Here is a 144,179-nt window from a genome sequence, read left to right as displayed (position 1 = left end):
CTCCACTTGGCATTCGCTGATATTCTCCCTGCGCTTTTGCCATTGTCTTTTCACAGAGCACTGAACTTAAGGGAATATTTATATTAATTTGCATATTCAAAGAGGCATAATTCTGGGGGGAGTCTGGGAGGGGTGGCAGGCACGTGCACAAGCATTACATTTCATGCAGACCGGGATTTATGTAGAGGAAGTGCATGGAAGTTGGCTGGCGCATAGTTTTCTGCATCTGAATTTTTTTGTGCGTACGCACATTTCGAATTTTGTCCGAACACCACATTTTATTGTGTATTTTACTCACGGTGTTAGCATGAGGCCCCAGATCTCATGTGAAATTTTAAGAGGTTGTTTAAAGCTTTATCAAATCTTTGTTAAAACAGCTAATGCACAGTATTACACTGAATTAATAAATAAAAATGCCCACATACCTAAAATACTACTCAGCACAATTAACTCCATCATAAATCCTCCTGCTGCTACTGCTGCTGTTACCTTTGCTTCTACTACTAAAACATGTGAATAGTTATTGAATTTCTTCTTTAACAAAGTTAACAACATAAAATCTAGCATTTCACCCCCAGACATGGATTCACACATAAAGACATTATCCAATCATCTACCACCAGTAATTTTAGCCTGTGTCATCTGCCCAGCTCTCTGAGATGATCTCACAAATGAATGCCACTTACTTCCCCTTAGACATTATATATTCACATGTTTTTATTACAATCTGGCCCTTTATTTTTGCTATAATTAATAGTTCATTAACTAGCGGAGTCATACTTTCCAGTGTTAAAGGTGCAATCGTTCAACCTCTATTAAAGAAACCTAGCCTAGATCTCAATGACCATAAAAACTATAGGCCAATCTCCAAGCTTGCATTTATTTCTAAGATATTGGAAAAAGTTGTATTCTCCTGGATCTCCTCCTATCTTTTAACGTCTTTGACAAATTCAAGTCTGGCTTTACAGCTCTGCATAGCGCAGGGTCTGCTCTGCTGAAGGTACAGAATGACATTCCTCTTACTATCGATTCTGGTTCTTGTGTAGTTTTAGTTCTATTTGATGTCAGCACAGCTTTTGACACAATGAACCATGACATTGTTTTAAAATGCTTGAAAACAGAAGTTGGTTTGCAGGGCCCATTGATAAAATGGTTTACCTCCTACCCGAGAGAAAGAAGCTCCTCAGTCAGAATAGTTAACTGTTCCTCATCCTTTACTCCCATTAAATGTGTCATTCCCCAAGATTTGATTTTAGGGCCTCTTTTATTCTCACTGTACATGCTACCCCTTGTCTCTATCTTTGAAAAATATAATTACTGTGTCATTGCTATGCAGGTGACATACAGTTTTTCCTACCAGTTATGGCAGATAGCACCTTCTTTCTAAAGAACCTATTCAATTGCTTAAATGATAATAAATGCTGGATGGCAAGGAACATCCTTCAACTAAATGAAAACAAAAGCTAATTAATTATACTTGGTCCCCCAAACTCTGTCACAGGCCTTAGCAGCGCACTTGGTCCGCTGTCCATAAATTTGAATAATGAAGTTAAAAACCTTGGTGTGTTTTTGGAAACTTCATTGAATTTTAATAAACAAATCAGCAATATTGTAAAGGGTAGATTTTATAATCTTAGAACTATAGCCAAGTTAAAGCCAATTTTATCTCATACTAGCAGTCCCCCATGGCTCCTCCCACGTAGTAGTGAAACAGGACAGTGAGGAAGGCTCTGCCCGGCTCCCTACTCCTGACATCATGCTTCCCCCTCCCCTTGGCCCGCAGTCCCTGTCTCGAATTTGCACAAATATATCACTCCTGCAACCGAACTATGATTCTTAGCTCGATGAGAGAAGTCACAAAATCAACCAGAATGTTCAAGCAAAATATAGAAAAAAACCTGGTCTAAATCGTTAAGTAGTTCTCTCGTGAAAAGTGGACAAATATACAGACAGACCTTGGATTTTATATATAGAGAGAGAAGGACCTGGAAGTAATTATCCATGTTTTTATCACCTGTCGGCTTGCCTTCTGTAATCCCCTGTATGTTGGGCCATCCCATTCCACACTTTCTAGACTTCAAAATGATTCAAATGTAGCTGCTAGACTTTTAACTGTAACAGAGAAAAGACAGCACATCACTCCTGTTCTAGCTCATTTGCATTGGTTACCTGTGAAATACAGAGATGATTTTGAAATTTTGCTATTTGTTTTTAAAGCACTCAATGGATTAGGTCTTCAATACATTTTAGACTAACTATTTCCGTAATCAGCCTCCTGGTCACTGAGGTCATCCTCCCACCAGCTCCTCTCAGTTTCTCATTCACATCTCAAAACCAAAGGCGACCGGGCTTTCTCTAGAGCTGACCCCAGACTTTTGAATATTCTCCCTTCCAACATTAAGTCTTGCCATACTATTGATGAGTATAAATATAAATTAAAGTCCCACGTTTTTTTCTCTGCTTTCATTTACGTTTTAGGTTCTTCTATGGTTTTTCTCAAGTCCACAAATCTCATTTTAATAACTCTTACTCTCTCCTTCTTAATCTGTTGTTTATTGTATTACATTTACTTTAATTTTAATTTAATTTTATATTTTTTCTTACTTCTTGTATGCACGTTTCAGGTTATTTTATTGGAATATTTTATATTCTACTCTGTTATTTATGTTATTTTATTTATGTATTTTACTATGTATATAGTATTTGTTATTCAATTACTTTTAACTGGAAAGCACTATCGGTAAACTCCTGTTGTTTTTAAATGTGCTGTATAAATAAATGACTTGACTTGAAAGTGCTAGGCAAAATTATAGTCAAGAACAAAAGAAAAGTTTGTTGATCATTTTTTTCTTTGTGCAAAATAAGACAGTCCAATGGGTTATAAGCAGATGTCATTTAAAGATAAAGTCAGAGTATAAACCAGATGTTCACACTTTAAAATGGAGTAAAACTATAATCTGGGCCCAGTGATAAACCAAGTCCACAGCCTTGAATTCTACGAAGCTATATTAAGGCTTCCTGAATGGGGCTTCTGGCTATGCCAAGAAACAGCTGCCAACTGTGAATGTCTGTTGGATAGCAGGAAACAAAAACAGAGCCTTAATGGACTGATGAGCAGCAAGATGACCTTAGTCTAAGTGTTTGTATAACTTGTTAAACAGACAAGAGATAGCTACAGCCTTTTTTTTGAAAGGGACATTGGAGATAATCAAGACAGTAATCTTCCATTGCTGGACAGGTGACTGGGCACTATTTTTTCTTGTATTTAGACCCTTTACCTCTGTTGCTCAAAAATAAAATTAGCAATCTTATGGGCATACAGTATATTAATACTTTAATAAAATGACTTGTCTGTCTATGTGTTCATCCAGTTGCTATGTTTTCAAAAGTGGGGGAATCAAAAAAAAAGCATTAAAATAGCTTTTCCGAATCCCATTCCAATCACTAACTGGTTTACTAAGTGTTTAATCTCTTTATAAATGTTCTGTTCCAACATGTTATAACTCATTTACCTTAAAAAGCACCTAATATAAGTTATCTTTCTTTTCATTGGGTGAAAAAAGTTAGTGATGATTCAACATCTTCTTTGCTGCTGCTATCATAAATCAGACAAGCTTTAGAAGCAATACTTTGGTGCTTTGCAGTATTCACTTGTTGGCAGTTGTTGTTTATTCAATCTTTATATTGTAAAAGTCAGCAAAAGCAAATAAATGAAGACTTAGGGTCTCACATTAGAAAATCCATTCAGTAGCAATATTGTTTTATTTTAGCACAACTCCCCCGCATCTCTCAGGAAACTCTTCAGGGGAAGTGTGCATTGGGTTGTCAGACTACACCATGGGCATCTGATGCTGTTTTACAGTCTGGCCAGGTCACAGGTCAGCTACTTTTTATGTGTAAAAAGGATTTTTATGGAGACTCCAAAACATTGTTCTCACTAGGGATGTCACAAGAACCGATACTTAGGTACCCAATTGATACCCAAGTTCTGAAACATACTGCTCTCATGTGTGGCTGCAAGTAGATAAATTACTCCGTGAGGTACAATAATACATGATAAAAAATACTACATGAGAAAATAACTCACAGAGGTGATGATACCACACTGCATTAAAACAAGTCAAAAAGAAGAAAATGGCAGAGGCCATGTCTGGAAATGCTTTGTGGTTTGAGGCAGAAGAATTTCAGCATCTGACTGCAAAAACTGTACTTGCCCTTAAAAAAACAGAAAAGAAAAAACAAAGGCAAAATACATGTGTATATGCTCTGATTATTGCCACTTTTATCCCATTATAGAATTAGATCAGAAATAGATTTATGCAAGCTTTGGTAAATAAAATTACTGATCAGATGAGGTGTAATCACCTTGTACTGCCACACATTTTTAAGAGGAGATGAAAAGATAACAAGACTAATCGCTTTTTTAAAAGTTGTGCTACACAGTCCCAATAAAGCAATGTAGGCTTTGCATTTATTTTCCGATTATAATGAGTACTTCTGAAGATGTCCTCTGTTTAAATATTTGTCCATTTTTTATCCGGCGTAAAAATTTACGGTCATGGTTTTTAAGTTTAGAGGGGCATCACGCGCACCCACAATTATGCATATAGGAGTGTGGGATGTGGGAGGACTGGCCATGCTAACAACAGCAGCACCAATAATAATAATAATACATTTTATTTATATAGTGCCTTTCCCATGCTCAAGGCGCAAGAAAACATTAAGGCAAGATTCAAAAGAAGCGGCTTCTTTGCTTGTCTACACCAGCAATGACATGAGCTGCTCCATTTGTTAATACAGTAATCCCTCCTCCATCGTGGGGGTTGCGTTCCAGAGCCACCCGCGAAATAAGAAAATCCACGAAGTAGAAACCATATGTTTATATGGTTATTTTTATATTGTCATGCTTGGGTCACAGATTTGCGCAGAAACACAGGAGGTTGTAGAGAGACAGGAACGTTATCCAAACACTGCAAACAAACATTTGTCTCTTTTTCAAAAGTTTAAACTGTGCTCCATGACAAGACAGAGATGACAGTTCCATCTCACAATTAAAAGAATGCAAACATATCTTCCTCTTCAAAGGAGTGCGTGTCAGGAGCACAGAATGTCACATAGATAGAGAAAACAATCTCTAGCAAACAAATCAATAGGGCTGTTTGGCTTTTAAGTATGCGAAGCTCCGCGGCACAAAGCTGTTGAAGGCGGCAGCTCACACCCCCTCCGTCAGGAGCAGGGAGAGAGACAGAGAGAGAGATAGAGAGAGACAGAGTTTGTTTTTCAGTCAAAAATCAATACGTGCCCTTTGAGCTTTTAAGTATGCGAAGCACCGTGCAGCATGTCGTTTCAGGAAGCAGCTGCACAAAAGATAGCAATGTGAAGATAATCTTTCAGCATTTTTAGACGAGCGTCCATATCGTCTAGGTGTGCGAACAGCCCCCCTGCTCAATCCCCCTACGTCAGAATCAGAGAAAGTCAGCGCAAGAGAGACAGAGAAAAGTAAGTTGGGTAGCTTCTCAGCCATCTGCCAATAGCGTCCCTTGTATGAAATCAACTGGGCAAACCAACTGAGGAAGCATGTACCAGAAATTAAAAGACTCATTGTCCGCAGAAATCCGCGAACCATCAAAAAATCCGCGATATATATTTAAATATGCTTACATATAAAATCCGCGATGGAGTGAAGCCGCGAAAGGCGAAGCACGATATAGCAAGGGATCACTGTACCAAAAAAAAAATTATTTAGTATTTCATTGCTTCAATTGACAAGGCCCATCTCCCTAATAATGCAACAATACAACATAAAACACATGTATAATCATGAAAACACACAGCAAACTTCATTGCTAAACACGAATCTGCAAACACTGAATTTGTATCATTTGTTTAATGTTTGAAACCAAACTACCATTCATTAGTATAAGTCATAAGTAAAAGCACAAGTTATATATTTGATTGGTGCATTGAAGAATGTAATCCTTACTTACAGCTATAAATTTATTGAGTGCAGGTATCGACAGCTCATGTAATTTTCTCATTCTGGACGTGTGCATAGGCATAAATAATAACAAAATCTGATCACTCATGTAAGAAACTTTGAAAACAGCAAAGCAAAGCCTGTTTTACAGGAATCCTAAAATAAAGGATTAATGTGAAACTAGTCTTGTGGGGCCAGATATGATTTTCAAATGAGAATACACATCTGGCGAAATCCTGTTAAAAAATGTATAGTGTACAGCGGCAAAACCCTACCCTGAAAAGGCTCCATCCGCAGGACTTCTTTCTAAAACACCCACCCCCAATTTCTCCAGTTCCTGAGTTTTAAACTGTTGTTGGGGTTTCAAAAAGAGAGCAAAAGATACTGAACAAAAGAATTGACACATAATAAAATAAAAAGTAAAATTTGCTGTTATCCATTCAGGAGCTCAGTAGTACAAGTTAACCAAAGGGCAAGTTGTAATAAGTGCTGTGACAGTGGAGACAAACAGATAGACATGTACACGTAGACCACCACAGTTACTGGGCTCCACAAGTATGAGAAATGCCTCTGTCTGCTATGATATATTTCTGTTATTTTGATTACTCCATCACTAAATGACGTAACAACAGCAAATAGAGCTTAGACTAGCATTGTGGTCTTTGGATATAGATGTTAAAGCGCTGCAACTATTTTGTAATGGCATGTTTGCATTTTCAATTATAGAGTAATGTTAAATTTCTTTAGTTATTTGTTTAGACATGCAGTCAGAAGGTGTATATTGTGCAGCCTCATCTGTGCATCTACTGGTGATGTTAGGCATATTTGTTGATAAGGAAGTTTTGAATGCTGAGATCCTCCTCTCCTGTGGCTCGTCATTATCAACTCTCTTAATGGTAGCCCTTTTGACAGAGTATGACACACCGTTTAAAATCATATTTTACAGTTCACATTTTCATGAATATAGCTGCCAATTCTTTCAAGCTTGTACCGACTCCCACACTATCGTTGTAATACTGAACAACAGAGAGCACAGACAGCACCCGCAAGAACATATCATTCACGTTTACCATTCGTCCAATGATGCTGTCAAATGTCAATGTATAATCTGATGCTACACAAATGTTTTTCCCTTGCATCAGGATGATTATTTTTAAAACATGCAATGTGCTCTCTGCACATGCAACACACAACACACATTTATAAGTCTATCAGGCTTTTTTAGGAGACTTTTCGACTGTAGATGGCTCTTTGTGAACAGAAGCCTGTTGTCTCCATCCATCCATCCATTATCCAACCCGCTATATCCTACCTACAGGGTCACGGGGGTCTGCTGGAGCCAATCCCAGCCAACACAAGGTGCAAGGTAGGAAACAAACCCCGGGCAGGGTGCCAGCCCACTGCAGGGTGCGCACACACACACACACCAAGCACATAATAGGGACAATTTGGAATTGGACTGTGGGAGGAAACCGGAGCACCCAGAGGAAACCTACGCAGACATGGGGAGAACATGCAAACTCCACGCAGGGAGGACCCGGGAAGCGAACCCAGGTCTCCTTACTGCGAGGCAGCAGCGCTACCTACTGTGCCACCATGCCGCCCGAAGCCAGTTGTCTGCTGTTCAAAATCACCATTCCTACTTTAAGTGCCACCTTCATGAGGCGTTGGATTGGTTTAGAAATGTGTCACTCAGTGAGTTGTCTAATTGTTCCCACCCAGTTTCAAGCAAAATTCACTCATGGTTGTCTCCAGGCGTGTATTAATGTGAAACTGGCTAGTTTGGTTTCACACAAGAAGCTTTAAAGTTGGGACAAAATGTAAAAAAGGGACACATCTGAAAGATTAAACAACTAGGAGTTTGTGACGTTTGACATTTGAATTAAATGAAACTCATCTGCTAAATATTACTGTTTAGTCATATTTTTAAACAAGCTAATGGTGCAAATTTAAATCTTAGAATAACAAATTTTACAAACCTAACAGAATGACTCTCTCCCCAACCAGACTAAAAACAGCTTTATTAGTTTGTTTAAAATGAAATACAGTATCATAAATTAACATGGAATTCATTAATTCATCATTTCATTTAATTTCATCAGTACATATTTAACGTTGTTAGATTTTTTAGCATGGGTTTTCAGCAGTATTTTTCAGTGATAGGAGATAAAAATGTCAGAGAATAAATGTACAATGTGCACATGCTATGATAAATTAGGAGGATCATAAATAATTCATTCTTTGTAAACCGTATGCTGAAATTCCACCAAGAAACCCCCACCCCCCCCACCCCCAATTTGTTGTTATATTGTCGGGGGTCTCTGTCTCTGCCACACATTAAAATTCAAGTCTTGCCTTGTATTTTGATATTTATGAGTTTTATACACAATTTACATAACATTTCTATTATTATTAAGTTATTAAGCAGTCCGCATACGTTTGCAACCCGAGATTTTTCTTCTTTTTTTGCATATAACAAAGACATATGCTTTGCATTTGCCATTCCAACAGATTGCACATCATAAACATTAACACTGTTATCGATTTTTTCGTGTCTGCCGTTTCTATAGGAGGGTGACAATGAGTTAAATTCCAGTGGATGTTTTTCAAATGTTGACAAGCAATAAGCAAAAGGTATCACTGAAAACCACAGAAAACAAAAACAGCAAAAAAAAAAAAAAACAGTACGAGGAAAGTTCGAAGAAAGAATTTTTTTTACAATGTTTCTGTTTGGGGATCGTTGTGCAAACGTGCACATCTGAGCTGTGACCTCAGATCTAACTGCTCTGTGGATGATTCATTCAGGCATTTCAAGGTCACTTTGTTGTAATGAAAGCATCTGCTGAATGTACTTCGTAGTAACGCGATTTCTATAGACTCGTGTCATATGGGGAAACTGTCGGGACCGTAACAATACTTTGTTGTAATACTCTCTCACCTCGGTCTCTCTCCTCTCTCTGCACCGCTGCAAAGCCCCGCCCGCCAAGCGTTCTGAAAAGTCTGAGTGAGTCGCCGTTGCTGGCAGTTCTCTCGCGGCCCGGCTGTCAGACGGCTGCGGACCGGTAGTGGGCCGCGGACCGGGGGTTGGGGACCCCTGGTTTAAATGACTTTTATTTTCTTAACTTAATATTTGGAACTGCTTAAAGTGACTGGGAATAAATGACAGACCTACTGTACTTTTGTTAGAATTTTTAGAATGCATAGAGAAATCTTGGGCAAGCAATTGGCATAGTTCAGGTGATTTAAGTTATTCCAAAAGACTGTGGGCACCTGGGACTTTATGTCCAGCTTGAATTTGCCCAATTGAGATTTAATTTACTTGGGTCATATCTTATCTTATGTTGGGGCGGCACGGTGGCGCAGTGGGTAGCGCTGCTGCCTCACAGTTAGGAGACCTGGGGACCCGCGTTCACTTCCTGGGTCCTCCCTGTGTGGAGTTTGCATGTTCTCCCCGTGTCTGCGTGGGTTTCCTCCGGGCACTCCGGTTTCCTCCCACAGTCCAAAGACATGCAGGTTAGGTGGATTGGCGATTCTAAATTGGCCCTAGTGTGTGCTTGGTGTGTGGGTGTGTTTGTATGTGTCCTGTGGTGGGTTGGCACCCTGCCCGGGATTGGTTCCTGCCTTGTGCCCTGTGTTGGCTGGGAGTGGCTCCAGCAGACCCCTGTGACCCTGCGTTCGGATTCAGCGGGATGGAAAATGGATGGATGGATGGACTGTACATTTGACATTTTTGATTTTAATTTATACAGATTTGTTGATACTATATATTTATTGCATGACATTGCATTATTATTCTGTTTTGTAACTATGTAAACCTGTGAAAGTATTCTGTAGCTTTCTTTTGGGACATAAGAATAATTTGCATCAGAAAATTACTTCAGATTGGCAATTTATTTTCCTGTTTACAAATGGACATGCACACAAACACCTACAATAGACATAGGCCACAAAAAAAATCCACTGAAAAATGTGTTACTTTGTTAGTACAGTTCTTACAGTACACTTTTTAAAGAGTACTTTAAAACTCTAGTGTGTCTGTTAGTAGTTAAAAGTTAACAGGTGAAGGCATGCTTAGTGTTGTGTGTGTGTTTTTTTTTAATGTTTGCATTTTTCTGAAGTTGTTCTTGCAGACCATAAGATCCATGCCTTAAGCAATTTTGAAAGCGTTAATGAAAACATCACTCAATGTGTCCACAGCTTGTTGGCATGTACATTTAACCTCAGAGACTCCAAAAGGCAATAAGCCAATGCTTACCCACGCAGATACATGAAAAATACCTCAATAACTGGCACTGCGAGGTGTGAATTTCAACAGATGTTATTGTCAGTTTTCATCTAGAATCAAATAAAGTTGTAACAGAAAGATGGTTCATGTTCACAGTTGAATCGGTCCTTAAGGTTCTGTTTAGGATCACATCAGGTTATTGGTGACAGATATTTTGTATTTTCAGTAGTTCCTGTCATTCTTCTCAGTTTAGTCTCTGAATGATTCCGTGACAAACTAAACAGATATAAAATTTAAAAAGATAACTGACCCACTCACTTATATATGCTAAATAATGGCTTCCAGGACTCTGGGCAATGCATGAAAGGTCTGGGAGTTGTGCTCTAAGTGCTCCCTTAGGGGCTCCTGCACCTTTGTACCATAGACAGGGCCAGGACAAGCACACAAGATAAGAAATTATGGGCCTGCCACTCTAAGATAGAAATGTAATTTGCCTGGAATCCAGAATACTTATTAGTTCAACAAACTATATTGTCAGGGACAGATCTGTGCCTGCTAGCAGTTGAATCCTTATTTTTCTTTGTCATTGACTAGATGTGTGGTGAAAAATTCAAATTATCTTAGTAATCGACTGACTGACCATCTGCTATCAAAAGATTTTCTATTCTTTATAACATTTAACAACATAAAAAAGTAAACAATAATGTTAATAAATACAAACAGAAGAAACTTTTTTATCAACCAGAAGACAGGATATGAATGGGAAGTCTGAGTTACAACTGAAGTGAGTGCAAAACTCTGTTTAATAAAATACTGTTTGCTGAAATTTAATGCAGCACAGATGTTTAGGAGAAGGCCAATTTATGTATCGTCAGATGTAGATTTAATGCCAGGAACCATATCCAGTTTGAGCTGAAGTTTGGAACATTATGTTATCTATGGTTTGAATTTTCCATTTCTATCATGCAATAAAATATAATTAAAAAAATAAAAGTTTAGCCTATGTAGTTTTTGATTCTGGGTTTGTGTCACACTCTCAGGTATTTAAAATGTTTTTTTTGAATTGTAAGAAAAGTAATGATGACTATAGCATTAGCATGTGGAAATGTCTATTTATTTGGCTTTTACTGTATACAGTACAACTTGCAGTTTGAAGCATCCAGACACAACATGGTAAAAAAGTTTAGATATAATATTCTGAAAATCATCCAAAATAATGAATACTTTTACATGTTAATAGACTTTCATAAATACAGATTGCAAGCATTCTGAAACTGAGGGCGGTAGGTCAGTCTAGTAAGAGAAAACACTGTAGTTATTTTTAAATTATATTTAATTTATAGAACATTGTTTTGCCTCCAATAAATGGATATTTACCACAGTAATATAAATCAGCAAAACATTTTTGTACACTTTACAGCATGAAAGGATAAAATACATTTCAAATATATTTTTTAAAGTTATGATTTTGGCTCCAGTCTGTGACTAGGCTGAACTCTTAAAATTATGACTGTAGAATGAACATTTCCCCTATAATTTTATTTTACTTTCTTGATGTGTTGGAACACCTTGATCATGATTCTGAAAAAAAAAAAAATCATGTCTTTCTCTCTTTTTGGATGCCTTTATCTGTAATAACTCTCGTAATAACTCTTGCTGTGGTCAGGCTGATTCTTACACTTTTGCATAGATCCAAGTAGAATTTGAACAATTCTGTTTACTTTCGTTTACCAACTGTTGCTGTGGAGACGTTGGAAAATCAATTCCAAACTTGTGAACTAACTGAAGCTCTAGTTGCAGCTCTTTAACGAATCTACAATCGACATAGGTCATCCTGATAGAACAGTTATGGAAGCGAAGGTGTCTACTAAAAATATGTTGAAAATACAATTTCAAGACACTCATAGATCCAGAGATTTGACTGTATTCAAGATGTTGGGGTCATAGACGTGCAGGATTGTAATTTCTATCAGTTGAATGCGGAACATTAAGAAAACAGTAACTATATTAATAATGCAAATAATAATAATAACAGTTCACTAACATATGACAATAACACTGCAGTGAACACTAATATAATGAATCAAATATTACTTGATATTTAAATATAACAGTCTGAACTTAACTCGTTACTAAACAGGCATGAAAGTATTGGCATAAGTACTACAATCACTTGTTTTAAAAAGTAACAACACTCAAATACAACAACTAATGAAATTGTGAAGAACTGCTTAACAATTAACATATATATAGTTACAATAAGACACAGGAAACATCTAAGGTTTGGTGCAGCCACTCATATAATATTCCTGGCTGCAAAATGGGTATTTTTTCCAAGAGTTGTGCATGGTATAATGTCCAAAACAGAGCTGATTAGACTTTGGTAAAATGGCGGCTTGTAAAGGCCGTGACTGGAAGTGACGTCATCTGGACCGAAACCGGAAGTGATGTTGTCAAGACCGGAAGTGATGGCAGCCGGGGCACCCTACCGGAAGTGACATCATCCAGGTTGCCAGTGCCGGAAGTGACATCATCAATGGTGCCGCCACCTAGTGGGATTTCCCAAAGGATAGTCTGCAGAGGATGGGGAGAAAGAGTCGATGCAGATTGCCACCCCCTGGTCTGGCATGGTACTATTCTTATTTAAGCCCTCTAGCTGCATCCCATGCAGATGTGTGTGACAATACATACTTATACAATATAAAAGAAACACACAAGAAAGTATGAAGGTTTGGGGTTTCTGTCCCCGTATACTGTAACACAGTTCTCAAAATTAATGGTCAGTTTGCACATTGAACAACAGACAGAATTCAAATGACAGTCGGACAATTTATGGGGTAGGAATGGAAGTGGACATGGAATGCTGGGAAGGAGCCGTGGTGGTAGATGTATGGTAGTGACATCATCAAATGGGGACCAGAGGGAAAGGAGGGAACCTGGAAGTGTCTTGTGGTTTAGCGAGTCCGGGTGTATTCATGGCGGTGCTGCTTCATTCTTCCTAAGGGAACAAAGAAAGAGAGATTAGTACCCCATCGTTTTCCCCTGGCACAAGGTTTCACGGTACATGACGGGTCCTTAAGTTGCTCCCCATGCGCTCGTGAATGACATGAAAGCCCAGACCCATTGGGTTGGGCGGCCCGAGCCAAGAGGTCATGAACCCGAGAGAGAGCATCAGCGTTAGCCTGGAGGTTACCCCGGCAATAAGTGACAGTGAACTTATACGGCTGCAGGTCTAAAAACCATCTGGTGACTCGAGGGTTCGATTCCTTATGGACAGCCATTGACTGGAGAGCGGCATGGTCAGTCACCAGGGTGAACTCGCGCCCCAACAGGTAGTACTGCAGGTGAGTTACTGCCCACTTTATCGTCAGAACCTCCCGCTCCACCGCTGCATACCTTGTCTCCCGGTCCATCAGTTTCCGGCTCAGGTAAATCATGGGGTGTTCGACATCATCAATGCTTTGGCTCAGCACGCTGCCTGGACCTGTGTCCGAAGCATCGGTCTGGTGGAGGAAAGGAAGAGAAAAGTCCGGAGTTCTCAACACAGGTGCTGTTGTGAGGGCCAACTTTAAGTAACTGAATGCCTGTTCCATTGAGTCATCCCATACTACGTTTTCTCTCCCGTCAAGGGAATTTGCCAGTATCCCTTTCTCATGTCAAGAGTAGTCAAATAACATGCAGTCCCCAACTGCTCAAGGAGTTCATCCACGCGGGACATGGGGTACACATCGAATTTGGAGACTTGATTCTGAAGCTGAAAGTCATTACAAAATCTCCATGAGCCATCGGCTTAGAAATGAGGACGATGGGACTGGACCACGGGCTGTGACTTTCCTCGATGATATCCATGTCTAGCATACGTTGCACCTCCAGCTTTACCTCTGCACGTTTTGCCTCCGGGAGGTGATAGGGCCGTTCCCTGACTACCACCCCAGGGTCCATCATGATGTCGTGCTGAATCAGCGAGGTGTGGCCGGGTGTTTCGGCTGAACATTTCCGGAACAGACAGGATTGCAATTTCCAGCTCCTGATGCTGGTGGGGAGTCAAATTGGGGCTGAGGTTAAGGACCGATTTTTAAGAGAAAAGGGAGAGGACTGGGCCGGAAAGGGGGCAGTCTTCCCTGTCCCTCCACGGCTTTAGTAAGTTGATGTGATATACCCTCTCGCTCGATCAATGGTTCGGTTGTTTTACCAAATAATCGACGAGCTGGCGTCCATATAACAGTTCAAAAGGGGAAAATCACTTGGAGGCTTGGGGCACCTCCCGATATGCAAAAGGTACAAGGGGCAAGAGCTGGTCCCAGTTCCTAGCGTCCGCACTGACTACCTTGCGGAGCATCTGTTTAAGGGTTTGGTTGAATCTTTCGACCAACCCATCTGTCTGTGGGTGATAAACAGACGTCTTAAGATGCCTAACACGGAGTAACTTGGCAACCTCCCTGAACATATCTGAAGTAAAGGGTGTACCCTAGTCCATAAGGACTTCTTTGGGTATGCCCACTCGGGAAAAAAGGCCTACCAATTCCCGCGCAATATTTTTACTATTAGCAGTTCACAGGGGGACCGCCTCTGGGTATCGAGTCGCATAATCAACCATAACCATAACCAATATGTATTTATGGCCCTATAGCACCGCAAACCTCCATACTGCACATTAGGTATATTGATAAGTGTAAACTGAATGAGAGAGAGAAGGTGTGGGAGTAAACATAATCTGTGATTTACTAGCACACATCTTTCTGTTGCTTCCTGTCAAGATGCTTTTTTTTTGTGTCATATCAGTTATTTTTATTCATTTTATTTTATACTACTTTTTGGAACATCAGAACAATCTAAATGAGAACAGGCCATTCAGCCCAACAAAGCGTGCCAGTTCTATCCACTTAATTCTTTCTCTAAAAAACGTCAAGTCTGCTTTTAAAAGTCCCTAAAGTCCTATTGTCCTATTGTCTACCACCCTACTTGGTAGCTTATTCCAAGTGTCTATGGATCTCTATGCAAAGAAATACTAATGTTTTTGCAAAAATTACCCTATCATCTATCTATCTATCTATCTATCTATCTATCTATCTATCTATCTATCTATCTATCTATCTATCTATCTATCTATCCATCCATCCATTTTCCAACCCGCTGAATCCGAACACAGGGTCACGGGGGTCTGCTGGAGCCAATCCCAGCCAACACAGGGCACAAGGCAGGGAACCAATCCCGGGCAGGGTGCCAACCCACCGCAGGACACACACAAACACACCCACACACCAAGCACACACTAGGGCCAATTTAGAATCACCAATCCACCTAACCTGCATGTCTTTGGACTGTGGGAGGAAACCGGAGCACCCGGAGGAAACCCACGCAGACACGGGGAGAACATGCAAACTCCACGCAGGGTGGACCCGGGAAGCGAACCCGGGTCTCCTAACTGCGAGGCAGCAGCGCTACCACTGCGCCACCGTGCTGCCCTTATCTATCTATCTATCTATCTATCTATCTATCTATCTATCTATCTATCTATCTATCTATCTATCTATCTATCTATCTATCTATCTATCTATCTATCTACTTCAATTTTATTTAATAAAATAATGTGAATCTACACTTAATCTGACTGCATCCACAACCTCTGCCTATTATTTACTTAAAAAGGTATTAGTGTTGTGTTTCGGGTAATGATTTAGTAAAACTTTATGAATCAATATTGTTTCAGGGGTTTGTCTTAAAATCTTGCATTATAGTGATCGATGCCAAATACTTATGGCTCCTCAACTTTTCAGTATAGCATTTAATGTACTTGTTATGCAAATTTGTCAATTTTTTCTAATATAAAATGAGCAACTCTCATATTTTGGAACTGTAAACTCTTTATCCCTGTGGATTATCCTTGAAGTGCTAAATATTTGTTAAGTGTTGCTCTGTATTAATAAAACCATTTACTTTTTAGCATTTTGTCTAGTAAGAAATAAGCGCACATCTGTGTAAACTAAGACTTGGTGTACCCCACATTGCATAAATATGTCTAATGTAGTTTATTAAAGGTTACCCCAAATTACGATTTAAATTAGTTTTTACTTTATTCCCTTTTTAACAAATATAAGCCAGCAATATCCTCAAGAGTCTTGCAAGTGAGTTACAAGCTGTTCCCTTTGTGCTTGCTTTGCTGCTGCCTTTGGCAGGAAGTGAATAAGTTAGTCAGCAAGCACGTGTGAGAGAGAATGGAAAAATTGAAAGACATTGTAACGGACGGCCGGCAGCTCAACCTAGCTGGGACACTCAGAGAATGAAAGGATGGGGACAGGCACCTGCTTCTGGATACTGTCTTCCCCAAGAAGCTAGATGGCAGTCTCCTTACAACATAGCAGTGCCCCAGATTCCCACAGGGCACCGTGGGATTTGGAGTTCGGCATCACAACCCTGCTGGGTATCGTGTGCACTGCCAGGGGATGCTGCGAGAGGACCTAGGGTCTCATACTTTTTACATGGCCTGGAAGTACTATTGAGTCACAGGAACGGAAGCCCAGAAGTACTTCCAGGCTGATGGAAAACTTCTCTATATGACCCGGAAATTCTGGCAAGTCACATGGATGGAAGAACAGAAGCACTTCCAGGTCAGACAATATATAAAGGACTGTGGAACAGTAAGCAGGTGAGCCAAAGTTGGGAGGAAGTAGACAATGCTTGTTGGGAGGCTTGGAGGAGAAGAGAAAGAGTGACTTGTGATTATTATTGAGCTTATTGTAATACTTGCTTGTGTTATTGTGACTGTGGTGCTTGGAGGGCACTGTTATAAGAAGAAAAGTATTAAAGAATACTTTTTAGGGCTTCTACATGGTGTTCTGCATGTCTGTCTGTTGGGTTTAAGGGGCATCAGTGATCCCTAGCATCCACAACATCCTAATAGCAAAGAAGAATGCATGCTGCACATTTGAAACACCACCTCTTGACATTTAAGCATCAACCAGCTTCATAAGCAAAATTCATGAAATAACTAGCAGAGCCTTCCTATAGTCAACTGTAACACACAAAAATATGCTGAAATGTAAACATGCAAATTCTTAGCTGCTGTAATTTGACCTTTAGGTCAGAACTCTGTGTAAAGGTCTACACAATTCCTATTCCTTATGTTAAATATTTACCAAATTTCTTGGGGTTTTACATTCCTAAGTCCCGAACACCATTATTCCACGACAGGAAAGATTCTGGCTCATTTAGGTGACTGTGCTATTGTTGTTTTTCTTTGTCAAGTTTTCTGTGAGTGTGCTTAGATATGTAAGTTTTCAACTATTGCACATACAGAAGAGTGTGATGATATTTAACATGCATGCAAGCTTCTTTGTTCATTAATGGATTCTATTTTAAAATGTTAATATATGATAAACAATTAAGTTCTTAGTACATTCTCCCCTGGTAGAAAATCAGTCTACCTGTGTTTTCTTAATGTCTGCCCCAATACTTTAATGATTTTGAGTCATTAAAGTAAAGATTGTTTGCAGTGCCTCTTCAGAAAGGTCGTAGTTAAAGACACAGCAAAACTGTAACAAAAGTGTAATACTTAGCCTTAAATTTAGGATGAAAGGTTTGTAATTACAGTAGTGTTACAAACAGAATGAAATCCAAGGTTCATATGACAAAAGTGAGGTTCCTCTGCAGAATAAAAGTTTTCAAATCTGAGATTATATAACTCCTTGTGTGACAAAGTCCCATAGCCTTTCATATTTAAATAAATAATCATATGTCACGGAGCATGCAGGATCCAGGCAGGTGCAGGTGCATGTCAGAATGTGCATGTGCCGCTCCGAGGTTGACTGGGATGCTTGGCTGATTGCGAATCCATTTGCAAATGTGGGTGAATTGGTCAAGTGCTTAATTCACACTTTGGAGAAAGTGGACAACTGCACCAGCAGTGAAACGAGGAGGGGATAATTGGATGAGAAGAAAAAAAGACAGTCTGGAGGATAGCTGGAGAGGTGAATGATTGAGAGTAAACCAGACAGCAGCAACAACAACAGCAACAGCAACACATGAGAGAAGAGACATAGTGACCGGGCCCCGCTAGCGGAGCGAAGTGAATGGCACTACATGGGGATTCCCTGTTGAATAATGTAGGAGTGAGGACATCCAGGGCGTGCCGCACTGGCGTATGGGATGATGAAGGTCTGGTTGTGCTCATCCTGGAGAATGCCAGTTGAGGAAGGTGGGACGGGAGTCAGGAGAGGTGGTCGTAACTGTTGGCGACTCTGCCAGTTAGAAATCCTGCTGGAGTGAGCTGGGTGAAGTGCACTGGGCTGGAGGAACTTACTACTGATATATGGTTTTACCTGGAACTGAGTGATTGTTTTATCTGGATTTTACAATTGTTGTTTTCGTCCTCTAATTATAATGGACTTTATGCATTATTTTATTTATTTATTGATGCACAGCACTATTTGGACACTGTTTTTTGTGAGTAAAAGCACCTAAGCACTTGTGTCTACCTCTTGCTGACTGTGTGTTTGCCCGGCCCATCTTGTTTTACAAATATCAACGATTCCAGTTCAAATTGCCTAGAACCATGGAGCCAACCTGGACTGTCACACCTAGTAACTCCCCAATGAACAGTTGAAGGCTACTTCTGGAGTAAGGAATATCCAATCTTTATTGTTCAGTTTTTTTGTTTTGCAATCATCACAAAGAAAATTGATTATGAAAAGTAAATAAAACAATAGGAAAAAGACTCTATGGCTGTGGAACAGTAAGCAGAGTAAGCTACACAAAGGCACATTTTTATGAGGCTTCATGTAGCCTATGTAGAATCTGCAAGTTTCTTCCCACACTACCAATAACATGTATTTTAGTTAAGCTGATTGATGACTCTAAATTGTACACTGTGATGTTCCATTCAGGACCATTTCCTGCCCTTCTCCTGCACTGCCGAGATAGCCTTCGGCTCAGCACAAACCAGTAATGGAATAAATGAGTTCAGCAGGCAGATGGATTAATGCAATCTGGTGAAATTTGCTGTTTGTTGTTTTTCATTTGCAATCTGTGGAAATATTTTTAGATATTTATTTGTATTTTTTAATCAAGTAAAGTAGTATTTAATACACCATTTTAATTCCAAAGCAGAGTTAAATCATCAGAATGAAGCACCTGGCTTTAATTTCAATTTCATTCCCCACCTTTGGCTGTCTGGAGTTTGCATGTTCCTTACATGTGTGCATCAGTTTACTCCTGTTATCTCACTTCCATATCCTAAAGCTAACTGATGAATCTAAACTTGTGCAATTCCTATATTTTTTTTTATTATTTTAATTATTTTATATGGGAATTAATACTACATCCACTTGTAATTGATCTTTACTGACACTTTCAATGACACAGAAAAGTGTCACACTCATTTTCTCTGAATCGAAGTATGGCTTTTGATATCAAGATCAGGATATGTCTCTTTAATTTGATTGCATGACTATTTTTGTTATTTTATATATGGCAGACACCATTTATGAAACTGCAAGTGCTTACATTACAAATGTACCTTTTACAAATGTAACAAGATAACTTACTTGTTCACAGTGTGTCACAAGTGAACCAGCAGTGTTGTACATTAAAATCCAATTCTCCTCCCTTTATATCAGACATTCTAAAAATATGTCCAATTTATGTGATAGTACTTTGGGTACCAATAGTATTAACATCTATGGAGAACTGAAGAACTGTATTCAAACCCCCAGTCAGTTAGAGTCTCCATACAGTTAGAGTATAGAGTGCTCAACTGAAACTGCTCTGGTGTGAATAGGTCTGGGTGTTTAAATTAGTGTGCCCTGTCTGAAGTGCAGTCCTTTGTGCCAAATTGTGTTTAGTGTGGCTCAAGCTTCCATTTTCTTGTAAAGGAATAAGAATGTTTGAAAAATTATTGGATATAGAGATAGTTTATTTTTTGGCATATTATTTACAGTAGGCTCTGTATGGTTTCTTCACATATATTTGGAAACATGGGGCATTTATGGTGGTAAAGTTTCAAGCTTGATCAATCAGTTTTTGTTGTTGTTTTCTAGTATTAAACATGAGAACTCCACTTTCTGTTTGAACCAAAGCGAGCAGTGATACACGTTCAATGAACTTAAGGTGTACCAGTCTGAAACCCTTGTTGGTTCATCAGAATCGCAGTACAGACTTGCTCAGTGTTATTATCAGTAGTGTATATGGACAGGCCTCCCGATCCTTCTTCGTGCTTAACATTCATCTGACCAGTTTTGAACTTCTCAATCCATTTGTGAACATTCTGCTATGTCAAAACACTGTCTCCATACTGTGCAAAATGTCTGCTATAGATCTCTGCCTCAGGTAAACTTATAGCTCCTAAAAAGCGAATCACTGCTCACTGCTCTTGTTTGGTGCAAATGGAGAGTAGAACAGCCACGTTTACTCCTGGAAAACAATCAGAAAGGACTGATTGATCAGAGTTGCAACGTGACATTTGTGGTGACAGACATGCCATGTTTCCACATGTGCACAGAGAAAGCAGTACAACCAACCCAAACCCAATTATCACAGGAATGCAGATAATTATTGACTTATACTAGTAACTGATGTGTATAATTAAAAAGCTGTCCAATTAATTGGTTTTTTTGGGCAGTGAACCTTTACTTAATCCTGAGAAAGAATGTTCAATCATTGACACACCTTTATAGGGCGGAGTGGTGGCTCTGAGGCTAAGGATCTGTGCTGGTATCCCAAAGGTTGCCGGTTCGAATCCCCGTCACTGCCAAAAGGCCACTGCTCTGCTGGGCCCTTGAGCAAGGCCCTTAACCTGTAATTGCTCCAGGGGCGCTGTACAATGGCTGACCCTGCGCTCTGATCCCAAGGGGTATGCGAAAACTACCAAATTCCTAATACAAGAAATTGTATAAGGCGAAATAAAGAACAAAAAAACAAAAAAAACCAAAAAAAACCTGAGCCTTGGTAAATCTCGAGTCTTTGTCATTGAAGTGTCATCACTTGGTGCCATTGATGATACATGTACTGTATAATATTATACTGTACATCACTCCTGTCATGGCAATTGTTCTTAATCTCAATAGTTATTAATGTAGATAGATAGACACTATATGATAGATAGATAGATAGATAGATTATAAAGCACTGGTGAGGCCTCATTTGGAGTACTGTTTAGTTTCCAGGCTACAAAAAAAGGATATAACAGCGCTAGAAAATGTTCAGAGAAGAGCGACTGGGCTGATCCCAGGGCTACAGGGAAATGAATTATGAAGAAAGATTAAAAGAGCTGAGCCTTTTCAGTTTAAGCAAAAGAAGATTAAGATGAGACATGATTGAAGTGTTTAAAATAGATCTTTATTTGTCCCCAGGAGGAAATTTAGTTTTTTACAGAAGCTCTTTAAATAAATAAATGCATAAATAGATAGACCCATAAATATATATATACATACACACACATACTATAGTCTGAACAAACACCAGAATGACTAAAAAAGGAAGACAATTTTAAAAGGAAAGAAAAAAAAAAAACCTTGACTTCTCTGTCACAGTCACAGTGATTCATTTTGCAGAGGTATTGCTGTTGATAAACAGTAAAGGAGCCTCCGTAGCATTTCTTCACACGCTTCTGCTGATTGATTCATTTGCTGAAAGTCCTCAGTGTTGTTGTGTCAGACAGACGATATCTAGCATTGTTTATAATGGTACTCAGTTTTGTTTTAATCCTCTCCTTTGGTATGACCTCCAGGGGGTCCAGCCATTTTAATTAGCAGTGGGCCTCTCTTGAAGTGATGTTACCAGCCCAGCACAGCACAGCAAAGAAAATTGCACTGGCTATCACAGAGCAATAGAAGATTTGAAAGATCTCACTTCCCACATTAAAGGAACGCAGTATCCTAAGGAAGAAGAACCTGCTCTGCCATTTGTTGTATAGTTCCTCTGTGTTCCGAGACCAGTCCAATCTGTCATTAATGCGCACCTCCAAGTACTTGTAGAAGTGGACTACCTCTACAGCCACGTAATTTGACAAACATATTTCGTTGGTTCTTATATCTAAACCAACCCTGAGATTAAAAAAAGATTTTGTTTTTATGTACAATATATCAGCCCTGCTCAGTTCCTCCATCTCCATACATTACATATTATTTACAGTTTCACTAGCCTATAATTATCTGGATCTTTTTTTCTACCTACATAATGTTTCCCTTTTTCCAGTAACTTGTCATCTCATCTGTTTTCATTCGCCTCCATAACAGAGGAGCAAAAACACACTCCTGTTTCCTTCTATACTTAAATAAGCAAATCAATTTCCTGCGGATGTATACCTTTTCACTAACATTAGCTTTTCTTTCCCGAAGTTAACATGTTGCAGATAGCGCTCTTCCTTTGAAGGTAATGGAAAATTTGTCATATGGCAATGCCTCATTAGGGCTTGAAATGTACAGACCTGTTCAAATCATGTTTAATTAATTATTTCATATTTTCACATTACCTTAAACTACTAATGAGAATTATAAAAAAATGTCATGGATTCCACCAAACTTCTCTGTTGTCATTTAGTCATTTAGTAAGACACCATCTGAAGCATTAAAATCATAATCCACAAAGTCTTTTTTGGTAACATCATTTGTTCTTCTTTCTTTTTTTGATATTAAGGATAACACATTAATGCAGGTTTACATTTATTCCATAAATCTGAGTAAAACAAGATCCTTATACAAACTTAATTTTTAATTATTTGTTAAAGTTCCAATATACATGTTTTTTTTTGATGTCTTGGCTGCAGAAGAGCATTTATATAATAAAAAAGTCTGCTGCCAAAATGAAGAACTCAAAAGCGTACTGCATGTTGAACCACTTCATCTACTAATAAATATTAAACGTGTGGCTATTTTATTGTATTTAAAACCCTTTTGTGTCCCATTTTGTCTTTTTGCTCTTACATATGAAGAGGTTGGACCACTATATTTTTTGCTTCTCCTTTATTGCAGTATTCCTTATTTGGTCTGATTTTTCCATCTTAGTTATGGTTGTCTGTCACATACAATTGTTTTACTAGTGTCATTCATGCAGATTTTAAAGGACAACGGAAATGCCTGGTACATTTGATAAGTACAGCTATTCAATGTTTTAATACACTCCTTTTGATTTGTATTAAGTAAACAAAAATGTTCATAATTATGAAGTCAGGATTTTGCTGAGAACTGTAAGCAAAGCAACATGTTATTAGCATTCTGCTCTCATTTAAGAAATAAATATTTATGTAGACACCTTGTCAACTAGAAATAAACAGGCTTGCTCTTGCTGCATATGCTGAGCATTTCAAACAGGAAACCTTATATTCGGCATATTGCCAATGATCCTGAGGGGACATTGAGCTTTCAGAATGCAATGACTGACATACAACACAATCCCAAATTTATAGCTTATTCTGGGTTTTTTCAAACTGGGTTTCTGCCAATGCTTGCGGAAAGCAAGGTCCATCAGAAGGTAAACAAGAGTTTGATTTCTGTCAATGCTAGGTTTCATAAGTTCCCTTTATTATTAGTGAATGTTTGGGAGACACCTTTTCCCAAGGCATCTTAGAAGTTACCTATAAATTAGTTTTATTTGGCACATTTTATATAGAAAATGGAATTCCTATTCGTGCTTGTGCTCAATAAAAGTGCATAGCTTTAAATATAAGGGTATTAGTTTAGATTAGATAAACTTTATTAGTCCCATGGGGAAATTCAAATGGATACAGCAGCAGAAACATAAAAAACAAGGATCCAGACTCACAGGACTGATAATATGTCCTAACACTCAATTGAAAAATAAATAAAGATAACCTTAACGAGTACAGTAGGTGGAAGCATTGAATGACCTGATAGCAGCGGGCAGAAAAGACACCCCAGTGGCGCTTCTTAGCACACTGTGGTGGAATGAGCCTGTGGCTAAAAGTACTCCAATTCCAAGAGAGCACCTCCTGGAGGGAATAGAGGGGACTTCTCATGATGGCATCCAATTTTACAATCATCCTCTTTTCCCTAAAAGCTTCCAGTGTGTCCAGGGTTCACCCTATGATGGGGCGGGCTTTCCTGAGAAGTTTGTCCGGGCATTGTGCTTCTTTTGTGCTCAAGTTGCTTCCCCAGAAGACTACAGTGTAGAACACCACACTGGCAACTATGGACTAGTAGAACATTTCCAGCAGCTTGCTGAACACATCAAAAGACCTGAGTCTCCTTAGCAAGTCCAGTCTGCTCTGACTCTTCTACGTTACCACTGTGTTGTCAGACCGGTCCATTTTATTGTTCATATGAACCCCCCAGGTACTTGTAGCTCAGCATCACTTCCATGCCCTCCCCCTGAATGGTGAGTGGTCTCAGAGGCTCCTTGGCACACCAGGCCTCCACCGGCAGCTCATTTGTTTTGCTGATGTTGACTTGCAGGTTGTTGTTCCCTGCATCACAAGACAAGGTGCTCTACAACCACCCTGTACTCTGAGTCATCTCCATTATTAATGGAGTCATATGAAAATTTCTGTAGATAGCAAGCTGGTATTGTGCTGGAAATCAGTGTGAACCAAAATTACATGTAATTCCTTATGCAGCATATATAATAAAACAAAGACAGAATAGAAACAATTGTATATGTACAATAACGGTCAAAATGTAGGTTTTCTGCAGACCATTACTATTAACAAGGATGTTGTCTGATAGGGTCCAGGAGCGTTGTTCAGTCTCATATGTAACATTTGCAGATTCAGGTTATCAAAGATCATATAGCCATGAAGTTCAAGCAGGTTGTCTTTGCCATTGCAGATCACCATATCAGTCACCAGAATCCAAGAGAAATGATGTACCAGTCCTTAAGCCACAAGCTGTAGCTATGATGAACAGTACTACGTGTCCACATTTGCTGAGGTTTAACCAATTTACTCTCTTCTCCAGGATGGAAAGCAGTAGAAGCTTCTAAGCAGACAGATGTTTAAACTGATGTTGTGGCACAAACTTCAGAAATCCCCAAAAAGAAAAGATACACCCCCCAACATTTGCAATTAACTTGCTTATGTTAAGGGACAGCAGAGTGAAGAAGTATAAAATGTAAACAGTGTCACTGTGAGACTTAATCACCTGGAAGCTAGTTTTCCAAAACCATATCCAAGACAAGGTGTTCATAGTCAGTGTACCAGGGAAGGGTGACTAATGTACAAAATTAGTACTTTTATATAAAAACAGGTACAGTAATCCCTCCTCCATCGCGGGGGTTGCGTTCCAGAGCCACCCGCGAAATAAGAAAATCCGCGAAGTAGAAACCATATGTTTACAGTATATGGTTATTTTTATATTGTCATGCTTGGGTCACAGATTTGCGCAGAAACACAGGAGGTTGTAGAGAGACAGGAACGTTATTCAAACACTACAAACAAACATATGTCTCTTTTTCAAAAGTTTAAACTGTGCTCCATGACAAGACAGAGATGACAGTTCTGTCTCACAATTAAAAGAATGCAAACATATCTTCCTCTTCAAAGGAAACAGAGAGGAAAGCAAACAAATCAATAGGGCTGTTTGGCTTAAGTATGCGAAGCACCGCCGGTACATAGCTGTTGAAGGCGGCAGCTCACACCCCCTCCGTCAGGAGCAGAGAGAGAGAGAGAGAGAAAAACAAAGTCAAAAATCAATACGTGCCCTTTGAGCTTTTAAGTATGCGAAGCACCGTGCAGCATGTCGCTTCAGGAAGCAGCTGCACACAGAAGGTAGCAACATGAAGATAGTCTTTCAGCATTTTTAGACGAGCGTCCGTATCGTCTAGGTGTGCGAACAGCCCCCCTGCTCACACCCCCTACGTCAGGATCACAGATAGTCAGCGCAAGAGAGAGAGAAAGAAAAGTAAGCTGGGTAGCTTCTCAGCCATCTGCCAATAGCGTCCCTTGTATGAAATCAACTGGGCAAACCAACTGAGGAAGCATGTACCAGAAATTAAAAGACCCATTGTCCTCAGAAATCCACGAACCAGCAAAAAATCTGCGATATATATTTAAATATGCATACATATAAAATCCGCGATAGAGTGAAGCCGCGAAAGGCGAAGCGCGATATAGCGAGGGATCACTGTACTCTGGGTTGTAATAAAGTCTGGAAAAGCCAGGCAATGGAAAAACAAAATACAGTATAACCAGGAGACAGGCAAACTCAGTATTATTAAAACAAACTGTCCAAATCACATCCCAAAACACAAATCAGGGAAATCATTGTTAAAATATTTATAATCGTACCAGCACTAGCTCAATTTCTTTGGTCTTTATCTCATACTTAGCTTATTTGTATGTCTTCAGTCCAGTACTATGTTGCTGATCGCTGCCACCTTACACAAGCACTGCTTGATGACACAGAACCTCATGTGACCTCTAAGTCAGGTGTCAGGTATAACAACAACAACAACAACATTTATTTATATAGCACATTTTCATACAAAAAGTAGCTCAAAGTGCTTTACATAATGAAGAAAAGAAGAATAAAAGACAAATAAGAAATTAAAATAAGACAACCTTAGTTAACATAAAAAGGAGTAAGGTCCGATGGCCAGGGTGGACAGAAAAAACAAAAAAAAACTCCAGAAGGCTGGAGAAAAAAATAAAATCTGTAGGGGTTCCAGGCCACGAGACCCCCCAGTCCCCCCTGGGCATTCTACCTAACATAAATGAAATAGTCCTCTTTGTAGTTAGGGTTCTCACGGAGTCACTTGATGCTGATGTATAGTAGCTATAAACATATGCAAAGACAGATACAAATTGGAGTTGAGCATACAGATAAAGAAGACACAAAATGACATTGCCAGGAAAACACTATAATACATAAATACACAAAAATATACAAAAAAATAAATGGAAAAAATGGTGCAAATAGGCTCAGTAATGCTCAACACACATATTGCCCTCTTCTTAATGCATGGGCTCTGAGCATGCCAATCAGGCTAAATGAGTGCAAATGATGAACCTGGTGCAGTAGTGCAGGTGCATAGATGTCCAGAGTAGAGACACCAGAGTGGTCATCTGGTCCATGACCCTTCTAATGCACCAGGTAGTGTATTCTCAAACCCTAACATTTCAAGTCCAAAATGCTTTATAATCCATACTCCTGATCCCAATCTACCTGTTTGGGAGGCAAAAGTGAAACAACCTAAAAAAAAGAACTGGACTATATTTTTTTAAACGTAACACATGAAATATGGGACAAATCGTAAAATAACCTAAAACGGCTAAACTATATAATACACAATCAACATACTTTATAATTGTATATGGGCCATTATATTGTTAGACTATTTAGATGAACAGCATTCTCAGTCAGTTCTGTGATTCAACAATCCAAACCCGTTTTGTTTTTGATCGGGAAATTCAAACACCCCCTTAATCTTGGTATACTAAAAGACCCAAAATTAATTTGAGGTTGATAGGTGCTTCCATTCAAAGGGCAACATGTCTATAGCAGATGTTCCCAAAATATCTCATGAAACTCTGCCAAAGACAAAATTTCTTTTCAATCATTCAGAAAGGAAGTTCCCACTTTTCATAAATATTACTCCAAAGTTCAATTAATCGCTTAGTTTGAATATTAGCTTCTGGCTGACAACTGGATATAAGATTAACTTTAGCGTAATCCTTTGCACAAATGTATCACGAGAACTTAGAAACAAAAATGGAGCCTTTGATTAGAAACTACAGCCTTTCAAAAACTATACAATAGAAGTAACCCCTGAAAAAAAAATTGCAAGGCCTTTATCTGAAGTAACCCACTTAAAAAGAACAAAATGAGTTCCCATAAGAAAAACGATCTAAAATTAAACAAACTACTCTACAATCATTGGACAGAGGTAGATTAGTAATGGCAGCACGGTGGCGCAGTGGTAGCGCTGCTGCCTCACAGTAAGGAGACTTGGGTTTGCTTCCCCGGTCCTCCCTGCGTGGAGATTGCATGTTCTCCCCGTGTCTGCATGGGTTTCCTCCAGGTACTCCGGTTTCCTCCAACAGTCCAAACACATGCAGGTTAGGTGCATTGGCGATTCTAAATTGTCTTGTATGTGTGTGCCCTGTGGTGGGCTGGCGCCCTGCCCAGAGTTTGTTCCCTGCATTGCACCCTGTGTTGGCTGGGATTGGCTCCAGCAGACCCCCGTGACCCTGTAGTTAGGATATAGCAGGTGGGATAATGGATGAATAGGTTAGTAATAAAATTCAAAGAAATCAGTTTCCTTTGTCTTTTGGGGGGTGGTACAATCTGGCTGAATTTCCAGAACTATTCTTTTCTATAACCTGATTCGTATTGAGCAACCAATACCATCCTCCCATTAACCTAATAGTTTTATTGGTTACCAGATGATCTGCAATGACTGCATTGTTACCCCATAACAGTACCTCTTCTCTGGCACTTTCAATGACAAACTCACAATTATTTGAAGCATTATTTAGACAAACTAGCACCTTACAAACCTGTCAAACAAAATCTAAAGTGCCAACATATCAACCGCCTACACAGATCTCTCTAATGGTAGTCTAGTCTGTCAAAACCCATTCGCCTGACATTTGAAAAGTATCAAACAGCTGCAGCTATGAGGGTGTAAATAGACTTTATTATCATCTAGTAAGTAGCAGGACCAATTTTAGCCTTCAGAATTGTCCTAATTTTTCAAGGCATGGATTCATCATGGCACCAGAGAGTGGCAATATGCTGCATGTTGATAAGCAGTTTCTCTGTACTCTGTACTTGTGAAGATAATGACAGATTAAACTAAGTACCAGAATTTTGGAATATCTCTCAATAGCAGTCAAATTCCACCAATTGGTTAGTCACAAACTATGCTACGAACCTCTCATTTTCCCTCATACCAAAGATGCCCAGTTAGATTAAGATATCATTTGCAGGTTTGTGGAATCAGTTTAAAATTACATGTCTAATCTAATCTAATCTAATCTAATCTAATCTAATCTAATCTAATCCAGTCCAGTGTAAACTTTGGCCATAAAGGTATGTACATGGAAACAAACAATGCATGGTAATGCAGTGACATTCAAATGAAGCTCCAATGGTATTAGAATGCCTAATTTGTAGCAAGAATATAGTTCCACACAATTACACTACTACCAACAGCCTTTACCTTTGTCATAGTTCGGGATGATCTGTAGATTCATGCTGTCTATATCAAAATTTCACCACAATGTCTGCTTGTCACAGAATCATATTTAGGTCAAATTTTCCAATCTTCAGTTGTCTGGTTTTGGAGATCACATGCCCAACATACAGTGGCGGGCCGTCAGGGCCTGCAAGGCCTTCTCTGCTGGCCTAAAAAAATATCTGAATCACAAACTGATGTTAATTATATTTTGTCCATGAATACTTATTAAATAATTCCAAATAGTCTGTCCGCTTCCTTTCATAGCTTTTCCGATGGTTGTGCTGCACCTGCTTCCAGACATGTATTTTCATATTAAAGCATTTAACCAATCACATTTCAGCCATCATTTGTTGCCAGGTAGGGTCAAAGTCAAAGAAGTCTGCCTAGAGGCCTTCAGAATCCGTTCTGCAGGCCCTCTAACACAAAATAAATGTCGATTAAACTGTTGCTTCAACCAATCAGATTTTGAGTTGGTTTCACTAGGGCCCTCTAGCAGGTGTACGGCAACGTCACCGTATTCAGACCCATTGATTGGATAGGATGGTACGGATGGTGTAATAGAAAAATCTGAATGAGAGCATCATGGGGCAGCTGTACACATTGGTATGTTTGGCAGTGAGCATTCCCGTGTCCACTGCTTCTGTCGAGCGGACATTGTCAGCCCTAAAGCGAATTAAAATTTATGCCAGAAATACGACAGGGCAGGTTCGACTTTCAGCATTAGCTTTGATGGCGATAGAAAGGGACTTCGTGATGGATCTGAAGCGCATGGATAATCTGTACAACAGAGTAATTGAACTGTTTTTGAGGAAAGAGAGGAGGATGGATTTTGTTTACAAATAATCAGAAATTTTGGTGAGTAAAATGTTACGATTTTACTAAATAATATTGCAAGTTTATGAGTTATTATTGATGTTTTTTATGTGTGTCGCGGGCTGTAGCTGCAGTAGAAAGGAACTTGTTCACCCCTGGTTTGTCTATTTAATAAAGGCATTTATTGTGGCTACAGGAGTTATCTATCTGCGATGCAACGGCTCTTTATACTGTATTTCTGCATATTAAGATGGTTTTTATAACCATAAATTAGTTTTTGAGGGACGGGTTGATTCAGATGGAGCACTACTGAAGGCCTAGGTGTGAAATGCACGGTCCGCCACTGCCAACATAGCATTATCTATCTGTTCTTAGCTGTGTGGAACTTAGTGGAGCTCATCTTCTGCACATTCAAAGATGATGTTTTGTACATGATTATTGTAATGAGATGTTATGTCCCCGGGGACAAATAAAGTTCTATCTATCTATCTATCTATCTATCTATCTATCTATCTATCTATCTATCTATCTATCTATCTATCTATCTATCTATCTATCTATCTATCTATCTATCTATCTATCTATCTATCTATCTATCTACAACAACAACATTTATTTATATAGCACATTTTCATACAAATAATGTAGCTCAAAGTGCTTTACATGATGAAGAAAGAGAAAAAACACAAAATAAATAAGAATTAAAATAAGGAAACACTAGTTAACATAGGATACAAGTAAGGTCCGATGGCCAGGGAGGACAGAAGAAACAAAAAAAAAAAACTCCAGACGGCTGGATAAAAAAATAAAATCTGTAGGGGTTCCGAGGCCACGAGACCACCCAGCCCCTTCTAGGCATTCTATCTAACATAAATGACCTCAATCAGACCTCATGGTTTTCAGGGTTCATATGGAAGAACTTGATGATGACGGTCATGTGGACTTCTGGCCTGTAATCCATCAGTGTAGGGACAGCACGGTGCTTTAAATAGGTGGTGGTGGCACAGATCACCACCACAGAAAACCGGAAAAAGAACAGAAGAGAAAGTAGGGGTTAGTATGGATTTTAGAACCACCATGAATAATAATGATAATTAATTGAATATACAGAGCATCAGGATTAAACTAAGATGAAGCTATGAGAAACCCATGTTAAAGTAATGTGTTTTCAGCAGTGTTTTAAAGTGCTCCACTGTATTAGCCTGGCGAATTTCTATCAGTAAGCTATTCCAGATTTTAGGTGCATAACAGCAGAAGGCCGCCTCACCATTTCTTTTAAGTTTAGCTCTTGGAATTCTAAGCAGACACTCATTTGAAGATCTAAGGGTACGATTTGGAGTGTAAGGTCTAAGACGTTCTAAAATATAAGATGGAGCGAGATTATTTAAGGCTTTGTAAAACATTTTAAACATTTTAAACTTTAAACATTTTAAAGTTAATTCTAAATGACACAGGTAACCAGTGTAGTGACATCAGAACTGGTGTGATGTGCTCGGATTTCCTTTTCTTAGTTAAGATTCTAGCAGCTGCATTCTGTACTAGTTGTAATCAATTGATGTCTTTTTTGGGTGGTCCTGTAATTACAGTAATCTAGCCGACTGAAAACAAAAGCGTGAACTAATTTCTCAGCATCTTGCAATGTTATAAGAAGTCTAATTTTTGCTATATTTCTTAAGTGAAAAAATGCTGTCCTAGTAATCTGATTAACATGTGATTTAAAATTCAGGTCAGAGTCAATAGTTACCCCTAAATTCTTTACCTCTCTCTTGACGTTTAATCCTAATGCATCAAGTTTAATTCTAATAACCTCATTATATCCATTACTGCCAATCACTAAAATTTCTGTTTTCTCTTTATTTAGTTTGAGAAAATCTATCTATCTACAGTATGTGAGTATCTGTGACCCTTCTTTTAGCTTGTGAAATCTCTCACCTCTCTGATTCACTTTGTTATTTTTACTTACAGAACCGACATTCATTTTTTATTACATCACTTGTCTATAAACTTTATGTGTCACACACTGTACTTGCGGAGCAGTGTCTCATACCCATTGGCCAAAGGCTTATCTCACACTACAGCTACATGCCATGCCTTTACACACTCCACAGGACACCAAGCTAAGGATCAGTGTGGACCCCCCAAAGGCATAGGATTCTTATTAAAGTTAGAGCAAGGAGTGCACTGTTCTGTAACATTTTCATGGGCCAGTGCCATGCATGTATAGGACGTAGGACACGCATAGAACCAGTGTCTCACTGACACAATGCTGCCTCAATGCCTTCAGACATTTCATGGGACACAAAGCTAAGGCACAGTATGGGTCCTCTAATGCAACAGGACGCTCAGTATAACTGCCAGGGGCTATTAATACACAAGTTCAGTTAACATATAACTTTTTTTATCCTGAAATAGCATCACACCACAATACATAATGTTTGCAATTAATCTGGTGTCACACATGTGCGCTTAGGAGGCAGTCAATAAGCTTAAAGGTGAGTGAAACATCGCGAGACAAAGGGTTGATGCACGATACTAACGTCTCTCTCTCTTTCTTTTCATCAGACAAACAAAAGAAAAATAATTACTTACTTCGGGGTTCCAAGATGGCTGCCAAGACGTCACTTCCGGCCCTTTCAAATGACGCTACTACCGACTCACTCTGACGACATCACTTCCGGTCCACCTTTGATGACGTCATATCTGTCCCACAGTTTCGACGTCACCTCCTGCCAACTCACTTCCCGTCTCCATTTTGTCCTCTGTATATAAATGCCCCTTTTCTCACGTATCTGTATCAAATGCCATACATGCTTTTTGATCCCTGCAAAAGTCTTTGCCTTGTTTTTCTTGTCCAACGGACATTATACAGGGACGGTTCCCAAACCTTTTTCTTTGTGGCAATCCGTTTACAGTGGTACCCTTGGTATACGTCCTGTTTGGATGCGAAAAATTTTGCTTGGTATACGACCTTTGTTTGGAATACGACTTGCGTGCTAGAACACTGCATGCTACCCTTGTTTACCTCTCGAGACAAAGCCACAACTGCCCATGAGTGTCAGTGCACCATTTGCTAGCATTCAGTGAACAACCCGCTCTATAACTCTCTGTTAATTTTCACATGATTTTGTGTTTTTTCGCGTAAATTTGAATTGATTGTTGAAAAGTACGAAGGTGGCATGCATATCTGGGACTTGGGTGCTGCATACCGTATGCCGAGAACGATGGTATCTATTAAAAAGTAAAGTGAGGTTAAATTTTAATTTATTTCATCTAATTGCTTTTGTATTTATGTATTTTAGTATTAAGCAGTGTTTAAATTATTTTATACAACCCCATCAATGTATAATATGCCAATAACAATTGCATTTTTTTGCATGGGAACGGATTAATCATTTTCCCTTTATTTCTTATTGGAAAAATTCGCTTGGTATACATCCTATTTGGTATAAGTCAAAGGATCTGGAACGGATTAAGGACGTTTACCGAGGTACCACTGTATTTCAAGGAGAGAACTTATTACGACGGATAATCAAATATAATCAAGAGTGTTACAGCAGCCTACAGCACTGTTTTGTTTGTCCAGACCAATGTTCCCCTGAAATGTTTTTTTTTTGCTTGTACCCAGAAACAGGAATTGGGTTCAACTTTTACAGAGTACTGTGGGTGTGGAACAGAACAAGCGGTGGTAAGAGACTTCAGCACAGCAGTCTTACATAAGAGTAACGGGCAAACCCTGCTGACAACCTTAAAGAAGAATGAAGTGGAAAACATGTTTCCCTGTTTGAGTGAACTCCTCAAAATTTATGCCACATTACCAGTCACAACAGCCTCAGATGAGCACTCATTTTCAAAGCTGAAACTGGTGAAATCAAAACTGTGGTGAGCGGAGGCTTTCTGACCTCCTCCTCCAAAAAGATATTGACATAAACCCGTCTAAAGTTCTAGACATATTCAAACAGATGTCTACAAGACAAATGTTGTTATAAATCCAGAAACAGCTTAAAAAGTTAACAGAAAAGTAAAGGAAACATTATTTCCTTTACATACTTTTGCATCGGGTACATAACAATTTGCTTTACATTTTTTAAGCTTATGTATTTTTTTCAGTTAGATGCAAGCTTTCAGGTTTACAAAATAGCTACCATTTTATGCCTTGAAAAATAAGTAAAAACACTCATTCATTTTCATTCCAAAGACTGGCTACTACAATGACCAGAATGACCAGAAACAAGTATAATTACATTATAGTCCAAGAAATTGTTTTAATGTAGACTTTAGTTAAATTTCTGGAATGTGCCCAAGAATTTTGCCCCGTCCATCTATAAGGGTGTATTCACACTGGGCACGTTTGTTCCATGCTGTGCACAAGCATGATTGATCCCCCCATACTGCCCCACTGGCTTGCGCTCACACTGTGCTTAACATTCTGGGCCATGACACTTTCGTCATGACCATGTGACTTTGTGTAAATCCAAAACAAGATCCGAACACAGAGTGACACCATGTATGTCAAAATGATTTTACTTATTTTGTGGTTGTTTTGGAGCTGTGTAGAGCAGAATAACGCTTTTCCCTCTTATGGATTTATTGAGTGTGCAGTTCTGCATTTTGCTGTTAATCGTGATGCACATCCAAGAAGATTTTTACAGTGACAAATGATGTTAAGGGAGGAATTTGTAGCTTTTCTTGCCAACTACAATTCATGTTCATGTGTAAGGTGAGAATAAAAACCTGTTTTTAACTCAAAAGATTTTGAATGAAATTAAAATTGCTCTATCTAACTTGTTGCATCATTGGCATCATGTCTGTTTGTCTGTGCTCGGGCATGTTTAGCAATCACACTGTTTCTGAATGCTTCTGAACTATTCTCGGGCACACCTCTTCCAAATGGGCCAGGGAACAGTATGGCTGGCCCAGCACGGAGCAATCACACTAGTCAAATGAACTGGACTTCACAGGGTTTTATATGTGGACAAACGTGCTCGGGCAAGGAACGGATTGCCAGTGTAAGTACTCTCTAAGACTCTACATGCCACTGCACTACAGGGTCCTGTTTCACAATCAAGGAGGATACAGTGATCAACAGGAAAATGAGAAGGGAAAAAGAAAGAGAGGAGCTTAAGATCAATCAATCACAAAAACTGATCTAGTTATGAAAATACAGTAAATATGCACGGCCTCAACAGCAGCTTTAACAAGAATGCCATTTTAATATAATAAGTTATCGATCCTGAGGAACTATTGATATGAGAAAAGTGATAAAATTTTAAGTTGGACCCTCTGATCTGATTCCAGAACATTTTCAGTTTTGTAAATGACTACAAAAGAATTACATCTTTTAGCATTATACAGTCTGTTACCAGCATCAGTATTTTACCAGCTTTCGTGCAAATACATTTTTCAACATGGAAGACTCTGACCCATAACTATTTGTGTGTAGAACAAACTGAGGCATATTTGTATTTCCTAAAATGTTAGAAATTATTGGTAGTCATTAAAATCACTTATTACCCAAGCTATAAATATATAGGTCAGGCTACTCCTTTAGCAAACATAATATTACGTATTATAAGGAAACATGTAAAATCAAGGCAGCTGATGTATTTTTCCTAAGGCCGTGATTTCTAACCTTAATTATAATCTCAAGGGAATCTACATATTTGTACCAGGTGTCTCTGAAGGTAAGAGAGAGTAGATTGTAAAATTTGTAATATTTGGCTTTTACTCATGCTAGCAACTTATATTACATACAGATGCAGCATGGTAGCTCAGTGGTTTCTGCTACTGCTTCATGGATTCAGTGATCTGTTTTTTTTGTTTCTGAGCCTGGTCATTGTCTGCATGTTCTCCCCATCTTTGAGAATATTACTCCAGATACTGTGCTTTCTTCTCTTATAACCCCAAAGACATGCTCATTAGGTTAACTGGTGATTTCAAATTAGCCCCTGTGTGGGGCAAGTGCTTCCTGACCTAGCAGCCAGTGCTGTTGCAACCCTGAACTGGATTTACAGGATAATCTAATCTAATGTGTTTTGTGACATTGCACACTGTCCTGCTAGAAATATCCATTTGGAAAAGTGTAAACTGTGGCAACAAAGGTGTATACATAGACAAGAACAATGCTTAGGTATCCAGTGACATTCAAATGAACCTCAATTGAGCTCAGTTTGGACAAATGTTATGGTTATGTTATGTTGTTATGTTATGTTATGTTAGGTTATGTTATACAAATTTTGAAGCGTGCAATTGTGACCAAGTGGCATGGCTGTGCAGTGAGTCCTCTATTTCACTGCCTTTGTAAGAGAAGAGGGCACTGTTGCTAACATTCTGTTCTCCTTTCTCTCCCAGCAAAACTGAGAAACTGCCTAGTGAGGACACTTAGCCATGCCCCTTCCGGTTTGTACAATACAATAATCCCGGCCACTTGGAAGGAGGCATCTCTTGCATTTGGAGCGACTCGCCAGATGGAGGTCCAGAAATCGACCCCTAATTTTGTGTCAAAGAGCCAAATACTTTTTTTTGTTTTACAGAGACACTAAGAGATGTTATTTTTGTTTGGACTGTTTTCATTAAATGGGATGACCCATTTGGTGTCCCAACTTTTCATTTGTTTGGCGACCTGTCATTCCTTCACACAATGCTGTTTTTCCTTGTTATGTGTAATTGAGCAAGGATGTCTGACTATTTAAATACACATTAAGCATGCAAGGATGTTTAATAGTATTACAACTAGATGGACAGTCAAAGAAAAATGTAAATAAAAATCACATCTGACACAAAAGAAAACTCGGCTTGCTATTTTGACACACTCCATGATCACTTGGCTACTCAACTCTTTTTGGCTTGTATTTATCATTGGTGTTTGTCACTGTCACTAAAGAATACTCTTTCTCTTCCAGAAGCTCGCCATCTGGACGACTTATCACTGGACACATGCATTCACAGTCACTGTCTGCCTTTCCCTCCTTCTTTTGTTTTTCTGTTGACTTTTGAAATAAGCTATTTGATTTCAAAGCAACACTTTAATGCATGAAGAAAGGTGCCTATGCCCAAATCAAACCAAAATGTTAAAAAGAAATGGCAAAAACAAATGGCAAACAAATGTTAAACCAAAGCAGTAAAACAAATGGTGAACCAAAACAAATCATCACACTTAAATTTGGAAGGGCTGCCTCATTGGCTAACAACAGAGTTAAGTTTTACACTAAGATTCCAGAATGAAACTGAGTGTAATGACTTAGAGGTTCATGTAACATTTTTGTACCTTACAGAATTAATTTTCAGGATGTTATTATTTATTATCATTACTGTTATTTACTGTTTCCTCACCATTTTGTTGTCTTTTCAGGTCAGGTGGCTTTGTTTTTGTTAGTGACATGTTCCCAATGCCACTATGAGTTGCCCAGAAGTGCCATGGGATGGCATGGCATAATCAAACTGGAAAATATTTAAGAGAATGACACACTTTTTCTGGTGTTGAAGAGTTTGGATTATACCCAAAAAACATTCTTGTGGTGTTAGTATTAAAAGAACTAAAGGGAATATGGTGTTTATTCTTTATCTTTGATTTTTTGGGCTTTGGTTTTGACCATTGCCCATTTGAAACTTTAATTTTGTCCTCTGAGGTCCTGATCACTTTCAATCAATCTGCCAAGTTAACATGGCAATAGCAAGAGAGGGAAAGAGAGAGAGAGAGATACAGACATTGGCAGAAGAAGGACAGACTATTCAGGGTGTGGATCTGGGTCTAGAAAAGCGAAAGCCCTGCACGTTTGCTGTGTTTCTCAGAATGACATTGGACAAAAGAAGCAGAATGGGTACAAAATAAAGTAAGGATGCAGTGCTCTTCCAGAGTGCTAGGAGGCAGGCAACCCAAGAGCTGCTAGGAATGACTGATCCACTTTAAAAAGACACAGTAAAGCTAGAGGTGGCAGCATATCCTGCCTGCTAGAGAGCCTGCAGTCCCAGAAAGAAACATTTGAGGCACTAAGACCTTCCTAGTAAGAACCAGGGGCCTCATGTATAAATGGTGCGTACTCACAGAAATGTTGCGTAAGAACGTTTCCACGTTCAAATCGCGATGTATAAAACCTACACTTGGCGTAAAGCCACACACTTTTCCACGGTACCTCATACCTTGTCGTAGGCAAGTTTTCCGCTCGGTTTTGCAGACTGGCGGCACCCAGTGTCAAAGCAATGCTACTGTTCCTGTGTGGTTACCCTTTCTTAGATCCACATCCATATACACTATAATTAACCGCATATCGTTCATAAATTTAATGCATCTGATTGTAATTAACCTGTAACAATATAATGGTCCACAGAATGGTCAAACTATTCTAAATACCATAACTGCTTTAGCGTTGTTACACTCACTGCACCTTTTTCTTCTTCTGTCAGCTGCTCCCGTTAGGGGTTGCCACAGCAGATCATCTTTTTCCGTATTACTCTCACTGCACCACTTGGAGTATTTATATCACTGTATCTGAGTGTGAATCACAGATCTACAGCGATTGGATAGAGAATTATCGGTATACAGCACTCGCTGCCTCAGCCATTCACTATTTGAACTAATCTCATCCGACCAACGCTCCACAGCCTTTCCTGTTCAGACCTCGCGGTTCACAAACAGGTTCATCCCAAGAACTCTAAACGCACTCAATCAGTCATTCAAGTGCTCCTTGTAGAACTGTTTGTACTTGCAAGTTACAGTGAGGTAATTGTACTTATGATATAGTTATAATATTGCACAACCTGAGCCACTTTGTAAAGCGCATATTTACATATGATGACGGTATCATTTTTAAGATGAAATGCAGCAAAATATGTTGATTATATTATACAGATAAAACTTTAACCACACGGTGCCGCAGCGCTAGCGAGCTTGAAGCTTCGTTCATGGATTGTTCCTGCCTCGCGCTGTATTCATACTGTGGCTGGCACGACACTGGAAGGATAGATGAATAGAATAATTAAACATTTTGAAGATATTTCGATGTTTCTTAAAAGTTTTGAAGAATCGGCATTCTAAGCTTACAGATGGCTTAACGTCTATTACAGAGCTGATTGTGTGGTGATTGGGTATTTGGAGAAAGAAAAGTAAGGACAGGAATTGGGGGTTAGTACGTTTGAAAAAGACAGTACTGCTACAATAAAGTATTTCATTGAAGGCCGCGCATGGCGCAGCAAGCATCTTGCTGTAAGACATGAACAATCACTGCGCCACCGTGTTCCCATGTTTAATAACATGCCTTAACTCATATCATCATGAAAATGATATCACATATACTTCTCAGTATTTTAATTATTCAGAGAGCTGTAATATCACGAACGTAATGGATTCTGTGTCCTGTCGAAGGAAGAGCACGTAGTGATTCAGGCACATAGAGCACATAGAAGATCAAATACACAACAAAGCATTTAACGTGCTACCTTAGTTACGATGGGATTTGAGAAACTAGTAAATTAAATGATTTTAAGATGACGTTTATGATGTTCTACTTTAATGACAAAATAAACTACGTGATTAAAGTGGAAATTTCGAGATTAAAGTTGACATTTCGTGTTTTTTTCACATTGTGTGCCTTTTTTTTCACTGTACCCTAATAAGCTTTCATATGACACTCAGATGGTGGGCTACAAGTTGCCTTTTCACACCGACTTTGATATGTGACAACTTCTTTTTTATTTCGGGCACTGTGCGACTTCGTGAACTTGAGCTTTCGAGTTTCTCCGATACGCTATGTCAGTCGATCAACTTCCTTTTGTTGCTTATATAACTGTTTAAACCAACAAATAGTACGTTTTTCTTTGCCTCCATTTGGTATTCGCTGAAATTCTTCTATTTTTCCTCGTACTTTTGCCATTGCTTTTCACAGAACGCTGGGCTTAAGGGCTATTTATACTGGTTTGCATATTCAAAGAGGCGTAATTCTGGGAGGAGTTGGGGCAGGACAGCAGGCACGTGCATGTGCGTTTATTTCCACACAGAGCGGGATTTATGCGGAAGAATACGGAAGTTGACGAACGCACAGATTCCTGCATCTGGATTTTTCTGTGAGTAAGCACATTTCGGCTTTTGTGCTTACGTCATGTTATAATGCGAATTCTACGCACGGCGTTATACATGAGGTCTTTTAAGAGCAATAAAAAGTGTCATCAGTACTGTAACACCAGGAGCAACTAAAATTAGCTTTAGCCTGCTGTCCTTTTAGCAAAAGTATTTCCAGGCTTTTGCTGGAGGAGACCCAGAGATGGGATTTGAAGTCTGATTCTGGCGACTTTGTGACAAAACCCCAACTTACAGGATGAAGAGACTGGAGGTGAGAAGGATTAGCTTTTGTGTGGTCCTCTGATGTGCATTTGGGCAAGCTTCACCATGGTATATACGGGAAATCAGGACCTTATATTTAACTCCAAGAGGGAGCAGGATTGTCATTTGCTTGTTTAGTTGTGCTATGTTTGCATCTTGAGTTAATAATAATAATAATTCTTTATACAGTGGTGCCTCATACTTCAAATGATTCTAACTTTGAACGTTCCAGAGTTCGAACACTAAATTCGAAAGAAATATGATCTGAGTTTGAACCATGCTTCAACGTTCAAACTGTCCATGCAATGAAAAAAACGCAGCGACAGATGGTGCTTATGCAGCAAACATAAGCGTCATCTGTTGTGTACAGTCTTAGCGTAAGTACACCAGCTGTTGTTGACATACAGGCTTAACCCCCCTCCATCCCCCAAACCCCCTGGCCTTCTCTTACCAGAGTCCTATCCTGCCAGTGTACTGTGCGGCCTGCTAACTCGATAGTTGTATCTGAAATACAGTAAGTAAATGAAGCCAGATCTCAGAAATTAGCAGAATGCAACTGTCCTTAACGATCTTATTCGCTGCAACGTGTAACTTTAATTTGTTCATCTTATTTATGAGGGATCTTACTAGGAAGAGGAAGCTAGTGGGGTCACCTCCATAGCCATGCCAGCTTTGCAGCCCCGCTTCTGCCTGGCTATGTCTGCCGGGATGACATGGAAGCAGAGAAACTCAACTGTAACCGTCCACTCACTGCATAGTCCCATTTTTAGGAGATCATACTAGCAGTAGACGTTATTCGCCCAGCAGAATGTCATTATGACAAACAGCAACACATACATACAAGGACAAAAAAAGCGCAGAAATAAGAGCACTGTGCCGCTGCATCTATGCATACTGCCATACATTTAATTTTTTTATACAGAATTCACATATTTTATTTATTGTTTTCATAGTTTTAATTTATTATTTAGTGTATTTAATTGTGTTATTTTTACCTTAAAATATGTGTATTTGCTGTTTAAATTTTTTGAAATACGTATTGTTTATGGTGTGGAAATTGATTAATTCACTTTCCATTATTGGGAAAATTGATCTGGACTTTGAACAGTTCAAAATTCAAACGGCCTCCTGAAACGATTTAAGTTCGAAGTACAAGGCACCACTGTATTTATATAGTCATTTTCTCAGTACTCAAAGCACTTCAGTAAGTTGAGAGACACTTTAACCACCACAATTATGTAGCATCCACCTGGATGATGAGATGGCAGCCATTTTTGCACCTGTACGCTCGCCACACACCAGCTGTTAAGTGGTGAAGTGGTGAGACAGATGGCCAAATAGAGAAAGAGAATGATTAGGGGGACAGAATGACTAGGCCGCAGTGGGCAATATATTCTGAACATCGGAATACACCCTACTCTTTATAAAGGTTGCCCAGGGATCTTTTATGACCACAGACAGTCAGGACCTTGGTTTTATGCTTTGTCTGAAAGACACGCCATTTTTACAGCACAATGTCCTCACTGCAGTGCGGCATTAGGATCGACGTTCAGACCACAGGGTAAGCGCCCCCTGCTGGCCTTGCCAACACCTCTTCCACCAATCCAAGCTTTTCCTAGCTGGTCTCCCATTCAAGTATTTTGTGGACCTGAACACGCTTAGCTTCAGGTGGATGACCTGCTTGGCTTCCAAAGTGTTATTACTGTTTATTTTTATCTTGTTAGTATTTTATTTAATGCAGGGGTCTACCATGATGTTCTCTCAAATCACACTATAAATAAAAAAAAAATAGAAAGATGAAATTAAAAAAAAATCATTGACTTGTCACCCTGCAAAAAAATTATTCTCGGAACATGGACCTGGAGTTTAAATATGTACCAGAAGACTCCATTGACATTGTCATTCATGCGCATCAGAGCATCACCTTCCAGGCTCATCTGAGGTAGATAATATCACTCCAGTGTGAGAGTTGGCCCTGCCGCCAATCATGTCCTTTTCCATTTCTTCCACAGTGCTGAGAAGATGCCTATTAAGAGCAGCTGACTCCGCCCCTTCCTGAGTCCGCCCCTTCCAGTCCTTTGCCTGTATGTCTCAAGGTAGAAGGTATCAGTCAGTGATCAGAACACCTCACAGGACAAAGCCCCATCCACTTGACCTTTGCACAAGTAGCAAACATTTTGAGCCCTAACAGGCTACCTGTTTCTGCTTGTTTTTATTTACTTTTGCTCTTTAGAGCTCCTGTTTGGCTTTCATTTATCCAAGCCAAAGAATTAAACAGGGATGGCTAGATTGACGCCCCAACATTTATTTTTTCCAGCTTGTTGCTCCTCACTAGACCATAACATCAACTTCTCTATATTCTACAGCAAAAAAAAAAAAGAAAAACATTGGAACCGCATTAAACCAAAGTGTCTAATATATAGCACATGGAACATGTTTCAAACACAACAAATAAAAGAATCCCACTCTGTGTAACCAAGCATCCATCTTGTCAGCATTGACAAATTTACTGGACCAACACAATGCTAACAAATATGAGCACATTATATGCATGGATTAAATTTGTTGGAAAGCAATGCCAAAGAAGAAAGAAAATAGAGAAATATATACTTATAGTTTTGTATACATAATGTGTTGACATATTGTCTTAAATGACAAAGAAAGAAAAAGCAAGCTTAAAACAGAATCATGATAGGAATTAAGAAAACAAACACTCAAGCCTCAAGCCATATCAAATGTATCTTTCGTATAAATTTCGACAGGCTTTTTTTAATGTCTTTGGTTATGTATGAATATTTGCTCAGAGCCCAATCAAGTCGTGATTATTGGACAGATCCATGTCTCGGGTCCCACCTCTCTTTTGTCTGAGACAACTGGCATCATGTATGGCACATCCTCCATATAATGTGTTGGCTTCTTAGGCTTAAAGATGTATATAAACGTATTACTCAGCAGAATAATACTAAATTAACCATCAGTATATATCAGGTTATTTGGTAATATACTGTATAGGGAAGCATTATTATAAAAAAAATCTAATTATAGGTAAACCTGAATTACTTGATATGACAAAGTCATACTAGACTGCAAATAATAATATTAATGCAATTACATACAAGGATTAGTATTTGAAATTATTTTTGTCATCAATGTTATTTTCACATTTGTGTTCAAAATGGCATCTTAAGGAAAATTTTTTATTTTTTTTTACTGGTGAACTATTCGATTAATTTCCATGACATGCATCTTTTTTTTAACACAAGCATTCAGAAAGACACACAATAAACCAATTGTTTGCTACAGATACCTTATAATTATCAGCTAATGTGATAATTAGATGTGCACCTGTGCAGACTGTAAAGTAATTGCTGAACACAGGAAGTGTCCACACACATTGAGTAAAAGCACAGAAATGCAATGTGACTTACTATGGGAACCTGCAGCCAAGAACAATTCTGTGCACACATGATCACCTGTGTATTGATACTGTTCAATTTTGCATGAATGCAGTTTGCTTTGACACTACCTCACGTACAGTGCTGAATAAAGGTATAAATCTGTGTTATTACCTCACACATTGTATGGGTGTTTAAAGTTTGGTGCAAAACTTGAGAAATGTTTGGTTGCGACATACACAATCACTATTGCAAAGCTGCATTTTATACATACACTGACAGTGCTTGACTTTTCCATGTAGATGGAGCAATCACATAATGTATAAGATTTGTTATGAATATTATTCCTCCTCTGTCACATCGATATATATTTTTATATGTTAGTTGTTGTCCATTGTTTCCAACACATTCATTCTTACCCAAGACGTGTATGCCGATCTCTGCCTGAATGTCATCTTCTCACTACAAAAAATGAAATCAGGATATTAAATATAGTTTTCCTTAATGTACGATTTATTGACTAATCCAAAAATTTGTATTTGTGATTATTTAGCTTACTTTAAGAAATCTTGTTTGGCAATTTCTTTTTTTCTAAATACAAGCAAAACAACTCCCATATAAAGTATTTTTCTCTAGTTTTTTCATATGCATTTTTTGCAGTGCTGGCAGATCCCAGTCTGTTAGAACAACTCACAAGCTCTCCTAAATCCAGGTGAAGTTAGGCATAGTTTCTTACTAACTTATGAAAATTAAAAATGCTTTAACTCCAACTTCTAAATGTAGGACCAAAATAGCGTAACTCTAAGAATTTTGAGCCAATAAGGACCATTTTCCTACTCTGAGATACTTGATATATATGGGCCCTGGCCTGCTTTTTGTGTTAAGAGGCCTTCTTTTCAAAACGGAGGCCTTTTTGAGTTCTGTGTGTCTTTCTGAAAACAGAACCTTAGTCTTAGCAAAATAAACACCACAATGTTAAGAGTTTCAACTGAAATGTATGTTTCAGAAAAATGTTTCTTGGAAGAAATGAAGAAAAAACCTATTCTTAAGAAACATACAAAACTGAAATACCATTTCAAGAAATAGAATTATATTACCATTAATTGAAGGGCATTGGAAGTAAACTTCTGGTTGCATCATGTTTTATTGACAAAATAAGTAATTTGGAAGATGGTTATAAATTTTATGAAATAAAGGATCACTTACATAAAGTTTACATCACTGTAAGACATGTTTTGAACCAGTATAGCCCAGATGAAGTATTTTATTCAGACATGCCAGAAACTCACAACCCACTGTAAGTTAACTTTGCAATTGTAGCATCTAAGTCTCCGGTCCTCACACTCAAGTTCCTTGTTATTGAACCCTCAGTCCAAGTGTCTAGTGACTGCCTTCATTTCCATTAAGCCATGTAGTCCAGTGTTTGCTGTTGTTTCTATCAACTCCTTTGTTCCAAGGTATACAATAACCTCTGTTGAGATACCAACTCCAATGCCATGTCCAAAGCACAAAATAATCCAATGTATACTATCAACTCCATTGGGTCACTTACGTCAGTGTTTGATGTTTCTTCTATTGAACCACACATTCCTGTGCCTTCTTCCACAAAATTCTTCTTCTTCTTCTTCTTTTGGCTTCTTTAGGGGTTGCCACAGCGGATCATCTTCCATATCTTTTTGTCCTCTGTATCTTGTTCTGTTACACCCAACACCTGCATGTCCTCTCTCACCACATCCATAAACCTTCTCTTAGGCCTTCCTCTTTTCCTCTTACCTGGCAGCTCTGTCTTTAACATCCTTCTCCCAATATACCCAGCATCTATCCTCTGCACATGTTTAAACCAACACAATCTCGCCTCTCTGACTTTGTCTTCCAACCATCCAACCTGAGCTGGCTCTCTAATGTCCTCATTTCTAATCCTATCCATCCTCATCACACCCAGTGTAAATCTTAACATCTTTAACTCTGCCACCTCCAGCTCTGTCTCCCATTTTCTGTTCAGTGCCACCGTCTCCCACCCATATAACATAGCTGGTCTCACTACCATCCTGTAGACCTTCCCTTTCACTCCTGCTGTCACAAATTACTCCTGACACTCTTCTCCATCCATTCCACCCTGCCTGCACTCTCTTTTTCACCTCTCTTCCACAATCTCTGTTACTCTGTACTGTTGATCCCAAGTATTTTAACTCCTCCACCTTTGCCAGCTCTACTCCCTGTATCCTCACCATTCCACTGACCTCCCTCTCATTTACACACATGTATTCTGTCTTGTTCCTACTGACCTTCATTCCTCTCCTCTCTAGAGCATATTTCGACCTCTCCAGAGTCTCCTCAACCAGCTCCCTACTATTGCTACAGATCACAGTGTCATCAGCAAACATCATAGTCCACGGGGACTCCTGTCTAATCTCGTCTGTCAACCTGTCCATCACGATTGCAAATAAGAAAGGGCTCACAGCCGATCCCTGATGTAATCCCACCTCCACCTTGAATGCATCTGTCACTCCTACTGCAGACTTCACCACGGTCACACTTCCCTCGTACATATCCTGTACAACTCTTACATACAGTACTTCTCTGCCACTCCTGACTTCCTCATACAATATCACAATTCCTCCCCCTGTCATATGCTTTCTCCAGATCCACAAAGACACAATGCAACTCCTTCTGGCCTTCTTTATACTTCTCCATCAACACCCTCAGAGCAAACATCGCATCTGTGGTGCTCTTTCTTGGCATAACACCATACTGCTGCTCACTTCTTAACCTAGCTTCCACTACTCTTTCCCATAACTTCATGCTGTGGCTCATCAATTTTATCCCTCAGTAGTTACTACACCTCTGCACATCCCCCTTATTCTTAATAATTGGTACCAGTACACTCCTCAGGCATCCTCTCACTTTCCCAGATTCCCTCAAAGAATCTGGTTAAAAACTCAACTGCCATCTCTCCTAAACATCTTCCACAAGTATGTCATCTGGACCAACAGCCTTTTCACTCTTCATCCACTTCATAGTTGTCCTTACTCCCTCCTTGCTAATCCATTGCACTTCCTGATTCACTATCTCCATATCATCCAACCTTCTCTATCATTTTTTTCTTTCATCAGCCTCTCAAAGTACTCTTTCCATTTGCTCAACACACCCTGCTCACTTGTGAGTATGTTTCCATCTTTAACTTCTATCACCCTAACCTGCATCTTTCCCAGCTTGGTCCTTCTGTCTAGCCAATCAGTACAAGTCCTTTTCTCCCTCCTTAGTGTCCAACTAGGGAATCCATTCCCGGGAATGAAACTGCTGGATTTCCCGGGTGAACGGGAATGGCCAAGCTCGCATATATAGCATGTAAAAGTGTAAAAATCGATCCAGAAATAACAGAGTTACAGTTGAAAATAATTAAGGTGGTGCCATTGCTGCAGCTTGCACTTCATCAGACAACAGCTTTGAACAGAAACTTGAAATTGCAATGCGTCAGTCTGCTGCATCCGCATTATCTGTGCTAAGAAACTTGCCATCACAGAATGATGACAAGAAACTGGATGCATCAGTAAAAGGTGAAATGGCGGTGTTTCAGAGCAACGGCAAGTGCGGGCATTGTTTAGAACAAGTATATCAGTATCTGATGACTGTGCTGCCTACTTCAGTGGAGGCAGAGCGTGCTTTCTCAGTGGCTGGAGTACTCTGCACGAAGGTGCGCTCTCGCCTGGACGACCGCATGCTGGACACGCTGTGCTTTCTACGCTCTTATTACCACAACTGCTGCATATGTTTTGCGATGTGAGGTACACTTCAGTGATATCTGATAACAAGATAAATTCCAAGCAACTATTTTTGTGGCATAAATTTTCATTCATTTATTCATTCATTCATTCATTCATTCATTTATTCATTCAAATGAATCTCTGTGCCTGCAGGCCATGGGCACTATCAGTTTAGCAGAGAATCGGTACTTTGTGACTGATGATGAACAATGACAAATGAGGACACATCAAGTGCAAAAGTGCATGTTTTTTTAACAACAAAAGTGTCATGATGCACTTCAAATAAAATGCCATCAATAAATAGTCATCCATAATACAATTCAAAACACATATAAAATCTGGCAATAAAAACAAGCCATTCATCCTTCATTAAAGATTCCTTTCAAGTGAACCTCTTTGTCTCCTCTGCTCCCTCAATGATCAGCAGACTTGACACCACTGCCTGGGGTCTCCCTGACTCCCTCTCGACTACCTCCGTCGGTCGTCTGCCAAGAGTCTCCAGAGTCCCTTATACTGCCCCATCAGTACCTGCAGAGTTTACCTGAGCCCTCAATCTCCCCTTTTCAATGCTCATCAGGCTCGATCCTGTCTCTGGAATGATGCTCCTTGATCCTCTGAGACACACTTGGGACTGCTACAGCCATCCAATCACCCGTTTGGCTTCTCTGATCTTTCATTCTTTTCACATTTTTAGAATCAATTCCTTCATAGCTATTTTCTCGCTCTTCTGTTTCTACATCTTTCATTGTATGTGCTGTGCTCACTGGCACACAGAACAGCTAATGAAGGATCACTGAGCTGCATGTGGATAATTAATTAATCCATTCCCCCATTAGCACTCAGTAGCCATTCATCTTTCCTCCACTTTTTCTTAAAAAAAATCTGTCACCTCCCTGATCTGCCATTGATGCCTGAAACAGTGTGTCACGCCTTTTATTTATTTTTTTACAGAATCTCAGAAACAAAAGGACTGAGTGACTGAGATTTTTTTACGTAAATCTCAGATTTATTGTAACACACATGCACACACTCTCAGACCTACTGAAGCCAATCAGTGATGAAGTTATTTGGAGCCTATCATGTCAGTAGTAGACTTCATCCATCCATCCATCCTCTTCCGCTTATCCGAGGTCGGGTCGCGGGGGCAGCAGCTTGAGCAGAGATGCCCAGACTTCCCTCTCCCCGGCCACTTCTTCTAGCTCTTCCGGGAGAATCCCAAGGCATTCCCAGGCCAGCTGGGAGACATAGTCCCTCCAGCGTGTCCTGGGTCTTCCCCGGGGCCTCCTCCCGGTTAGACGTGCCCGGAACACCTCACCAGGGAGGCGTCCAGGAGGCATCCTGATCAGATGCCCAAGCCACCTCATCTGACTCCTCTCGATGCGGAGGAGCAGCGGCTCTACTCTGAGTCCCTCCCGGATGACTGAGCTTCTCACCCTATCTTTAAGGCTTTTTTAGACTTAAGACAAGTAATATCTTGGTGCAGAGCATCACTTTATCACAAGGCCCTCTTATGCCTCATTCTATTTGAAGTGGGAGGTCAGAATTTTCAACTGGAATGCCCCATTAAGTCGGAATTCCAACTTGGAAACTCAGAACTTACTCTGTCATGTCTGAGCTTGTCCAAACTTAGATCATCACGTCAATCCAAAATGGTGAAAACACTGCAAACTTTAGTGAGAGCTGTGGTTTTATACAGTTTATCAACACTTTTGTCAATTTGTGTCTCAGTAAATCAGTTGTATTCAAAGTACTATCCAAATTATATTTGTGGACAGGTCGCTAAAATGTTTGGATACACAAAATGCATTGTTATCAACTACTACTTATTCCGATGGAGGCAAGCACAAGTTTTTCTGGATGTGCCAATATTGGTTTTCTGAATGTTTTACTGGAACACAATCAACTCGGGTGTGATGTCATTCCCAGCTTTGACATCAAACTACTGAGGTAAATGAACTTATGCTGTGCCAATTAACCTAATGTGTATGTTCTTGGGATGTGGGAGGAAAACTAGCATTGACAGAAGGAAAATGTGAGTGAGTAATTCAAAATGCAGGATACTGAGCCCTTAGGGCAGCAGCACTAACCACTAGGCCAGAGTGCAAATTGATTATAACTATGTGCAAAATAAATATATAAATCTTCCCTTATACCGTTCTCTTTGGTATATTTCTACTGAATCAACATCGTTGCATTAACATATAGTATAAACATTCATTTTAGTTCATGTGCTGTTCAGAGATGGATTTTTTGCAAAAAAAAAAGCTACAACAAGATTTATGTGTCTGTGTGATTGTGGTTTACAGATTTGTATTTTGGTGATTAATAAAAAAAAGTTCTGCAGTGCACAAACCTCAAAATAATAAAATAATCCCAACATTCATTTTGCTCTTTTTTATTCTTTATGAATAAGTCTAAAGCCAGAACACTAAGAAAAAATCGTTCACTCCTCTGTTCATTTTTCTTTTAAATTGTGGAGTTTGTTTTTTTTTTCGAATGTTTTTCATGAGACTTCACTCTGCTTCTAGTCAGCTCTAGCCTTGAAGCCCCCTTAATGCTTACCATGAAGGCTATATTCCCTCCCAGAGGGGACGTCTTCAAGAATTACTACCAGCTGTTAGTTTCCAACTGGTAGTAGTTCCAAAAAGTTCAATTACTGTTGCCACATCTAATTTTGTTTAATTTACCATTGTGAAATACAAAGTAAAGACAAAAAGACCCTGCAACTCAATAAAATCCTTTATTGAACATTCATTTCCACAAACAGGGAAAAAGGCACCAAAAGCTTTTCAAACATTGTTTAAAAATGTACAATCAATATAAAAGATGTTTTTTAGGTACAAAAAGAATTGTAAATCTTTAATTTTGCTTCCAAAAACAAGCTAAAACAAATTACATGAAGCTGGAAATTACAAATTGAGGAATACAAAAGTAGAGTTATATCATAAATCTGGCCCATTGTCATTTTATGTGATTTACAGACATTCTTCAGTTAGTACCTGAAACCTGCCAAGCATTACTGATTTCTATAAGAAAATGCAGACACCACAGACTATATTTTTGCAACAGTTTACCATGGTGAGGAAACACCAGCAATAATATTTTCAAATTTAATTCCCAATTTTTGCCAGCATTGTTTTTTTCATTTAAAACTATGGGATATACACGAGTTTTGTTTCCCATTTCTGTGACTCCTACTCTGAGCTCCTAAATATTTTCATTAGGTTGTAAAGCTTGTAGTTAGACAGGTCTTTTTAAATGCACTAATAAAAAAAAATTATTTAGGTTTGGAATTTGAAAACCCATTTCTTTCTATTAGCTGAGGTTTCATTTAGGTTTCCAGAACCAAAATTTAACCCTAATGAATAACTAGGTCTTGTAGCACCTTGTTCTGGTTCGGTCAATTCATATTTCTAGATTGTTCGTCATAATCTTTCATTCTCTTAAGTTGTGTGCTAAGCAGCATTTGTCCCATCATTCAGTTTTTCTCTTGACGAACTTTTCTTGTTCGTCTCTTAGGTGCTGAAAAGAAAAAAGTGATATATATCAGATTATATATTGAAGGTATGTAAAATAAAATTAAACCTAAAAAATCCATGTTGAGATCTGCATGTAACTCACACCAGATTTTAAATCATGTGTTGAATATGTTAAACATTTTAATCGAGAGATATTGTGTTGCAGTGCATGCTCTATGTATGAAAAATAGTGGCACAACCTAACTAAATATTCAATAAACAGCACACCATTAGCTACAGTCAGTCAGTCAGCCATTCTCCAACCCGCTATATCCTAACAAAGAATCACGGGCAAGGCAGGAACCAATCCCAGGCAGGGCGCCAACCCACCACAGGACACACACACCCACAATTTCGGATTGCCAGTACACCTAACCTTTAGGTTTAGGTTTAGGTATAGGTTTCTTTATTTAGTCATGCTTACACAGGAAAACATGAAATTTGCCTTCTCAGTTGCATCTAATAACAGGTAACAGACAGAATGAAATAAAACAGACAAATAGAAATAAGAAAGGTTAAGGTAAGGCAGTTAGATAAAAGATATTTATACCAAAAAAAAAAGGTAACAGGATATATATCAAAACCTTAAACATTATCTCCGATATTTCTTATTGAAAAGTCGTATGGCACTACGAAGAAAGGAGTTTCTGGAGCGATTTGTGTGGGTTTTCAAAGCAACTATCCTTCCTGATTTACTGAAGTTTAGTTCTACATGTAATGGACGTCTTTGGACTGAGGGAGGAAACCCACGGGGAGGACCCGGGAAGCGAACCTGGGTCTCCTTACTGCGAGGCAGCAGTGCTACCACTGTGCGACCATGCCGCCCATTTGCTACAACTATTTATTATTTTAGTGGCAAATAGAGGAAAATGCTAGGCAGATTTGAGATTATTAAATGGGGAGAGATCATAACCATATAGAAAAAAATCTAAAAACATGGATGAATATAAATTCATGCTAAGGTTATTTTCATCGATAAAACCATCTCTCATAAATGTACATAGCTTTTCCCTTTAAAATGAAGTTTAAACAACAAGTGTCCAGAGATTGTGCCTGTATACAGATGGCATATAAACACATGCCTAGTAAGGCTCAATAGCACACAACAAAATGAAGACAAAATATACAACTAAAATATGCATATTTCTAATTGGCAAAAAAATAACACCCTAAAAGAAGCTGATATCAAAAGCCAAACAATACACTTCTTTTTGTTTTGTTTTTTTTGCTTAAAGTGAGTTTCTGATTGCATTGTTTTTGTTTTATTTATGCAATGAACATTGTACATTTCTTTATCTTTTTTTCACATTTGCCTTTGTATGTAGTAAGGAAGTACATGGAGTGAATTTATGTTACGTAAAAAACATAATTTTGTTAGAGTTGGATTACTTCTAAATGCTGCTTGAAGTGGGCTCAGTGGCTCTTAAACCCTTTGGGGTTCTTGATGTAATATATATATAACCATGTGTTCAGACCTCCGTTCCAAAATGGCGTACAATTTACTTTGTGTTCTGAAGAGGACCTAGACGCTGAAAATAATTATTTGTTTCCACTTCAGGCAAGGCTTCTAAGAGAAATAATTTGACACACCACTACGGAAGAACAAGTGTAATAAACTAATGAATCTTAATTCAACATGATTTGGTGAAATACAATTTAACTCTTTGTATTACCATCGAATTTGACCCACACTTATCATTACATCACTTGATCTGAAAATTGCTCCGGGGTGTTATACAATGGGTGGCCCTTTGCTGTGACCCCTAAAGGTCATGCAAAAAGGTAATTTCCCCTCAGGAAACTAATGAAGTATATCAAATCAAAATAAAAAAAAATCTTGTGTAGCCTTAAAGCATAACTGTGGTCTATTTATTGTATCATCTTTTGTTCTTTTTAGTAGGTCTCTCATATGGGAAACTAAAGGAGATAGGACAAATAGGTGTCCTCATGCTGTCTCTGGGGTCCTAATTTCGGGGTGTTTCGGAGCTTCTGTGTTGTCATCCATTTTGAAAAGAGGTTTATTGCTGGATGAGGAGGTTTGGTTCTAAACCTTTTTTGTATATTTTTTAAATACCTTAGGGTTTACTTCACATGCATCTGGTTAACACGGTGGTCAAGGAGGGGGCTACCAGTGAGGCCAGGCCAACTGCTGCTGAACAAAGGGACATCATTTTGGACAACTTCCAACACTCAGACGTCAAGACGTTTCGCTATCAATACAGCGTACCAAGTATTTAGATTAGCCTTCACTCAACCAGGTAACAGAACAGTCAAAAAGAAATAAAAATTCCTAATTGATCAGACTGTTACTATTATCTTGTTTTGCAAGCAAGCACTCATTTTAAACAAATACTCGACTACTCTGTTCATTAGCTAGGACTGACAGTTGATTTCAGTTCATTTTAAATTTCACGTGTTGAAAATATTTGTAGGCTATACATTTGCTGTGATGTGGTGGGGATAGATTACCTTTAGTTGCATATATTTGCTATTTAGCTCTTATTTTTTTATATATACTAGGTTTTATAGTCTTTGACCCTCACTTCAACTCAAAGTGGTCCTTGATTATTATTGACCCGCTCAGTGTTCTATTTCATACATCTGTTTCTTTTTATATGCTACATTTCCACGTTTGTTTATTCACTTTTTTCTACCTGATTGGTGTTAAGGAAGTGAGATCAATTTGGGACAAGGGTCAGATGTCTCTTTTTTTAAAAGAATTCATTAATCTTTTCCAAATCCTCCTAATGTTTTCCCAATTCATTAATCTTTTCCCAATCCTTCTACTGCTCAGGAGGTTTGTTTTTTTTTTTCATTTTGTGACCCATCTTGAAGTGCGTCCGTTGCAGTTACAAATGGCCTAGAGCAAAGTTGAGGTGAGAGTTAGGGAAAGAGTACAGGAAATCTTAATAGAAAAAGTTACGGTTTGGCTGTGATTATCACATTGTGTGCAATGTTTCATTTATATTGGTTTTCATGATTGATGACGTTTACTTAAATTCAATAAAAATTTGATCAGAAAAAAAATGTCATGATGTGTTTTTATTTTTAAAGCTATGTTTATTGAAATGTATGTGGTTAGAGAATCAGCTCATCCATTCAGTTCATGAACCCATTTTTGTTTTTTTTAGCAATAAGATTCTCTACTTGTAGTTGGCGTCATAAGGCAGGAGGTAACCCTCAATAGCTCACCAGTCCATTGCAGGATATGCTTAGACGTACTTCAACACTCACCCTGGGACATGTGTGAGTGGGAAGAATACAGAGCAGTTGGATAAAGCCCACTTGGACACAGGAAAAATTCACAAACTCAATATGGATCACACAATAAAATAAAGTCTGGTCCCTAAGGCTATAAAGAAGCAGTTCAATGCACCCCATCCCTTACGTATCTACCTATGAATGCATTCTTATAAAATACTGAATTAAACATTACAGCAAGAGCAACTGCAGCATTTTTTACTGCATCCAGTCTAGAATTATTATTATTTCTTAGTGCTACTTTAAGAGTGCTTCAATCATGTAAAATATCATCTATTCCCTGTGGAAAATGTTTACCTTTTCTTTAGATCAGGGGTGTCGAACTCCGGGCCTGGAGGGCCGCAGTTACTGCAGGTTTTCATTCTAACAATTGACCAGTTTTCACTGTTAATTAACTTAATTTCACTTCATTTTAACAGCCCTGTTTTTATGGATTCAGTCCTCTCAATTGATTCTTTTCTTCATTAAATAGCAGCCAAACAGAAATGAGATGTGAAACGAGCCAACAGATGACCAGCTAAACTGGGGCTTCAGACTCCAACCAGTTCCTTAATGAAAAGCCAATCCTTGCTGTTAATTAAGCCCGTTATTTAATTCTGCAGATTGTTGCTGCTCTCATTCTGCAACAGCAGACATTTCCAAAACTGTTGATTTTCTGTTTATTCTAAGAATGCCATCAAAATGTTTTGGTGAACTGAGAGATCAGCCTTACTGAGACCTTCACTTTTCTTTATGTTTAGATATTGTGCTTAGCTGGTCACATGGCAGCTCATTTTGTGTCTCATTGTTGATTGGCTGCTAATTAAGGAAAAAGAAAGAACTAAGGGGTCTGAGTCAAGTTAATTAACATTAAGGCATCCATCCATTATCCACCGCTTATCCGATGTCGGGTCGTGGGGGCAACAGTCTAAGTGGGGAAGCTCAGATAACATTAAGGTAAAAGAAGTTAATTAACAGCAAAACAGGTCACTAATTAAGAAGGTTGTTAGAATGAAAACCTGCAGCCATTGAGGCCCTCCAGGACCGGAGTTCGAAACCACTGCTTTAGATGTTAGTATGAATTGAAAACATGACTAAGAAGATAATTTTGTCAATGAAATGCCTCTGAATATTTTAAAGATGCACTCATCGCCCCCTTAGGCAGCATAATTTCTCTATGTATAATATAGTTGTTTAATTCCATAGAAATTAAGAAAAATAAACCAGAAGATGTACCTGGAATTCTTCTAGGTGGAGGTCTTTTAATGTTATCTGCAGAAGAAAATTGGCAATTTAATCAAAAGTCTTAACTGTAGACATACAAATTGCAATTTTTTCCCAAAATCCTAAATAATTTTTTGTAAAGAATATCAAATAAATGGATTTACATAGAAAAAATAACCTAATACAAAGGTACTGCAAACATAAAAGGTCATTATATACATTCTTCTATTATCATTCATTACAAATCAAATTATGATTTTTTGCCCAAATGAGTACAACATTGGTTTTATTTTATATCGTCACATATACATTAGCACATGGAAATTGATTTACTATTTATTTCTCTTATCTGGCACAGCTGTACTGCACTGAAATTGTTTTCCACCACAAAGGGGACTGAGTGGCCACAGAGAGGATTATGGGACTGACATAGCTGGGCTACAATGTTATCTTCATGGATCAGTTTGTTATGTGTAGATGCCTATTGAACAGACAACTGTGAATTTTTTTTTAATAGACTTAAAGTAGATTTTGATTTCTGTCACCTCTTGTAAAACTGTTAGTTTGTGTCTGATGAAATATACAATAACCTATCCATTTTCACACATGGACTTTGACTTCAATGTTTATGCAGATTTTGAAATGAACAGGCCATCAAACTACATTCAGCTATTTTCTATTTAAATATCATTTGCATTTGTTTCCTTCTATATTAAAGCAAAAGTACATAATAAAGATCTGTTAATTTGCTGTTAATTCCATAATGTATGGACACTCCATGCCACTAAACATTTCATACACACTGATGTAATACATTCATTATGTTTACCGATTAAACTAAAAGAGATTTTAAATGACTTAGGTATCCTTGGTGTACTTTACCCTACCTAAAATTGTCATTTTTTGTAGTGATGAATAAAAGAAATTGTCATATTAATACGTTGAATTGCTGTCTGATTTCTGATAACAAAATTAACAGAAGGTCAACAAACATATAAAATAAAATTCACTTATAATCACGCTGTTTAATTAAAATAGGGAGATAAGCAATAGTCCATCTGTCTAAACAAGGGTTTAGGCTGTAGAGGCACCACACAGTCAAAAAGGCGGCAGTGGTCTGATTAACTCTGACTTTGCCATGAGAAATATTTACAACAGTGTAAAAAAACACAACCACGAAGATAAAAGTCAGCCTGCATCATTTGATGTTTGTGCCGATAAGTGTATGTTTGGTACATTGCATATTTTATTTTATAGGTGACTGTTTTTGCTATCATTTAAATAACAACAGCTTGGAATTTTCTGACTAACATTGATTTATTTCAGTCAGTCATTTTCTAACCCGCTTAGTCCTGAACAGGGTCACAGGGGGAACTGGAGCCTATCCCAGCTAGCATAGGGTGCAAAGCAGGAACAAGCAGCCCATCACAGGCCGAACACACAAACACATCCCAGCCACACACTAGGTTCAATTTAGTATCACCAATCCACCTAACCTGCATAGTTTTTGGACCGTGGGAGGAAGGCAGAACCCGGAGGAAACCCAAAAATAGCGGAAATCTAATACAAATTTGACAAGAGCCTGGGAAGCGACCCTTGGTCTCCTTATTGCAAGGCAGCAGTGCTACCACTGTGCCATTGTTCTGCCTTAAATTGATTTATATATCAGTGAAGTGTAGGCAATCCTGCTTAAACCCTGGGTGTTACACGGTTACTCTAATTTACAAGCATTACATACGCCAACTGTTAACTAGACATTCCAGTCCAAATACCATTTTATATGTGAAGACTGAGATACACTCTTCACAACCAAGCTGCTGTATATATAATACAATTAAAATAAATAAGGCCACTATTCATGCATACTTCTCTGCACATACTGTACTGTGGTTTTTTTTTCATATTTATCATGTTTATGTTATATAAGGATATAAAAGTCTCTAAAAAAGACTCTAAATAGGACAGAGGCTAAGTCAGCATTTCAGTCAGACAATGTATATTAACAGTGGTGTGGTATGAGAGGCTAATCGTGGGAACCTGGATGGTGTTTCATTGTAAAAAGGCGCACTTGTGGTTTGGCATTTCTTGCTGCTGCTCTTGGCTTTGACGACTGAAACAAATGGAAACAGAAGGACTGCTGAGCAAACCTTAACAGTCTCTCAGCTGAATCCTTCCCTTAACCTCAGCTGCAGTTTATAACTTACTTGCAAACTGAAAGAAATGCTGTAGTATAGTGAAAATTATTGTTATGGTTCTAAACTGTCTTCACTGCAGTGCCAAAGGTTGGTGTTCTTGTCATCTCATCTTTAGACTATGGGGGAAAAAAAACATCAAAAGCACCACATTTGGCAAATGTGAGCTCCAGGAGGGATTTAAATTTGAATCCAAACTCTGTATGTCTGCAATGCTTCCAAGCCTGCTAATATGCTGCCTGTTCAATCCTTATTTCCATTTTAATTTTAACTACTATGTTAAACACTGTTGGTTTAGGCTTTTGATTCTACTGGACAATAACAAACTAAAAATATGTATTATCTTTGTTAAGGTATACATTTTAAAAGTAAGAAATGAGTTATTTGCAATTAAATTTGGGTTAATGATTATGGTAGGAAATTCCACACCCAATGAAAATCAATAGCATGTTAGAATATGAAACACTCAGCCAAGGTATACAATAAACATCACTTTTAAAATTTAAATAAATATGATCATTATGACATAACATAACTTTGACAAATCAGGTTAATACAATTTATGGTTGTGGGGGCACAAGGTAGAACACGAACTTGGACTCGGTAACTAGTCCACTGCCGGCCCCCCAACAAATGTTAATTTGGAATTGACATTTAATACTTGGGAATATGGGAGGAAATCCAGAGTACATGGAGAGAACCTCCCACAGATATGGGGAAAATGATACGATAACTATAAATAAATACTATAAACTGTTGTCATATTTTGCATTTTGTCTTAGTGGTCAATAGTAAACAATGATATTTATAGTATACTGGCTTTAAGTAAGAAATATCTTGAAGGTCATAATTATTTATTTATCTAGAATTTAGTTTCCAAACAGTTTCTCTGATTAAAATTCATATTTAAATACCACACAGCAAACAAGGCAAGACCTTCAAAATATTACATAAAACAGGATGTTTTTATGATGTTAAAAATGTATCCAGTTTTTCCCTCGTATAGACTGATGCTTCCGTTTTCCAGGTCCAAGGAGATTAGTCATCACACACTAACCTCCCTGAAGTAGCCTTTTGATCTCTTCATCTTCCAGTAAGTGACCATCACTTTCAAGAAGCTTCTTTACCTTGGTAACCTCTAATAGGATACATGTTAAAAACACCTTGTTCATAAATCCAAACGTTTACCAGAAATTCTTATTTCAATCCATTGAGGCAAGAACTAAAATTGAAAGGGTCTTCTTAGCTACTTACCTTGTTCAAGCAATTTCTTAATATCTTCTTCATTTTCAATTTCACCTGCTATTTACAAAACATTAGTAGTTATAAAAGTATGCAAAATTAATGAAAAAAAAACCAAATAACTGTGCATTACTATAGAAGTTTGTGTTCTCTTTGTAAACCATAGGTGCAGTAAGTCTACTCTACTCTTACAATTGTCTTATGGTATTAAGAGAGCTTATTTTATTACAATTGTTTTATTCGTATTAAGAGAACATATTTTTAAGAAAAAAAATATTAATGACCTGTTCCTAACCTTTGATCTGCAAATAAGGAAAATGAAGACAAAAAAATGTTATTTCTGATTTATTAAACTGATGGCTCCAATACAAATGTGAATCAAGTAAAAAAAAAAAAAACGCTAACATATTTTGTGTTCTTATTTATTTTATTCGTATATATTATATTATGACAAAGCTATTGTTTCTTACCATGAACAACTTTGGTTATTGTCTCTCCTTGTCCAAAGTTGATATCAGATTCTCCTTGAATGACTCTTGTGAGTTTTGTGAGTGAGGGCTCGCCCTCAATGACTCTTGTGATCTTAGTGACAGAGGGCTCGCCTTCAATTACTCTTGTGAGTTTGGTCAGTGAGGGTTCTTCAATAACTCTCCTGATGGTGGTTGTCACAGAAGGATCTGGGAAGAAAAATCATCAAATTAAAAGATCACTTCCGGCAATGCTGGGAAAGAGATCGCTCCATCAGTGTTTCAGACAAAGAATGGATGACGATAATTCACAATGTTCATTTTTCAATTTGTACAAAACATGCTGTCATTCAGCTGAGTGTTGTACATGGGACCCACCTCTCCAAATGTAAAACATTTGTGAATCATGCCAGGTAGCTTTGGCCTCAGTTGGGCATATGTTTTGGGACTGTCCAAAAGCAAAACTACTTTGGGAAAAGATGTTTTATCATCTATCAGATAGTGTAAAATGTATGATCGTTGCATATTCTCTTACAGAGTCTTTTGAGTGAGCATAGACTATCTGGTGATAAACTGACCTCAACTTCTTTCACTACATTGTTAGCACGTGAACTAATTCTGCTCAATTGGAAGAATCTGAAAGCACCCTCTATATTTTAATTTATCTGAAACTACAAACAAATCTAATTTTCCTTGTGTGGAACTATACTGAGCTTCTCGGGTAACATTTCATTAATGTTATTCTAAAATATGTTTGCCAAGTCCCTATCTGTATTTATGCTGTCTCCTATGGTTTTAACTAACAAGAGTATATATAACACAGTGGGCCTCTTTTTTATTACTAATTAGCTCTCTGTTTTGGAAGAAGGTGGAGTTGGGTGTTTTAGTGTGGTTTATGTGATTTAGGGAATCAACTGTATGACTTCTTTAAATCGTGTAGTGTTATATTGTTGAAATTTATGTTTGACTGCTACTTTATATAACTTCTAAATCGATTTGGAACAACTCTAATACATCCATCCATTTTCCTAAATTGCCTATCCAGGACAGAGTCATGGGTCAGCTTAAGTGCAAGGGTGCCAGGTAGGAACAACACCTGGACATATTGCAACTCCATTGCCAGATTAATGCACACCTTGATATATACCAGCGTTTCTCAACCTTTAAGTATTTGCGACCTGAGTTTTCATAACAGTTTTAATCGCGCCCCATTAGGTTTTTTTGAAAGGAGACACTAATACCAATTTTTTCTTTTTAAATTAATGATATATCATAGATGCATATTTTATTATACCTACTTAACTTTTATTGACATTTATCTAACTCTATATTTATTTTTCTAGTATCGGAATGTAGATTAAATTAATTTGTTTTGGTTTCAATAGATATATTTTTCATATTTTCGATTCTTGTTTTCTTTTTTTACATCTTTACGCCCCCCTTTTTGTTACTTCACCCCACAGTTTGAGAACCACTGATATATACACACTAGAACCAATTTAACATTACCAATTCACTCCCCTTGGGGACAAATAAGTGCTATCAATCAATCAATCTTGCATATCTTTGAACTGTAGAAGGAAACCAGAGTACCAGGAGGAAACTCACATAGACATGAAGAGATCTTGCAAACTCAATGTAGAGAATACCCAAAAGGAAATTACAATCTCCTTACTGTGAGGTAGCAGTGCTAACACTGTCCCACCATGCTACCACAAATAAAATTTTTATTTAAAAAAAGTAAGATTTATGAAGTGAATAATCTCCCTGAAAATACAATGATGACTGCCAGAAAGACATTGCAAGTGATGTAATTACATATCAGATAAGTGAAAATAAATTAATTTTCTTTATCAAAGCAAAAATACAAACTTTTTACAGAAAGTGGGTATTCGTACATTGACTAAAAGGTTTTTGCATAATAAAGTACTCCATTCATCTGCCAATTTTAAACCAGTTCTTGCATTACATTGCCTGAGCCTAAATGCTAAAAAAAACAAGCTAAAATGTGTATTTCTGGGATGGAGGGAAGCTACACTATTTGGAAATAGCGCACAAGGACATAAGGAGTCTGTGAAAAAGTCACACAGACTGTGAATTGAACTCAGTTCGCCATAGCTCTGAGATTATAGCACAAACCACTGCTGTATCATGCTGTCATAGTAAAATCAGGTATTTAAAATATTTTTAAGATTAATTGAATTACAGTGTTTTGAAACCTAGTTTGCACAAGCTGATGTTCCTACTTTTTTTTCTTGCAGCTGAGCTTATAATCACTGAATAAATAAATCAGCTTAAATAAAGGTTACTTCACATATGAAACCTGAAGCAACATTAATTTATGTGGAAAAAAATGGTGATATATGTCTACAATGCGACATAATGGCAGTAACGGATTGCTTGATGCTTTTGTGTAATGAACGCTTTGCTAACTGCATCATAACCATAGAGGTAAGCCTTACAACACCACCCAATCAACAAGCAGAATTCTAAAGTAAACATTACATAATTAGAGTTTTGACAACATCAGTCTATTCAAGTCTGCATTCTTATTTATCAAATGTTTTAATCTAATCAAAAAATCTAATTCATATTTGAGGGCCTCTAAGGCACCTCTTTCAACCACACTTCTTGGTATCTTGTTCCAAAGAATTATTTTTTACTTTCTCCTATACAGAGAAAGTACACGTATCATGAAAAAAATTGGACCTCGAGATTTTGATGAATCTTGACATTTTAGACTTTCCCAAGTCCAAAAATACCATTTTAGAAATGATGTCTGTCTGTGTGTAAACACTTTGACCTAGGTCAATGAGATTTTATGCACATGCTTTATACCAAAGACAAGGATTTCACTCTGGCGACCGGAAGTGGTACTTTACCTGAACACATTTCAAATTTTTTAAACTGTGGCTATAAATAAAGATATATGATTCAAATTTTGTGTGGATATTAGAAATGACAAAAAATACTGAATACTTTTGCAAATTTTCAACTAAATTTGGTTATAATTACAGATAGATGATTCAGATTTTGTATAGATATTTATAATGATAAATAGCAAACAGATATGAAATTTGAGAAAAATGATTCAACCGAAAGTAGTTATTTACATAAACAACCATCCAAATTTTTTTCTATTATGGAAATATAAAGTGTACATGATATTAAAAACTTCATTCAATAGAATGTATATTCTTTCAATAACTATTATTAATTTTATTTTAATTTGTACATCATTAGTTTAACAATGACGTGTAAACATTAACCATGCCATGTAAATTTAAAGATGTATTGTGAACAATAAGCTGCTATATCCCCGTCGTATTCCTAGTAGTACATTTAATTTTATGATTTTTTTTTTATTTCCACCATCATCATCATAATTAAATGTAACTAAATGCAGTTTTACCTAGACCTTGCAATAAATATTATATAATACTAAGACTTTTTCTATGTTTTTAGGTGACTATAACTGTTTTTACTTTACATGTAATCTAGGTAATGCATATGTAATCATGAAAAAAAACTCCTCCACCGTTTTCGACCTCCCTAAGTGCGAAAATGTTAATATAAAGTTTGATTATAAATAGAGATAAATGATTGTGTATCAATATTATCAGTTATTATGAGAAACCAAAAGATATGATATTTGAGAAATATTGCTCCATTTGAAGTAGTTCTGATGACCTTTCCCTCTATCTAAGTATACGAGAAAGTCGAGGGGAGCACACTCACAATTTTTTTTCATATTGTGAGACCCATTAAGACCCCCACCACTGAAACACGGATGATGTGTCCATCGAGGGCTGTTTGTCTGCCGCAAGGCAACAGCAGGTTCACTGCATCACTGAGGTAACTGCGAGTTCACAGCACCACCGTGCAACGTGTCTGTTGGCCAAAGGTTGATGTGGGCAGTACTTAAATCCAGCTACTGACCTGACCCGCTTTTTCTTTTCTGTCTCCTCCCCTTCAGGATGACCCATTCCCAGACACTGATCTGCAGCCACGGGACTGACCTGACAAGGAGGACTATCTGTTCCTGAACTGAAGAAGGGAGCCAAGGCAGGACGACTGATAATGTCACCACTTTTTTGCTTTGTCTGTGTGTAGTGAAGTGGTAGCTCCAGTTTCAATAAATACCCTTGCTGTTCCTGTTTTGAATTGAATAAAGCTGGTTTTCCTGAAGTCCTTGGACTCAACCTCGCCTTTTGGGTGCAAGACAGTGACTCACGCTTCACAATCTTATTTATTTATGTGGAAATGATATGTGTGAAATTTAGTGGAGAACCATTTGTTCCAGTTGTGCCCTTGCATTCTTAGTTAATAAAATAATTTTCAAATAACAATTGACCTTCACCCTAATGACCCTCCTGTTAATTATACACACTTTATTATGTAGCTCCACAATTTTTGACTCTTTATAGCCTAAGTAAATCATTTCTTCCATAACTTTGTACACAAACACAGTACTGGATTAAAACCTACCAGGTGTTCTGTGGACATTTTCCAAAGATTATTATGTCTTGTTATGTTCAGACAGGTGACTGCACATAAAATCTATTATTATCTCAATAAAATCTTCATTGGTTAAAGGCCTCGATTTGCTGGAATGGGAAGTTACTATAACAAGAGACTGCTGTAGCCTTCTTTTGCCCTAACAGTGAGAAAAAGAATGCCTCAATATGCCTGACCTGGCATTAAGGATTTAGGTAGGGCTGTCCATCATTATTGGGATAATCCAGACCAATACAAAGATAATTAATTCTTTTGCATTTATATTGTGCTGTTCTCACTACTCAAAGCGCTCAGCAATTGCAGGTTAAGGGCCTTGCTCAAGGGCCCAACAGAGCAGAGTCCCTATTGGCATTTACGGGATTTGAACCGGCAACCTTCCGATTGCCAGTGCAGATCCCTAGCCTCAGAGCCCAGCTGAGCGTCCAGAAATTATCATAGAGTTCTTGACCACTTTTTATAACTCTACGATGCCAAACATTAATTGTATCAAATGTATCAGCACCAACTTCGGGAAACTGCACAAAAAACCAAGACCCAAGGAACTGCAAGCAGTATTAACAGTATAGTAGTCAGGGCCGGATTTTCCTATAGGCTAACTAGGCTTCAGCCTAGGGCCTCAAGATCAAGAGGGGCATACATTCAAATTGTTAGCAAAATTTTATTATCTCTCATGTAATTTACAAACTTAAAAATGGAAGGTGAAAGGGCCTCATAAGTGGAATAGCCTAGGGCCTCTTTTCATATAAATCCGGCCCTGATAGTAGTACAGTGTCCATTTTAGGACATCCTCCTCCCTCCGAAAAAACTCCATCCTTCCTACTATCTTCAACAAAATATTCCTCCTCCCTGCGAGGAATCCCCTGTCACCCCTCCTCCCTCCCCTCTCCTCCCTCCTTCCACCACCGTCCGCTCTCAGTTCTCCGATGTCCGTTTTCCGTCATCCACCCTCATATCTCCGTCATCCGCCTTCAGCTCTCCGTCAAACCCCACACTCCCCCCGCCCCCCATCACGGCATTTTCGTTAATGAAGTGACGTAATACTCCAGCTCCACCTTCTTCACAAGTTCATTCACCGAATTATTTGTCAATTAGATTTCACAGTAAGATTTTACAGCACGACTCAAACGCGGGAACGAAGGTAAATGACGTTAATTGTTGAGTGTCTTTTAATACTATGTAAGCATACACATTACGTAGGACCGATCTGGAGGAAGGTAACGCAGCGTCTTGATTTAAACGATTCCATGTTTTGTTGGGTTTGCATAGCTTGTTGTCAATATCTTTACACCTGTTTTTAAGGCTTATTGACTGAAAGGGGCTTTCATGAAAAAAGTTAGAGCTTTGCTACAGGATACACCCGCCACAAGTTAAGGAAGTAAAAAATAAAAGTTATATATTTCTGTTTTATTTAAACCTTTTAAGTTTGTATGCGGGCGGCATGGTGGCGCAGTGAAAGGTGCCAGTTAAGAGACCCGGGTTCGCTTCCCTGCGTGGAGTTTGCATGTTCTCCCCATGTCTGCGTGGGTTTCGTCCGGGTACTCTGGTTTCCTCCCACAGTCCTGAAATCCGACGTGGTTTGTGCCCTTCAGAATGAAAAAAGTTTGTGTTTACCTTTTAATAAAAGGTGAGCTTTTAAGCCTGAGAAATCACCCCGTAAATGCACACCCATCCATCCATCCATTGTCTCCCGCTTATCCGAGGTCGGGTCGCGGGGGCAGCAGCTTGAGCAGAGATGCCCAGACTTCCCTCTCCCTGGCCACTTCTTCTAGCTCTTCCGGGAGAATCCTAAGGCGTTCCCAGGCCAGTCGAGAGACATAGTCCCTCCAACGTGTCCTGGGTCTTCCCCGGGGCCTCCTCCCGGTTAGACGTGCCCGGAACACCTCACCAGGAGGCGTCCAGGAGGCATCCTGATCAGATGCCCGAGCCACCTCATCTGACTCCTCTCGATGCGGAGGAGCAGCGGCTCTACTCTGAGCCCCTCCCGGATGACTGAGCTTCTCACCCTATCTTTAAGGGAAAGCCCAGACACCCTGCGGAGGAAACTCATTCAGCCGCTTGTATTCGCGATCTCGTTCTTTCGGTCACTACCCATAGCTCATGACCATAGGTGAGGGTAGGAACATAGTTCGACTGGTAAATTGAGAGCTAAGCCGCAATCACCACGACAGACCGATGCAGCGCCCGCATTACTGCGGATGCCACACCGATCCGCCTGTCGATCTCACACTCCATTCTTCCCTCACTCGTGAACAAGACCCCGAGATACTTGAACTCCTCCACTTGGGGCAGGATCTCGCTCCCAACCCTGAGAGGGCACTCCACCCTTTTCCGGCTGAATTTTGATGACTGTCATAATTATTTATTTGTGTTTGTCTGTAAGAGCACACACATATTCACAATGCAATTTCATTACAATGCAGCATAACACCCTATGTTTATTAGAATTCTGATCAGTGGGATTTAAAATAAGGCCTGTGAAACATTTTTACTGTTGTATACAGTATTTACTAAACTGCATTCAAGCAGAATTACTCCTATTCAGAGTAGGATAACTGCACTAAGCTTGTTGCCTTTATTTTTTTCCTGAGCTGGATAAACTGGTTCAGAAACTGGAAATAAGTTAAATTATAAATTGTCTTGGAATCAAGTTTTGAGGAACTTATTTTTAGGAAACTTTAAGTTGTATTACTGATGATAAAAATGGAAAATTACATAAGTAATTTATTGGATGCCATTTTATAGTCTTTAAGTATACACAAATGTAGTACTAGAGTGTTGTACCGTGTTAGCCATTATGAATGTAGAGAAAAGCCAAGCAAAATGACACCTTTTATTGGCTAACTAAAAAGTAATCTTTTTAGTTAGCCAATAAAAAGTGTCATTTTGCTTGGCTTTTCTCTACAAATGTACCTGTAAATGCTTTTACATCCATTTCCAAAAGTCATGCTCATGCATTGTTTAATTATAATATTGTGAGCATGCAATAAGCAGTGTAGCTATATTTTTAAAAGCGTGTTCATTTTTCGTAGCACTTGTATTTTAGTTATCCAAACCAGTATATGGTTTACAGCATTTCACTCACCAACTTATAGCAGTGGGAGTTGCAGAACTAGCTTTTTAAAGGTATCTTTTGATTAAATGTTTTTGTGCAGCATAGGCAACAATCTTCAATGAGAGCGCATTGAAGAGTCCTTTCATGGATATAAAAGGAGAGGCACCATGAAGGCTTTTCTTGACTATCCCACAACTGTAAAGTCAGGCGACTCTCATTCTTGCATTCTGTGAGATCTGATGGCGTGCAGTTTTCTACCTGAATACATTTTTTTTTATTTCTTACTACCTTCAAAGACATGGTAACTTTTTTTCCCAGTTGCTGCATGATACCTGTATTCTTGATCTCTGATCAGGTGATCTGAATATAAAAAATGTATTTACAGTACAATAACATCATTAAAATTTCTATAATAAGTACACAAACTTAAATAACTGGGAAGACACTGTTAACAATTTATTACCTGTACATATGAAATAAAGAGCATTCTAGACCAGTGTTTCCCATCCTTTTTTCTATGTTGGCACACATTTTGTAACCGAAAACATCTCAAGGCACACCACTATTTTACTAACCTCAAATACATTACATCTCAAACACTTGCTCAACTGTCCAAAGGGTCAGGACAACCAGAGAAAAAAATGCAGTAAAAATGAAGATCCGAGATCATTTTGCAGACATTGCACTTAGTGAGCACTTTGTTGGCATCTCACTTTTACTTCATCCCTTTGCCTCTCTGCCTCAGAGTCAACTCATATGCTCACTGTCTACCGGCCCTGTGAGAGTCGTAGGTGACCCCACACCCAGGCAGATGGCCTCTAGCAGCCTGGAGACTAGTCCAAAGTGCTCTAAGTGCTGTGTCTGCAACATAACAATCACAGAGCTGCTTTTATGCCAGCTTCTCCAGGTAGTCCTGTCCTCCTCAAACAGGTCTCAACCACCTGTGGAGCTTGTCTCTTTTAGGTTCAGGCCCAGGTGTGCTACACTATTGCTTCCACTGCACACCTGGGTAGCACTCATGGCACACCACTGTGCCGTGCCACACTGGTTGAAAATCACTGCTCTAGACAATCTGGAAGTAGTTACCAGTATATAGTAATTATCTGCTATTTACATGAAACAGACCAAACTGTGATTCTCATATTAGACAACTTATTTAAAGTGGTCTTAAAAGTGTTATTTGCAGTGTTAAAATAAAATAAACCCATCAATAATATTTAAAATACAAAACCGCTTTATGTTTTATGCTAACAAATTGACGCTAAAAACTTTGAACAGACGATAATGATATAAATCAATGTTTGGTGAGTTAAGTTATCATTTGGAGACATGAGTTACCTAAAACATGAATGTCCAACTGAAAGAATAATATTCCTCATGTACATTGAAAAAAGAATCAATGAAATTACATTCTAGAATATATAGTCTTACAAATATGAGGGACATTCAAAACGTTTCCACACTTTTATATTTCTGTTGGAAACAGTGAAGGTGGGAGGAGTAGTAGTTGGGCATTTAAAAGTTGGTATGACGATGGAAAAAGGTGACTGTGTAGAAAGTGATGTAATTTGTTTTTGAAACTCTTAATAAATACAGTCTAAAAAAAGTGCAGAAACGTTTTGAACGTCTCTCATAGATGAATTAAGTCTCTTTAAGATTGTAATAAATCTATTAATTGAAATAAAGTAAAATTACATTTTATTACATTTTGAAAAAACTATTCAAACTAAAACAATAGAAAAATCGAATCATTGTTTAGGACATAGCTGTTTTATTATTTAAAGTAAGTAAAAAAATAATAAAAAGGTTATAAAATGTTTCATCCATACATGTAATCAAAACATCATCCTTAACTTACTGTTCTTAAACCAGTTCAGGGTCAAGGAGGCCAAAGCCTATGCTGGACACACTGAGTGCAAAGACGGAATTATCCTTCGACACTAGGTTGTATGCACAAAATTTACTTTTACCATTTTGGGTTCAGCATTGACATTGAGTAGTACAGAGTAATGGGGATTGAGGAAGAGAGATGAAAAAGAGAGTGCATAGAGTGTCAGGAGTAATTTGTGACAGACGGATATCAGCAAGAGTGAAAAGGAAGGTCTACAAGACGGTAGTGAGACCAGCTATGTTATATGGGTTGGAGACGGTGGCACTGACAAGAAAACAGGAGACAGAGCTGGAGGTGGCAGAGTTAAAGATGCTAAGATTTGCATTGGGTGTGATGAGGATGGACAGGAGTAGAAATGAGGACATTAGAGTGTCGGCTCAAGTTGGATAGTTAGGAGACAAAGTCAGAGAGGCGAGATTGAGCTGGTTTGGACATGTGCAGAGGAGAGATGCTGAGTATATTGGGAGAAGGATGTTAATGATACAGCTGCCCGGTAAGAGGAGAAGAGGAAGGTCTAAGAGAAGGTTTATGGATGTGGTGAGAAAGGAAATGCAGGTGATGGGTGTAACAGAACAAGATGCAGAGGACAGAAAGATATGGAAGAAGATGATCCGCTGTGGCAACCCCTAACGGGAGCAGCTGAAAGAAGAAGAAGAAGATTGACATTGATTCCTTCCTTTTTTCAACATTTGAATGATGCATATAAGAGAATAAATAACCAAGGAAGAAAAAGAAATAAAAATAAATAAATAAATAACTATTTTGTACTGATATTCAGGTATACTGATATCATTATCCATTTATTTCAGTCATATTTCACTACAGGGTGATAGAGATCTGAAATCTGTCCTGATACCATTGTGTAAAAGGCAGCAACCAACGATGTATTGAATGCTGACTCTTCGCTCAGCTCACTAATGCACCGACCCACAAAGACAATCCCGCTGGGCAGCTTCAGAGACTCATGTCAACTTAACTGATGAGTAAAAGGACAGAGGAATATTCAAGGGCAAAACGTGCGGACACAAAAAAAAATGTATAAATGAATAAAACATGCAAACGTTATACCATACCTATAGTGGCAGCTTCAACCCAGGACTCCAGATGGGCGAAGCCATGGTACTATACACTATAGCACCATGACAGCTTTACTTAATTAGTAACATGAATTACACTAATTGGAAAGAAACTACATAAAAATGCGTGGAATATTGATTAGTTTACTTTCTAGTTACAATAAATAGAATTAACTATATATAAAAGCCGAGGTTGTATGCACCTTTGCACTCATTGTGCTTGCACAAAGAAATATTTTTTATTTTAATTTATACCCTGTGGAAATTTACTGAACCAAGAAGGTTCAAATTTTAACTACACTGCGCCATCAAGTAGTTAAATTAAATCTCCATTCAGGTATAAATATGTAAAACCGTATTTTCCTAAAGAGTGCATTAAGCCACTGACTTAAACTTTAATGTATTGTGAGCTTAGAATGCAAACTCCAAGAAAAGAGGTTTTCACTTTCATGCATACCTTGGACAACTTTCTTAACTGTCTCTCCACCAACTACTTTAACTTTCGGCTTTCGAGCCTTCGGTTTCTGTGGTTCTGAAATATCAAAATGTTATGAGTGTTTAGTTTCGCTGTCTATTGAACTAAACAGTCATTTACATTGACTAGATTTAAGGTCATTTCATAAAAAGGTAAGTTCATAGTTTTGACATTCTTAAACAGAAAAAAGAAAAATACTTTGTAAATGTAGACTTTGATTAGTTATCAAAAAAAAAAAAAATACCGTTTTATTAAGTTTTCATTGCATTTTCTAGCCAGATCTAAAAAAACTGACATAATACAATGAAACTTTTCAAATTATTAACTATACACATGCACCTTAGTAATCACATATGGATGTGGTCAATGACAATTATATTGTTAAGCTATATCTATTATTTCTTTCTTTAGTGTTGTCTTTGAATATTTTTCATCCACGATTGACTAAATAAAATGATGTTGATGTTTCTCTAAATGTAGCTGCATTAAAACAACCATTGAATTACATACTGTAGGACTGCTACAAAAATGACTTGAGCAGGATTTCTTTATTATGTTATGTTTTTATCAATTGTTACTTAGTAATTGTTACCATTTTTCAGCAATTTGCAATTTGTTTTAATGGAACACTTTTAGCACACAGGTTCTTCAAACATTTTTGCTACTGAATAGAGTTTTGGGAGAGTTTCCATAATAATTCTAATAGTTTATAAGTGAACTGAAAACACTGGTCTGGAAAACAGTTCCAAAATTAAATTGAGAAACAGAAGGCTTGTTGTTAAATTTAGATAAGAGCAATTCTATGACTTATCCCAATGGCTAATTTCTCCTTAGATTTAAAAATATTATGTTGTTTAAGGTGACATATGCTATAATATATACATAATAATTAGCTTGGACACAAACATATTTTAATAAAAATCTTTGAACCTGTAAACCTTTGATTATATTTGATATTACAAGCATAATATTATATTATAACTATATAGGTTGGTCCAGATCTAACTATGCAACTTTTAATGCAATGTAATGCAATAATTGAACAATTAGATCTGGATCACCCTGTACAAATGAAATAGAATTTATTTGGTCTTAAAATTTATCTATCTATCTATCTATCTATCTATCTATCTATCTATCTATCTATCTATCTATCTATCTATCTATCTATCTATCTATCTATCTATCTATCTATCTATCTATCTATCTATCTATCTATCTACTGAATATAACAGTATATAACAGTTCTCAAAAAATCTTTATTACAGCCCATTTAAGTCTAAAGTTTAAATTGATTTTATGTAGTGCTCATCCCAGACAACAGCCTTAAAGAGCATAAACATATATATAATTAAAAACCTAACAAAATGTTAGATTATACATTTTTCACCTCTGTATATGCATTTAAAAATGCAGTATTACACTAAAACATATAAAGATGTTTATGCTTTCTAATGGAGGGAATTAGGAAACAAAGAAACGTCTTTGGAACATATGTACAGTAAAATTGGAATATTTCAAGACACAGATAATTATTTTAAAACCAAATTATGCATAAAAGAATTACCTCCAGAAATTACTTTAGTAATGGTATGTCCTCCAGTGACTTTAATCTCTGGTTCAACTATTTTAGTGGTATGAATGCGTTCTGCAAAATAAAAGTTGCAGTACAATTAGGTAGATCATTTTTGTTGACGAGATACTTATATATAATAAGAACTGAGGGGTAATGAAAATTAATTACTATCGTAGATTACAAAAACACAGGTATTCATTGATCACATATAATTCTTATTTTTATGTACTCCTTTCATGGTAATAATATACAGGTCTCACAATAAAGGTCAAGGTCATTTTGCTAGTTTTCAAAATTTCAAAGCCTTCCTTTGCTGTGATATTTTAATTATATTTAAAAACTTTTACACCCAAAGAAGGGTTCTCTATCATAAAAACCTTGTAGTTACACATAGTGTAGAAGATAGGATAATATTCATTGTTTTGTGTTGTAAAACCCATCCAATTATTGGGGTTTACTCTATGATATGACCAAAACTAATTTTGAATTTAAAGAAGAAATCCAGAAGGTCATTGTAAGTGCCTTCATTTCCCTTTTAGACATTACGTTCTAAGCAAGCACTTAGGACAAAGGGCTTCCAGTTCTTACAACCTGTTAATTATTCAAATGGTAAAATAAAATGAAATTCATCATTATCTGCTACAGCTGAATAAAAAATATACTTACTAATGAAAGTTAATGGGATTTCCTTGTATTTGTATCCCTGTATAAACTGAAAGACATAAAAGAATTGGAAGATTAACATTAAGAAATCTAGAAATGTTATACTTTTTAAAGATATGGCCTTACTCTGTGTAAGTTAGTATCAAACAAACTAAACAACCAAAGGTTGCTACACCAGAAGAGACCATGTATGCAGCCATTCTTTGTTTATATTTTTTCATATTGAACTTAATCTGAGTTGCAGGTAGCAACATTAGGCCCACAGCTAAACAGAATAGAAATCTATCACAAGACACTCTCATGTTCAAAGTGGGCCAATTTAGGGCCACCAATTACATTCACCATTTCTACATATACTCCTTAGAGTCAATGTACAATCTAGTATTCACACCCAGCCTCCTGTATCACCCTGTACATTTAATTGTAAAATGAAGAAGTGTTTTATTGTTATACTAACCATAGTACCTGTCAAAAATAGGTAACAGAATAATTATAAAATATTTGTTATCTTTTGCCCTATGTGTATCTTCAGCGCCTTTCTTCTGTATGTGTTTGTGAATGTCTCTTACCTGGGCTCTCCCTGTCTCTAGCGCATTCCCATAAAATCTACTTCTCAGACTCATTCATTTTGAGGTGCCTTTCTCACCTCCTGTTCAGTTTTATACATCTTTGAAAGCGATGCTTTCAGTGTGCCTCATACGCCTTTATTCCTCCTTATGTGTCTCACACTTGCACCTCCTTCTCGTTTCATCACCAAAGCCAAACTGACCAATCACACCAAAGCCAAACTGACCAATCAGATTGCTCAAAGGAACAGGACACACAGACCTTAGTGTTTTACCATATTGTAGATTATAAGTTACGTCCAACAATTCCTCAAACAGTTAATTTTCTCACATACCCCAGCTGCCCTTGGCACAAAGCAAACATTAAGTCTGGAGAGGGTGCCAGTCATTCATAAAGCATACTTTTTAGTACAGTATGGCTATAAAGAAATTTTTATATGGAGATCTTACAGGCAATTCCACTTATAGATGCTGTGTAATGCTTGATGATTTTGATTTTAATTGTAGTTCTTTTTTTCTAATGGCTCAGGCATAAAAGATTGACCAGTGTGCTATTAATGCCATCTTCTATGACAGCTCAGTTCAGTACAACTTTTTCTAATGTGCCCATAATTGAAAGCTTTTCTTTGGCCATTTCTTATTTCCTTCACATTAAGGTATATTTAGTTCTCTGATGGAGAATCAGTGACAGAAGGATTTGATCATTTTTAAAGTAATAAACATCTAAATTCATATATATCCTGTAGAAGATCAAATCAAATACATTGTTATCCATTCCTAAAAAATCTTTGAACTTTAAAAAGCTTTCTATAAAATAAGGTAATCACTTCAACAAAATGCATGAAAACACATCTGGAGTTAAGGGAGAATTTAAAATCAGAAGACTAGAAGTAGTACATCTCAAGGGGTGGACTGAATACAACCATTTGTCTTAACCTCATAATTCTTCTTCTTCTTCTTTTGGCCTCTCCTGTTAGGGGTTGCCACAGCGGATCATCTTTTTCCCTATCCTCCTGTCCTCTCCATCTTGTTCTGTTACACCCACCACCTACATGTCCTCTCTCACCACATCCATAAACCTCCTCTTAGGCCTTCCTCTTGTCCTCTTCCTTGGCAGCTTTATCCTTAGCATCCTTCTCCCAATATACTCAGCATCTCTTCTCTGTACATGTCCAAACCAACTCTTGCTGATATCCATCTGTCACAAATTACTTCTGACGCTCTTTTCCACCCATTCCATCCTGCCTGCACTCTCTTTTTCACCTCTCTTCCACAATCCCCATTACTCTGTACTGTTGATCCCAAGTATTTAAACTCATCCGCCTTTGCCAGCTCTACTTCTTGCATCCTCACCATTCCACTGACCTCCCTCTCATTTACACACATGTATTCTGTCTTGTTCCTACTGACCTTCATTCCTCTCCTCTCTAGAGCATATCTCCACCTCTCCAGGGTCTCTTCAACCTGCTCCCTACTATCGCTACAGATCACAATGTCATCAGCAAACATTAGTAGTCCACGGGGACTCCTCTCTAATCTCATCTGTCAACCTGTCCAATAAGTATTGTAAATACTTTTGAGAAAGGCACAGATTGGTCACTTTTTTATTATTATCATTTATTATTATTATTATTATCATTATTTTTCTTACCTTCAAGTGAATATTTTTAATCAGCTTCTTCAGAATGGCGAGCAGTTCATTATTTCCCACAGGCATGTCTGAAATTAGATAGAAGAAATATGAATACTTAACGTTAAGTTTTCAAAATAATTCATAAGATTGTTTAAAAGCAAAAAAAATAAATAAAAAGTTGACACACATGCATGTTGATACTCTTGCATAATGAAGCATGTCATCATTTTCCCTACCTGTGTTTACTATCCACGTGTCACAGGATTTACTATTTAGACTGCCAGTTTAGGCAACAATATATAATGTGATGGTGGTTTAAAGTTAATTAATGCAAAAGTGTTATTGTATATTTTATAGAATGTAAATTTCCAATTGGTAAACAGTATCTGAAAGAACATATGAACATATTTAAAGTTCAAAAAAGAGTTTGGTTCAGAACTGCAGCTGGAAAGGTGTTCAAGAACTAGTTTTATAGATATATAAAAGCAGTTTTTTTCAAAATTAATACTTATATATCTTTTGCCTTTACATACAGCTGGCAGGATAAATTTGGAACCTAATCAGTTAGTAAAAGCAATGACACACATAGAGCTAACTGTTGGAAAATGATGCAGACTACACAAGATGGCACCAATAAACTTCTGTTGTATGCATATTGCTCTAAAATCTTTAACTCAGTGAAGCCCAGTCAAAAATCTAAAAGCCAAAAATGACACCATATCAGAAGTCAGTACATCCATCCATCCATTATCCAACCCGCTATATCCTAACTACAGGGTCACGGGGGTCTGCTGGAGCCAATCCCAGCCAACACAGGGCGCAAGGCAGGAAACAAACCCCGGGCAGGGCGCCAGCCCACCGCAGGAAGTCAGTATACATCTACTGATAATTTCCTCGAACAACTAAGCTGAGTGACACTTATACTCACATTTAGCAATCTGAGACATTTTTACTTAGCAAGTTTCTCTTCAGAACATTAGGGATACTGTGACAAGAACAGGCCACTCAGCCCAATAAGCTCATCCATCAGACCAACAAGCTCCTTCATTTAAAATCTGAATTTCCTAGTTTGCTATTCATTCTTGAATCTTTAAACTATTTAATGTATTTTATATTCTTATTAAAGTTTATTTGACGGAGCACTCATGATCAACCTCATCATGACCAGTACAACATTTCGATCATGGCAGACTGGCATTAGATACTCAGACTGGCTCTACTACACACACAATAAAGCAAACATGACTAATTAACAGGGCTCTGAACTTGTTCTGTGCTACGTTGAAAATATTTGAAGAAGGTAAGCATAAACTTGCTACTTTACTTTGCTTTACAGCAGAACCACTTTCAAAATTTGGAAGACAAATTCAATATGCAAAACCCACACAGGTAGGATGTGGAGCTCTCAGCCAATGTCACTAACTGCTCTGCCACTCTGCTGGCCAGTAACAAACTAACAGATAAAATACTGTAGCTTACATCTCAAAGCACGGTCTATACTTTAATATCACAAAGCATAAACCCGTCTGATGATACACTGATGTATATGCAAATGTGTGTAAGTATTCTCTCAGTGTTTTCTAAGCAGATTCTCAGGTGCCAAGCATAGTCACAACCAGGAAAACAAAGGAAAGACCCCACAGTTTAAACTTCGAAATTTCCACTGCTGATAATATATATATATATATTTATAATACACATATATACAGTATATAATATATATATTGTGGCACCCGGCTGTGGTTCATACCCGGCCGGGACGCCCAGGAAGACAGGAGGAGGGCTCATGCCTCCTCCAGACCATAAGGGGGCGACCGCCCTGGTTGTATTGGGGGCCACGGGTACAGGGCTTGGAAGCTCAACCCTGTAGGGGTCCGTGGTCACCGCCAGGGGGCGTCCCCATGCTTGGAGGACCCTGGACTCCAGCACTTCTGCCACACTAGGAAGTGCTGGGGGGAAGAAGAGAGGGGACACCCGGAGTGCTTCCGGGGAGACAGCCGGCACTTCCGCCACACTGGGGCGTGTCCGTGGGAGATTGCCGGTGCACACCTGGAGCACATCCAGGTGGAGATAAAAGGGGCCACCTCCCTTCATTCAAGGCTGGAGTCGGGTGGAAGAAGGACGAGGTCAGAGAACACAGAGAAGGAGGTGGTCCGAAGAAATGGCATAGTGTGGTTGGCCTGGACTTTGGGGGAGATTGGGGTTTGTGGCATATATATATATATATATATATATATATATATATATATATATATATATATATAAGTAATGAAATGCAGTAAAGGAAAGGAAGGAATGAGAAAACAGATCATGTTCTTATAAATATTATCACCTCATGGACAAATTGTTGGACAATTGCAGAATTGTTTTGATGCAATTGCTTTTTTGTGTTTTAATAGCTCCCAGAATATGTATACAAACAACCTGTGAATGCTTGGTAGAAAGCTTTATTAAGTTGAAAGTATGTCTTGTATTTAATCTATTATCATTATAAGTATATTATGAAATTTTGCTTACATATAGTTCCAAAAGGTGATAAACCTATTTCTGTTTGATTATCTATGGCAGGGCGTTCAACTTTGGTCCTGGAGTGCCACTGCAAGTTTTTGTTCCTTCATAATTTCTTAATTAGAAACTAATTATTGTTGCCAAAACAACTATTGCTCAAGCAACATCCATCCATCCATCCATTATCCAACCCGCCATATCCTAACTACAGGGTCACGGGGGTCTGCTGGAGCCAATGCTCCAGCAACATTTTGTTCTTAATTTAAAGTTATGTCATATTCCCGAGTTTTCCAGTGTTTTTCAGTTATAGCCTGTTATTCAGTTAAGTCTGAGGAGTCTGTGGAGGCAAGCTGCTGTGAAGTCAGTGGTGTAATGTGACATGGCTAGTGACTCAATCCAGCTACACCATGACTCTCTCTGATAAAATCAGACAGGCTTGATTTTGACTTTAGTTGTAGGGGTCAACTTGTGTGAATGAGCGCTGTCAACCAATCTATATTCTTCTGGAAGTTCAATGAATATAATGCAGCAATGAGAAATAAGGAGTGTGGGTGTTTTGGGCCTTGCAAACAGTATAGAACTTTATCTGTGCGATGTCTCATGTTTGAAATATCGTAACAGAATTAGGACAAAAAGGGCCAACATTGCAGCTGAACTCGCAGTAGCTATTAACACTTTGTACTGCGCCAGTTCTGCCAGGCAGGATGCTACTGGGTATCACAAAAAGGGGCAAAAACACAATTGTGCCAGAAGGTTAGAGCGCAGTTGGAAAATTAGACAATCTCAGTGATTTTCAGTCGTTTAAAATTACATGGTGCAGAGATGAGATAAGCAACTGCTGTTGGCAAGTCTGGCACGCACCACAACTAAAGTTCATGTAATGTGACACCAGCTTTAGTTTACTCATTTGTTAATATTCCCGACCATTAATTGCTTCTTTTAGTTTTAAAGAGCTGCATTCACTGTTTTAATTGCTTTTTGTTTTCTTATTTATCTGCCAATTGGGAATGAAATGCAGATGGCATAGTGACCAGTAGTTCAATCTAACTTTGTCACCTGTGTGAGTTTATCATTACTTATCTGCTAAATAAAATATTTAGAAAGAAACAGAAAAGAAAAACATGAACAACTGATAATTAGTAATGTTTTACTGGCCACAATCATTTGGATGGTAATTTATACAAAGAAAAATCTATAACATATAAAGTGACCTGATGTGATAGAATGTTAGCATTTACTGTACAGGCCGTAGAAATAAAAAAAAGAAAAACAAGTTCTGTTATCTGTCAGTATTGACTTCTAATAAAGGCTGGACCAAACACCTGCAGCAACTGTGCACATTTAGGACCAAACTAGAATCTCTAAACCATGGCATTATTTTTACTGTGATAAAATACAGCATTTATCATTAACTATACAATATAAAAGAATAATTACCAGCTGGGTATAGCAGGGATTTCACCACATGAATGACACCATTATTTGCCATGAGATCACTCTCTTCTGCCTTTACCTCATTTGCCAAAATAGTGTTATTTATCTTAGGAAAAAAAAATGGTTGTTAACATCACCAGATTAACTGTCTTCTATAAAATGCAATTTATTATTTCCCATGCTCCCTTGATATACTGTATAAATAAAATGTATTATTATTATTATTACTATTATTCAAATTTTGAACAAGGTTTAATAATCTTGATAGATCTTGATTTTAAACTTGATATTGTATGTATCAATTAAAAGTAAAAATGTAATTACATAGTCACTTACTGATTACATAAACAATACGTAGTAAGAAGAGGTAAACATGGAAATACTTTAGTACTGCAAAAACACATCTATTATTTATTTACTCTTATGTAGCAAGACCTTAGCAAAGGCTTCATTAGATCTTCATAACACCTATAGAAACTTCAGTAGATGGGTTCTCATCTCTATACTGTGTGGCATATTGACATGATGGTAAAATGACTTGTTGATATGAAAGATTCACAGGTCTAGTACTATATGTAATTTCAAGAGAAATGTGTGTCTCAGTTAAAAACACCTCAGGAATACTCCAAAGTGAAGGTTTGTTAGTGGGCCACATTGCAGAGATCAATAAACACTTTACTGATGCTTTGTTAGTGTTATGAAGACCTGAAAAGTGTCTATTAAGGTCTTCTTACATAAGAGTAAATGAGTAATAGATGCATTTTTGCAGACCTAAAGTGCTACTGTTACATTTGACAATGTTTTTATTTGTGTTACCTTTTCTTTAAAGATGGATTTAGTTACAAGTAAGGGTGATTTTTATCATTTCAGGTAACTATATACATATTACTTTTTGGGCTGCTGTGCTCAATTCATTCTGCTTGTAATACTTTTCACAAAGAGAAACTAACTGGAGGCATTTCCCATTAAAACTGACAGACTGACAAGAATATATATTTTACAAGTAATTATACAGTTAACAGCTCAGATTGTGGTATCATTTTGACAGGACATATTTTGGAGTGGCATGTAATTGCATGTTGTAAAGCGGTAGTCAATTAATTTCACATTTGAAGATGAAGGTTGATTAATGGGCTCACCTTACACATACAAAAGCTCCCTTATATATTCTAAGCCTTAGTAATGTCAAACATTTAGAATACAACAAACATTTCCTATTTTTGCTACTGGTAATTGAATTATTTATTATGTGAGCTTGAGAAGAACTCATGAAATTGTACTCCTTTGCATTGAGTCTCAGATGCTGACAACAACTCCTGCCCCAGTCAAGATTACTTGACAGAGGCACCAGAATTGACCTTAGCAACCTCCATTGTCTCCTCTTTGACCAGAGTAAATTAACACATTTAGGGGTTGTGTTAAAAAATGTAAACATAGAAATTTTGAATGTGTTAATCACACATGTTAACAGCAATTAATTAGCAGATTTAATTATTATTATTTTATTTTTTTGCACAGGATGGGTTGTAACATTCAGACACTAAAACAGTGCATAGCAAAAACACATATGTTTTATATAGCACTGTGACCCTGTAGAAAATTGGTGACAATTTGGGTTTTAAAAAGCTACAGAATAATATATATTAATACTTATTTTCTTACATTATTCTTCACCTCATATGCAGTTGTTGGGAAGCTAAGATTTATAGTGGAAACAATGGATAGAAGAAAGGATTTCATTCTATATGGAAGAAATGAGTTCTTCTAATGTTTGCAGACATTATTTGTGGGCAATGAAGTGTTGCTGGACTAGGGACGTGCGGTCAAGGGAGGCAAGTGAGGCAGAGCCTCACCTGTCATCATGAAAAGTAAAAAACTAATAATGATAACGTAAAATAAATGTGTCCACTGGTCTGTGCTATAAATTTGTTTTCTGTATGATTCCAATGATACTGATCATTTTTATAGTCAAAATTGCTGAATTAGCTCATTTCCTGTTCAAATAGATAAGAGAAACCCGAGGTGCGGCAGACACAAGCGGAGCCTCACCTTGGACTGTCCTTTCCCTCACACACTGGGTTGATGCGTGCGATTGGTGCGTGCCTGTTGCTGTCTGTCTGTATGTCGCCAATATAATGTTTGCATAAACTATTATTATACACCCTGACTTTCCACAATCTGGTTAATATCTTTAATGAATATGTGTGACATATTTAGTCTTGATGATCGGCCATAAAACCGCAGTGAAAAGGCACAAGGCGAGGTAGACAGTACCATGCCACCCTGAAGGGGGCACATGTGAGCCCAACAGGTGCTCATTGCTGCTGTTCTTCTACGCAGAGGTGCCAATAAGTTAGCGATATCAGAATGTGAAGTGCACTGCAGCGGCCCGTTTATTTTTATTTTTTTTTTTCCGACTGACTGCCAAAATGGAAGATTAAGATTTTTAAAACTAAAGAAAAATAAGGAGGACTTTTACAAGAAAGTGACTGAGACTTTCGTGGAGAAGGATAGGCGCATGGACTTCATTTACAAATAAGGGTAAGACCATAAACGGTTTTCAATTTTATGAAAAATGGGATTAGACTAAGAAAAAAAATCCAATATTTAAAAAATAATTTTGACCTTAAATAAAATATTCTTTTGTTTTTGTGTTATCCTTTTGTTGAACAGTCTGTATTATAATTGATTAAAGCATCAGAATTAAAAGCTTTTAAAGACAACTAAATATTTCAATACCAATCAAAATTGAAATCCATTTTTTGTACACCATTCTATACATACATTTGTACTGAATGAGTATGAATTGTGGAATTGCAACGGCAAATTTAGAACACATGGAGGGTGTGGAGCAAAGTGTGCTCTCTCCGCTCTATCTCGCCGCTATAAATGTAACGTTTTTTAGTAGCCAGATATGTACCTTACCTATGTGTGTGTAAAGAATGCTGATGAGATATGAAACATAACAAGTACTCAGTGTGGATGCTGGTTGCTAACTGAATAGTGAATAAGTGAATCTTTTGGGTTCATATATTTGTAAATCTGACTCTGAAGGAGTCCGTGCCTCACCAGCCATGAACCTCACCGTTATTATTCATTCATTTTTGTACAAGCTGTTTACTGTTCCTTGTCAATAGGTACTGGATCCTATAAACATCTAGTTGTTAGGTACTGCATCTTATAAACAACTGTGCTTTGAACAGCACACTTATAGAGACAACCACCTGAGTATAAATGACTAAACTAACATCATGTAATGGTCAGGTTATGTGAGTAAGCTGGAGTCACCAGAGGATGTCCATATAAATGATTATGGACATGCACCAGAATTGACCCATGCACCTTAGCAACCTCCATTGTCTCCTCTTTGCCTGACATCTGATTGAGTCATTAGACTTTCACAAAAAACATTCTGTATTAAAATCTACATCTGGCCCAAAATCCTGTAGCTAGAACTATGAATCTTCATATCCCCTTACTGTAGATGTCAAATGACATTAATTTCTAGTCCCAGTTCATTGTTCATGTATAAAGATATGAAATGAAACCACAATTTTGGACCCACAACATTCCACTCTTAGTGAATGCCGTTTCCCATTCATTGCTCATTCACCTCAGTTTCTGAATTTAAACGTGCGTTTTGGCTCTCCTCTTTCACATTTGTTTAGTTAATGTGCCCCGTCTTTAAAATACTCTCTGTGAAAATCTCTTAAATAATTTTGAGTTATGTTAAAGTTAGAGTAAAGACGCATCATTGGATAGTAATGTGTCTTAATCAAAAAGTAATAATTAAAGATCACCTTACACAACGTATAAGAAATTGTCAGGGTTTATTAGTACAGTCTTTAATTGTTTTTGGCATAATTTTCCCAAAGTGCAACTTAATATTATCATCTTTTTTGCTAACTTCTCAAAGGAAATTCTGTCAGATATTATTCACTACACCAAGAACACACAAAAATGATTAAAAAAAAACCTAAATGGAAATTACCTTTGAGGAAATTCATATCTATATCAAAATTATAAATTGTATTTTCCATCTACGGAACAAGGCATTATGTGCTTATTGTTTGATTTACAGATTATCTCATTCTAAAAGTGCAAACTCTAGTCAACTGTTTCTTTTTTACACCCTTGTGTTAATGTCACCTGTGAAACACACTGCAATGATTCGTAGGCAATGCATCTAAAATGTTGTTTGATGTACTTACTGCTTTAACCATGAGGTTATTTCCTTGGATTGTCTTCAGGAGGTTAGTGACACCAAGCTCCATTCCCCCACCAATGAAAACTCCATTAGAAAAGTGATACAGAAGAATTGTCCTCAATGTATTTATATCACCTGAAAAAAATCAAAAGAAAATGACTGAAAATATAAACTGAAACAGTTTACAGAAAAAGTAATTAAATTAGATGTATCTCGTTAATTTTTTTTCTCATTGGAAGGCCCAAAGCCTGTCTTAGCCACATCAGGTACAAGGCAGGGTGAACCCTTAACACTCATGCTTCCCATAATTACATAATGACTGAAAGTCAACAATTAGCATAATGTACAGTATACCTGCAATATGTGAGAGGAAACTAAAATATCTAAAAAAAAAACAAGGTGGGTACAGGGAGAATGTGCAAATTCCATGTAGAAGAAGAAGACATTTATATAGGACATTTCAAGACACTGAAAACAATTTACATTAAGAGGGGGGAGCAACTTCAACCATCACCAACGTGTAGCATCCACCAGAAAGATGCAGTGGCAGCCATTTTGAGACAGCATGCTCATCACACATTAGCTATTAAATGGTGAAGGGGTGAGACAGAGGATTACTAGGGTGCAGAATGGCCAGGCCATGATGAGTAATTTAGCCACGACATCAGGATACACCCTACTCTTTTCGAAAGATGCCCAGGGATCTTTAATGACCACAGAGGGTTTTACATTTCATCTGAAGGATAACAATGTTTTTGTATCATAGTGTCCCTGCCACTGCACAGGGCATTGGGATCCAGACAAGATCACAGGGTAAGTATCCCATGGTGGGCTCATCAACACTTCTTCCAGCTGCAATTCAAACTTTAAACATCCAAGTACTGACCGGGCAAAAACATGCTTAGCTTCAGGTGGATGACCTATTCTGAAGTGCATGTGATATGACTGCTGGCCATGAAGCCAGTGACCAGTGGCGGCTTGTGTATAGGCACTGTGAAACTGCAGCACCCCCTATTTCCACTTGATATTATCGATAACATTTAATATAATGAGTCCTTTTTCTTTAATTCTTTCTTTATACTTGTACAATATATAATCCTTAAGCTTAATGTTAGTAGCCATCCCCCAGTTTATGAAAAAGATACAAAAATCTTTGTATGGAACTGTGCGCTTCACAGTTCCAGCGGCGTGCTGTTTGGTTGTTGTGCGCATGCGCACGTGCACAAAGGAAGCTGCACGCAAGGCTGCAAGAGAGCACTGTCGCTCCCGCAGTGCTGACCCTGGCGTGCTGGTGGAAGGTAGTGTTTTATTTTTTTTTACTCTGCGTCTGTTGTGCTTAAAAACCATGTACCATATTCTTGAATGTGATAAAGTGTAGAATTAGATTATTATCCTGCTTCCAGCTATTCTATTTGATTCATTTTTTTTTCGGTTTCTGAATAAATTTTCTTTTTATACATGTTTGTTTCCTTTTACACAATTTTAAAACAAAGGCTAAAAATTTTCTGGAGCAGCACCCCCACTAATTTTAGCTATGAGCCGCCACTGCCAGTGACTAGACCAGAAATTGAACCGAGGTCTCCAGAGCTGGGAGGTAGCAACACTAACTACTGCTCCTTATGGATTTTATTTAGCTTGAACGAATTTAATGCCTATACATCCACCATGATTTACTGTTTGACAATATACATAGCAACAATGCATGTGTCTGTCACATTGGAGTCTCCATTCCATTGTCATTTTCTATAATACTGTATGTTTCATGAATGGATGTTACTCTTAATAACTGTGAAAAGTCTCCTTACTTGTGAGAAGTTCCATTTCCTCTTCACTTAAGTTTTCAAAAGCATCATTTGTGGGTGCAAATAGAGTCCAATCTCCTTCTTGTTTGAGCATCTCAGTCAAGCCTGCTGCTTCCACAAGGCTTAGAAATATGCTACAAAAAGCAAATTAACAAAATATAAAGTTTCATGGAAGACAGAGCCTTCGTGTGATAACAGAAGTGGAACCTGGACTATTGGATGCCATACCATATTTGTGTCAAGTTACGATGAGCTTTGTGTTCTTTGGCAGGTAGGTATACTGTTTCTGGTAAGCACATGTTGGCACATCTGCAAATAACTACCATGCTGCTGAAGGCCACTTAGATCTTTAGTCTAGCCAGTTCTTCCTCTGAGCTGCATACACTCAAACACACACTCAAACACACACACACACACACACACTCATGATCCCTTGGTTATTGCATACAAGCTTTGAAGATAATTGTCACCACATGATAAAGTTCTACAGTCTTTTGTTTTGCTTTCTATGTCTTACAATTGAAAATATATCACAGAGAGAAGTTACTTTTGTAAGGTGCCTAAGGCCTAACATCTCTAGAACTTCTTTAATAAACAACCTCACAGTCATATTAGATTTATTTTCAGTGTGATGCTATAACCAACATGTAAGACTACATGTGACAACTTTAATACCTATTTGTAGGGCTGCTGTTTGAAAAAAAAATGTAATTGCAATTAATCGAATGTGAAACATTTTAATCAAAATTAATTGCATGTTAATGGTAATTTACCATGCTTCCTTCAAGCATTTTGATATTTTGCGATAAAGCAGAAATAACTCATAAAAGTCGTTAATTTCTAATAATAAACAATAATAATAAATATGCCTATGCATATTAAATTATTTCAGTTATTTTATTGAACAGTTATGTGTAACAGAAGCCCACACCATACCAAATGCACTAACAATTACACAAACAAAAAATATAAAAAAACAGAAACATAAAATCATGGTTCAGCTTTTGCGCACTGTTACAGCTCAGGTTGTTCTTAACTGATACACACGAGTCAACTTTGCAGCTGTTACCGGAGAGTAGAAATTATTAATTAGATTGAAGCTATGTATATATTGGGATTTTAAATCGCAAAGATAGACTGAAAAAACTTCTATATATGTATCTTATAATTATTTTGATGGTTTAAATTGCTCATTGTCAAAAAATGTTTCATTTGTGAATTAGAAAATAAGTGTTACTATTGTAATCTTCAGCCCAAATGGATGTAAATATTAGTATGACTGATTTGCACTGATTGTTGCCTAATTTTATTGGTTACAGAATAATATAGGCTAATGCAGGTTATAATGTTGGCTGCAGTAGGTAACATATGATTAATTAAACAACGACAAGATACCATATTTGCTTTGGAGAATGTGTGAGTGACGAATAAGGAATCAAGTGATTCCACTCTGTGTCATCTGCTCTTTAGCTGCTCAGACAAGCATAGCACCTGAATTGTGAGATATAACTTCATGTGTGACTGGAAAAGCTTGACGACAAACGTATCTTGCACTAAGACCTATACCTCAATAGCCTCTTGCATTTCAAGGGTGAACTTGCATTCACTGACATTACTGTGTATACAGTACCATCTTTTTCTGGATGTTCTGCTATATGATATAATGACTTTTTTTTTTAATTGCCAATATGTGAGCACAGCATAATGGCAAGCATGATGTTGATCTTGGCAAACTCACAAGGTGCACAGGGCTTGTCCATCTGCACCATCAGAGCGAAAAGAAAATGAAACTCATTCACTCCACTTGTATAGGTGATTTGATTTTAATTGTTTTGATGTTATTCTATGCTCTTTGAAGGGTTAGTGTATATATGAAACAATGTGTACAAAAATACAGGTCAAATCACGTCCCTTGCTGATTCAATACGGTATGCTGTATTTTATGTTTCAATATGGAACAATCCTGCATCATACGGGATGAGTGATGACGACTCTATTGGTGTGTGTGGATGAAGATCAATTATCAAGAAGAAACATAGGAAATGATTATATTCACTCGGCAATGTTTCATTAAGTGTGAAGAGTGGTCAAATTGCCCAGAGTAAATTAATGCATTTAGAGGTTGTGTTAAAAAATGTAAACATAGAAATTTTGAATGTGTTAACCACACATGTTAACAGCAATTAATTAACAGTTTTATTTATTTATTTTTGCCCAGAATGGGTAGTAACATTCAGACCCTCAAACAGTACATACTGTAGCAAAAATGCATATGTTTTATATAGCACTGTGACCCTGTAGAAAATTGGTCACAACTTGGGTTTTAAAAGGCAACAGAATAATCAATATTAATATTTATTTTCTCATATCTCATACACGTTTTTTGGGAAGCTAAGGTTTATAGTGGAAACAATGGATAGAAGAAAAACTTATAGAGGCAACCACCTGAGCATAAAATGACTAAGCTAACATCATGTAGTGGGTCCGGTTATGTGAGTAAGCTGGAGTCACCAGAGGATGTTCACATAAATGATTACGGACATGCCTACTTAACACCAAAACTGTACCAATCCAAACATATTTAGATAATATCCACGAGGCCATGATACCAACAGTAATTATTATTACAAAACCAGCTTGTCTACTCAGCCATCTTTACTTTTTATGAATTAATACAAATGTACCTGAATCTATCATCTCCTCTCAGAATGTCAATCATTGGTTTCTCTGCTGGTTTAATAATGTTTCTAAGGAGATGTAGGGCACCATTTCTTCCTTCTTTACTGCCTCTGATCATGCAAGAATTTTCAATGCATACACTCTGTTAAAAAAAAAACATTAAAAAATCATACAAGCAATTCAAAGTTATTTCAGGAAAATTAATGCTATGCAGTGTTCTGATATTTTTTTACATTATGAACAGTTATTGATATAGAGAAACATTTCTTGCGTTACTACTTGACATAAAAGTACAGATAAGAGGAGAATGTTTAACATGGAGGAAAGTTATCAGTAGAGCCCCTCAGGGGTCTACCCTTTGACCATTACTCTTTCTGATTTATACTAATGACATTGACTCTGGAATAGTTAGTAAACTTGTCAAAGTCTCAGATTACACTAAAAGTGGATTGATGGCAAACAGTAAGGAGGCAGGAAAAAGAATTCAAAAAGACTTGAACAACCTTCAGAACTGGGCAAACATCTGGAACATGAAATGTTATGTAGAAAAGTGCAAAGTGCTGCACATGGAAAAAAGGAAAATAAGTCATAAATACCAGATGGGAGACACTATCATACAGGAAGGAACCTTTTAAAACAATATAGGGGTTTATGTTGATGCAACACCTTCATCAATAAAGCAATTCACAGAAGATTTAAAAAACAGATAAAATGTTAGGTTATATTATAAAGACTGTTGAATTTAAGTAAAGGAACTTGTGCTCAACTATATAATGCACTGGTAAGACCACATCTGGAGTACTGTGTGCAGTTCTGTTCACCATGCTACAAGAAAGACATAGCAGCACTTGAAGCTGTGCAGAGGAGAGAAACCAAGTACAGAACTTAAGGGCATGTCCTGCTCTGACAGACTCTTCAGTCTTGAGCAAAGGAGAGTACGTGGGGACCTCTTCCAGGTATTTGAAATCCTCAAAGGCATTAATAAAGTAAATGTAGCAACATTCTTTTGGCTTAAGGGTGAATTCCATACTCATGGACATCAATGGAAATGATGTCTGTGATGTACCATCTATTGAAATGACAAATGCAATTCATTTTATTACTAAAATGTTTGTGATGCTCCTTCTTTTGGAATGGCAGGAACATAGCAATGAGACACAGACAGACACCCAGACAAGTATCCTTTTATTAAGGTGGATAATTCAGTGATGCATTCCCTGGTATAGTACTCAGGACTCATGTCAGATTTTATGACTGCACTTGCTGAATTTCATGGCTTCAAAGGGTGTCAAATTATATGACTAGGAATTGTAGGGGACGAGAGATTACACAAGTTCCCTATGACTTTAGATCACACTTTCAGATCTTGGATTGTGCCTCAAAAGTACCACAAGATTGACTCATTTTAATGGCCAATCAATGTGAAACACAATGAAATAAGAAGTAGAGTACTTCAAGAGTTCAACTGCAATCTTTCATCATCTTTTTATATTTTTCCACAGTGTTTGTGGTATGACAAATATGAAAGGCTGAACAGGCATCTGTGCTGACTCCAAAGTTCAGCAAGCAACTACTTTGTTTCAATCATCCAAAGCACTTGCTCTCCTTGTTTCTTTATAACCACCATTGCTCTTGACTCTATCCATCCATCCAGTTTCCAACCCGCTGAATCCAAACACAGGGTCACGGGGGTCTGCTGGAGCCAATCCCAGCCAACACAGGGCACAAGGCAGGAACCAATCCGGCATGTTCTCTCCGTGTCTGTGTGGGTTTCCTCCGGGCGCTCCGGTTTCCTCCCACAGTCCAAAGACATGCAGGTTAGGTGGATTGGCGATTCTAAATTGGCCCTAGTGTGTGCTTGGTGTGTGGGTGTGTTTGTGTGTGTCCTGCGGTGGGTTGGCACCCTGCCCGGGATTGGTCCCTGCCTTGTGCCCTGTGTTGGCTGGGATTGGCTCCAGCAGACCCCCGTGACAATGTGTTCAGATTCAGCGGGTTGGAAAATGGATGGAAATTACAGAAATATTTATTTTTCATTGAGTCTGCTTCTTGTTGCAATTTGTCATATATCAAAGATCTCAAGAAGGCCTCTAAACAAAAGATAACAACATTCCAGAAACACTTCAAATATTATTTATTAAATAAAGCTATTAGGTTCATAAAGTCTACTCACAGTGCGGTAAATGAAGACTCTAAGAGTCTTTCCTCCAAGTGTTTCCAAATGCTGCCCATTGTAGAGTCCACTCAGAATGATTTTGTTTTTCAAAATATGATTTTGCAGAACCAGTTTAAGAACTCGTTGGTCCATACTCAATACATCATCTGCCAAAATATAAAAATCATTAATCACAAAAATATTTTCACTCCTAGGTTGTGGAATAGTAATGACTTGTCACATAACAATGCCAAATGATTTCAGTTTCTAACATATTTATTGGATTTACAGTCATGTATTTGAAGTACAAAATTACAGAACAATTGTTTCCATATTTCCAAGCTGGAGCACAAGCTGTTTATGTGACACAGTGAGGGTCACATTGGGAGTCCAATATTTAAGCCAAAAGGCTACACTGGATGATGGGGCTGTTTAATGAACTTCTGAAAATTCCACAAGTTTAGAATTTACTGTCGAAGTTGCATTTTTTATTTTAAAAACAAATCAACTTCTGTGCATTATATTTATTTCAGTAGTTGCACTGCCAAAAACTGGAGACCACATGTCAAACATATTTTATTTATTCATCTGTTTGTCATTGACAAACAAGTTAGTTTTATTACTTAATGAAGCACCAACTGGGAAAATTAACTTTTCCTTTGAAATTCAACTAATGAGCTTGTGTTTTTTTATTTAGTTTTTGGAAATGCATCAAAGTTTATGAGGTATAAGATGTGATGAAAGTGAATTCATAACATACCAGAGAAAGCAGCATTTAAAGGCGCAAGGAGGGTGTATTCTCCCTGTGGTCTGATAGATCCAGACAACCCCAGTTGAGCAACCAGGTCAGTAAAGGTGGTCTGCGATGGACCAGTAAGCTCCAGAACCTGTTTAGCTTAAAAATTAAAAATACAATTGCAAAGTTTTAGCTGTCAGTCTATGATAAATCTTAACATGCACTTCAGAACATTAGCCTAATGGATTAGAAAATGAAGAGGAAAGTAACATGTTTTCATTTTAAATATTTCACTGACACATATACTATACTACTTGAAGTATTTTGTATATCACTAAACATTATAGCAGTTAAAAAACGTTGACATTGAGGTTTATTAATTCACTTAAACATGGCTCATTCATGGGCAATTTTTAAAAAATGTGAGAAAATTACAAAATCAGCAGAATTGGGAACTCCAGCTATCCACTAAACCTATTTATTCCAGTAGAGAGTCACGTTAAGCCTGGGCCCAGCCCAGCAGCATCACCATCAGGCAGGAATCACCTTGTTATCAGTCCATTGCAGGACACATCTCTTCATATGCCTGCATTAGCCAGCACTGGCCCAACTTTGAATCACCTAGCTATGTAACATTCATGTCTTTGGGATGCAAGAGAAAACTGAATACTGAGAGAAAGTCACATGAACATGGAGAGAATGTGCAAACTACACGGTGGCAGTGATCAGCATTTGAAATTAGATTAATGAACCAGTAAAGAGCACAGTTTACCGTTAATCCATGTCTTTAAAAATATCTGCTGACCTAATAAAATTAACAAGTTAGGCTGTGACGTCCATTTATAATTAATGTAACCTCACCTGAATCTGGGATAAGCACTTCATCAATGAGATGAATGACTCCGTTTGTGGTGACAATGTCTTTGCGTTTCACCATCTTTACTCCATTCACAGTCATACTGTCTCCATCACATCCAATCTCAATGTTGTTGCCCTCCAGAGTCTCATAAGAAGAACCAGCCATTATAGCTTCTGAGCACTGGACAGAGTTCAAAGTATGGAAGTTCAACACAGCTAAGAGAAAATAGTGGACATAATTAATAATCGGGTACTTTACAAAATAATTCTGTGCTATTTCTTCAAATAGAAATACCATTTAGCTATTTAATATAAGGATAATTATTGTTAAAAAGTGAAAATTAACTACCAGTTGAAACATTACATCTTGCCTGAAGAAGGGGCCTGAGTTGCCTCGAAAGCTTGAATATTGTAATCTTTTTAGTTAGCCAATAAAAGGTGTCATTTTGCTTGGCTTTTCTCTACCAGTTGAAAAAAATAAAAGGAATATTAGAAATGTAATCTTTGGCTGTTGAGCCTTCATTAGGGATTAAATTGATTGGAGAATGAAGGAAAAACATGTGCACAAGGTGGTGATATTTAGAGATTAATTCTTTCTAAAAGTAAGTTTTTGTAGCTGAAAAGATTTCCCGGCCCTCCCTTCCCAGTCTTTTGTCATACAAAATGCACTTAATAAACAATAAAGGGAACATCTAACACTCTTAAGTAGTTACATTTATGATACAAAATTTATAAACTGTTAGGTCTCTGTATTTTGATGTGGCACTTGATGCCACTGTTCTAATGCCAAGCTGTTCTCTTGTGTAAGGAAAAGTCATATTAGATAAAGGAGCATTGGAATCATGGGAGGGAAAGATTCTGTCATCAGAGTGGATGGCCCAGCGCAGACTCCAGTATAGAAAACCCAGGAAGGCGTAGGCTGCCAGTTGACTCAGGCCTCCCGGACTGTGACTTTGTCTTTGACTTTCTCTTTTACATTTTTCATCTCCCCAATTGTCAACTGCCCATAGTTCATCAATTAATTAATAAACATATTGTTGGTTTCTATCTATTTTACATTATGTTATGTTATGTTATGTTATGTTATGTTATGTTATGTTATGTTATGTTATGTTATGTTATGTTATGTTATGCAAGGGGTGTCCAACTCCAGTCCTGGAGAGCTACTGTGGCTGCACATTTTCATTATAACTCTTTTCTTAGTTAGTGACCAGTTTTTGCTGCTAATTAACTATTTCCCTTTATTTTAATTGACTTTTCTTGAGACTCTGACCGCTGAATTGATTCTTTTTTCCTTAAACGTAAATTTGATGTGAAGCGAGCCAACAGATTACCAACTAAGCTGGAACCTCAAACTCCAACCTTCATTCAGTGTCTTAATTTGAAGCCAATTCTCGTTGCTAATTAACCTGTTATTTCATTCCATGGCGCTCATTCCCATGTCTAAAACTGTTGATTTTCTTTTTTGTTTTGTGGACCTGAGCAGATCAACATTACTGACGCCTTCAAGTCAAGTCAAGTTGGGGAGCATGCACTGATACAGAGCGTTGCCACACCCACTAAATGACGAAACAACTCGGGATCCCATTTGGCAACCCCCCAGGCAGACACGCGGTCCAGTCCCACCCTCTGGAAATTACCCTCTATCTGCCGCAGCCAGGTGTTACATGGGCTACCCCTTGGCCTGGTCCAGCCACTCAGGTCCCCAACAATGAGGATCTTACAAGCTGGATCACCCTCAGGGAAACGCGCCACATGGCCGTAGTGCCGTAACTGATGCTACCTCACAATGCAGTTAATGTGCCTCATTCAAGACTCCATGAGCCACCGCTCATTCGACACGAAGTCAAACCAACAGTACCCACGGATTTTCCGGAGAGACACAGTATCAAAGGAGTCCAGTCTTCGTCTCAGGTCACTGGATAGCGTCCATGTCTCACAACCATATGGCAAGACAGGAAGCACCAGAACTCTAAAGACTTGGACCTTCGTCCTTTTGCAAAGATATTGGTAGCACCACACACCCCTTTCCAGTGACCTCATGACACCCCATGCTCTCCCAATCCGTCTGCTGACTTCACAGGAAGAGTCACCAGAGACATGAATATTACTGCCAAGGTAAGTAAACCTCTCGACAAGGTCGACACTCTCTTCACAAACAGACACACTGCTGATGGCTGTGCCCAAGATGTCATTAAAGGCCTGGATGTTGGTTTTTATTCAGGACACTCGCAAGCCCAGACACTCAGACTCCTCGCTCAGTCTCTTGAGCGCCCCGATCAGAGCCTCCATTGACTCCGTGAAGATCACAGCATTGTCAGCAAAGTCAAGATCTGTGTATCTTTCTTCACCAACAGTTGCCCCACAGCCGCTGAACCCCACGAACTTGCCCAACACCCATTCCATACAAGCATTGAACAGAGTAGGAGCAAGAACACACCCCTGACGAACCCTATAATCAACTAGGAAAAACACAGAGGTTCTGCCTCCACTCTGCACAGCACTCACAGTACCAGTGTACAGGCCGGCCACGATATCCAGCAACCTCGAGGGGATCCCGCGAACCCTCAGGATGTCACACAGGGCAGCTCGATAAACTGAGTCAAACGCTTTATGAAAATCGACAAAGGCTGCAAAGAAACTCTGCTGATATTCGCGTTTGTGCTCCATGACAACCCTCAGTGCCAGGATGCGGTCGATGGTAGACTTCTTAGGCGTAAAACCAGACTGTTCCAGTTGCTGGTAGGTGAGCAAGTGATCACAGATCCTATTGAGGATGACCCTAGCAAGGACCTTACCCGGCACCGAGAACAGTGTTATCCCCCCTGTAGTTGCTGCAATCCAGGCGATCACCCTTCCTTTCCAGATAGGGACGACAAGTCCTGTTTTCCAGTCAGTTGGGATGATGCCAGTCTCCCAAATGGAAGCAAAAACTGCTTGCAATTCCAGGAGGACAGTCTTACCACCAGCCTGAAGAAGTTCACCTCGGATACCACAGATCCCTGCAGCCTTTTCTCCCCTCAGCTGGTTCACCACCTATGATATCTCAGTGAGATTGGGTGGTTCACATTTAATTGGAGGATCAGCTTCAAAGACCATGGACCAGAGATATTCAACATCCTAGCCGGAGGATCAACTTTGAACAACTGCTCAAAGTAGCCAGCCCAGTGGGTCACAACTGCAGTGTCATCCATAAGGACCGTTCCATCAGCCGCCCTGACTGCGACTATCCGAGGAACAGATTCAAGTTTGTACGTAATGCTTTGATTCCTCTGTAAGCAGGACATGGCTCACTAGACCACAGATGATGTGTCACTTGCTCACAGATTCCTCTAACAAACGCCTCTTTATCTGCCCTCAGAGACGTCCTTCTCAGTTCCCGGTACAGACGAGAGTTGCCATTGAGCTGTGCACTGCGACTCCTCTCGATGATATCCAGGGTGCCCTGCGAGATGAAACACCTCCTTCTGGGAACACCGGTAACACCAACACAACCCTCAGCAACCTTCTGGGTCTTGTCATGGAAGGTCTCCCACATCACATTAGGATCGGCAGTCGCACCCAAATCTGCAAGTTCCTCACACAAACTGTGTGCAAAATCATTAAGATTAACTAACTCTGACGCCTTCACCTTTCTTTATTTTCAGTTATTGTGTGATGGACACAGGTTGTTGTTTATGTGTTGGTTCCTTTTGTGTCTTAATATTGTTTCGTTGCTAACTAAGGAAAAAAGAAGCAATTAAGGGGCCTGAGTCTTAAGTTGTGCATCAATTAAAATTAAGGCAAAGAGTTAATTAGCAGCAAAATCTGGTCACCAATTAAGAAAAGGATTAGAATGAAAACCTGCAGCCACAGTAGCTCTCCAGGACTGGAGCTGGAGACCCCTGTGTTATGTTATGTGTGGGGTTTAACAAATCTGTATCTTTATACATACTAATTCTGTATTTAGTAATTGATAAAATTTTGTAATTTAGGCGAGAATTTGTTCATAGCACCCTGTGCCTGTGCTGAGTGAAGACCACTCACTATACAAAAATAAGTTGTAAGTTATAAATTAAGTCATTCTTGTAATTTGCAGGACAAAACTGTACACAGTATTTAGGATGTAACCTCATAGGGTTATTTTAAAATGTAATTTTAATCATAACCTTTATAAACGTTATATTACATAAAATGTTATAAAGTGTGTTGAATAACCAGCATTTAGTCTTTTAAATCCTTTTTATACTTTCTCAACTTCTATTAAGGCTGTAATGTATTTCTTAAAATATATGCCACAAACCATTACACTGCTTTCTTGTCTCCACTAACATTAGCAGACTTCCTCATGTTCTTTTCTTTAAACATGCTGTCAATTATTTTCTTACCCCCTGCTGCACACAATTCTATCTGAAGGACTGTGATGTCAGATTCAACTTGGGCCACAAGGTTCTGGGAAATTTCCGTTATGATCTTCATGTTACTTATTTGTACGGAATAATTTATCAGGGTTTTTTTTCCTAAATTTCCACTGAATGATGAGTAGAATATTTTCTTACTTGCAGCAAATTTTATTTTGATAGTAAACAAAGACTGAATTTTTCTTAAATCCCTAATACCTTGCAGTTTAAGTAAAGAAATAATGTCTGCCAGTTGTTTAAATTCTACAGCAGATACCAAGCCTTTTGCATATAATGCAAACAAGACAAGATGTTTTACATTTTAAAACACTCAGGTCACACTTATATAATAATAATAATAATTTGTGTGTCAAGTAAACCTATTCATGAATATAGCTGTCTAATGTGCCACCCATTTAATTGTTTTAATTTTTTTCAAGATTTGTGGTACAAATTTAAAATTATTTTAACACTGTTGTGTAAATGGAATTTAGATTTATTACCATGACATACAGCAAATTTAACTTTGCTTTATTTGGCACAACTAACTATGAGTCAAACAGCTGGCATGAGATGCAAGAAAAAGTGAGGATGTTGGATGCTTTGTGTTTTTGGAAATATGAACAAGACCAAAAAGATAGCACTGATTACTTCTTCTTTAAAGAAGTTTGGAAAGTAGTTGAATACATTTAAATCCAAAAATACATTTACATTGTATATAGAAAAATAACACAATAAAAGCCATAGCTTTTTTCCTGTAGGGCACTAAAACTCTGGAAAAAAATAGAACTACAATGTTAGAGAAGCTCCATCAGTCTCAGCATTTAAATCAAGAAGAAGACTCATAATATTAACATATACTTGACAGAGCTGCCGCTTCAGTTCACATTACTCTCTTCTTTTGTTAAACCATTAATACCTTTCTATTTTCTTTTTCTCTCTTTAGTGTCTGTGATGAAAATCAGTCTGCTCTCCATTGGATACATTGTCAAAAATGAGAAAAATTTGTTGAAAACAAGCCATTCAGCCCAACAAAGCTTGCCAGTCCTACTTAATTTGTCAGTCCTATCCACCTAAATGATGAGTTCAGAATTCTTTTACCTGAAGAAAATTGCAATAATTTACCTACAGAATATGTAAATTTCACAATGCGACTGACCAGAGACAGTTAGAATTTGTACTTAATTGTACTTAATTTGTACTTAAACCACTATATGTAAATATATTTAGTGCAATACGGTTTGAAATCCCTTTGCCATCTGGGACGCCAACGTTATGGACAGACATGCAGAGACTGCCTACCATTTATAACCCAAGTGTGGCAGCCCTGTGATGAAGTTCCCATTTGGACAGAACTGCGAACAAGTTGTAGTTCTAAGCGGCATCCAACTTGGAGACATTATGTGCTGCTAGAGGTTGCTGTTAGGAAGTGGTTCTCCTGTCATATGGCTGTTCCACCTGACCCAGAAGTGCTTCCGGAATACAATACTGACATACCAGAAGTAAGCAAAGGTCAAGGAGTAGGAAGGAATGTTTGAGTTACCACTGTTTTTGTGTCCTTTTTGAATTTACAATTTGTTGGTATACTTTTGATTGGCATTACATTGTACTTTTTTGGATTAGAATTGATGTCTTGGTCATTTATATGTGGGGACTTGCTTAACAAATGTGCTTGTGAATGTTTCGGTATGTCCAAGTGATTACTTCATATTAAACTCTTAAGATGTGTTTAGATGAGGGGCATCTGGCGTGAATTAGATTATGGGCTATGTCCCTTTGAGTCGATACAGTAATTTCAAGAAACATCTTCTGAGGTCTCTACACTTTAAGTGTTCTGAGAGTCAAGTTTTGCAGTTTTAGAATGATACTGCCTACAAGTATCAAAGCATCATCAGATTTGTGAATACCAAATAGCAGAAAATGCTGGCATTGGAAGTTCTTATAAAAGCTGGGAATTTTTTAAGAGTAAAAAAAAAATAAGAAGCTACAAAAATAAGAAGAAACCTTACCTCTTTTGTTTCACTAATATTTATTCTGTCCATTTTGTAAAAGCCACTGCCCAGTAGGTTGGTTGAGAGTCCTATAACCCTTTTGTAAAGATGTGTTTCCCAGATATTGTCTTGAAATAAAATGGTGTGTGTGTGAGCATCAATGACAAAGAAAGGTAAATAAAAAGAAGTGCATGCAACCTACATCAGTGCTTAGAGTAGCACTGCTTCTAAATTAAACAGTAGAACCACCTACCCACCCATTCATCCATCCATCTTCCTAACCCACTTATTCAGAGCAGGGCCATGAGGTCGCTGAAGCCTACCCCAGCAATCTTAGGTGCAAGGCCGAAACAATACCCATACAGGATGCCAGTCCATCATAGGGTGAACACCCACCCACCGACACACACACGCATGCACACAGACATACATACCCACACATACTGTACATAGACTAGGGCCAATTTAGCAATGCCAGTTCACATAATCTGCATGTCTTTGGACTGTGGGAGGATACCAGAGCAGACAGTGGAAGCCACAAATTTTAATTTTAAGAAGGAAGTGACAAAGAAGCAAAACTGCAATGGCTGGGCTCATAAGTGTAGCTATGCTTAAGAAAGAAAAAGGCAAACCCCAAGAACTAGTCCAAATGTCATACAATTAAGGTAATCGAGGCATAAGATGGATGCTGATAAAGTCAAGTAGGAAAACAACATACATTGGAACAGAAAGTGAAGATGTGCAGAACACCAATGTGACCAAAACTGACAGGATAATGACAATGGTCAAAGATATATAATGACACAGATATCGCATACAGGACCATAACACAACTAACCTGGAAAGAAAAGTGAAAAATTTAATAGAAAGGAGGTAGAAGAACATAAGAGGTTTTTATAACCAACAATTCATTATATTATAGTGTCTTTCTGTCGCAAAGAACATCTCAAGGCACTTATGTAGAAAAACTTTTTCTATTTTTTTTTACATCTGTAGTACAAACAGGTTAGGTGGGTCAAAGGTGGAAGCTAAACCAACTTAGAGTCCATTTCATTAGGAAATACAAATTAAATAACAGGCATGACAAGATGACAGGGAAAAAAGAAAGGAAACCAGATGCAACAAAATGTGTATTGTGAAGGAAGAGAAATAAAGGATAACAGAAAGCAGACATGCAGGGTGACTAAGAAATAAACAACACACTAAGACACACCAATTTGTGGAGCCCTTCAATATTTGAACTTGTTTCATGCCAGAAACGCTAGAGTGAAAACTGGATAAACATTCATTGGCAAGACAGGGCACAGGACAAAAAGCAAAACTGGTGTTAAGCAAAAAAAAGGTGTTAAGAATCTAAGTTACACCTCAGTGAATGTGCGACCAACATACAGAAGACCAATGAAAATCAGCTTCACCAGGGAAGTTGTCAGGAAAATAATTTAATACCAAACTCTGATATGATTACCAAGTTGAAATTTTAATTAGTGATAAGCAAGAAATGTCCTGTAAAAATACTCATTTATAATAATATATAATGAAAGGGCACAACCTACATGGACAGTCCGCAAAGACAGATTTAAGTTCTTGAAGTGCAATTTTCACCTGAAAACTAGGTCAAGAGAAGGTTATTAATGTCTTTCCTTTCAGTGTTTCTGATTTTAAAATATACAATATCAGCTTTGTGGATGCACTGGGGGAAAAATACATTCACTTTATTCAAACTGTGGTCAGTTTTGTTACTTAAATCAGAATAAATAGGCTGTGTTACCTTGAAGAGCCACTTTATCACTCATGATCCTTTCTAGTACAGAACGAGGAAGTTTTGCAAAAGCTTCATTAGTAGGAAGGAAAAGTGTGTAGTGACCAGGTTCCCCAAATTTGTCAATCGTGTCTGAAGCAATAGCAGCAGCCTTTAAAAGGAAAAAAAAAAATTAGGAATAACACTTATTCATCAGTTCTCATTTTTCAAACATGTACACCACTTATTTCTATGTTTACAGACTAACTTCCTATGTATATATTATCCTTGCAAATACATTTGTATTATACAACTTGTGAGACATGCAAGGTTGGGAAGCATTTTACGGGATTTGGAAAAGAGGGAAATATATGGAAGTATTAGAGTGTAACACCATCACTAACCAGTGTTCTGTTTGCTCCCATAGAGTACAGAGAAAGCTCTGGAAGACATCTGAAGATATTTCCTACACGCCTTTTGAAGCCCCACCCCTTACAGTCATCTCGGTATTTGATTCTTCGTCAACTCAGAAGTCTGAATTTGTTTTTTGTTATTTCTTTCCAGTCTAAGCCTTTTTCACATTGCTAATAGCGAATCTTTATTTTGTGCGCGTTATGTGACCTTTATTTTGTCCAATAGATATTTGTATTAAATGGGGATCCCAACTCCATTCTGACTTTACTCCTTTTCTCTTCACAATATACATAATGCATGCTATATATACATTGTATCATTTTATTTAATTTTATCTGTTTCATCAACTTTCACCAACCGTCTTGAGGAGACATCTCATTGTACTATACCATACTATTATTATTATTATTCAAAAAGAAGAAGGATGCCTCACGCCTGGACAAACTGGTGAGGAAGGCAGGCTCTATTGTTGGCATGGAGCTGGACAGCTTGACATCTGTGGCAGAGCGAAGGGTGCTCAGCAGGCTCCTGTCAATCATGGAGAATCCACTGCATCCACTAAACAGTGTCATCTCCAGACAGAAGAGCAGCTTCAGCGACAGACTGAGAAGATCGTTCCTCCCCCAAACTATGAGACGCTTCAGTTCCACCCGGGGTGGTAAACGTTAACATTATTCAAAGTTATTGTCTGTTTTTACCTGCATTTTTATTACTCTTTAATTTAATATTGTTTATTTATTTATTTATTTTTTTTGTATCAGTATGCTGCTGCTGGAGTATGTGAATTTCCCCTTGGGATTAATAAAGTATCTATCTATCTATCTATCTATCTATCTATCTATCTATCTATCTATCTATCTATCTATCTATCTATCTATCTATCTATCTATCTATCTATCTATCTATCTATCTATCTATCTATCTATTAAGTAATCCATTATATTATTTAAAATACATATGACAATAAACTTGGCAGCATGTTTTGGTACTGTGTATAACTTTATGAATTCCGTGATGGGGGCACCTTCTATGCAGAGCTTCCATTTTCTTACTATATTGATGTGATCTGGTTTTCCTCATAGACCAAACACATTTTGTTAGATTGATTGACAACTTCTGTATGTACTGTGTGTGTTGACGGTGTATGTGTGTGTGTTGAGGGTGTATGTATGTGAGTGTGCCCCATGCTGCATGTTTGGTTCCTTTGTTTTGCCTGTCAATGCCATATTAGACTTCAACTCAACCTAAAGTGAGTTCAATAGATAGATTTATGCTTACAGAAATAAGTCAGTTGTTTCTCTTTATTATTTTTAACAGGTAATAACAAGCTAATTTAACATCTTGGCTTTTATTCAAAATAGTTAATTTTCTGATATACTGTATACTTATCAAAAATAATAATGTGATATAAGGGATTTCACAGTGGCTGATGTTTAATCTGTAACATAAAACAGAAATGTTTTTATTTTCTGTTTCACACAATTCCATGAATTCTTTTAAAAAACAACTCAAAACTCATCTGTTCAGGAAGGCTTTTAGCTCTACTTGACTTTATTACCCTGCTCTCAGTTTACTTCTCTGTCAAGATGCTCATGTAACCTGTATGTGTGTGTGCAAGACCATCAATTGTGTTGTCTGTTTTTTTCCTCTAAATTCACGGTAGTAATCTTCTTTATTTATTTATCTGGTTTGTACAACGCTATATACTGTATACCCTGCCGTTCTGTCTTATATTCTGTAAGTGCCTTGAGCATGGGAAAGGCACTATATAAATAAAATGTATTATCATTATTATTATTAAGATATTTTCATTCATCTTCAAATCCATCCATCCATTGCAGGACCACAGGTAACACTGAAAGCAATTAATTTAGCAAGGTACAGGATGTCAGGCCATTGCAGGGCATACTGCAATTTATCTTCCTTTTTATGTATGTATTTATTTATTTAAAGAGCTTCTGTAAAAAGCCAAATTTCCCTTTTGGGATGGTTAAATTTCTACCTATCTATCTATGTAGTATTTTCATATTCTATGTTCTATATATCTGTATTGTGCTCTAAAATATTTTTGCATAGTCTGAACAGCTTTAAGGAGTAGTTTAAGTATGCAAAGAAGCACATCAAATACATTCATTTTGTGCATATGATAGTTCATTTAACTCAAAGACAAAGTTTTTTCATGGTGCAAACATTATTCTGATATTTAATATTTCTTTTATAGCACAAATTTTTAAAGGGTCTATCATCTACCAAAATATGTAAACTTTTTTCTTTATTTGTTGCTTCTGAAAGGCAGGTAATGCAGTGATTGAGGGTATGCTGTCATGGACCTAGCAGTCTGGAATCAAATCTCATGCCCATCATTAAGAGCTTTGTATATTTGCCCTATGTCTCCATCCATCCATTTTCTGCCACTTATTTGAAGCTGGGTCATGGGGGCAACAATTTTAGCAGTGTGTGACCCCTCACCTGGGGCAAACTTGCCTTGGGAGGCCCTACCAGGAGCTTCTGCTCCAGACAGCATAGCTCCCAGGGTGCCCTATGTCTGGTGGGTATTATTACCTTCCTCCCAAATCCCATTATGTGCATTTTAAATTAATTGGACATTTCTACAAGTGGGTGGATGTGTGAGTGGACTTTGTGATGGATTGTTGCCTAATTCAGAACTGGTTCTTGTCTTGTGCTTAATGGTGATGCACTGTGCTCAGGGCCAATGCAACTGTGTATTTCATTAAGAAGTTATGAAAGTGATATGTTATATGAAATCCATTATATGATTGCCAAAGCTATCTTAGTAGATGATAATTCTATCCAAACATTTTCTAAATCATGGATATAGTTAGAACATGTGCCGTTAACACAGTGTATAAGAGAGTGAATTGCAGGAACACTCACACACACACATACATCCACTGTCACACATATGGAGCCAATTGACAGTGAATTCAGCTGTCAGGAGTGCAGTTTGCCTTTGGACTTGGAACTAATCAACTGGAATTAATGAGCTAAGTCCCTGTACGAAAGCCACATGCACATGAAGAGAATATATTAATTCTTCTCAGAGTGCACCCCAACCAGGATTCACCATGGTTTCTGTGAGTCAACAATGATACCCCACATGTCTGGAAGCAATTTGCAAAAGTGGTCTGAACAATATTTATTATTCTATTCTTTGTATATACGAAAGCAGTACTTCGATGATTGTCTTGCACGTTTGATAACAATAACTGCAGGGTAAATGTGCATTTTGTATCCTGTTTAAAATTTAGAGTGCTGTACATTAATGCTTTGTAGGTAAAATAGAACAGTGTGCTTCAAATTGGTTGTCCTACTATATTTTTTGACATTTTAACATTAAACTACCATAGTAATTATTTTGATTTTGTTATTGTAGGACATTTACAAATAAAAAAAATGTAAAAGACAGTCTTTTGAGATGCATTTTTAAAAATTTCTGAAAAATAACTGAATTTATTAGTTTACTATTATAAACAGTAACAAATGATCTTTTACTCGTAGAGAAATCTAACCAAATGTGTTATACATTTATTGAATGTTCCAGGCCGTATCAGTGCATGCCCCCAACCAACCAACTAACCCCATCTTTATATTCCTTACCTTAAAGGATGAAACATCATCTTCAATTTCAATGTAGTCTTGAATTGTGTTACTAACAGCTGTAACCACACGATCAATCTTATGTACAACTCCATTGGTAGCAATCTGGTTGCCATGAATGATCCTGGCACAGTTGACCGTGACAATCTGGAAAGTTAAAGAATTTTTTTGTAATGCTAAAACTGACAAAAATAAAACATTTGGTGCTTGTACATGTAACATATTGTAATGCTTCCTACATGCACGGATTCTGTTTATTGCAATTTATAAATTACAGTGTCCAAAGCCATTTTCATGCATTTCTCTGTCATTTAAGCATGTGAAAGTTAAAATTTAATCTACATTTTAGTAATGCAGGGTGGTAGAATTCAATTCATAATTTGTTTATATTATAGTATAACAACATCTATTTACATCCTGTTATAGAATTATACAAATTCAACAAGTAAAAGTAAAAATATACTCATTTCAAATGCACTCTTAAAAATAGCGGTACCCTAATGGCACTATATGGTCCTTTACTGGGTTGTGTGGTTCTTCATAGAGATATTGCTTGACAAAGTGCCACTTCATTCTAAGTAGGGTTCTTTGCATATGGAGTTGGTTCTTTGTGCTCTGAAAAACTTCAGAATATGTAGAAACAACTGAAATCTTTAATGCATGGTAGATTACACAGCAGGACACTAACAGATGAAGAAAACCTGGACTTAGCCTGCGTTACTGTATGTATGCAGCAAGAGTCCTTTTGAAATCAGAACCCATTGGTATTTCACAAATCTGTTATCATCTGTTCATGATTACTTACTGTAAGGAGACTGTTATAGATCTAAATAAACACACGCTCTTTCTGGAGCCTTCATGTGAAGGGGTCTAACGTGAATGAAAAATGGATCCCCTATGGCATCTCTCTGAACAACCACTCTGGGACTTTTATTTTTTAGAGTGTATATGAGTCAAAATAAAGTAAAATGCAAGTATCTAGTTAAAAACTTAGTCCCTTATATTTTTTTTTACAAAAAATATCACTATACAGCTACCTGAAAGAACTTAAATTGAAATCTGAAAATCAAAATTATGCTCTTAATTAAAACAAAAAAATCTTTTAATTTTTAGTGGCAAATTTCTTTGATGACACCTACCCCATTAGAATAATGATTAATCAGAAGGCCCAGCTTGTTGTACATTGACTCCAAAGTCATTCCATTCTTCAGATCTTTGGTCAGTAATCTCTTGTTCACCATATGGTAGTGCAGAGCATTATATAATTCAATGTTGACATTGCTGACCAAGGCACTCCTAACCTCCTGGAAAAGAAATGTGTAGAAAATAGAAAAAATTAAAAACACAATTCCTCTTCTGTCATTTCCAAAAGATACAAACTGCTTTTGAGCAATATCATAGTAAGTTCTTTATTTATGAATGTGCGTTTTAACTTTTTTTTTGGTGTTACAAATTCAGATTCATTCCACTACTCATTGTGTCCTTTCCTATTCAGTAGTTATGCCCATTTGGGAAATGTATTGAAGAAGGAAAGCTTGTTCCATCAGCAAAAATACACCATGTAAGAAGCATGTTAATGCTTTGTTCACAAACCTATTGGTATGTAAAAAATAATAAACAATAATATTAATTAACACCTACACCTTTAGCTTTTGTTGGTATCTGTCCCCTCTATCTGCCTCTAATTTTTTTCCAGTGTAAATGTTACCTTAATACAATAAGAACATAATGTATATATTATTTTTTATTTCATTGTAATAGTGTTTTCAATTGGCGGCACTCAATTGGTAGCACTCAATTGGTAGCGCTGCTGCCTCGCAGTTAGGAGACCTGGGTTCGCTTCCCGGGTCCTCCCTGCATGGAGTTTGCTTTTTCTCCCCGTGTCTGCGTGGGTTTCTTCCAGGCGCTCCGGTTTCCTCCCACAGTCCAAAGACATGCAGGTTAGGTGGATTAGCGATTCTAAAATGGCCCTAGTGTGTGCTTGGTGTGTGGGTGTGTTTGTGTGTGTCCTGCGATGGGTTGGCACCCTGCCCAGCATTGGTTCCTGCCTTGTGCCCTGTGTGGGCTGGGATTGGCTCCAGCGGACCCCCGTGACCCTGTGTTCGGATTCAGCGGGTTGGAAAATGGATGGATGGATAGTGTTTTCAATTACAATTGTTGCCATGAATAATTAAATTATTCTACTGTTATGTATATTTTCTTGAGTAAAATGTTGGCTTGCACTGTTGTCGCATCTTCAAGGGCTTGGAACAGATCCAAACCTGACAATCCTCCACCTATAGAGTTTTGTTGAAATGTCTTATGATATGCTGTCAGAATTTCATTTCTTTTGTTGCAATTTACCAGCAGACTTTCTGATTTAGTTTATTCATTTTTCAGTTGCAAAAACTATTTTAAAAAGGAAATGACTTAAGCAGCATACTCACAGGATCCAAGAGACTCCAAGCCTCATCACTTGGTGCAAAGAATGTGAAAGATCCTCGACCTTCAATTTCCTCCCTCAGTTTTGATTGATCAGTGTAATCTTGGGTCAATAATGCATTCACAATTCCCAGCGTTCCATAAACATTGTCAATTGGAGCCACTATAACATAAAAAGAAAATGTATGCTTTAGATCTGTATTTTTGGTGCTGTGATCATTTAGCATGTCTTTATTTTTGGCCAATACTGCACATCTTCACTCTATGACACACTACCATTGAGTACTTTTAGCCAACAAATTATTCAACAGAAGTGTGACAGTAAACACAATTGGAGATCCTTCATGCCTAAGGCAATATGCCTTTATAATGCCTCACTCATATTATTAGCTAGGTCAGAATTATTTTTCTTCTTTTTTGTAATTCTTGTGTGTATTTGATGGGGTTGTTGTTGTTTCTGACAATATTTCTTTAGCTTCTGTAAAAGCTAAATTTCCCCTTGGGACAAATAAAGTACTACCTATCTATCCCCTCATTTATTCCATCCATGCATTTTCTAACCCTTTCATCCAGTTGAGTGTCACAGAGCCTATCCCAGCAGGACTAGCAACAATGCAGAATCCTATTCTAGATTGTGTGCCATTCCATTTGAGAGAATGCCCTCTCACACTGAGGCTATTCAGATTCAGTAACTAACCTAAATTGCACATCTATGGCATTTGGGAGGAGACATAATGCTCCTAGAGAAAAACCTATGCAGATGTAGGGTATCTAATTAGAGATTCTGAAGTCAAATAGTTTAACTTGACAGCATCTGTTAAAATATGAATTGCAAAAAAACCTCTTGCAAGATATAGTTCAATTTATATTAACATTTTCATTCAAAAAGGTAAGCTTTGTTTTAGATAGCACATTTCTATCTATCTATCTATCTATCTATCTATCTATCTATCTATCTATCTATCTATCTATCTATCTATCTATCTATCTATCTATCTATCTATCTATCTATCTATCTATCTGTCTATCTATCTCTCTATCTATCTATCTATCTATCTATCCATTTTCCAACCCACTGAATCCGAACACAGGGTCACGGGGGTCTGCTGGAGCCAATCCCAGCCAACACAGGGCACAAGGCAGGAACCAATCCCGGGCAGGGTGCCAACCCACCGCAGGACACACACAAACACACCCACACACCAAGCACACACTAGGGACAATTTAGAATCGCCAATCCACCTAACCTGCATGTCTTTGGACTGTGGGAGGAAACCGGAGTACCTGGAGGAGACCCACGCAGACACGGGGAGAACATGCAAACTCCAACGGGTCCCCAGGTCTCCCAACTGCGAGGCAGCAGCGCTACCCACTGCGCCACCGTGCTCTATCTATCTATCTAATGGAATAAATAGGTTTTGAAATTGGACAGGGTACAAAATAATTAACGTATTAATAAAACACCTAAATAATGCGGGTCATTAATGGAATGTGGTAGTTGGATTCTTCCGTCTTATATTCCTAGAGTTAGGGAAGTGTTTTCTTTGGTAGCTTTGTTCTTTCAAATAGTTATTCTGTTAAAATAATATATTTTTGTTCATAGTGAACCAAGATTCATTGCTGAATGCCCCATAATGGGCTGGAGGTCATCAGGTAGATTTGAACTTCTGTTTTTCTAACAACTGTTAGCCCCAGAGGATTATTCTCCTCAACATTTGATTTGAATGACATTTTGTCTTCTCTGGGACTTAGTTTAATATTATGCAATTCCCTTTATTTATATTGCCAATATTAGGAGCTTTAAAACCTTATTTAAAAATGTGTGTATAATGACTGTTTCAGATTTACAAATAAGAAGTTTACCATTTAATTACATTTAAAGTTTACACTCAATGCATTTCTTCACCATATTAATGATAACAACATTTATTTATATAGCACATTTTCATATAAACAATGCAGCTCAAAGTGCTTTACAAGATGTCAAAGAGTAATATATATATAAATCAATATGTGATGCTTAAATAATATATATTTCATTATCCTGTATGTATTATTTGTAACTGAACATTTACTAATTATAGCTTTTGTTGGTGTTGTATCAATCTGCACATCTTTTCTTAAGCAGGAATATACACTTAGGGCCAGCTGGATAGCTCTGTATAAATATCACAAGTGTGCACAAATTGCAGGGTATTGAAGACATCCGATGAGGCACCCTGGAATGGACAAAACATGAAAGGTGCGTGTAGAGCGGATATTCTCTGCAACAGGTCATTTAATAGAAAACCAGACACATACTTGGATAAAAATATCTGTGGATTGTTTATGGTGTCAACATAAAGATTAAATCTGTACGTGCTAGTTTCCTGTAGCATTTGTCAATGAAACTCTTAAATTTGCCTGCACATGCCTTGTAATGTATATGACTATATAATTGTTTCTCTAAACAAAGCAGATAATCTTGTTAGCTAAGAGCATTTATCTTTTAGTACCTTATACATACATTTACAGTATATCTTTGAGAGAAGTACAATTCTTGGGATTCCAAACTGAAGAAGTGATTTTGTGACCCTATGTATGGTTAGTTCAGGCAAGAAACATGCAAGGCAGGAATCCCAAACTCTAGTCAGTGGAGTGCAAATATACCAAATCTGTACATTGTGACTGACCAAATGTACCTTGCTGCCAACCAAGATTTCATTAGCAGTATCTTTAAAAACTAAACTCAATAATTCAAAATGGAAGGCAAAATCAACTTTTCCAAATTGATAAACAGCTCACAAAAGGGAAATGAAAAGTAGTAATCAAAAGAAATAAATATGAATTGCACTCTGTACAGTACTTATGATACACAATGTTAATACAGATGTAATCTACAAATTGTTTTATTCGATATTTCATTCATTTTCTTTTACAACTCCTTTGCCCTGGGCAAAAACTGATCCATTGCAGGTTAATTGCAGATATATACTTTAGAACATAAGAGTGAGTGTTTTACAGTACTGGTGCTGTTGAAAATTGGTTTAGGTATTTTTTTAATTATACAGACAGCATTTTGTTGTACATAAATGTTTAATGGCACCTGTTACTCAAGGTGTGCCACAAGGGTCAGTTAATAGGGCCTTTACTGTTTAATTTTTCTGTTTGCTTCCTTCATGTTATATTATTTTTTTCACATGGCCTGGACTATCACTGCTATGCTGATGTTATCCAGATATATGTAAAACTATCCACATTTCTTCTACCTCCTGCTCTTATTGCCTGCTTGCATGAGGTCAAGTTATGGCTGACATCTATTTTTAAACTTTTTATTGCAAATAAGTCTCAGTTGGCTATGATGGATCATTAATAGTTGCATTAATTGTTGATGGCATCGCTCTCTAGGCTTGAGCTACAGTTGGGAGTATGGGTGTTACATTTGATTCTCTTCTGTCGTTTGATCCCCACTTTAAATTAATGAGTGAAAATTTCATTTTGTCATCTAAGAAATTTAGCCCGACTTTGACCACTTTTGACTTTGACGTATGCTGAACGTTAAGCTTATGATTCTATTACATCTATCCTTGGAGCATTATAATGCCTTATTGTATGGTCTTCTGAAGTCTGTTCTAAACAAAGTGCAGTTTGTTCAGAACTCCACAGCTAGGGTCCTGACTTACACCAAGCCCTGGGAACATATTACGTCATCTTTGATTGAACTACATATCCTCCCAATTGAATCTCACATCTGTTATAAAATATTTCTGCTAACTTACAAGACCTTAAATGAACAAGCTCCATCTTATCTCTCTGATCTTCTACACCTGCCTGCCAACTCTGATCATCCAAAGTTGGTCTTCTACTTACCATTCCCAGGACTAAGAAGAGCACTATGGATGATAGAGCCTTCTGTGTGTCAGTCCAACCTTATGAAATGCTCTTTCTCAGAAGCTTTGAGAAATCAAGGTTTTAAAAACTGACTTTAAACATATCTGTTAGTTAAATCTTTTGTACAATTCGTTTTGTTATCCTTCTCTGCTATTCTTTTACACTTTAAGCTATTTTTGTTATGCTTTCTACTGGGTCCTTAGGCTGTGAAAGGGGCGTTTTAAATAAAATGCATTATTGGTATGAGCAGAGCATCCTTGTAAATGTGAGGAAACTAGGGCAAATTTGATCACATAACCCCAGACTTAGTAGATGAAAGATGACAGTAATAACCAGCATTCATCTTGCTACCAAAATTGAGCTTTAATTTGTTTTGCTATAGCTTAACTTATGCCCTCCAGAAGTTTTACTTTCGCTAGGAATGCTGTCAACTGGAGCTTTTGGTTTTTCTCACCTTCTTTATCAACTGACCATTTCACAATTATGTTAGTGGACTTATATTGTCATGATTTTTATGTTATCCAAATTGAATTTGCTCCATTTTACAGCAGTGTTTAAAGTAATTGTTAAATATGTATATGATGTAGTTTGCACTATTGTAAACTTCTTGCAGCACTCTCAGCCTGTACTCAATAAAAGGTACACAAAAATAATTTGAATTGAACTAAACTGAATTCGGAAAAAAACAGATTCATTTTTACAAAAGTTCTTTTCCACAAATAGACTGCAATAATAAATACCTGCAGGACATCCAGGCATTCCATCAAGCTTCATGTAGCCAGGGCAGCATTCATATAGGACTGTTCTGTGCAAAAAATATAATTGAAAAGGAAAAATCTGAGACTTTTTTTCAAAAGAACAAATCCACAGTATAAAAAAAATTTTTTTTTTGAGAATCATTATTATTTATTAACATTTGTACTACATACATCGTTAATCAGTTTATTAACTTGCCATCAAATCTGAAAGAACTGACACAGCAACTTTGACAAACAAAGTTCATAGAAGATTTTCATGTCAATGTTAAGCAAATCCTATGTTGATTAATATTCTTACTTTGGTGGTATTTTCACCTTGAGACTGCTACATTAGCTCTTCACATGTCAAGGTAGCTTTTCCGTTTTGATTCTGTATTCTGCCCCATGGGTGAATTTCATTTAACCATCTACCTAGACGTCCATTATTTTTCTGAATCCATTTATTCCTGTTCAGTGTAATACAGAGTTGGAAGCTACTGGGAACGGCACCAGTCCACTGCAGAGTGATGGTACTGACTTTTACATTAGCTGGGGATGACGTCATCACTGAGTGAGCGGCAGTATGAGCTGGCATTTTATTAATGTGGCCAAGGTAGGCAGTCCTTCTAGGATACTGAGATACCTTAGAGACCAATGAAATTATCAAAAATATTTTGGGTAAGCACTGGCAAGCACCACGTAGCACTACAGTGTTTTAAGTGCAAATTATAGCAAACCTATTGATTCTATTCAAGGGTTTTAATTACAGAAATAATTTTTAAAAATACTTATCAGTATGTTATTTTAGTTAATAGTATTATTCATTGGGTGACACAGTCACACAGTGGTTAGTGATTCTTCTTGACTTTAGATCGCTGGGTTCAAATCCCAGCCTAATCATTATCTGTGTGATGTTCTGCTTATGTCTGCATGAATTTTCTGCAAGATCTCCAATTGCTAAATACATCTGAAAGACGTGCAGGTTAGGTTGACTGGTAACCCTATATGGGGCTGATACTTGGTGAGAGTGGATGTGTACGAATGTGCGTTCCAAAATGGACTTTCAGTTCATCCATTGCACTTAGTGCTTCCAGGAAAAACATTGGCTCCCCACAGCCCAGGATTGCCCTAAGGTTGTAAGAAAATTGAATTTTATATAGCATTGAAGCAAATGATTTTACTTTGACTTTAAAGGAAAATGCCGAAAAGAAAAATGAAATAAACAGGGGAGTGAGTAAACATTTTTTTCAATATTTGCATACAACTCATACAGCAAAAATACTACAATAAACAAATAATATGACTATAGAAAACATTCCCACTTTTATTTTTTAGTTGCTAAATGCCTCCTTTTCAAGGTGTAACTGCCTTCGTGAAGTGAAACGTTTCAGAATTATAAAAATTCAAGATATCCAAACATCTTGTACTGTTCCAGTTTGGACAATATTTACATAGGTCTTTTAAAATACACCATACATAGTATGGTATTACTGAATCAACATACATTTTCCTTCAGCATCCAAAACCTCTTCACCAATGTTGCTCTAAATGTTACCTTTTAGTGCTGAGGTATTCCCATTGTATCTTTAAGAATAATTCTGCTGGTCTTTTACATCATTTATTTCCTCTTCTAAAAGTACTCCTTTTCAAAAAAAACACTGACATGAATAGAGGACAATTAACCATACTGGACCTACAGTATATACTCACGTATAAGTCGGGTCTTGAAATCCGAAAAATCGATCATAAAAAATCGATCATTAAATCAGACCGATTTATACTCTCGTTCAAAAATATGAGTTAATTGTTTTTTTTACATTTTCTTGCTTCCTCCAATCTCGCACCAGTTTCTCAGACACATCGAATTTCTTTTGCCACTTCAACGACTTTTAATTTAAAACCAGCTTCATATTTTCATCTGATCGAACACTCCATCATAGATAAGGGATGCTCGTACAATAAAGGTGTGAGATACAAAAAACACAAACAGTGCAAACGTCGCTTCAGAATTGTTTGGGCACAATACATAGAAAAAAAAGGCAGTGTGCTCTGTGGTTACCCTCTCAGGTGGGATTTAGCATATTGTAATCTCTTGGATCAACAGCGTGACTTTTCCACATTCGACTTATACGACTGACACTATAAAATACCGGAAATTATATCGTAAAATCAAGCCCCGACTTATCCGCAGGAGAACTTAAACGTGAGTATATACGGTAGGTGCTTTGGAGGGATCTATCCAATGAGCAGATCCTTATGGTAGTAAGTAATATGAAACCACAAAGTTTATTTGCCTATTATCATTATACTGTATTTTTTCTTAAGCATGCAGAAAAAATATAGAGGGCTATTCAAAATGAAAGAGCAGATTTCGAAAAATTTTTTCAAACAAACTGTATTAGACAGAAATGCATTCTGTACATCACTGGATAGAGGAAATTTCACAGTTTAGTCCTATGGTCCTTGAAGATGCATGCACTCAACATGAGCACCACATTTAGCGTGACAAACATCAAAACAGTAGACCATTTCTTGCAACACACAGTCAACTGGTCCCTAGTTACTGAATTCACAGCATCCTCAATTCAATGTCACAAATCTTGAAGATTAGCGGACATAGGTGGAACAAACAGTCTTTCTTTAATGTACCCCCATAGATAAAAATCACAGGGGGTAAGGTCTGCAGACCTGGGAGGTCATAGACAATGAGCAAAATCTTCTTGTCCACCTCTTCCAATCCATTGTTCTGGAATGGTGTTGTTCGGGTAACGCCAGACCTCCAAGTGGAAATGAGGTTGGGCAACATCTTACATGAAAATCATTCGAATCTTCTTGAAGTTCAGTTTTTAAACTTTGAACTGTCCTCTATCCAGTGATGTGCGGAATGTGTTTCTATCTTAAACAGTTTGTTTGAAATAAATTTTTGTTTGTTTGAAATAAATTTTTGAAATTTGCTCTTTCATTTTAAATAGCCCTGAGATGAATGCATGTTACCTAACATAGCACTAAAGACCTAGAGAAAATACCACCTGCTGGCAAAACACATTCCATCCTGACAGGGTAGGAGAAATTTTAGCATCATGTTTTGTAGTGGAATGCAGAAATGGTTTCTGAAGCCCTCTCTTATGTAGTTCAACTCCTAGCTTTTGCCATTTCCTTGCCAGCAGGGAGATACCCTTCAAAATATATGCACATAAGTACTTGAATATAAAAGCTATGACTAAAGATACAATATCAAATTTTATATAAAATTTTATATAAAATTATTGTATTTTCTGAAATTAAAATAGGGAGATCTTGAATATTGTAATTAAGTAATAAGCTTCCAACCAAATCTGCTATCAAATATTATCTTATTCATTTTCATACTCATTTTTTTCAGACTTTCTTATACAAGTACAGGGTCAAAAGTCAAATGCTAACTACCATTTCCCTAATTTATTATTTTTATTATGAAATAACTGTAGGTTTAATGTACCTCCAAATTACCAATGCATATGGCTAATCTGTCAAATAACAGAATTTGCAAATGGAGTTCCCTCAGGATAAAAATGTCTACCTACTCACCCACCTACCTACGAGTACAGTATTGTTCCACTTCCATAAAAATGGAATAATATCTATGATGAATGTTTATGAACTGTTTTTCACATAAATACCAACATTTAATATCTGTCTTCTAAAAAAACATTTTTTTAATTTACTTTCTTGATAAATTTCAGTCAGGTTTTAGAACAAATCACAGCACAGAAACTGCACTCGTTAAAGTAGTAAATGACCTGCAGGTAAATGCAGACAGAGGCCATTTATCTGTTCTCATCCTCTTATATCTGAGTGCCGCATTTGACACCATTGATCACAATATTCTTAGAAATGGTCTTAGTCAATGAGTGGGCATCTCTGGCAGTGTCTTAAATTGGTCTGAATCCTACCTGGTAGGGAGAAAATTCTTTGTTAGTTGTGGTAATTACAACTCAAAGACACATGATGTCCAATATGGTGTTCCACAAGGCTCTATCCTGGGTCTGCTGCTCTTCTCAATCTACATGCTTCTGTTAGGTCAGATTATCTCAGGGCACAACGTGAGCTAACACAGCTATGCTGATGACACACAGCTGTATTTATCAATAGCACCTGATGACCCCGATTCTCTTGATTCACTAACACAATGTCTTACTTGTATTTCTGAATGGATGAATAGTAACTTTCTCAAGCTAAATAAAGAGAAAACTGAAATTTCAGTGATTGGCAATAATAGATACAATGAGGCTATTAGAAATAAACTGGATACATTAGGATTAAAAGTCAAGGCGGAGGTAAAAAGCTTAGGGGTAACTGTTGACTGTAATCTGAATTTTAAATCACATATTAATCAGATCACTAGGACAGCATTTTTTCACTTAAGAAACATAGCAAAAGTTAGACCTCTTATATCATTGAAAGATGCTGAGAAATTAGTTCACGCATTTGTTTTCAGCCGACTAGATTACTGTTACACACTCCTCTCAGGACTACCCAAAAAAGACATAAATCGTTTGCAACTAGTGCAGAATGCAGTTGCTAGAATCCTAACCAGGAAAAGAAAATCCAAGCACATTTCTCCAGTTTTGATATCACTACACTGGTTACCTGTGTCATTCAGGATTGACTTTAAAATTCTGCTTATGGGTTATAAAGCCTTAAATAATCTCGCCCCATCTTATATATCGGAATGTCTGACATCTTATATTCCAAATCGTAACCTCAGATCCTCAAACGAGTGTCTCCTTAGAATTCCAAGAGCAAAACTTAAAAGAAGTGCTGAGGCGGCCTTCTGCTGTTATGCACCTAAAATCTGGAATAGCCTGCCAATAGGAATTCGCCATGCTAATACAGTGGAGCACTTTAAAAAACTGCTGAAAACACATTACTTTAACATGGCCTTCTCATAACTTCACTTTAATTTAATCCTGATACTCTGTATATCCAATTCATTATTATAACTATTCATGGTGGCTCTAAAATCCGTACTAACCCCTACTCTCTTCTGTTTCTTTTTCCGCCACCACCATCTACTCAAAGTACCATGATGTTCCAACAGTGATGGATTAAAAGCCAGAAGTCTGCCTGACCATCATCATCAGGTCCTTCCGTGAGAACCCTAAATACAAAGAGGACTATTTCATTTATGTTAGGTAGAATGCCCAGAGGGGACGAGGTGGTCTCGTGGCCTGGAACCCCTGCAGATTTTATTTTTTTCTCCAGCTGTCTGGAGTTTTTTTTTTTTTTTTTCTGTCCTCCCTGGCCATCAGACCTTACTCTTATTTTATATTAACTAATGTTGCCTTATTTTAATTTCTTATTTTGTCCTTTATTTTTTTCTTTTCTTCACTATGTAAAGACGTTTGAGCTACTTTTTTATGAAAATGTGCTATATAAATAAATGTTGTTGTAAATATACAAAGTGGCAGAGAATGTCTAAAATGACATGGTTATTTCCATTTTTTCTCAACCTTCTTAGAGTCACAAGAGCTGAAGCATATCTTAGAAATATTGGGTGTGAGGTATAAACCTACCCTGGGCAGGATACCACTCCATCATAGGATGAGCTGGCAGATACACCCATTCATACTGGAAATATGTGATGTTACTGAATCAGCAAGACAGAAAAGTGTTTAGAAAATAGAAGGCACTGCTCAAAATCAAATATATTATAAAGTACAATTATTGCAGGATACTTTTAAAGCTAACACCATGTTTAGTGGTAGAATATATCAAAACTTGGAAAAAAAGAGAAATTAAACAGACAAACATTTTGAGGAGACACTGCTTTTTGTAAATTAAGAAAAAATACATCAGCTATCAATGCAAATCAAAAATGTGATGTGTTAAACACTGACGTAATTATTTTCCAAGCAAACATACAAAACTTTCCACTTTCTTCATGCTATGTGTTAAATCATCAGTACTTGTAAGGCAAATGAATAGGTTGTGTGTACACAAGACTTCACCAGCTGCCAGCACATGGGATGGATGTAAGTCTTAAACTCATGTAAAGCCAATTATCCCAACTGGCAGGAAACCAACAAACATAAGTCAGTGTTTCCTTGGCCAAGAGAATGACAGGCTGAAGACCCCAGGGTTATCATATTTAGTTCAGTATGGCAAATGTTTCCTCTTAGGGGCCTCCTGGGACACAAGCCCAGCCAAGCTTCCATGTGAGCAACCAATTCCATATGCTGCTTTTGTGTAAATTGCAACTGGAGTGGCATTATGCCAAAGCTGAGACTCAGCGGGGGACTTAAAAGAAATTGAAAAAAATCAGTCTTGTTCTAAAATCTCACATGGAAGAAAAATAATATAAAGGTTTAAAATAAACATTAATTAAGGGAATAGTTCAATAGCTCACATCTAATAAAAGAATTAAGTAAATAATTAAAATGGTAATGTCCCTTTCTCTGAGTATGTATTTTTAAGTGAAAGTGAAAAATCTTTAAATGAACTCAATCTGTATTCATAAAAGATATGTAACATAACAGATGACATAACCTAAAATACTACATTTCTTTATAAAAAATGCTTCCTGCAGTATATGTATACCTGACACTAAATTGCATTTACTCTATTGCAAAACTACTGTCAAATTCATTGACATATTTATAACTAGAAGCTCTAGATATTCCTTTGTAATAAAAGACAATTGTTTGTCAATGCACTTCTTTTACCACTAAAAAAACTTTAAGTAATCCTTCAATTGTAAAAACTTTTCAAAAATCAATTACAAAGTACAGCTTTCTGTAATCCCGTTAACAACATTTTAATGTTAGACAGTATAATGAAGAAAACTGATTCTTATTTTTAAAGTGTTAATTCCATGATGCTAACATAAAACACTGATTTGATTATTGTATATTTACCTTACTACTCACTGTTGGTCTTCTATAAAATAGTCTCTGTACTAAAATATAATCTATATAACTACTTTCCAGTAAAAACCAATAATAAGTCAGCATCATTTCTTAAAACATAAAAAATAAATAAGAAATGTTAATGTTTTGTGGACACAGTAGAATGATAGTCATGGGACTGAAAATGTGCCCTAACCCAGCAGCCAAACCACATGTACTTCAGAAGAGGTCATCCACCTAAGGCTCAGCACGTTCAGGCCCGACCAGTACTTGAATGGGAGACCATCTAGGAAAAGCGTGGTTTGCTACTGGAAGAGGTGTTGGTGAGGCCAGCAGGGTGCGCTTAACCTGTGGTCTGAATGTTGATCCTAATGCTCCAGTGCAGTGATGAGAACACTGTGTTGTAAAATGGCACCGTCCATCAGATGAGAAGTAACATCAAGGTCCTGACTCTCTGTGGTCATAAAAGATCCCAGAATCATCATAAAGAATTGAATGGATAAGCTGCCCACCATGGTCAGTCATTCTGGCCCCCTAAATCATCCCCTGTTTCTAACTGGCTAACTGTCTCTCACCCCTCACCACCTAACAGCAAATGAATGGTGAGCATACTGATGCAAAATGGCTTCCAGGTGGATGCTGCACATTAGTGGTGATTGAGGTGTCTCCTCACTCATTATGCAAAGTGCTTTGAATAGAGAGAAAAGTACTATATAAATGTAAGGAATTGTCCATCCATCCATCCATTATCCAACCCGTTATATCCTAACTACAGGGTCACAGGGGTCTGCTGGAGCCAATCCCAGCCAACACAGAGCGCAAGGCAGGAAACAAACCCCAGGCAGGGCGCCAGCCCATTGCAGTAAAGAATTGTTATTATTATTATTAACATTTGGGGTAGGTGATCAGTTTACTTCAAGAGCCTAATGTTGTTGCATCTATCAAAAGAACATTCCAGATGTAAACTGTTAATGTAATGCATTATATTTGTGCTTTAAGATAAACAGAATTTCCACTTTGCCCCATAAAGCAGGTTAATAGCCTGTAATTCAATCACAAAGTTTTGCTAGACCACCACTGAATAAGGCATTACAACAAGTATAAAGTCATTATTGATGGTATCCTTCACCATGCCCGACTATTCCCTTAAGTGAAATCTTTGTTGTGACTGAAGTGATAAACAACCAAGGAAACAACGTTTAGGAGAGGGCAGAAGTCAAAAGGTCAAGTAAATATTTTTTCCAGGGTCACATCAAAACTCATGTAAAGAACTCCTTTAAATCAATGGCTTGACTACAATCAGAATATTCTGAGGCATGAATACATTCTAAACAGGGTATAAAGATAGAAACTTAATATCTTTGTTTTAGTGTGAAATTGTTAATGATGCCGTAATGAAATATGTTTACCTAAGTGGTGGTGGGAAGTTTACTCCCTTACACCAGTTTTATCTCCTAGCAAAATAGCCTGTTTATACTGCAGTACCACTGATAACGGCTTTTTGTGAAAAGTTCAGAAAGGTCATCTAAAGTAGTACAAAATAAAATAACAAAATGAAAAAGACCCACATGAATGCTGCATCATTGACTTTGAACATTAATCCTTTATATACAAGTTTTGTTTAACAGTTGCCCCCCAATCCCACCATACGTAACCAGGAAAACAGTACAGGTAAATAGTAAAGGTAGCACCACAGTGTAAAGCTGAAAATGATAAATCCCTGATTTAAATGTAGTAGTTTTGTATAAAAGACTTGATTTAAATGTAGCGGTTCTTGTATAGGGGCGGCACAGTGGAGCAGTGGTAGCGCTGCTGCCTCGCAGTAAGGAGACCTGGGTTCGCTTCCTGGGTCCTCCCTGCGTGGAGTTTGCATGTTCTCCCCGTGTCTGCGTGGGTTTCCTCCGGGCACTCCGGTTTCCTCCCACAGTCCAAAGAAAAGCAGGTTAGGTGGATTGGCGATTCTAAATTGTCCCTAGTGTGTGCTTGGTGTGTGGGTGTGTTTGTGTGTGTCCTGCGGTGGGTTGGCACCCTGCCCAGGATTGGTTCCTGCCTTGTGCCCTTTGTTGGCTGGGATTGGCTCCAGCAGACCCCCGTGACCCTGTGTTCGGATTCAGGGGGTTGGAAAATGGATGGATGGATGGGTCCTTGTATAAAGGTAAACGTCTACAATGATGACTGCCTACCGAACAAACCCCGGGCAGGGTGCCAGCCCACCCCAGGGCACACACACACACACCAAGCACTCACCAGGGACAATTTAGACCTAACCTGCATGTCTTTGGACTGTGGGAGGAATCTGGAGCACCCAGCGGAAAGCTATGCAGACGCGGGGAGAACATGCAGGGAGGACCCAGGAAGCGAATCCTGGTCTCTTTACTGCGAGGCAGCAGTACTACCAACACTAAATGCTCTAAATGTAAAATTTCAAAACTATTGTGTTAATTATTATTTCAAAAATAACTATCGTTACATCCACATCTTAAGCAAAACATCCACATCTTAAAACATATCAACTTGAGCTTAGCTTGTATTATAATAGAGTACTCATGCTGTCCATGGTTAGTTCCTGTCTTGTGCTTGATGCAACTAGCACTTATAAAGTCTCTAAATTGGATTAGGTAATCCTGAATACTGATAGCTGAAACTTTGTTCATAAAAATTATACACTTTAAATTTGTATGTAAAACAAAATAATATATAATATCTGCTCAGATTCATCCATCTCATTATATTTTTAACATAACATCTGTAAGTAATAAACCATTCATGGCTGGAGTACTGCAGGAACTGACCCTAAATTGGATGTTAGTTCCTTTTACACAGAATCCCACATTTTCAGATTGATCCAATTTACAGCAGACAGTAAATATTACAGCTTGATTATAATCAGTATGCTCGTGTTGCAGTAGTTTGTAACACTGCTGTAAGTTTTGGAAGGAAAACACTTCCTTAAAACGTGGCATTTATCCTCTATGGTTTAGAAAAGAAATTATACCAATAATAACAGTTTTAAGAGGCATGGTAACACAATGGATTCTGCATTATGGGTTTAAATCCCCCATCACATTGTCGTCTGTGTAGAATTTGCATGTTCTCTCCATGACTCTGTGGGTTTTCCTCCAGGAACTACAGTTTATCTCCAACATCATCAAAGACACGCAGGTCAAGGCAGCTGGCTATTCCAGATTGGCTCTTGTACTTGAGCGGGACCTGCAATACACTGATACCTTGTCCAAGGCAGTTTCCTGATTTGCACCTCCCAACTCTGAATTTAGTAGGACATAGAACATTATGTTATTTTACCAGACATTTCGACATGTTTTGATGAGAAGACAATTTCCTTCCCAGACATAACATGTGCAGAAGTGTTACTCTTAAGGGAAATGAAGATGCAGATGTCAAAATCCCTTTGTCCGATTTTTTTTCTCCAAAAAGACTGAATGTGTATTAAAGAATGCAAGTGTAACTGTGTGATTTCACATAAAATTGCTTCTCAAAAATCTAGGCACACCTATACTTCCCCAGGCAGTAGCATTCAAGAAATATCCACCACATCCCAGAAGCTTTAAATACGCCAATGAGTTGTGCTGCTTCCTTAGCCTATCATGAAATTCTGTATAAAAAGGCATTCATTGGAGATTGTAAAACTGTAGAGTGATTGTGCAAATATTTCACTTTTTATAATTATTTAATACCAGTAACGGCGCACTGCACGATAACATGCAGTGAATACACTTGACTTGAGCATTCCTAGTTTTCATCCTCTTTCTCTGTACGTTTACCATTCGTTTGCTCAGAGGTTGATGCGCTTGCTGCTCCCTGAGCAGCTCTTCTTTTCTCCACCCTAGCGGCCCGCTGCTTCTCTTCTTCGTCGTCATCTTTTCGCGTTAAAACTAATTAAGTTAGTTTTTGTGTTGCAATTACTTAGTACTTTTTCTTAATTTTTCACTTAAGCTGGCACTTAAGTGTTCAATCTGCCTCAAGAATGATTTAAGATATGAAGAGGTAGAGGAAGTGACCGCGAAGGTGCTAGGGAATGAGAACGATGCGCGTACGCATGCGCCACACGGCCGCCTTGCTGCGCGCTGCCGAGAGTTGATTCTACAATAAAAAACAATAAAAATAAAAAGAATAATAAAAATCATCACCACGAAAGTGGGTAGCAGACAATTCGTAGTAGATGTGTACCAAATTTCAGGTCAATAGGTGAAACGTTTTGCAAGCTACAGGTGATTTAAAATCCTGGACAGACAAACGCACAGCCATGGTAGCATATTATATAGAAAGATCTTCTTGATAGTTTTGATCACTTTATTTAATTTTGCATTGTATGTACTCTTTATGACTCAAATACCGTTTAAAAGAAAGTAAATACTAAGGGTATTGAATATTATGAAATTGTGATGTTTTCTGTAACAAACATTTAGCTGCAACAAAAAAAAAGTTAGTAGCATGCATCGATTTACTTTATACAGCCACTTTTTTCAATATAAGGCAGCAGAGAGCCAGAGCCGAACACAGTAAAGGATGCCAAATAGGAGCCAGTCTGGGTGTGCCACCATCTAGCAAAGGGGTCCTCAATCACAGTCCTGGAGGGCTGCAGTGGCTGCAGGTTTTTGCTCTAACCCAGTTGCTTAATTAGAAAGCAATTCTTGCCAATAATTGAATTCCATAGCTTGTTAGAGCTTTAACTCTGCTATGTCAGGTCATTTTCATATCCCAGATTTTCTTCCCCTTTTTAAGGATATCATCCAAATGATTTGAAGGCTAAAACAGATGAGTGATTCTCAGTCCTTCCAGTTTCCTTCCAAGTATTTAATTAAACCTAATAGTGCATGATAAATACACACAGAGGTGTAAATGGTAACAAGCAAAATGGAGAAATGCTGGTTTCTTTTGCCATTTGTATGTTATTGCTAATTAGGAGCCATTAAAAACCAAGAATACAGCTTTTTAAGACTAAAAAAGGCAATAAGGGTTCAAAATCTTAATGATCGAGACAACTAAAGTAAAGCAGAAGTGTTACTTGAGCAATAAGAGCTTCTTATTAAGCAGTTGGGTTTGAGCAAAAACCTGCAGCCACTGCTCGTGATTGAGGACTCCTGCTTTACATGAAGGAGTGTTTAAGTTGTTAGTCTTGAGTTAAGTTCTTGGAGATTAGCATTGACTGTGGATTTTTAATTAGGATTTAACTTAATTGGAAGCCATTATCTTTTATTAACGTAACAGGCTGTTGTTCCTGCTCATATTCTGTGGCAAAATCCTTTTTTAACTAGAATGGATTATTACTTATCACTCTTTTAAATAATGTTACACTAATTGCTTATTATAAAATTAAAAGTAGCAATTACAGCTTTAAAATACAAGTGCAGTATAAAAAATGAGCACCTACTGCTTTGTTCAGCCTTGTCTTATTCGCTTATTCACAAGCCCACTTTCCAAATACCACAGCACATGGGTTGATGGGTGAAAAAATATAAAGACACAGAGTATTTATTTGTTTGAGTCTTTATTTGCTGTTGTATTTATTTATAGCAAATGTTTTTCTGTAAAGTAATACCTGACTTAACAAGGTAGATGCATTCCAGAACTTTAATTTAACTGCAAATAACTTTGTTATCAGAGGTAAATTTACCATAGAAGCAATATGGAAAGGTATTGTAAAGTCCCCAACTAGGTATAATATTATTTTGTGTTATGCTCATGTTTTTGTGCATTAAACTTGGTATACCCATTCATCCATCCGATTTCACTTATACCAAGCCATTTTGGAATCACAAACTAACCTAGCATGCATGTCTTTGAGACACAAGTAGAAGACTCGAGGGGTATGCAAAAGTTTCCAACTGAATAACCTCATCTTTTTACACGTACTGGCTGAAGCTATCTCTGAACCTGGGATGAGTGACTGTGGATGTGTACTTGAGTGTGCCCTGTCAAGAACCAGTCTAGTTTTGTGGGGTTTTTTTTGTCTTGCACGCAATACAGCAATGATGGTCTCTGGTTCTGCACAACTTTGTACCAAAAATGATCAGTTTTACATTAGTGCAGTGGCATCCACCTTCAATGTTAGAAAGCCGTAGTGGCTGCAGGTTTTCCTTACTGCCACCTTCTTAATCAGTGACCAATTCCTGGTGCTAATATCACTGCATTTTAATTTCCTTTTATTTTATTTTATATGACTCAGTCTTCTGAATTGCTTTTTTCTATAATGGCAGCTAAACAAAAATGAGCCATAAAGTGACCCAACAGATGAGCAGCTAGTTTTGGCCCCCAAACTCCAACCATTTCCACTCCAAACAGTTTCGTAATCAAAAGTTGATTAAACCCGTTATGTAATTCCATGATCTTTTGTTGCTCTCATTCTGCGATTCCAGACATTTCCAAAACTGCTGAATTTCTTTGTACTAAGAACACCATCACGATGTTTCGGTGACCTAAGCAGATCAATATTACTAAAACTTTCACCTGTCTTTATGTTCAAAAATTGCATGATGGACATAAGTTAGCTGTTTGTGTGTTGTGTCACTTTTGTGTCTCTTTTTTGTTAGACTGCTAATTAGGAAAAGGGGAACAACAAAATGTTCGGAGTATTAAAAAGCAAGTCAGTTAAAATGAAGGCAAAAGAGTAGCAAAATCTGATCACTAATTAAGAAAATGGTTAGAATGAAAGCCTGCGACCACTGTGACCCTCTAGTATTGGAACTGGACACGCTCTGACATTGTCGATGGAAACTGTGAATTAATTTTAAGATTTCAGCTGGTTAGTCTACTTAAAATTAAAAAGAGGTAATGTAAATATAAGCATTAATTTAATTTCCAAAGTCCAGAATTTCAGTTATATTAACAACAGTGTATGGAATATCATGTTTCACCCTATTTGCAAAGTAAGTGCATGGAGTCAAATTTATTAACAGTCTCCATAACTCTTTAATAATTATTATCAGGACACCTTCTGGACAGTGGTATCCTGCAGGTCAAGGACATGGAGCTCAATAGCACCCCCTAGTGAGAGTATTACATTGGATATTTTGATTACCCATGATTCCATTTTTATTTTAAATTGTTATGCACTAACATTTTTATTTAATATTTGTTTGTTTGAGATCCCCTTTTTAAGCAGTATGTTGCTTTGACATTTGATTAAGAGGAAACTGTAACAAAAGGAAAATGTTTACACATAGTCTATCATAAATTTTCTTAACTGCATGTTTTAAATATTGTGTAAATAAATATAAATGTATATTTGCGTAATAGATAAAGCAACAAGAAGCCAAAAATATCCGGATGTAGGTGATTCCACTGGTTGTTTTATTAGCTACTTTACGTACATAGCTACATAAGAGCAATATGAGCCAACACAATGGTTTTCTATCAATATTATGGAAAAACAAGTCCTTTTGTAATTGTTAACGGGTTTTTACAAAGAAGTTATTTGTTTGAAATAGAGTAATTATTAAACACATTAAAAAATCTAAGTCTGGATGATTAATAGCTCAAACATGTCTTGACGACGGTTCATAAATACTCCTTTGCTTTAAGCACCATAAATGACATTCTCAAAGAAAACATTTGATGGTTTTTAAATCACAACCTCAGGGTTAATTTAGATAGTAGCCTTTGTTAGATACTAAGATATTGTTTCTTTTATGACTGAGGTGCACATTTTTAAACATCAAAATAAGCATTTAATTTTCATAGAATTTTCTTTAACTTTATTTTACTTTTGTCACTATGTCTGGGAATGTGCAATTAAAGAATAACCGGCTAAGATGAATCTCTCTTTACAAATGTGCTAATGCTATTAAAATGTAAAACTGTAAAGAAAAGTGATTCTACTAGTACTGGTATTAATAATAACAAAAATATTAATAAACTTACGCCTTCTTTCCACATATTGATCCCTGATACCAGTTTCTGCAGGTGCTGAAATATTTTTTGTTGGTGCCCATAACTTGCTGAAGTGCACAGACATTAGGGCTGGAGGGCAAAAGTTACATTTGTTTTAGCCACTGAAAATTAAGGCTTTTACATAATTGAAACAAAACATATATTTATCAATAAAAAAAAACACAGTATAACATCTACAAATAAAAAATAGTAGAAAGATCAACTTTTTTATTGTCAATTACCACAAAAGCAATAATGCAGTTACTTCAGGTAGTAAATATTGCTATAGATATTGTGTATCATAGAGTCAGATTTTAGGATGAACTTTTTTGTTTTTTTAATCATTTAGAAATCAAACTAGCTTTACTAAACATATTACAAAACCATTTGCTGAGTCAACAAAAAAACACTTAAGTCACTTAAGTCAGTACAAAAAAGTAAATAATTAAATAAATTCACATTTTTAATTTTGATAATGTATTCAGAAACATTACCCCAAAGGTTTGTTGGTTCTTACCCCTCTTTTTTTGCCCTAATTCGGCTGTGTGTCACAATCTTGTCATAGGCTGAAGAGTCTGCTTGTTTAATTGCAGACAGAAAAAAAATAGGAAATACAGCTGCAAAGAGGAGCTTCATCCTTATTCTCCTTGCTGTTCCCAATTGGGCATAAAAAGGAGAAATGGCATTGGGTCTTTAATTTTGAGTTTATATACCAGCACTTTATTGTGTGAGGGGAGGGCTAGCTCTCAACCTGACACCACCCCCTAAAACGAAAAAAAAAAAAAAAAAAAGAAAAAACAAACCCACACACACACATTGGATTTCACCTCTTTGTTAACCCTTTCAAGTAGCTTTGTTATAATTTCCAAATAATAAAAGCCTTTTTCACTGCTGAGGAAATAAAAAACTTCTTGGCCTTCTTTACAAAGGTATATAATTGGTGTATATTTCATTTTGACTATAGATTACATGGTGCACAAATGATATCAATATTTTTTCTTTCATAAAGTACTACTTTTTTATGAATCTTCTTATATTTGTACATACATGTTTTAAGTATATATTCAATTACAACTGTATTGAGTTAAAAATAGTTTCACAAATATTCATGTATGTGATTTATATTTGTGTTAAATTCATTTTAATTGCATAAAAATACTGCTACAAGTATTTGCTTTCAAAAAGTTTTTCAAACAGTTTTTCTCTTTAAATAAACAAAATGTTAAAATAAAAAGGCCATAATTATTTACTCAGTTTTACTTGCTTGCACCTTGCAAAATGTTTAATAATTTTTCAATTTAGCATTAAGTGATTCTTTAAGCACAAAAGATTAATAATTGCCAACTATATATCCAAATTGTTAATAAGCTAAAGTTAAATGTTCTTACTGCAAACAAAGCAAATGAACTCCTCCCTTTCAGCTTACTTACCTTGAGCGGCTTCGTAAAAATTTTTTTTTTCACCATTTAAAGCATGCACTTGTCTCCCTCTGGTGGTGTAAATCAATACTTACAAACAAAACAAATGTATTTCAATAATCCCTGACTGAATCACATTTCAGTTTGAGATTTTCCATCCTTGAATGAATCGGTATTTAAGAATTTAATTCAAATGAAATTTACTGTTGTATGGGTATCTATGGATAAGGGTAGAATGTCCATTACTGTTCACACTGCTGACTTATGACTGTGCAGCAACGCACAGCTCTAACCACATCATAAAATTCACATGACTGTGGTGGGTCTCATCAGCAACAACAATGAGTCAGCATACAGAGAGAAGGTGCAGCGGTTAACGGACTGGTGTAAAGTCAATAACCTGTCTCTGAATGTAGACAAAACAAAGGAGATGATTGTTGACTTTAGGAAGACTAAGAGTAACCATCTGCCACTGAACATTGACAGCTCAACTGTGGAGGTCGTCAATAGCACCAAATTCCTGGGTGTCCACCTGGCAGAGAACCTCACCTGGTCCCACAACACCAGCTCTTTAGCCAAGAAAGCCCAGCAATGGCTCTGTTTCCTGCATAGGCTGAGGAAAGCCCATCTTCTACCAGCTATTCTAACAACATTCTACAGAGGAACCATAGAGAGCATCCTGAGCAACTGTATCATTGTCTGGTTTGGAAATTGCACGGTCAGGGATCGCAAAGCCCTACAACGGATAGTGAAGACAGCTGAGAAGATAATCGGTGTCTCTCTTCCCTCCATCATGGACATTTACACCACACGCTGCATCCGCAAAGCCCCCAGCATTGTGTAGATAGATAGATAGATAGATAGATAGATAGATAGATAGATAGATAGATAGATAGATAGATAGATAGATAGATAGATAGATAGATAGATAGATAGATAGATAGATAGATAGATAGATAGATAGATAGATAGATAGATAGATAGATACTTTATTAATCCCAATGGGAAATTCACATACTCCAGCAGCAGCATACTGATAAAGAAACAATATTAAATTAAAGAGTGATAACAATGCAGGTGAAAAACAGACAATAACTTTGTATAATGTTAAATGTTAACGTTTACCCCCCCGGGTGGAATTGAAGAGTCGCATAGTTTGGGGGAGGAACGATCTCCTCAATCTGTCAGTGGAGCAGGACAGTGACAGCAGTCTGTTGCTGAAGCTGCTCTTCTGTCTGGAGATGACACTGTTCAGTGGATGCAGTGGATTCTCCATAATTGATAGGAGCCTGCTGAGCGCCCTTCGCTCTGCCACAGATGTTAAACTGTCCAGCTCCATGCCAACAGTAGAGCCTGCCTTCCTCACCAGTTTGTCCAGGCGTGAGGCATCTTTCCTCTTAATGCTGCCTCCCCAGCACACCACCGCGTAGAAGAGGGCGCTCGCCACAACTGTCTGATAGAACATCTGCAGCATCTTATTGCAGATGTTGAAGGACGCCAGCCTTCTAAGGAAGTATAATCGGCTCTGTCCTACCTTGCACAGCGCATTAGTATTGGCAGTCTAGTCTAATTTATCATCCAGCTCCACTCCCAGATATTTATAGGTCTGCACCATCTGCACACAGTCACCTTTGATGATCACGGGGTCTATGAGGGGTCTGGGCCTCCTAAAATCCACCACCAGCTCCTTGGTTTTGCTGGTGTTCAGTTGTAGGTGGTTTGAGTCGCACCATTTAACAAAGTCATTGATTAGGTCCCTATACTCCTCCTCCTGCCCACTCCTGATGCAGCCCACAATAGCAGTGTCATCAGCGAACTTTTGCACGTGGCAGGACTCCGAGTTGTATTGGAAGTCCGATGTATATAGGCTGAACAGGACCGGAGAAAGTACAGTCCCTTGTGGCGCTCCTGTGTTGCTGACCACAATGTCAGACATGCAGTTCCCAAGACGCACATACTGAGGTCTGTCTTTAAGATAATAATAATAATAATAATCCAACACACCCTTCATATTCACTGTTTACACTCCTGCATTTGAGAAAAGGTACTGAAACATTCGGGCCCTCACCACCAGAATGTGTAACAGTTTCTTCCCCCAAGCAGTTAGACTCCTGGACACTCATGGACCAGTCTGATATCTGATATATGTGTTCTGTTCTGCAGTGTTGCACATGGTTGCACATGTTTGCACATTTGACTCACATGCACCTTGTTATGTGTCATGGATTCTTCGTTGTCCTGTGTTTTATGTAGCACCATGGTCCTGGAGGAATGTTGTTTCATTTCATTGTATGCTGTACTACTGTATATGGATGATATGACAATAAATACTCTTGAATCTTGAATGGAATGCCAGGCACATGCAGACAAGCACATATATTTTATATATATATAGGCGAGTCTTGCATTCATCCATTCATTTATAAAAACCAGCCTAAACCAGTCTCAGGAGAAATGAGCCAAGTCACGAAACCAGGTCATACTACCACAGACAGCCATGGTAATACATGCCAAAAACAAGAATGATCTTTTGAAACTTTGGAAGAAGGATAACAATAAGCTTGAACAGAATTCACACAGATTACAATGTGGTTGGTTGAGGCAGCAGCCTTAACTACTGTGTCTTGTCGTTGACATACCTGAATAAGGTACCAATTGAATTCAGAGATTCTCCTTTCAAAGAAAATATACACATAACTACTATGTGCAGTATTTTATACATAAAAATGGAATACTTAAGAAGTGAGATAGTGGCTGTTTAGTCTGTATGAAAATATTAAAAAGCTTAGGTGTTGTCAATGTCAAATTCAGGAGCCAGTTCAAGATAGGAAATATACCTTTATTGATGTGCATATGGAGTCACTTAGTACATGGAAAGAGATGACTGAATTACAGATGCTGGTTACACTTCTTAAATATACTTATCAATTACAGAAGCACGTGATAAGTTTTATTTCTCATGTCCTTGCTAATTATTGATGAAAACAATCTTTCAAGTCAGGATTCTGCTACATTAGATTATACGGGTTGACTTATCAATACTTGTCCTCGTGATACTGTAGCAGTGGGACTGGGGCACAGATTAAATGTCTTTAAATAAAATGCTTCCTAAGAGACAAAATTTAACAAGGACAGAAGTTATTCAGTATAATCAATATATAATCAAATAGTGAAAATCATATTTATCAGTAAGAATCATCTCCCACTGTGTGCAGATCAACCAACATGGAAGAAGTACAGCGATATTAATATTTTATTCATTAAGTCATAACTAATATCAATACGAAATAAATGCACAGAACAGTATTAATTTGCACTATACTTACATTTGTATTTTTTAACAGAGTAATTTATGTGCTGGTGAAGATGACAGCAGGCACAAGTCAAGTTGCTCCTCCAAACTTCAAATCATTGCTATACCTAAAATGAGTGTGCTCAAAAACTGCCTTCTTGCCAAGCCCATTAATGACTGACACCTTTATCCAAAGTGACTTATACAATTCAAAATGCAATTGGATACAGTTCTTTGGCTTTTCCAATTGGAGCACAGGCAGGTGACGTGACTTGCTTATGGTGACAAAATCTCAGTAGCAGGATTTCAAGCCACAGCTTTAGGGTCTGAAGTCCAAAGTCTTAACCACTATGCGACATTGACTGTGCTAAAGCTACTCAAGTCAGTTTAATTTAACGTTACAAATATTTACTTATTGTGGTGATACCTTTACCCAAGGAAATTTACAGCATTTGGGATAAAAGAGTTTACAATTCACAACAAATCCCATATCTTCCTATCCTCTCAATATCATAACCATCATCTCCAAAAAATGTACAACTGTGAGCAAAACGTAAGACTGGCCTCACCGTGCACATCCAGGCTTTCTCTGACCACCAAAGAGCTTACAGAGAAGCACTAACTTCTGCCAAGAACACCCATTATGGCAGAATAATAGAAAGTGGCCATGATAACCCAAGGGTTTTGTTCTTTGTAGTTAATAAACTACTCGAACCTGCATCTGGTCCAACTACCTCTTCTACTGAAGTCTGTGAGGAATTCCTCCACTTTTTCCGTAACAAAATTAAAGATCTAAATAATTCAACTAACATAAATATATCATCTGTTTATATCTCTCCCTGTTTTCCCACTCCATCCAGCTCCTTCTCTAAGTTCTCACCAGTCACCTCTGCGTTTGTTAATAACCTGCTTTGTAAGATGAGGCCGACTACTTGTGTACTGGACCCCATCCCCACCACACTACTTAAATCCTGCCTTCATGCCATAATCCCGACTGTTACAACAATAATAAACTCATCCCTTGACACTGGCTCCGTGCCACTCACTTTTAAAATTGCTTCTGTAACCCCAATGTTAAAAAAGTCTGGCCTTGATGCTGACAATCTTAACAATTTCCGGCCTATTTCCCACTTACCTTTCCTGTCAAAAGTTCTTGAGCGTGTTGTAGCTTCCCAACTCACCAATTACCTAACCTCTAATATTTTGATGGAACCCTTTCAGTCTGGATTCAGGGCGCGGCACAGCTGTGAAACTGCTCTGCTACGGGTAACCAATGATTTGCTTATGGCAGCAGACTCTGGACAAACTAGCATATTAATTCTGTTAGACCTCAGTGCAGCATTTGACACAGTCAGACATGACATCCTACTGTCCAGAATTGAGAACATGCTGGGTATCTCTGGCACTGCCCTCCAGTGGTTCAAGTCCTATCTGAGTGATAGGCAAGAGTTTGTTAGTCTTGGCAACAGCAGATCCAACTCCGTGCCAGTCACACAAGGAGTCCCTCAGGGCTCTGTCCTCGGTCCTCTGCTTTTCTGTATTTATATGCTTCCCCTTGGCCATATTATCCGTAGTTATGGATTGGGTTATCATTTTTATGCAGATGATACCCAGCTCTACTTCAATGTTAAAAGTGGAACTTCATCAGAGCTTTCTCAGCTCACAACCTGCCTTAGTGAAATTAAAACCTGGATGGAGCAGAACTCTTTAAAATTAAATTGCAATAAAACTGAACTCCTGCAAATTGGGACTAAAATGCAACTTAATAAAATGAGCTCCTTCCCAGTCCATCTTGGCAGTGATCTCATCAGACCTGCCTCTACTGTAAAAAATCTTGGTGTCATTTTTGATTCCTCCCTCACTTATTCCACCCACATAAATCACATTAAGAAACTTTCTTACTTTCACCTCCGTAACATATCCCGTGTTCGCTCCTTCCTCTCCTTCTCTAATGCTGAGAAACTTGTCCATGCTTTTATCACATCCCGCATCGATTATTGTAATTCCCTACTGGCAGGTGCCCCTTCTAATCTTATATCACAGCTCCAGCTTATTCAAAACTCAGCTGCAAGAGTCCTTACTCGAACCAGCAGCAGCGAGCACATCACACCCATCCTGCTCCGTCTTCACTGGCTCCCTGTGTCCTACAGAATCGAATGTAAAATCCTACTAATAACCTACAAAGCTTTAAATAACCTCGCACCAAACTACATCAGTGACCTCCTCCATCACTATGTGCCTGCCCGCCCACTAAGGTCCTCTGATTCTGGTAATCTTGTTGTGCCCCTCACTAATCTACACTCAATGGGTGACAGGGCCTTCAGCTGTATAGCGCCCAGACTCTGGAATGACCTACCAAAATTAATCAGGTCAGCTGACTCCATGAATTCCTTTAAAAAACAACTCAAAACTCATCTGTTCAGGAAGGCTTTTAGCTCTATTTGACTTTATTACCTTTCTCTCAGTTTACATCTCTGTCAAGATGCCAATGTAACCTGTATGTGTGTGCGAGACCATCAATTATGTTGTCTGTTTTTTTCAGAATTTACTGTCTTAATCTTCTTTATTTATTTATCTGGTTTGTACAATGCTATATACTGTATATTCTGCCGTTCTTTATTATATTCTGTAAGTGCCTTGAGCATGGGAAAGGCGCTATATAAATAAAATGTATTATTATTATTATTAAATGTGGGTACATAGTCAGGGGTTAGCTGTGTTCACACTCAAACACACCAAAAGGCAGTAGTCCACAGAGAGTGGGGTTTAATAACAGTGAGGTGTTGCCTAAAACCACCCAGATGAATGTTACTCTGAATCATTAGAGGGAAAGGGACAGTGGCGTAGCTAGCATGCTGAAGGCCCCTGTGCAGCAGCCTGAGGTGGGCCCCTCCTGTCTAGCATAACTCGTAGTTTTTTATTCGCAACTAGATCCTAGGGACCGGCTGGCCAGTGGCATCCGCGACCACGTCACTATCACACACTGGTGACAAACAAACCAGCCCTCTAAATGAATTTTGTAATAACTTTTTAAATCGCTTCATTACAGCCGCTGTAAGTTAGCAAGAATAAAATAAATTGTGGAAATGGAATGTGGGAGGTGTGGGTAATAGTACTAGTACATACATCTATATAAAATGTGGACCCGCTTATTTTTCCAAGACAACTTTAACAAAGAAGATGATTAAAATATAACGTAAGCTGCAAAGTACAAACTGTTCTGCACTATAAAATGAAGCAATTTCAATTTGCAACAAATTAAAACAACAACACCGGCTGACAGGATATTACTACGCAATCGAGCTGTTTTACACAACTTCTGAGAAAATAGACATCATAAAGTGGTCACGCTCACAAATCCTCACGGTCGTAACATTAATGCACAGTATGCTATACTAAGGTACACAATAAAACAGATTACAGATTTGTTAAACTGTTAAAGCTTACAAAAGTGGAACTGACTGACAAGTCACAAATCATATTCCTTCTAATATCACAAGTACCTTAAAATACTCACTTGCATGCCTTCTGTTGCACAAAAGTCTCAACAATGTTTGACATGTCAAGTTCTCTGGCAAGCTCGTTTTTGATTGAGAGTACAGCCAAGCCACTAAGTCTGTCTTGCGATGGTTTGCTTCTGAGGTAATTTTTGGTGAGTTTGAACTTGAAGAACGATTGTTAACTCGCAGCAACAGTCACTGGTATAGTCAGCAGTAACATGTAAGCTGTGCAAATGTCATTGAAAGTACACAATGGTACACAGTGACCTATCAGCAACAGTTCAGCTACTTTGAAATCAGTCGACTTGGTTGACAGGATGGATTGAAAACATGCACGAAATGACAACAATTGAGCGCAAAACAGCAGTGAAATGTCGGTGCTATAGCTTTCAATGAGAAGATCAGTAGCTGCATACAATTCGTCATCAGCCATAGAGATCAGAGTTGATGGTAACAAGACATTGAACATTGAAGCCACTGCATCAAGACTGTTAAACCACTGTTTTAGTTAAGTTATTAAAAAATGTTTAAAAATCTATATGGCCCCAAGTGGGCCCCCCAAGCTCGTAGGCCCTTGTGCTTTGCACAATCTGCACAATCCATTGCTACGCCAGTGGAAAGGGAACTAGAAGGCCTGAGCATTAAGTCTTGCCTAAGCTTGGCTAAACTGAATTTTTCAGTGTCTGTGTCCATATCCTTGTCTTGCTTTCTGAGAATCTGGCTAAGCAGGCTGGGGAACTTTTCAGAGGCCATCCTCCAGCATAAAAGTTGCAAACACAAAATGATTAATTTCTTCAGGGTCTTCTGCAATACTTCAGCTACTGTATATCTGTGAGCATAAAGGTTGGTCCATTCTATCCTTCATCTTGGCTTGTTTGCTCTAACCTAGCCATGTAGGGATGGTATAATTTTAGTTACACAGTGATGCCCCAATGTGTCCAAAGAAAGTCAAAGTTTCCATCAAAATATGACAGAGGTTGGGGAAACAACTGTAGTAAAGTGTCATGTCAATCAATAGTGATGGATTAAAGTTAAGAGCCTAGTGTAAAATGGAATTGAATTCTGTTCTTCAAACACTTTAAATGCAAGCCACCATTTGCTTCAGGGGTTGTTGAAGACAATATAAATATGTTTTAACCCATTCTTACAAAGAAACAATGGGAACTCACATTAGAGAAACTGTAGGTCACTGCTCATGGTGATGATGCATGGCAGTCTCTCTCTCAAGAACACTTCAAAAAGAGTTGGGGCACCATAGTGATCTCAGTATATTGTGATGGTTCAAAAAGCAAATGATAAACTGGAAAATATGAAACAGACATCAGACAGAAGCCTTCTTTTGAGAGGCTTCAAAATGGTATTGATGCTGGTTATGATATCTGCAAGCTGAAAGGAGTGGGTTCAGATGAGTAAAAACTGGACGTCACATCAGAGAAAGAGAACTGTCAATCATTATTTCTACAGATGGAGGAAGAGAAAAGGCATTAGAAAATTGTGCCACCCTCCAGTGTCTCCCAGATGAAATATTAATAAAAATAAACAACAACCTCTCACAAAAAACATATAAGAATTTCTGGCATGGATCATTGAGAGCTGCTACTGGAAATAAAAATGATACAGGTATAAGTAAGGTGAGGTCAGACCTGCTCAGATTATACCACAGGTTTATATTAAAAGGTGTTAACATTTCAATAAAGGAGGTCTAGCTTGTAGTTTCTTCTTTGAAGTCTCCCTTTGCAATGCAGAAGTCATTGCAGATGAGTAACTAATTGATGTCTCAAGAGAATGGCTGCAGTTCTTGTAAACCCCATTAGGCTGTCCCATACTGATACTAATGTCGAAAATTCTGAAAAATTGGTGAGTATAGGAAACATTCTGTATTATTGCAAAGACACAATACTCTCAACAGTAGAGGATTGTAATTGAAGATTTGCCTACAAGCCTTTTTGGAAGATTACTTTTTTTACAACTATTACAACCAAAACCAGGCATTTTCCATTAAAAAAAAGATGTCAACACGCACACAGATTTCTTCAGAAGTAGCACTCAATATTTTGCTGTCTATACGAAGTGATTCCTGTTAGGGTATTTTCTAGATGACCATGTCCCCAGAAATACATGTAAAGTTATGCATGAGAAAAGGAGAAAAGTGCAGAAATCGAATTTAAGGAAAAAAAGCAATGCCTTAGTTGGTAAAATTTCTTTAACTAGTTTTTTAGTAGTGGTAAGTGCTTCCTGTTCGAATAGGTTTAGTACGACTTCTACAAACACATAACGTGTTTTGGAAGAAAGAAACAAAACTTATTAGAAAGGAAAATGATTCTTTTTTTTTTCTGTCTTCGCTGTTATATTTATCTCATTTGACAGGATCCACTTTTTGAATATGGGTGATGGATTTCTGTTTGGCTAACTATATGATTTTGCTTTCTCATACAAAATGTTTCAAGGACCTTACCCTGAATTTCACCTCAAATGTAATATTTTCTTGTTTACAATCCAGCAAGTCCTAAGAGGTTGAGAATGAATTTGTTAGTGTTTTACCCGTGGATTACAGCGCAGCGGGAAATAAGAGAGTGCTGCGCTCTAATTTTCACCAAGACCTGGCTTTCGGACAAAGTCCCAGAATGTGCTGTTCAGCTACAGACTCACTATGTGCACTGAGGAGATTGCACCGCAGCCTCCGGTAAGGCTAAAGGATGTGTGTGTGTGTTTATTAACAGCTCGTGGTGTGGAGATGTACAGACTGTTTATAAGCACTGCTCATAAGATGGGGAGTTTTTACTGCAGAAATGCCGACCCTATTATCTACCGAGGGAATTCACTGCTGTGTTTTTGGCCGCTGTTTACATTCCCCCGTAAACTAACTCCGTAGCAGTGCTTGGCAAACTCCATGACGTCATCAGCGCCTTAGAGGCGGCTCATACTGATGCTGTTTTTATTGCAGCTGGCGACTTTAATCAGTGCAATGTACTATACTTCCTAAATACCATCAACATGTGAACATTCCCACCCGTGAGAAGAACACACTGGATCATATTTACAGCAACATACGTGGTGCATACAGGGCTGCATACACTTCGGACAATCAGACAATGTCACTCTCTTCCTGTACCCAGCCTACAGACAAAGGCTGAAACAAACCCTATCATTAAGCAAGTTAAACTTTGGACCCCAGAGACTGAGAACACCCTGCAGGACTGTTTTGCTCATACAGACTGGGATGTGTTTAGGGTTGCAGCCACTCTAGAGGACTCTTCTATCAGCATACAGGATTATGCTGAGTACGTGACTGGGTACATTAGCACCTGTATTGACAACATCGCAATACCAGTCAGGAAGTTCCCCAACCAGAAACCCTGGATAAACACTCAGGTACGCCACATGCTGCGTGCCCGCTCTCTTACATTTAGATCAGGCACTGAGACGGAGTATAAAGCTGCAAAGTACGGACTAAGAAAAGCCATCACAGCAGCCAAGAGGCAGTACAGAGAGAAGCTGGAGAGCTTGTTGATTCTGGACGTATGTGGCAGGACCTACAGCACATCACAGACTACAGGACCATCACCAGCACAATCAGCTCCACAGACAGTCTGCCGGATGATCTCAACACATTCTACACTCGCATTGAGACATCCAGCAACAGCACAGAGTGCAGGCACACACACACCTGGACCACACAACCCCCTCCCCTCCCCCAATGGTCTCTTCAGGTCAGGTACACAAAGCACTAAGAAAGATCAACCCCTGTAATGCGGCTGGACCAGACAACATCCCTGGGCGGGCTCTCAGAGCGTGTGCCAACAAGCTGGCCAATGTTCTCTGCTCCATCTTCAACCTTTCCCTCAGTCAGAGCATCATTCCGTCCTGCTTTAAGACTACGATCATCGTCCCCCTTGCTAAAAAAAGCCCACCAACCTGCCTGAATGATTACAGGACGGTTGCACTCACTCCAATCATCATGAAGTGTTTTGAGAGAGTGGTGCTGGAACACATTCAGAGCACCATACCGGACACTCTGGACCCACTGCAGTATGCCTACCGGCCCAACAGGTCCACCTCAGATGCCATTGCAGCGGCACTACATTATTCCCTCTCCCATCTGGAGAACAAAGACTCCTACATCAGGAAGCTCTTTGTTAACTACAGCTCTGACTTTAAAACGGTTATCCCTCATAAACTCACCCATAAACTGTCTGCACTTGGCCTGCACCCCCACCATCTGTGACTGGCTCCTAGACTTTCTGAATGGCAGGACCCAGTCTGTCGGGATTGGTAATAAGATTTCAGCCACCATTATCACAAACACAGGCACCCCACAGGGATGTTTCAGCCCCATCCTCTACACCCTGTTCATCCACGACTGTGTCGCCTCCCACAAAGATAACATCATCCTAAAGTTTGCAGATGACACCGCAGTGATTGGATGCATCACTGGTGGGTATGAGGTGGCCTACAGGAGGGAGGTGGACAGTCTGGAGTCATGGTATGAGCACAACAACCCCACCCTTAACACAGACAAGACGAGGGAGATAGATAGATAGATAGATAGATAGATAGATAGATAGATAGATAGATAGATAGATAGATAGATAGATAGATAGATAGATAGATAGATAGATAGATAGATAGATAGATAGATAGATAGATAGATAGATAGATAGATAGATAGATAGATAGATAGATAGATAGATAGATAGATAGATAGATAGATAGAAATGTGCTATCTAAAACAAAGCTTACCTTTTTGAATGAAAATGTTAATACAAATTGAACTATATCTTGCAAGAGGTTTTTTTGCAATTCATATTTTAACAGATGCTGTCAAGTTAAACTATTTGACTTCAGAATCTCTATTTAGATACCCTACATCTGCATAGGTTTTTCTCTAGGAGCATTATGTCTCCTCCCAAATGCCATAGATGTGCAATTTAGGTTAGTTACTGAATCTGAATAGCCTCAGTGTGAGAGGGCATTCTCTCAAATGGAATGGCACACAATCTAGAATAGGATTCTGCATTGTTGCTAGTCCTGCTGGGATAGGCTCTGTGACCCTCAACTGGATGAAAGGGTTAGAAAATGCATGGATGGAATAAATGAGGGGATAGATAGGTAGTACTTTATTTGTCCCAAGGGGAAATTTAGCTTTTACAGAAGCTAAAGAAATATTGTCAGAAACAACAACAACCCCATCAAACACACACAAGAATTGCAAAAAAGAAGAAAAATAATTCTGACCTAGCTAATAATATGAGTGAGGCATTATAAAGGCATATTGCCTTAGGCATGAAGGATCTCCAATTGTGTTTACTGTCACACTTCTGTTGAATAATTTGTTGGCTAAAAGTACTTAATGGTAGTGTGTCATAGAGTGAAGATGTGCAGTATTGGCCAAAAATAAAGACATGCTAAATGATCACAGCACCAAAAATACAGATCTAAAGCATACATTTTCTTTTTATGTTATAGTGGCTCCAATTGACAATGTTTATGGAACGCTGGGAATTGTGAATGCATTATTGACCCAAGATTACACTGATCAATCAAAACTGAGGGAGGAAATTGAAGGTCGAGGATCTTTCACATTCTTAGATAGATAGATCACTAGGACACTTAACACCACACATCTAGTCAAGAGGGCTCAACAGCAGCAGTACTTTCTAAGGAGGCTGAGAAAGTTTGGTATGTTGACTAAGATCCTCTGCAACTTTTACAGCTGCATTGATGAGAGCATCTTGACCAGCTACATCACCATGTGTTACAGCAACACTACTGCTATGGACCGCAAAGGCCTGCAGAGAGTGGTAAAGACCCCACTGCCCTCTCTGTAGAGCATCTACAACTGCAGATTCCGCAGGAGAACTGCCTTGATCCTCAGGGACCCCACCCACCCCAGGGACCCCACCCACCTCAAACATGAACTGTTCACACTTCTACCCTCAGGCAGGAGAAATACAAGAATGAAATGCAGAACTTCCAGACTAAAGAACTCTTTCTATCCAAAGGCCATTAGATTCCTAAATAACTGACTGGAGTTTATAACCGTGGTTCACCTCATTCTATCTACCTCACACAACTGTATTTGACTTGTCCATCACACACCTACCTGCACATTACATTTTATATTTCTATTCTGTATTTATACTATATGCTGCCTCTGTTACTTAGAATCTATCTGCTACTTATTATTTATATTTATCTTTATACGTTGGTTTTGTCATTTGGTGTGGATAGCAAAGAAAGAATTTCATTGTACTCTGCACATTACTTACCTTACTGTGCACATGACAATGAACTTTGAACTTTAAATATTTGTTCATACATGGTTGGGAAAGATTAAATACATACAGAGGAGAGAGTGACAAAAAGCAACAAATACTACAACATATATTTATATAGCACATTTTTCAAATAAGTGTTGTACCTCAAAATGCTTTACAACATGAAGAAAGAAAAGCTTATAAAAAAATAAAAATAACATTAGGCAATAATAAATAACAAATTAAGGTAAGGTCCGAAGGGCATGTGTTCATTATTAGGAGATTGTTTTCTAAAGATAACACCGTCAGACACTGACTAACGATGATCGGATTAAATTGAAATTGCTGCACATTTAATTTGATGGGGTGTGAAAGACGGGTGAGTCCGTTTAACTGACAATTGTCTACTCTGACATTCCAAATCAAAGCCAAAAAAAGAAGAGAGGTGAAAAGGACTAATGGCACATAATAGACGTGGGCTGAAAGGTAAACCCCAGCAGGCTTATAATGTTGCAGTCAGTTGAACCTGGGCATTTCAGTGGTCCTGCAGATTGCGTGCTGTTTCCCTTCGAGTGACCTTCTGGTAAAGCTTTGTGTAGGTCTCTAAGGAATGTTTCCTATTGGGGTGCTTAGAAAAGCACATTCTCTCACACTGTTCACTATTTTGGAACCAATGGAAAGTTAATTTTACCTGGAGACAACTTTGTGCTTGGGAACTACAAATTTTTAAATTCATACAACCGCTTAGTTACTTCAAAAGAAAGCGTTCACTGTTCTAATGCGAGTAAGTGCTTTCTTTTGGGGCAGCTTCGGCACAAAAGATGATTTAGAAGAAGACTGCAAATAAGAGTGTTTTCATTTACTTCAACTCCTTGGCGATTGACTTCTTCATCCATCGTAACTATATTCAAAGGTAAAAGAGATTTTCAATAATCCTCCCTTAAACTACAGTGGAGGATGTGTTTCAAGTTAAGTTACAAGTGCGTTTTTGTCTTTTCTAGATTGTACTTTAAGGTGGGGAAAAAGTTCTCTTTAAATAGAGAAAGTCATAACCTAAACCGTACAAAACACTAACACTGAATTCAGCTCTTGAACTGTTTATAGAACTTTAAGGGAATAGTTCATCCTCTGGTGACATTTTAGTTTCTTGATTTCGATTTTAGGGATAATGCTCATGTGTTCAGTATGAGGAAATTGTTTTCTAAAGATAACACCGTCAGACACTGACTAACGATGATCGGATTAAATTGAAATTGCTGCACATTTCCTTTGATGGGGTGTGAAAGACTGGTGAGTCCCTTTTGCTGACGATTGTCTACTCTGACATTCCAAATCAAAGCCAAAAAAAGAAGAAAGGTGAAAAGGACTAATGGCACATGATAGACGTGGGCTGAAAGGTAAACCCCAGCAGGCTTATAAATGTTGCAGTCAGTTGAACCTGGGCATTTCAGTGGTCCTGCAGATTGCGTGCTGTTTCCCTTCGAGTGACCTTCTGGTAAAGCTTGATTAACTGAGAATAAAACTCTGCCATTGTGCCACACAAGAATGGTTGAAAAGGAGTAAGTAGGAAACCCTTGTTTTATAATTTTCTTGAAATTCCTCCTGTAAATATTGCACTGTGATCTTCAAACCAAGATGTCTGAGCTTTCACTCCGAATTTCACCTCCACTTTAGTACTTTCTTGTACACATTCTAGTAAGTGCTAAGAAGTTGGGGCAGAGTTTGGCAGTGTATCTTTCTTCAGGTTTCTTCATCTTGCATGTTTAAATGTTACATGCTATGTGCTGTAATAAGTTACACTTCTGATTGTTTGCTGTTTTATAGGTATTAAGGCAAAACCATTCATTTTGAAGAAAGGAAGATCTTGCTTACAGTTGCACAGATTTCTTCAACAGTAGCCCTCACTTTTCCATTATCTATAGTAAGTGCTTCCTGTTGGGGTAGTTTCTAGCTGACGGAGTCTCCAGAAAAACAATGTTGTGACTTATACATGAGAACAGAAGAACACTGCAGAACTGTAAGAAATGGAAGTTATGTGGAAAAACAATGCCTAGTCTGTGAAATTTCTTCAACAGTTGCACTGACTTGTTTCTTTGTGGTGGTAAGTGCTTCCTGTTGGGGTAGTTTTAGTATGACTTTTCTACACACCTCCCTGTGCTGTGGAAGAAAGAAGCGAAAGCTACTTGGAATGGATAATGACTTATTCATCTGAGTTTTCACTGAGATGTTAGTTTTATCTCAATTAAAACCATCCTCATTTTGTAAACCGGTGATGGCTTGCTATTCAACTAGCTCTATGACTTTGCTTTTGCTTACAAAATGTTTAATGGCCTCACTCTGAATTTCACCTCAACTGTAGTACTTTCTTGTTCAAAATCTATTATGTGCTCAGAAGCTGAGGCAGGATTTGGTAGTGTCCTACCCTTCAGCATTTTCGATGTACGATTGGGATGGATTAAATGTGTACAGCTATGAGAGAGTGGAAAAGGGAATATTCAAGAGATGGAGCAGTACAGTTGCAAAGGTGGTTTATCGACAAGAGGATCAGCTTTGTGATGGTCTCTAAGGAATGTTTCCTATTGAGAAGCACATTCTCTCACGCTGTTCACTATTTTGGAACCAATGGAAAGTTAATTTTACCTGGAGACAACTTTGTGCTTGGGAACTACAAATTTTTAAATTCATACAACCGCTTAGTTACTTCAAAAGAAAGCGTTCACTGTTCTAATGCGAGTAAGTGCTTTCTTTTGGGGCAGCTTCGGCACAAAAGATGATTTAGAAGAAGACTGCAAATAAGAGTGTTTTCATTTACTTCAACTCCTTGGCGATTGACTTCTTCATCCATCGTAACTATATTCGAAGGTAAAAGAGATTTTCAATAATCCTCCCTTAAACTACAGTGGAGGATGTGTTTCAAGTTAAGTTACAAGTGCGTTTTTGTGTTTTCTAGATTGTACTTTAAGGTGGGGAAAAAGTTCTCTTTAAATAGAGAAAGTCATAACCTAAACCGTACAAAACACTAACACTGAATTCAGCTCTTGAACTGTTTATAGAACTTTAAGGGAATAGTTCATCCTCTGGTGACATTTTAGTTTCTTGATTTCGATTTTAGGGATAATGCTCATGTGTTCAGTATGAGGAAATTGTTTTCTAAAGATAACACCGTCAGACACTGACTAACGATGATCGGATTAAATTGAAATTGCTGCACATTTCCTTTGATGGGGTGTGAAAGACTGGTGAGTCCCTTTTGCTGACGATTGTCTACTCTGACATTCCAAATCAAAGCCAAAAAAAGAAGAAAGGTGAAAAGGACTAATGGCACATGATAGACGTGGGCTGAAAGGTAAACCCCAGCAGGCTTATAAATGTTGCAGTCAGTTGAACCTGGGCATTTCAGTGGTCCTGCAGATTGCGTGCTGTTTCCCTTCGAGTGACCTTCTGGTAAAGCTTGATTAGCTGAGAATAAAACTCTGCCATTGTGCCGCACAAGAATGGTTGAAAAGGAGTAAGTAGGAAACCCTTGTTTTATAATTTTCTTGAAATTCCTCCTGTAAATATTGCACTGTGATCTTCAAACCAAGATGTCTGAGCTTTCACTCCGAATTTCACCTCCACTTTAGTACTTTCTTGTACACATTCTAGTAAGTGCTAAGAAGTTGGGGCAGAGTTTGGCAGTGTATCTTTCTTCAGGTTTCTTCATCTTGCATGTTTAAATGTTACATGCTATGTGCTGTAATAAGTTACACTTCTGATTGTTTGCTGTTTTATAGGTATTAAGGCAAAACCATTCATTTTGAAGAAAGGAAGATCTTGCTTACAGTTGCACAGATTTCTTCAACAGTAGCCCTCACTTTTCCATTATCTATAGTAAGTGCTTCCTGTTGGGGTAGTTTCTAGCTGACGGAGTCTCCAGAAAAACAATGTTGTGACTTATACATGAGAACAGAAGAACACTGCAGAACTGTAAGAAATGGAAGTTATGTGGAAAAACAATGCCTAGTCTGTGAAATTTCTTCAACAGTTGCACTGACTTGTTTCTTTGTGGTGGTAAGTGCTTCCTGTTGGGGTAGTTTTAGTATGACTTTTCTACACACCTCCCTGTGCTGTGGAAGAAAGAAGCGAAAGCTACTTGGAATGGATAATGACTTATTCATCTGAGTTTTCACTGAGATGTTAGTTTTATCTCAATTAAAACCATCCTCATTTTGTAAACCGGTGATGGCTTGCTATTCAACTAGCTCTATGACTTTGCTTTTGCTTACAAAATGTTTAATGGCCTCACTCTGAATTTCACCTCAACTGTAGTACTTTCTTGTTCAAAATCCATTATGTGCTCAGAAGCTGAGGCAGGATTTGGTAGTGTCCTACCCTTCAGCATTTTCGATGTACGATTGGGATGGATTAAATGTGTACAGCTATGAGAGAGTGGAAAAGGGAATAT

General features: G+C 37.8%; 1 protein-coding gene across 3 annotated transcripts; it reads right to left on the bottom strand.

Moving 5' to 3' along the window:
- Positions 1-50,341: 50,341 nt before the first annotated feature.
- On the bottom strand, positions 50,342-125,953 carry LOC114649903 (periostin-like). 3 transcript variants are annotated; one of them, XM_028799273.2, is made up of 23 exons: positions 125,786-125,953; positions 125,260-125,358; positions 110,495-110,559; positions 105,890-106,047; positions 104,603-104,767; positions 103,464-103,610; positions 99,462-99,603; positions 91,327-91,539; positions 90,490-90,624; positions 89,748-89,896; positions 87,583-87,719; positions 84,902-85,032; positions 83,101-83,231; positions 78,893-78,995; positions 74,966-75,033; positions 72,752-72,797; positions 72,077-72,157; positions 70,492-70,566; positions 59,501-59,707; positions 59,043-59,090; positions 58,846-58,926; positions 55,609-55,644; positions 50,342-51,136 (listed from the first exon to the last, which is right to left on the bottom strand). In XM_028799273.2, exons 1-23 carry the CDS (start codon positions 125,902-125,904, stop codon positions 51,093-51,095), a joined length of 2,580 nt encoding a protein of 859 aa, XP_028655106.1. In that variant the 5' UTR covers positions 125,905-125,953; the 3' UTR covers positions 50,342-51,092. The 3 variants fall into 3 exon arrangements, with proteins under 3 accessions (XP_028655106.1, XP_028655108.1, XP_028655107.1); XM_028799275.2 differs by lacking the exon at positions 58,846-58,926; XM_028799274.2 differs by lacking the exon at positions 70,492-70,566.
- Between the last annotated feature and the right edge of the window lie 18,226 nt (positions 125,954-144,179).

Source organism: Erpetoichthys calabaricus, chromosome 4 (assembly GCF_900747795.2).
Source record: "Erpetoichthys calabaricus chromosome 4, fErpCal1.3, whole genome shotgun sequence".
Taxonomy (NCBI): Eukaryota; Metazoa; Chordata; class Cladistia; order Polypteriformes; family Polypteridae; genus Erpetoichthys; species Erpetoichthys calabaricus.
Note: the sequence above shows the minus strand (reverse complement) of the source record. Positions and strands in the feature narration are given on the sequence as shown.

Coding starts and splice junctions, on each gene's coding strand:
- LOC114649903 (XM_028799273.2), bottom strand. CDS start 125,904: ATGAAGCTCCTCTTTGCAGCTGTATTTCCTATTTTTTTTCTGTCTGCA. Junction 85,033..87,582: donor AGAGGAGATGATAGATTCAG/GTACATTTGTAT, acceptor TGCTTTTTGTAG/CATATTTCTAAGCCTTGTGG. Junction 72,798..74,965: donor TTAAAAATATTCACTTGAAG/GTAAGAAAAATA, acceptor TATGTCTTTCAG/TTTATACAGGGATACAAATA.